At 30.6% G+C, this 144,179-nt stretch overlaps 4 protein-coding genes across 14 annotated transcripts in view; 2 read left to right on the top strand and 2 right to left on the bottom strand.

Moving 5' to 3' along the window:
* The first annotated feature begins 6,130 nt into the window (after positions 1-6,130).
* LOC103577992 (protein kibra) lies at positions 6,131-85,536 on the top strand. 5 transcript variants are annotated; one of them, XM_053739608.1, is made up of 12 exons: positions 6,131-6,152; positions 7,863-8,003; positions 34,022-34,131; positions 34,916-35,010; positions 66,669-66,777; positions 66,950-67,109; positions 67,190-68,671; positions 69,650-69,736; positions 70,606-70,795; positions 70,874-71,575; positions 77,264-77,739; positions 79,987-85,536. In XM_053739608.1, the coding sequence occupies exons 2-12, from the start codon at positions 7,876-7,878 to the stop codon at positions 80,426-80,428; spliced, it is 3,981 nt and encodes a 1,326-aa protein (XP_053595583.1). In that variant the 5' UTR covers positions 6,131-6,152; positions 7,863-7,875; the 3' UTR covers positions 80,429-85,536. The 5 variants fall into 5 exon arrangements, with proteins under 5 accessions (XP_053595583.1, XP_014298496.2, XP_014298498.2 ...); XM_014443010.2 differs by lacking the exon at positions 6,131-6,152 and adding an exon at positions 6,191-7,450; XM_014443012.2 differs by lacking the exon at positions 6,131-6,152 and adding an exon at positions 6,191-7,249.
* A 12,752-nt stretch (positions 85,537-98,288) lies between these two features.
* LOC103572280 (probable phospholipid-transporting ATPase IA) overlaps positions 98,289-144,179 on the top strand; it is a 60,495-nt gene continuing 14,604 nt past the window's right edge. The window contains exons 1-11 of one of the 7 annotated variants that reach the window (XM_053739609.1): positions 126,424-126,701; positions 127,350-127,442; positions 128,592-128,659; positions 129,280-129,515; positions 129,599-129,697; positions 130,413-132,914; positions 133,947-134,087; positions 134,158-134,276; positions 134,346-134,480; positions 134,572-134,676; positions 135,421-135,868. In XM_053739609.1, the coding sequence (XP_053595584.1) occupies positions 126,688-126,701; positions 127,350-127,442; positions 128,592-128,659; positions 129,280-129,515; positions 129,599-129,697; positions 130,413-132,914; positions 133,947-134,087; positions 134,158-134,276; positions 134,346-134,480; positions 134,572-134,676; positions 135,421-135,703 (3,795 nt within the window). In that variant the 5' untranslated portion in view covers positions 126,424-126,687 and the 3' untranslated portion in view covers positions 135,704-135,868. Of the gene's footprint in view, positions 98,763-119,104; positions 119,926-121,302; positions 121,652-126,423; positions 126,702-127,349; positions 127,443-128,092; positions 128,660-129,279; positions 129,516-129,598; positions 129,698-130,412; positions 132,915-133,946; positions 134,088-134,157; positions 134,277-134,345; positions 134,481-134,571; positions 134,677-135,420; positions 135,869-137,419; positions 137,518-144,179 lie in introns of those variants that run through there. The other 6 variants (XM_014443005.2, XM_014443004.2, XM_008550805.3 and 3 more) reach the window with 6 other exon arrangements.
* Positions 143,004-143,884, bottom strand: LOC128667860 (uncharacterized). The gene has a single exon (XM_053739610.1). It carries the CDS (start codon positions 143,882-143,884, stop codon positions 143,279-143,281), a length of 606 nt encoding a protein of 201 aa, XP_053595585.1. The 3' UTR covers positions 143,004-143,278.
* Positions 143,972-144,179, bottom strand: part of LOC128667861 (uncharacterized) — a 656-nt gene continuing 448 nt past the window's right edge. The window contains exon 2 of the mRNA XM_053739612.1: positions 143,972-144,179. This exon is cut by the window's right edge and continues 166 nt beyond it. Coding sequence (XP_053595587.1) covers positions 143,972-144,179 — 208 coding nt within the window.

The raw sequence follows: 144,179 nt of genomic DNA on the forward strand, positions 1-144,179 counted from the left end.
CAGAATGTCTATCAGTTCCTTCCGGTATTGCTCTGCTCCATTTCGGTCCCATCTGAAGACTGAAATCTCGACGTTACTGGGCTGATTTGTCGTGTCCTGGTGATTTGTCTCCCACTCCATTATCGCAGCCACTGGCCAATGATCGGATAACCCCAAGTGAGGTATGTAGAAGTCAGTGAAAAGTTCCAAGCAGTCAGCTTTGACCCAAATCTGGTCTATAACTGACGTTCCTGTGTTGCCTACGAAGGTCACACCACTACTTTTATCTGACAGGGAGCAGCCGTTAAGTACTATCAGTCCTAGTTCCTCCATTGCCTCTACTAACGCTACTCCATTTTTGTTGATCACCGGGTCCATTGAAGCTCTCGTTCCTGTTAAATATGCTGAGCCGACTAGCTCGTCGTCCAACTGGTTACCAATTCTAGAGTTGAAATCACCTCCAACCACCAGGGTACAACCCTCAATAATCGTCCATTCTCTTAGCGACTCCACCAACGCTTCTAGTCTGTGCTTGAAAAATATGTCCTTCAGGTATATATTAACAATAATTAAATCTTTACCGTTCACATTTCCTTTTACTGCTATCCACATGCTGTTTGATTCTAATAAAGAGGGATATTTAAATTGGTTTTTGTCGACTAGCAGAGCCAGGCCGCCTCTGGCCCTACCCACTGCATGCTCTTTCTTGGCCGGGGACTGGTAGCACTCCATGTGACTCATATACCCTGGTACTTTAAACTGAGACGTTGCCCATGTCTCTGAGAGACCCACCACCAGGCAGTCTGAAATTAGATTACGCTCATCATCGCTATCTAATGCAAAGAAATTACACTCCTTAGGTTCCAAAAAAGACATTTAGGTCCTTGTATTACACTGCTGTTATTACTTATTGAGCACCTATCACTTGCGTTCTGTTGGCTAATGCGTCTACCCGCTGATTTGACTGAGTGAGGACTTGAGAGTGTGTTGGCTACTCCGAACTTACTTGCTATTGCTAATTTAACGAGTGCTCCTGTCTTCTTACAGGAGATGTGTGCTCCCGTTGCGGGACCAAGCCCTTTGCATCCTCCCACACTAATTTGACACCATCAACTTCCAGGCTTCTGTACCTGACATGAACTTTTTTGCCTTTGCGTGCCTCTTCCCCTGCTATATCCCTTATCTTCCGTTGTATGTCTCTTTCACTCTGCGTCTGGTCTCGGTTGATCGAAATTTTGCTTCCTTTAAGCTTTGTTGATTTACACTTAAGGATTTTTTCCCTGTCTTCAATTGAAGCTAGTTCAATAATTGTAAGGCCACGCTTTCCTCTCGTCTTAGTCGGCGTGACATCTACCACTTCTACAGCCACTCCAAGGGTGTTCTCACAGAATTCTTCGAATTTTTCTCTGTTCATTTCCTGGTCCATTCCCCGTAGTACCACGTTTTTCTCGATGGCCCGACGTTCTCTTCTTTCTTCCTTTTTTTCAAGCTTAGCAATTCGTTCTTTGAGCAACTCATTTTCAGCTTGATAGAATGTTACATGCGAATCAAATTCCTTACGCAATGATTTCATATTTTGCATCGCATCTTCGACGTCTCTGATATCTGCGCACATCGCTTCCAGATTTTCAAGTATGCTGTTTGTGACTGGCGGGTCGCATGATAACTGCAAGGTGCTTTGGGAACTTTTTGCACCAGCTCTTTCCGCTACGTTTCCTCTACCTGCGCCCCGTGGGCCCGTCATTTTGCTTTCAGGTTCAGCAACACTTGTGGCACTTTGAACTTGGCGCACTTTTTTTAAAAAATCATAATTTTGAAAAAGTTGCTTATTAAAGGCTCCAATTTTCAGAAAATTTTTTATTGAATATATAGAACAGCTTCACAAAGTTTAAACCAAATCGATGCGGGCCACCCCGTAAAAATAACTTTATTTGGTGGAATGACCCATACATTAAACAAAAATAATTATCAACGGCGAGATTGATGTGTTGATGTTCAAATTGTGAACTTACAATTCAAAACTAACAACAACTAACCGAGAAAAACAAGCATCGAGGCGCCACCTGGTGTCAAAACTCCACCGAAGTAAATCTGTTACTTGGTTTGAGAGTTACATTTATTATTTGAAAAAAAAATGTACTTTCGATCCAAGCATATACAAATCTTGATTTGAGAATCCTGAAAATCCTTGAACCAAGAAATAAATTCTTGAATAAAAAAAAATGGAATTTTTCAAACTAGTATTCTTGGTTCAAGAATATTTCACTTGAATCAAGTCAACTTTTTTTTCTGTGTACGTATGTGTGTGAGTGACCGGTCTATAACTTTTTAACTAATAAACCGACTTGAATGGTTCTTGCGGAAATCAAAAGATCTTGTTGGCCATCAACTTTCCTGAAAATTTGAGATCATTTGATCCAGTAGACTCGAAAATATTTGTGAATTACGAAAAAAAAAAAATTTTTTTTGTTAGTTTTTTATTGATTTCTCAAAAACGAGTCAAAATCGGTTGACTAGTTTAAAAGATATGGGCTTTGAAATATTTGAAAAATAACATTTTATGTCACTTTTCCCGGATAAATCATCATATCATGTACTCAAATATGTTCAAAATTATGCAAGCTTTTCGTCTTTACTACTAAAAAAGGAATGGTCTTGATACGTTAAATTTTTCGGGCGTAATCGTGGCACATCCACACGTACAGACATCCGGACGTCCACGAACAATTTTTAAAAATCAGATTTTTTTTTATATTAAACAAAATATATGTGTTTTAAACACATCGAATATGATAGTAAGAACAGTTCTCTTGATAATAGTGTACTTGTATGACCTTACAAATACAAAATAAATACAACAGAGGCAATCAAAGTCTGCAGAATTGCTTGACTTTGATATGTTGAGAGTAACGCACTACCTTAAAAGCTTCGCGTTATGAAGCGTGCAAAAATTAAATGAGATATATCACAGTTATTTAGATTTGGTTGTTTCATATTACTCTCTAAACATGAATAAGTGAAATAAAAATGAATAAGTGAATATTCACTAATTCTGAGTGCAAACCGAATCACTTATTTTAAAAAGTGGTTCAGTTTGCACTTAAAATTAGTGAATTTTCACCAATTTCACTTATTCATGTTTACAGAGTAGGGATAAAATTTGTTTTTCCGATAAACAGTGGTATTTATCAAAACTTTGACCTGAATAGTATTTTTGATCGATCGTTCTTATAGTTTCTAATTGGAAACTTAAATTATTGGAAGAATAAAAAAAAAGTTTTTTTTTTTTTAATTACATTTTTATTTCTTATTTAATTTTAAAATTAATTAACAAATGGTTTACGCCATGTTAAAAGAAGAAAATTCAAGAGAAATTTTTAGTAAAAACTACCCAAAAAGTTCGATACTGTGAGGGCATGTGGTAAATGTCTAAATTTTTTCCATGCACATTATAAAATATACTACTCGATAGCATGTAAATGAAGTGCAATTTCTAGTAACAGCTAGTAAAAATTTAGTTACTGGCTAAATGTCCATACAGTACTATATGGATAATCAGTATAGGTCAAGTTGTAACCGAAAGCAAGTTAAAATCATATGTGTTTTTCATTCATTTTTGACTTGCTATTGGTTGAGTTGACTTAAATTCAAGTTTTTCGACTCGAATTAAGAAAAGTTGTTATAATCCAATTTTTTAACTTCCCGCTAAGAAAATCGACGATTTTCAAAAATTTCGGGAAGTTATTGTTTTCACCCCGATTTTCGAAAATCGAGTTTTCATCAGATGTCGACGTTTTGAGGTCCTAGGGAGCTATTCTGACTATTTTCAGAATGATGTCCGAGTGTGTGTATGTATGCGCGCGCGCGCGCGCGTGTGTGTGTGTGTGTGTGTGTGTGTGTGTGTATGTATGTATGTAAACTCTTTGTAACTTTTGAACTAATGAATCGATTCGGATGGTTGAGGTGGCATTCGAAAGAGCTTGTTGGCCTTCAACTTTCCTGAAAATTTCAGATTATTTGATCGAATAGACTCGAAAATATTGGCGAATTACGAAAAAGAAAAAATTTTTTTTTTAGTTTTTTATTGATTTCTCAAAAACGACTTATACGATCGACTTCAATATCTAATCAGCTCTAGTACTTAATAAAACGCGTCGATTGCTACCTCAAACATCAAAATCGGATAATTCGTTCGAGAGTTATCGCGGGGGAAAGAAATGGTGAAAAACGGTTTTTTCTAAATATTTTTGAAACGACTGACGCGATCGATTTCAAATTTTAATCAGCTCTAGAACTCGATAAAACGCGCCGATTGCCACGTCAACTATCAAAATCGATTGATTAGTTCAAAAGATATCGGCGTTGAAAAGTCAAAAAAATAACATTTTATGTTATTTTTTCCGGATAAATCATAATATAACGTACTAAAATGTGCCTGATATCATACCAACTCATCTTCTTTATGGTTTCTTTTGATCATATAATGTCATCGAACTTGGTTTTTAGTTTAAATCATATTATCAACAAGAAAATCGATAAAACGTAGTTTTTAATATTTTTATCGGATATTTCATATTTGATTGTTTCTTACATGAGTCAAAACTTATTTAAATCTTGATTTTGATCCCTGACATTGATTTCTGCCTCAGTACACTTATTTTACTGAACAAAATCAGGAACTAAATTTTAAAAATCGCTTCATTGATGATTTTCGATTCTTAAATTTTCAAACTTCAGCATAACAGGTAACTTGTTAGAGCTTGAAAAGATCATAAAAAAACAATTGCATGTGATAACATTTTCGAGCTCGAAGAGCTCGAAAATATATCTACACTAATGTTTTCGAGCTCTTTGAGGTCGAAAACAGCGGGAAGTTTTGGGGCTGGCCCGCAGGGTCAACCGACAGACCGATTTTTTTTTCAACGATTAAACCGATTCAAATGAATTTTAAGGAAAAAGTTTGCCGGTTCTATTTTTGTTTTGAATTTTCAAGACCTATTGAACAAATAATGACGAAATATTCAAACAATAAAAATAAAATATATTTTTTTTTCAAATCTTAGCAGATATCTGGAAATTCGATTGAATCTTTATTTCAATGAATTTTTTTAATTGCTATAAAATTGATTAATTTATTTAAACGATATCGTACGGTTAGCAACGTTAAAAAAGAAAGAATAGTATTTTTTTTTCTATTCTAATTTTTGACATATTATATAAAAATCTCAACACTGAAAAATTTACGTTACTGAAGTTAGCCGATATCTAATAATTTTTGGATTTTTTTAGTAACGATAAACTATAAAAACAAAAATAATTCAAAAAATTGCACCTGTAGCTTTTCTAATTTTCTACATGTGCATATTTTTATTTATTTATTTTTTTTTTTATTGTAATTGATTTGTTGAAAAAAAAAATAATCCAAAAATTTTTGATTGTCTCCTAATTTCAGGATCATAAAAATTTTCCAAGCTCACAAATTTGACAATCGGAGTTTTATAAATTTTCATTGATGTCTTGAGTTCTTCGAGCTTGCATCAAAGTGATGTAAGTTCTAGGGATAGCCAGTAGAGTCAACCGGTTTTAATATCTTTCTCTTTTAGCAAACGGTCCTCCAAGTGTTCTTACTATTCTATAAATTATAGTAAGCAAAAAAAACTGTTAATCTTATATTCCTTTCTCCCTACTATTTAATCAAAAACGGCCTTCTGACTGTCGATTTTACATTTCCTTCAATTTTAATAGAATGTACGTGGTTCAAGGGCAGCTGGAGATTTGAGGATAAAAAAAAAAGTACTGACACGCGCCGCATGCCAGAAAAGTTTTGAGAGTCGCATTCGAGATGTCGTTCTTTTCACTTAGACCGTTTAGACATTGACTTTCTCTCTCTTTCTTTCTCCTTTTGCTGCCGTAAGACGTAAGTTTTCGTTCAATGCACATTACATTGAAACATTCCCTAAGCACCTGCGACTTGGCTATCAAATATCAAATTGAATATACAGTGGCGCCGGTATTTTTAGGTTGTGGAAAATATGCGAAACTCTGGACAAGTTAAAGAAAGGGCATCGAGCTGGTTGTTCGTATCATGTCGCGTATATTCGCTAATGTTCGTGCGCAGCGGTCAGAGACACGAGAGACAAGAAAAACAGTGGGGCTGCGCGTAAAAGCCGAGAGTAAGTGAGGAAATGTAATATAAATTCTAAAGTAAGAGAGAGAGAGAGAGAGAGAGATGTTTATAGAACTGGAATCAAGTAGAATAGAGTGAGTGAGAAGGGCGGACAGAGAAAGGTGGTGGAAAAGAGAGAGATACTTGGTTGGTACCGCATGAAACGTTCAGGCATGTCTCGAACTCCTGGCATGCCCGTTGTTGCTGACTGATAGGAATTATTGTGTAGTATGTTCTCAGTTTTATCATCCTCTCAACGCGTCTTCAGCTAGTGTCAATAAGTTAATAAATTTTAAGCATAAATATAGTATTATTATCGTTTATATTGTATCATTGTCCAGCAAGTATATTGTGAATGTTATTCGTTAAGTGGTTGATATTGTATCTAGATGGTTTACATTTGACAGTGAAAGAGAGTCTCCTTGAGAGACACTTGTGGAAACAAGAATTACTCGAACGAGTTTTTCAAGTGACAGTGCGTGGATTTTGTAAAAAGTATATGTCTGTATATACTACATATATATTTATCTTCCTTTTTCTTACTTTAAAATATAATGGAATCGAATGAGATAGAGGTTAGTAGATGTGAAGCTTTTGATACTACCAAGTGCTCTGTTTCAATTGAAAACTAAAAAATAAAGATAAAAAAAAAAAAATATTGAAAATACAATTTGATATCAATGAAGAGGACGTGTAATTTTAATTTATTTGTTTTAAATTTAAACTTTAAAATAACATGGCTTTTACTTGTCATGAACTTTACTGTATAATTCACTCGTCAATAACATTATAGAATTATTTAATTTTTTATGTGAAAGATTATTGAAAAATCATAAAATAAAAAACGTCGGGTAGATATATAAAATGAATAATAAAAAAACGAATTTAAAATGATATAATTAATGAAAAAAAAAAAAAAAATATTATAGGAGAGGAGAATGCAGTGTATAAGTGTGGTGAAGTGAGTGTAATTTCAAAAAAATTCCCCGGGAAGTGATAAAGTGCACGATATAGAATTAAAAGAAATAAAAGTGCAACGCGGGAACTGAAAGTGCAGGAAGACTTGAGCAAGTAAGACAAGTGTCCTCCGGGGTTTTTGCATCGGTGCGTTGGGTCGTTTTGTGAGATCCACGCTCTTTTTTCTATCTATCTCTTCCTCTTTCTCTATATCACTTTCTTTCTCTTTCTAACTCATTCGAATTCTTTATCTACTCTGTGTATATCCCGGCAATGTTAATGGTGGAATTCCGCTCTAGAAGAATCTGAAGGCGGGGACTCTGACGTCACTCCGCTCATGATAATGAGGTATTCATGATGGCGGAGTAGTAAGAGTGTATAGAGAGTATTCCTCTCAGTGATGTGTTGTTTCCTTCTCCTTCACCACCTCATCTTGTCCTTGTCCTTTTCTTTCTCAATATATGTCTTATCTATCTACCCGTCTTCCGTGCCTTTATAAAACTTGACACAGCCCTTCATAAGAGTATGTAATGTAATGTGATTGTGTGTACGTGAATAAAATCGCATATACATTTGTAATGTAGATAAATGTGTGGTTACAAATGCGCGAGTCAATCTCCCACCACCTTTACCTTTCTCTCTTACTCTCTGTCTCACTCGTTAAATTCCGTATATTTTGCTGGGAAACCGGTTAATGGTAGCTGCTCTTTTTTCGATTTATTTATTCATACTTTTTTTTTTTTTTTTTTAATGAATTTAGAGTGCAGTAAAATATGCCAAGGAGACGAAATGGGGAGATACCGCTTCCGGAAGGGTGGGACGTTGCTCAAGACTTCGATGGAAAAGTGTACTTCATCGATCATAATACAAGAAAAACAACTTGGATCGATCCGAGGGATAGGTAATCTTAATGTCATTTTATTTTATTCAACTCTACATATATTTTAATCCATTTTAAAGTGCGTATTGGAATTACATTTGTTAAGAAATGATATATTAACACTAAAAAAGCATATAATGATGTAGGGATATTTTAAATTTTATGCACCGGCATTTGAGGATTTGTGCAAGTAGATCTCGAATAAGTATGTGTAGAGTATGTATCATCTTCATTCCTTTACTTGCTATATTATGTGTATGTAAGTGGCAATGTGTCGTTGATTGCTATTAAACACACACACATATTGCCAGGCGATTGTACACCGCGCCCGCATTCCAACCGCCAGGGCCGGTCTTTCGATTTCTCTGTGCCTCCGGCATTAAAAACTCTTCACACAATTTTTTTTAAATCTATATTTACGTATACGAAAAAGTTTATGCAATTAAAAATACGATAAAAAGCACAAAACAAATGTCCAACAATCAAATAAACTCGTGGGCCATCTCTAAAATTTACTGTTGTTCATAAACCTCATACATTATTTGACATATGTTTCTGAACAATTTTTCGATCTCTCTGAGCTTAACATGATATATTTATGCATTTATTTTTTTTTAAAACGAATCTTACAGTTAGTAATCATCAAAAATCATTGGAAATGATAATTTTTTTTTATTTTTCATGCACAATTACTGATGAAAGAATTGAATTTATTTTTCATTTTAATTACGAGTATAAACTTATTGTTTAATCAATTTATAAATTTAATCAACTCTTTCGACTGTCGCAAAAAACACATTATTTCACTAATTAGGATTTGAAATCGACCTTGTCGGTAGTTGACCAGTATGAACAACAACAAAAAAATCTAAAAAACGGTTGACCCTGCGGGCCAGCCATGAAACTTCCCGCTGATTTCGAGCTCAATGACTTTAAATACATTGGTACTTTCGAGCCCGAAAAAAGTGACGTTTCTTGATAAATTCAATGCTTTTGGACAGAGATTAATAGAAATGACCAAGATGAAGAGTCATATGTACTTTAAATTAAACCAGCGAGTTAATATATGAAATATCTGGAAAAAAATGTTAGAAACAGTGATTCTTCAAAATTTTTGATGATGATATTATTTAAACTAACGAACCAATTGCAATAATTTATGTAGCGATAATCAAACACTATGAAGCTAAAGGACCAGTATGAGTTTTGGTACATATGAGGAATTACAATGTGCGTTATTCGAAAAAAGTAAATTGTAGTTTTTTAAATTTTTCATCGTCGATATCTTTCGAACTAATTAATCGATTTTAATGTTTGAAGCGGCTCTCGGCGCAATTTTTCAGTCTTTGACGCTAAAACATCACAATCAATCAGTTTTGTAAATTTTGAGTTTATTAGATAAAAACACTTTTCACCATACCTGCTCTGGAAGTTTGAATTCCTACTCTGTTTAGAGGGAAGAAAGTTGTTCTTTTCTTTTATGAGAAAACAAATGATAAAAATTAGCGTATGCCCCATTCTTCCCACCAACACAGGCGGAAATTTAAACTTTAAGTTACAAATCTGTGGACACAATTTCGTTGAATCATGCTCTCGTTGAAAATAAGCATGTGAAAATTAAATATAAAAATGGTTCATAATAATTGCTGTGTAGTTAATTGCAGAAATTTATTGATTCAAATCCGGTTTGATTAATAATAATGTTCATTATTGCTTAAAAATGATTAAAATAAACGTTATAATTTAATACTTTCTCAATTACGATTCACAGGCAAATTATCATGAATTAAAATAAAATTATTCAAGGTAAAAGCTCCTATACCCGCTCAGTACCATTAGTCGCTCACTTTAACTGTGTAATGCGTTTTTTATAATTTGTATAAAAAAAAATTTCAACTAAAAAAATTATTATAGTAGGACCTCTTTATAAGACTACGCGTTATAAGACTCTTCCCCTCAATTTGTTGAAATTCGCTCAGAACGCTTCTCCCACCAACAACTCAATCAAAGTTTTGCGCCGAAACCTTGCTATAAGACTAACGACGAGTGTGATTAGAATTGAGATAAAATGTACGTACATAAAGATTGTAGATTAAATAATTTATTTTCATAAAGAATAGTTAAAATTTCGTGGTATCACATAATTAATTAACAGAAAAGAATGACAAAACTCTGTTTATTTATGATTAGAGGAGGGGGGGGCAAAAGGGGGTATTTAAGGAAATACTTAGTTTTTTAGGACTAAAGTACGCTAAATCTTTTTGTTTTTAATGATATTCAAAGTAAATAGACAAAATTTTTAGCTGCCGTTAAAAAATAAAATTTTTATTTTTGGCGGGCAAAATGGGGTACCCTTTCAAAAAGTTGAAAACCAAAAATTTTTGAAAGTTGATCAAATTTCATTAAATTAAATTTCTTATATGTAATATACACAAAGAAAAATTATGTAAAAGATCGCAACGTTTTTTACGAAACAAAAATACATGTATTTGCTGCATTGCATGTTTTTGCGAAAACGAAATGAAAAGAAAAGAATCTAGATCTTGAATTTTTAAATGTTTCGTACATTAGCCAAAAATTGTAGCCACCCCCAATTATTCCTTAAGCCACCTTTCAGCAGTCAAATCCCAAATTTTTTCTTTCCGTTGCGCGAAAAATGTTCCGATTTTCAGGTACATGAAAAATTACATACATTTCACATCATTAGTGGATATGAAGGCAGAAAAAATTATTTTTTGTGGGGCAAAAAGGCTCCCCTCCAAACAATGATAATTTTTTTTTTTCTTTAAGAATGTATTTCTTCCTCTTGACAACTATTTTCGGTTTTATAATATTCAAAGAAAATTTTATTAGGTGTAAAAAATCGTTCCCCCTCAATTAGTTTAATTACTAATTGTTATTTAATTAAAACAAACAATTCTTTATTCCTTATTTTCTATTATTTTGAACCCGAAAAAATTGTTTTTTTTATTTTTCAGATTACAGATTATTTTGCATTATTTAAAAAATTTTTGTCAAAAAATGAAATATTATTTTCGAATATTTGTAGTGGCCAAATTTGCTCCAGCTATAGAAAATCAGCCGAAAAATGGATTAATTTATTAAATTTTTTTTAATTTGACAATAAAAATACAGTAGACTCGCGATTTTCTTCCGGTCCTCGGGGGTGTTTGGAAAAAAATCGAGAGAAGGTTAAAAGACGTGGAAATTGATGGTGGGGAAACGTCTGTGTGAATGTTGCGTGTATTTGTGCAAGAATATAGGATCTTCAAGGAACATAGTGTAATAATCTAATATTAAATATCTAAACAGTTTTTAGTATATATGGGTGATTCCACCAAATAAAGTTATTTTTACAGGGCGACCCTCGACGATTTGATTCAAACTTTGTGGAGTCTTTTCATGTATTTAAAAAAAAATTCTCTGAAAATTTGAGCCTTTCATATGCAGCAGTTTCAAAGTTATGATTTTTTGAATTTTTTAAAAATTTTTGTTTTCAACTTTTTCATTACTTTTTTTGAAGGAAACAATTTAAAAAAAAAAAATGATCACATAATAGTTTTTCATAGGAAAAATTCTCAGCTTTCCAACGAAAATATCCATTTTTTATTTTAAGTTACAGAAGACCCTTTAAAAGTCGTTTAAAATAGGAAAAACGATTTTTATGACTGTGCGGCGCTTGATACATCTAATTTGATATTTTTTTCTGAAAGCTGAGACCTTTTCCAACAAAATATGTAATTTTCACGATGTGCATATTTTTTATTTGAACAAAATTAAATGAAATATAAACTCCCAATGATTAAAAAACTTTAATTCTTAGGTTTTTTGATCATCTTGATACATTTTTAATACAAATATATCCTTGACTATTAACAATAGGTAAGAAAAGGTGTACTGCTTGTGTTTCTTTCACCGTATTTGACTCTAAGTATTGTACGTCTAAAACATTTATTTTCTACAAAAAGTCATTATTCCTTGATTAAAAGAAACGATTCGAAACGATTTGTAATGTTAAATGCTCATAAAAAGGGTGATTAAAAAGTATTCAAAAGCATTAAAAAGTATTAAAAATTTTTTTTCCAATCGTTTTAAATCGTTTCTTTCAATAAGAGTTGGTTATAAAAGTGAAATCAACGCCGGTAAAATTTTGAATAGCCTAGATGCATAAATCTTGCGGTGTGAGGATATGTTTTCTAGTATGTATATGCAGTAAAGCTCTGACAATAAAAATTATAAAACTGTTTTTCATGATACCAGCATCAAAGCTTCAAGTTTAGGAATTAGTGATTTGAACTTTAATTCTTGGGTTTAGTTCAAAAATGATTTCAGGCTATTAATGTTATCTCCCTCAATGACAGTTCTAACTTTGTCAATAAGTTTTATAAAAATTTGTGTAAATAATGAAGAGCATTTATGGTTTTTATTTAATTATAAATTGCAAATCATAAGCTACGCATAGACTTATGGTTGAACACACCATCGATCTTTAATTAACTTAATTCTAACTGGCTGCTGCCACTGAAACTAATTTTTAATGCAGGTAATCACGAAAAAAAATAGTGTGTAACACGAGATGAAACACGACTTCGGATTGCAGTTATTGTCAGCTTTTGCCTACGGCTTGGGCAGCCTACTTCACTCTTGTCTGATATCGTTTTGTTTCATCTCTTGCCACACAATGAACCAATATAGTTTGATAAAACGATAAAATCAATGACTTGTATTTAAATGATTATTGATTTTGTTCAAACAAAAAATATGCACATCGTGAAAATTACATATTTTGTCGGAAAAGGTCTCAGCTTTCAGAAAAAAATATCAAATTAGATGTATCAAGCGCCGCACAGTCATAAAAATCGTTTTTCCTATTTTAAACGACTTTTAAAGGGTCTTCTGTAACTTAAAATAAAAAATGGATATTTTCGTTGGAAAGCTGAGAATTTTTTCTATGAAAAACTATTATGTGATCATTTTTTTTTTAAATTGTTTCCTTCAAAAAAAGTAATGAAAAAGTTGAAAACAAAAATTTTTAAAAAATTCAAAAAATCATAACTTTGAAACTGCTGCATATGAAAGGCTCAAATTTTCAGAGAATTTTTTTTTAAATACATGGAAAGACTCCACAAAGTTTGAATCAAATCGTCGAGGGTCGCCCCGTAAAAATAACTTTATTTGGTGGAATGACCCATATACAATTATTAATTTCATTCTAAACCATTTTTTCACTACAAATTTCTGAAAAACTTCCCTTCGAAATATTAGTAGCTATTTTATTAGTTATTTAGGTTTACTAAATAATATAAGAGCATAAGTAGTATAAGAGCACAAGAGATAAAATTGCCGCTGAGTCGAGAGTGTAACTGAGAAACTCGAATCGTTCTTGCTATTCTTTAATTTGTCATTAAATATATCTATAAATTATTGGCGTATGGAAAAATGAGAAACCAAAAAACTGTACGTTGTAAAATAAGTAACATTTTTAATTGAAAACATTAGTCTGTTGAAATCGTTGTTTGTCAATTATAAACATTTTTATAAAAATTAATTGTTGATTACATTACTTATACTAACACTAACGTACTGTCGGGTAAACCAGTATGGAAAGGGTTCTGCGGGCAGAGCTATAAGACAGTTAAAGTTAGAAATGGCAAAAAACGGATCAAACGGAAGAAAATCGCAAGTTTATTGTATAAAAGAATTATTTTTTCAGTACTTTCGGCTGGTCCATTTTGCCCTTGGTGTTATGCGTAGGTCTAAAAATGCGCAAATATATTGGATTTACAGTAATTAGACGAAAAAAAAAAATTTTTTTTTTTATAAAATTTGTGGGGTACCCCGTTTTGCCCCCCCCCCTCCTACCGTATATATGAAATAGATTCACTGTATAACAGAGTAGAGTTGAACCAAATACATAAATAAAACGCAAAACGGTGATAGTCTTATAGCAAGGTTTGGGCTGTTAAGCACAATAGTGGGGATATCTCAATTCTAAGAATTTTTTCTCTTTCAGCCCCGAGCTAGTCTTATAACGAAGTCCTACTGTATTTTCATACGTACGTACACACATATACGAAAAAAAGGGAGACAAAAAATTTACGAATTATTATTATGCTGTCGACCAAACTTGAAGCAGGAAGTTGAGTCGTCAGAAAATTATTATCCTGCACTATAATTATTATTGTGAGCCTCCAGAAATTTCTTATTTTTTACTGTAATTCCTTATTTAGATAAATAATATTCATTACAGTATATAAATAAGTTTTAAGTGTATAATATTTTTGTAGTGTAGCATAATAATTTTTTGGCGCCTCATTTTCCTGTTTCAAGTTTGAAGGACAGCTCAATAAAACTTCGTATATTTTTTGTCTTCATTTTTCTCTGTGTGTGCGTGTATGTATGTACTTACATACAAACGTATGTAAATAGTCAGGATAGCTTCCTAGGACCTAAAAACGTCGAAGTTTGTTCAAAACTCGGTTTTCGAAAATCGAACTGAAATGAACTTCCAATCACCTTGATAAAATGTCCCAAGATTGATCTAAATTGGTTAGTTTGTTCGAATGATATACACCACAAAATTTTATTCACACACAGACACACACACACACTAACGTCTACTTAAAAGTGGTTAGAAACGGCTTCTTTTGTAGAAAATGACGTCGGGCTCAGGCTTGGCCCAATACTTACTAACTCTTAAGCAGGCTATAAATTTAAGCCTGACCCAAGTTTATTTGAGTACCGGGATGATAAATTCCTGCCAGGTTCGATACTTTATCTTGACTTGCAATCAGTGCAGCCAGATCGTGCGATATTTTTACCCCTTCCAGTGATGAAGTAGCATGGAGTGTAATGGCAGGAGGGAGTAAAAATATCGCACGATCTGGCAGCACTGTTCGCAATATTGATTGCCAGTATTGAGCCAAGACTGTAGCTAAGTAATGGAGCACCTATACTTATTAAGAACAAATTAAAAAAATAATTATATCGGTAGACATGTGCGTGATAATAATACAGAGATAAATTCGGATATAGATAAATCGAGTAGACCGATGGAAATAATTTCCTTTGCATTTGCTGGGTCTCAGACCTGGTCCTTCATGGCTGCCAGATAAGTGTCTTATTCACTAGGATGTTACAGCCTGTAGGCTGTACAAAGAAGCCAGAGGTTTTAAAGTACCATTTGTTATTAAGTTATCTTATAATCATAAGATATGTGAAATTTGAAAATAATGTAAAATCATAATATCTACTGCTTGAAGTTATTTGAACTTGAATGAAAATAAAATCATTGTATTTAAATAGAAAGTTTTCTGAATAAAAAGCTGTTTATAGCATACTTCCAAGCTGAAATTTTTTTTGCGAACTTGAACAAATTTATTTGAATATTGACTCTTGGGTCAAGACTGCAGGCAAACCGAAGGTTGGTAGTTCAAGATTGGCAAACTCTTGAGCCAAGACTGGTAACCCGAAGCTTGATAGTCGAACTTTGGCGAGTTGCTCTATACTTTGATTTGGCTTAAATAATTAGAGCGTCCAACGGCTCGAAAAGTAGAGAATTAATGGGGGACTGAATAAGTGGATAGTAGATTGTTCGTAATCGAATGTTAACGAATAGGGGAGACTCTTTTTAGGGAATAAAGGCGGGAGGTTGCGTCTTTCTATACTGTCTCAATGCAACCTATTCACCAGTATCGGGAACTGGTGTGACGGGGGGCCTCTTCAAGTCCTCTTTGACCAGAGTCTCTTTATTTCCTGAGATGTCTAGAGTATGTGACCAGATGTATAAACTCGTGGTGGCTGTGGTTAAGTACCATGCGCAATGAGGATTTTTGATCATATCTTTGGTTAATGCCCATCCTTAGTCACTTGATTATATTTTTCAATTAAGAGTGTCGTCTGGAAAGGAGTTAGGGGCATGCAGCGCGTGTATAGCCTACAGGGTGAAGAAACGGCCTCCTGTCAAACGGAGGCGAACTTCAGTCCCGTTACATAATTTTTTTTTTCTAGTCGAAGGGTTCTGAGACCTCGAAACGTTGTAATATTTAACTCAAAATTACTTCTTATTATGAAATTTGAAAGTCAATTGATTACTCGTATTTATCAATATCACGAGTAGTTGTTGAATGTAATAAAAATTTAGCTGCTTAATACTACTTTACTCAGTCAGGAATTAGGTTTAGAAAAAGTTTATTAATAATAAATATACTACATGGGCTGTACACTGCAATAAATAAAAAAAAATTTATCTATCAGTTGACCCTGCGGATCAGCCCCAAAACTTCCCGCTATGGTGATCGAAACAGACTATAAAGAGGAAAAGTTGGTATGATTTCAGACACATTTTAGTATATTATATTTTTATTTATCCAAAAAAAAAAATTTTATGTTATTTTTTTAATTTTTCAGCGTCGACATCTTTTGAACTCATGAACCGATTTTGACGTTTGAGGTAAAAATCTGCGCGTTTTCACGAATTCTAGAGCTGAAAAAAATTTGACATCGATCGATTCAGCCGTTTCGAAGATATTTGAAAAAACTGCTTTTTACCATTTCGTTCTCCAACGATATCTCTCGAACGCATTAACCAATTGAGATGATTATGGTAGCAATTGACGCGTTTTATCAAGTTCTAGAGCTGATTGGATTTTGAAGTCGATTGTTCGAGCCGTTTCTGAGAAATAAAAAAAAAACTAAAAAATTTTTTTTTTTTTTTTTTTTTTCATAATTCGCAAATATTTTCGAGTCTACTTGGTCAAATGATCTGAAATTTTCAGAAAAGTTGATGGCCAACAAGCTCTTTCGATTGCCACCTCAACCATTAAAATCGGTTCATTTGTTAAAAAGTTATAGAGCGTTCACACTCACACCTACACACACACACACACACACACGCGCGCGCGCAAATACATACATACATACGGACATTCGGACATCATTCTGAAAATAGTCAGAATAGCTTCCTAGGACCTCAAAACGTCGACATCTGATGAAATTTCGATTTTCGCTAATCGGGGTGAAAACAATAACTTCCCGAATTTTTTGAAAATCGTCGATTTTCTTAGCGAGAAGTTAAAAAGATAGAATACAAAGGCTGTATGTAATCTCAGGTAGTCATTGTATGAGCAGCTAAACTTCTCCTTGTTATGCTGGTCCTTTTTTCCTTATGATTACTAGTGATGGATATGACGACTGATGCTGCTGATCTTTGGCCATCCTCTTGGTTCACAACGTATACACGATGCTTAATCTGCTCTATGAGTCTTTGGTTGTATTCACTATTAGGCTTGATCAGCTTAATTAGACTACTGAACTTTTCATTGATTGGTAAGCGTTGGGCTCTCCTGCTTATAACAAAACGTATTGTATATTGGTATGTTTGTGGAAAACATTTCTATAGATGGGTTACTATAAACAGTGCTGAAACATAGTTTCGATGTTCCATTATTGTCAAGTTATATCACTACCTCGGTGGGTACTCGCTGTACACGGAAAAAGTAAACTTTAAAATTTAGTGTTTGAAATTATAACCCGGAACCCAGATGTCAATATGGGGAATTTTAACATTCCAAATAATAAATTTTATAATACGTGTCGTTAATTTCTAAGTATCAGTTATGACTTTCAAAGTTCAAATAGTAATTTTTATTGCATAGACAATAAATTTTCATACTTATCCTGTAATTATTCACGTTTGAATTATAAATGACAAAATTACTGTTTAGTTGCTCTCTCTCTCTCTCTCTCACTCTCTTGCAGTGGTTATTTCTCCGACCAAAAATAGATTTTAAACCGATAATTATTGATATTTATTTGTATTATGTCAAATTATGCATTAAGTCGAAATCTATGGTTGAGAATTCATTTTTTAAGAATTACGTTTCTTATAATTAAATACTTTTTTTCTGAAAATTTATAATTCTCATGGCAGGAAAATGAAAATTTTGCTCGAAAATTAATTACGATTTCGATGTACCTAGAAAAAGATTAGTTTTTAGGAAATGCAGTCTATGATATTATTGAAAATGATCGTATTTTTTTTGTTGATTGGTTTTTAATGTATATCATATTCCAAATCTTAGTAGATAGATTAAGTATATATGATAGATCTCAAAGCATTAATATTGCACGACTCATGATGCGAAGCATCAGAGTGTGCTTTACAATCGAAAAATTTTTTTCGCCTCATTTCGGCAACTATTTCAATTACTATACCTTTGTTAGTTCACGGAATTAAGATATGTTGCGTACTATTTTGAAGATAATTTAATGGAGATTAATTTCATACTTTTCAAAAATTTATTTAGTTCAATAATAACGGAAAAAACATCAAAATATTAAAAAAAAAATTTCATGTCCGTCAAGTATGAAACCCGTAGACACGATAACTTGCGGAAAAATCAAGTAATTAAATCAAATTTTTTTTTTTTAAATTCTTTGGAAGATTTGTAGGTTCCCTGCTTAAAAAATCCGATAGATTCTTATAGCTGTATGTTTAAGGCCCTATACTTAATTATAGCACTTCTCATAGAACTCATTCATTCTTATAAAATTTCTGTAGGAATGTATGAGGATCTATTGGATTCTATGAGATTTTCTAAACAGGGTTCCCTATTGCAAATGGCTCTGTAACTCAGTGTCGTTTAATTACAATTAATAAAAGAATAAAAAAGGCTGTATAACTATATTTATATACATCTATGTAAAATTAACATGGATGGTGATATATTTGTACATTATACGTACATTTATTCCACCAGAGGCGCTTGCGAATAACCGTCCTAGTACAGCTGTTTTTTTTGTATTATTGTTGATTGGTAAGCCTGAATTTTTTTTTCAATTTAATTCTTTTTAACTTCCCGCTAAGAAAATCGACGATTTTCAAAAATTTCGGGAAGTTATTGTTTTCACCCCAATTTTCGAAAATCGAGTTTTCATCAGATGTCGACGTTTTGAGGTCCTAGGAAGCTATTCTGACTATTTTCAGATTGATGCCCGCGCGCGCGCGCGTGTGTGTGTGTGTGTGTGTGTGTGTGTGTGTGTGTGTTCCTAAAAATTTCAGATCATTTGATCGAATAGACTCGAAAATATTTGCGAATTACGAAAAAAAAAAAAATTTTTTTTTTAGTTTTTTATTGATTTCTCAGAAACGACTCATACGATCGACTTCAAATTCTAATCAGCTCTAGTACTCAATAAAACGCGTCGATTGCCCCCTCAAACATCTCAATCGGTTAATTTGTTCGAGAGATATCACGGGAGCAAGAAATGGTGGATAATGGTTTTTTCCAAATATTTTCGAAATGACTGACCCGATTAATTCCAAATTTTTTTTTTTAGTATTTTGAAAGTATTTCAAAAACGACTTGATGAATCAATTCAAAAATCTGATCAGTTATAGAACTCAATAAAACATGTCGATTGTCGCCTTGAACGTCTTAATCGGTTTATTTGTTCGAGCGATATCATTTGAAAAAAAATCGTAAAAAACGTTTTCTTTCGAAAACAAAGGCATACAAAAGTATTTTCGAGCTCGAAGAAAAAATGTATCTACAACAATTTTCTGAGCTCAAGGAGCTCGAAATAGGCGGGAAGTTTTGGGGCTGGCCCGCAGGGTCAACCGACAGACCGATTTTTTTTAATTTACATATATTTTTTTTGTTATTAATCGAGATATTTTATTTTAATTAAGTTTTCTTATAATTACAATAAAAATAATAATATAATTAAAAAAAAAAAAAAAAAACTTAATGAAAGAAAATTGTATATATTTTAAATTTACTCGTGCTTCCCGCCATTTTATTATTATTTTTCATGTTTTAATTTTATTATTTCATAATAAATGAGGATTATGAGGCGTGCACTTTTGGATTTTCCAAATATTTTTGTTGATATACCTGAATTGAGTTGAAAAGAATATTGAATTATATATTCTTATTATGTCTCATTTTCTTTTATTCTATTATAAAATTACCCATTGATTATTTATGGTTGAATATTTGGGCTTTTTTATAAAGTGATTGTGATGTGCATGCAAAGTCAATCTTCTTTTAAACATATATAGTTACACGACATGATGTGTAGAAATTATCTCCCAATTTAATGAACGATAATCCAACCAGGGTAGCCAGATTGGGCTACTTATAGCGAATTGGGCGATTTTCTCTATGCATTCGCTACTAAATTAATGTTTGGGCTACAAGTCACAATTTGGGCGATTTTTAATGTTTCAAGGTTGGGAATAACCTTACTCATTATTTTCAAATATTATTTTTAATTTCCATTTGTGAATGACTTGAATCAAACATCATTTCAATTCAGTATGTACATATAAAAAAATTGTGTGTATGATGTCACTTACATTCAAGCATTTAATTTCTTTCGTCTCAGTTCGTTTCATTGGGATCTTGGTTTTAAATAGTAATTCTACTTTTTATACAAAATTATAAATTTAAACGCGAGTAATACACAGTAAAAAACGAATAGTCAAAGTATAAAAAAAGCATATGTTAAAATTCTGAGTGTTGAATATTTGACACTTTTGTGTGTCAATTTAACACACAGTCTTGTTTGAACTGTCGCAATCGATTAATTTTTCAACACACAAAAATGTTATTTTATACGAAAGTAACACTTTTTATATGTTACTGTCAAATCAACAGACAAAATATGTTAAGAATAATCTCGACCATAACAAAAAAATTCTAAGAAAAATTTGTTACTTTTATTTTTTTACAGTTATACGCGGATGTGCTGCGTGTAACTTTTTAACACTCACAACATGTTAAAATAACATATCAATAAGTGTAAAACGTTCGTTTTATTGATGATATTTGTTGATTTTGACGAATCCTTTTTTACTGCGTAATTTCATCCTAACTGTTGAAAGTAAATTGTTATTCTGTTTTAAATAATAAGATAAAGAAATATGTACACATTTAATGTAAATTAAAACCTGTATCCACGATATTCTGCTTTTTGCACTAAAAAATAATTCATAATTTGCAAAAAATTTTGATTAAGATTATTTTTTCATATAATTTATCCTAAAAATATCCTATAATTTTCACTACATAAAAGATAATTGCAATAATATTTTTTGAAACGTTAATTCCAATTTATGGGGTATAGTGTACTCTTATTGGTTAATAGAGAATAAATTAATAATAAGCCGACAGCATTATTTTAAATTTGAAAATGATTGGGCGACTTGTTAAAGTATTTCGCAACTTTTGATCATAGATGGGGCGACTCGAACAAAAATTTTCTGGCAACCCTGAATCCAACTTGAATGTGTATTTGAGATTAATAAAAAAGACTCTTTAAAACATGAGATAATTGGTCGGTCTGGATTAGATCCAAATTTCAACGAAGAAATATGTTTGCATAAATATATTATCATTTGTAAATTTATTTTTATATAATTGCCCTCAATTTGATCTATTTATATCTAACGTATTTGTAACAAGTATTTGATAAAATTTTAATATTTTAGATAAGTTTTTGTATGATTATTAATTGAGATTAGTGATGAGCAAAATCTGTCTTGGACTTGCAGTCTTGGTCTTGGTCTTGCGATTTTGCAAGACCAAGACCAAAGTCATACAAACACTAGCAAGACCAAGACCAAGACCGAATGAACAAGAACAAGACTGAAACTAAGACCGAGAATACAAGACCAAGACCAAAATGCAAGACTAAACTAAAATTTATAACTTCCGTTGTAAATAGGATATATGAAAATGAACGAGTTTTTGTCGGAACAGAACATTTTTTGTGTTTAAAATTTCTAATTTCTTCCACTAAATTTAAACACCAAATATAAAAAAAGCATCGGTAAACCTTATCATTATCTGAAAAAAGGATCTATAAGAATAGTCTTGAAGTAACTATTCTTTTCCGATGTCTGGTTAACATATGGTTGATGTAGAGCTAAGCTAATTTTTTTTATATTTTTACTTTCTTCGAGTACTTTGTACTTTTTTTTCTTACAGTAAAAGGTCAATTTATGCGTTCAAGAATTGGAAGGGTAAGTTTTCTAGTTTTCGTTACTCTTAGAACTATTCATACCATTTTCTTAGGACGATATGAAAAGATCGTAAGCATCTAAGAAAATTTAAGCATTTCACTACTGTATATTTTTCTATCGATTTTGAAACATAAAACCAACTGTATTTTTGTGAAAAATGAGTAACGAAGAAAAAATATTATTAGAGCAATCACAAGAAAGTGATAACAATAGTGTAGTGTGTGTGAATAGTAAGAAAATTAATACTTCTGAATAGGAGTTAGTAAGATCTAAGAAACTTGAAAAGACTAGGAGCAAATTTAATGGGTTCTCGATGTTATTGATTTAAAAGACGATTTATTTGGATTATGTAAGCTCTGTGAAAAAAGTAAAAAATCTTAAAAATGAAAAATAGTAATACTTCCGGTCTTGAAAAACATTTGTCAGCGGTACATAAAAAAGAATTTCTACAACTATTCTCTCAAGGGCAGACAACAGCAAGTATTGCCAACTTTTTTAAATCGACTAAAACAGGCATAGTAATGATTTTTATGTTTATTAAATCAATTTTATGCACAATTTTCAATTCTTTGATATCAAATCTTAAAGTTAGGGGAAATGTACCGGTAACTGACCAATTGTATATAAAAGTAATAATATTATTATAAAATGAAAAAATATGGTTTCTAAACACTTTTTAACTATAATTGCACTGATAATATAAATAATTGATAGTTGCAATAAATATTTCTCATTGTTCATAACCCTGAAAATGATTAATTAAAACTACCGACAGTATAATTTTACGTAAATCAGTCATCTACTATAGTAGAGTATCGCGAAGGTGCCTACATTCCTTTATCAATAAAATAACATCTACTAAATGAATTTGGTTAAACTTAATTTTCTATAAGTCATTAAAAGGTGTATAATAACTTTATAAATGTAGCAATGCAGAAATATTGATGTAAATAATAGTTTAATTATCGGTCAGATATTGGATCTGTAAAAACACTAGTGTTTTCTGATTCAAAAAAAAAAAAAAATAGAAAAGTATTAAAAATGATGAAATTTGAATTCTATTCAAGACTTCTGAATACTTTCAATTTCTTCTCTTATGGAGATTTAACATTGCAGATCTTTTTTAATTCTTGTTTTTTTTTTTTAATCTGGATTGCGCCACTGTTATAAAAAAAGTGTGTTTACACTAGTGTTATAAAAAAAATAGCTATTGCTCCAGTAATTGTCCGCATGTTCATTACTACGAATTTTTGCCTACATAAACGCATTGCAATAGATGAGCAGCTCATCCTGGGTTTTCAAGCTGCGAGAGATAAAATGCTCAAGCATTATAAAAAAACTAATTGGTTTTATTTCCCAACGCCAATTTTAGATCCTAAACATAAAATAGAAACATTTGATTTAACACCTTGGGGATTGAAAATTGAATATGAAAGCCAAAAACGGTTTGAGAAGTTATTTAAAGAATATCGACTTCAAGAGCCAATAGGAAGATGATCAATGGATATAAGCGAACAGTGTCAGGAAGATGAAGACGCTATGGATTTGAATAAATTATATTCAGCTCTATCTTCTTCGTCAGCTTCTCAACTCTCGAGAAAAGAGTTAGAACAGTACTTGAGTCAGCCTAGAGCTTTGAGCAACGAAGATATACTACTTTAGTGAAAACGTCATGAGCTTCAATATCCTATTTTGGCAAAAATGACTCGAGATTTTTTGTCAATTTCGGCTCCATCTGTCCCAGCTGAGAGGTTGTTTTCGAAAGCATCTCTTGTGATACGAAAACATCGTAATAGATTGAAGAACGAGTCGGCTCGATGGCTATTGTGCATCAATGCTTGGTCATCAAACAAGAAATAATAAATATATGTGTATAAGTAACGTATATTATATTATAATAATTTATAAGTATTAAAACTAATAGAATACGGTAACATTTTTCGATTATTGTAAAATAAAGCTTAATTAATTAGAGATATTGATTGTTGATCATTTATAATTTATATTTACACTACTGGAAAAAATTAAAGGAGCAAAAAAAAATTTCAAATTTTTTGGTGATTTTCAATAGGCCGTAACTTCGAGAGAAATGGTCGTACAAGAGATAAAAAAATCGGTCTGTTGGTTGACTCTGCGGGCCAGCCCCAAAACTTTCCACCCATTTCAAGCTCATTGAGCTTGAAAAACTGTTGAAGATACATTTTCGAGGTCTTCGAGCTCGAAAATACTTTTGTATGTCTTTGTTTTCGAAAAAAAAACGTTTTTTACCATTTTTTCTCAAACGATTTAATTTAATGAACGAGAGATCAGTCAAATCACGGGATGCAGTCGCGAAAACGTGTTGAAAATGATTGGACGTTAGTTTTTTAAATTACCTAAAGTTATTCCAAAAAAAAATTTCAATATGTCTACAAGAACTCTACAAAGAGCCAAATCATCCCGGGTCAAAAAATTAGATCTCTTTTAAAATAAATGATGAATTCAAATATTTTTTCTTTAATTCAAATTTATAAATCGTATTTATTTTATATAGAAATTTAATCTGTTTTTGCCCGTACTATTCCTTATCCAGGCCAGAATCAGACTTATTTTCATAAGATATTTAGTCTGTTTTAAATCGGGCTTAGACTAAAAACCGACTTTTTTATTATAATTATTGGTCTGTGTTCAATTGTTTTTAAGGACAAAAACATACTTTATTTATTATAATTTTTAGTCTGCTTTTAATCGCATTTAGATCTAAAACAGGACTTTTTAAAAATATAAATAATAATAATAATCTAGATTATAAATTTATTTTAATTTTCTTAATATTTTAAACGCTAATGCACTTCCGTAATAAGATGTCACAAGAATTTTGATTTTTTCTAATGCCAAAATATTTTCGATTTTATCCGGCAAATAAGAAAAATTTTTTAGACATTTTAAGAGTTATTTTATCACTTTCATTCAATGCTATAAATATTCAGTCAAGAAAACTAAAAATTAAGCTGTCAAACTTTCATTAACTGCCGACATTTTTAAACAAAAGACACTAAATAAATAGTAAACAAAACATGATCAATTCTGTAACTTATTATTTTTTTTATAAATATTGCCCATAAATAAAAATATTACAAGTCCATGATTTAATCTACTTTTGTCCCTGCAAATTTTCAGAACTAAAATTTTTTAAATTTCGAAAATGGATCTAGTTTGGTCTGCCTGTAACGCAATAGTTTTTTAAAAGAACAGGTCGAAAACAGCTTAAAATTTTTGTAAAAGATCAAAAACAGAGCAAATAGTCCAATTACACTAAAATCAGATCAAATTTTTCGGTCCGAGTAAATCAAAAACAGATTAAAATTTTGATAGAAGTTCAACAACAGACCAAGTAGTCCAAATACAGTCCAGTTAGACTAAAATCAGATGAAATTGTTTGACCCGGGCAATACAACCAGCCGTTTTTTTGATTCACTCGATCGAATTTTTGAAAAAATTAAAGGATCATGGTTTTTGTTCTGCATAGCAGATAAGTGCTATAGTTAAGTATAGGGCCTTATACATACAGCTATAAGAACCTATCGGATTTTTTAAGCAGGTTATATAAGCGTTTCTTAAATTTTAATTCATGGTTATATTCAATAAAATAAATGTATTCAGGCTGAAATCAATGAGGGTGATCCGAATAAAGATTAGAATGAGTTTTACTTAGATTAGAGCGTTTATATATAAAATATCCAAGAAAAATGTTGAAAAGGGTTTTTTTCAATTTCATCTATGACAATATTATTCAAACTAAAAAACAAGTTGCGTAACATTACCTATATTGATCGAAGGAAACTATGAAAATGAAAAGCTGGTACGATTTTTGGACCATTTGGTAAATTTTATTTTGAGTTATCTGAAAAACGAGGTAAATTGTTATTTTTCAAATTTTTCGAGATTAATATCTTTTGAACTACTCAACCGATTGTGATATTCAATGTGACAATCGATGCGTTTTATCGAGTTCTAAAGCTGACTAGATTTAGAAATTTATCGAATAAGTCACTTCAAAGATGATTGAAAAAAACCGTTTTTTACCATTTCTTTCTCAAACCATATCTCTCGAATAAATCGATCGATTAATATAGTTCTTGCGGCAATCAACGCGTTTTATTGATTTCTAGAGCTCATTAGATTTTGAAATCGATTGATTCAGTTGTTCTTGACAAAATTCAGGAAAACTAAAAAAAATTTTTTTTTCGTATTTTTTAATTATTTCTAAGTCTATTAGATTGAATGGTTTGAAATTTACGGGAAAGTTAATGGCTAAGAAACTCTTTCGATTGCCGCAAGAACCATCCAAATCGGTTGATTAGTTAAAAAAATATAGAGTGTTCACACACACACGCGCGCGTACGAGTAGAATAGCTGCTTAGAATCTTAAAACGTAGACATCTAATAGAATTTAGATTTTCGAAAATCGAGATAAAAACATTAACTTCCCGAATTTTTCGAAAACCGTTGATTTTTTTAGTGGGAAGATAAAAATATTTATGAGGTGTAATTTACATGGTCATTATCGATATCAATATTATGCACCATAAATAGCATTGAACTCAACCAAAACAAAAAAGTAATAAAACGATAACCTCAGATGTATTTTTTTTGTAACATATGTCTTTATTACGATTATTCTTTGTATGAAAATAATTCATTATAAAGTATGCTACCGTTTGATGGTTAGTATATCAATGTTAAATATAGCTAGCTATGAATAAAAATCTAAAAAATTTGATCAAATGCCTGTTAATTTTAATTTTAAATAAGTAAATAATTTTATTTTCATTAATTTAACCCATTTCTGAAAATACGACGAATTAGATTTGATAAGTTTCGGCAAAATTTTTGACATATATTTAATTTACAACATTAATGAAATCCCTATATCACGTGAATTGAAGAACTTAATCCATACCCGGGAAAAATGCTTAGATACGATCATATCTGTTCATGTATGATCATATATGAGCTCAGATATGATCATGTCTGTTCATGTAGGATCCTATATGATCGCATGTATGATCATGCATCATCATACCTGTTCATGTATGATTATAAATGAGCTCATATATGAGGTCATGAATGATCATGCATGGTCATCTCTGCACTTGAATCGGGGGAAAATGTTCAGACATGATCATATCTGTTCATATATGATTATATATAAGCTCATATATTACTTCATGTATGATCATATATGTTGATGTATGATCATATATAAGCTGATATATGACTTAAGTATATATAATTATTAAGGTAGCCCAAAAAAACCGGCTATTTTTTTTTTTTGAGTCTCCTATGAAAATTTGTTGGCTTACGATATTTTAAGAAGCCTCTCCAAAAATCAACTCGATTAAAAATTTTCAAGAGTTCGCTCACGAATTTTGAAAATATCAAAAAGGATTGAAATTCGGATTTTTTACTTCTAAATTTTTTCTTTGTGGCAGCAACAGTTTATATTTATAAAATCATGTCTATGCTGAAAATTTCAGCCCAAAATTTGAATATTTAAACGACGCTCAAGAATTTTGAATATTAACTGTTTTATGTAACTAATACTTTAAATTAGTTTTTGTATGTTTTATAACTCAATTATTGTCATTTCAGTAAAATATAACTTTTGCATAACCAAAAATAAACAGGATAGTCTTAAACAATAAAATTTGGTAAGTTTTAAATGAGCGAAAAAACCTACAAGTTGAATTAAAAAATAAAAAAGTATGTAAAAGACTCATTACTTCTATTTCTCGGGTTATATTTCCATTCATTGTGATGCAAATTGATGGTGAAAAAATCGAGATGCTTTATTATTAATATTCAAGGGTCGCTCGATAACGTCCAAAAGACAGCATTTGGAAACATTCAAAATTCTTGAGCGAGGTTTAAATATTTGAATTTTGGGTTTTAATTTTCAGCGTAGTCATGATTTCAAAAATATAAACTATTGTCACCACGAGAAAGAAAAAAATTTGAAATAAAAAATTCAATTTTTGATATTTTCAAAATTCGTGAGCGACCTCTTGAAAATTTTTTATCTAGCTGATTTTTGGAGAGGCTTCTTAAAATATCGTAAGCCAACAAATTTTCATAAGAGACTCGAAAAAAAGGTGACACGACATTTGACCCCAAGACAAATCACCCGCGACAATTAATTAATGTAACGGGACCGTTAAATCCATCTCCGTTTGACGAGAGGCCGATACCACGCTCTTTTGGGCACACTCGCGTTGCGGGGTGTCCTCATTTACTACCCAGACGACACTCTTAGTCGAAAATCGACCGGAAGTGGACGTTAACCGGAGGTATAATAAAAAATCGTCATTGCGTGTGGTATCTAACCACAGCCACCACGAGTCCAACCTCTTTTGAGCCAAACACTGCTCCCATCTCAGGAAATAGTGAGACTCTGGTCACAGGTGGCTTGGAAAGGCCCCCCGTGGTACCAAACTCCCAGCTTTGGTCAACATGCTTGCCTAGGATTAGTGATGGGATGCAAGTTCCCCCCATACCCATACGGGTTTCCTCCACTTATAAGCACTAAGGATTTGAGACAAGCCATTATACACATTTGTCCTCATTTGTCACCTAGTGTTCACTTATCTCCAAGCTTTTTGAGGACGCCATTGATGTTTTAAGACCCAAAAATGGCGGCAATAGATCCACTCGGAAAAATACCCGTGATAAAATACCCGCAATTTAAAATACCCGCCGCACGGTGTAACGCTTTTTGGGACCAAAACAATTCATCCCGAAAATCAATTTAAAAAAAAAACCAATCAAATCAATTAAAAAACAAAAAATTACGACAGGAGAAAAAAGGCCGTTCGGCAGCCGAAATGGAAAGTAGATTTTCCAACTAATCTATATAAAAAGTTTTATATATACATATCTTGTCATACATGTTATTGTAACGGGGTAGAAAATTGTTTATGAAATTTAAATTTGAAATCGACTCGCGCCAAAAGCTGAAGCGACCTCCTTCTACAACAACGGCCGATAATCGAACACTCTACTTATTGCTGGGGTCATTGCTGTCGAGTTTCGGCCAGTTGATATTTTTTAGACGTTGGCCAGCCTGCGGGTGAAGGGTCTAAGGCTCCGAGGTTGCGAGCGATCGGCCTCTTGGTTACTGGCGCGCATCAGCGGCGGACGATTTTCCCGAATCGCTATTACACCTACAACTACTTGTTACTTACTATTAAAATATCGAGTACATTGATATACGCCATTTTGTAGCCAAAAGATTATAAGCCCTCGGTTGGGGAAGCTTAATTTATTCAGTTTCTTTATAATTATTAAACCATTGGAGATTGTTGTGGAGTGGATTTGGATTTGTTGGAGAATTGGTGGAGAATTGTTAGAGAATTGGAGGACCGGAGGATCTGGAGGACGTTGGATTGAGAGGAGGTCAGAGTGTTGGAAGGAGTTGTAAAGTTTAAAGTGAGTGGAGTTGTCTTGTTGGTTAAAATCATTTGTAAAATATTACTTGAAATTTGTCAAGTCGTTTGTAATTTGTGAAATAATTAAATCAGTAAAGTTAATATAAATAATTAAACAAGTAGAGTCAGTAATTAATTTTGTCAGTCGAGTCGTGTTGAATATTTTAAGTAGTCGAGTCACATTGCATCAGCCATATTTATACATTGTTTATTCTCATTTTATTTATTTGTAAGGCGACTCCGTCTGAATAAATGTCATAGTTTCATATTTTAATTTAACATATTTATTTAATAAATTTTCCTAACATTTTCCCTATAAGTATAAGTAAATCATAAATTCTCTCTTCTAAATTTTATAACGCGTGGTCCAGTACGGGAAAAATCCTATCCTGAGGCTGACTAGTCGAGCAAAGGTTGTGAAACACCTTAAGTTTCACATATGTGTGGACCCTTGTTTAATTAGAGTCGCAACTTAATTAATTGAACAAGTGGACCCATTACAGTATAGTCATAATATGAAATTAGGCTTGTTTTCTAAGAGTGAGGGTAAGAAAGGACAACGACTTTTTTCGATAGATAACTTCAGATCGTTGATTTGACAAAACATTATACAGGTAATGTACCAAACTAACTTTCACATAAACGAAGTATAGAAAATCTAATTAGTATTAAATCATACTTGTAATCGCTATTACGATGGCAAGACCAGTTATAATTATAGGACGTACAAATACGATTGAAACATCATAAGTAATAAAAGAAATGCTTTTAAAATATAAAATATCTGTGAAATTTACAGGTTATTTTGTGCAGAATAAAACACAACTGAGGAAACTAGATTATAATGGGACATGCATAAGCTACGTGGAATGAAAACCATATTTTCATCTTTTTTTGATTCCATAAAAAATTTCAAGGCTATTTAATTATTGGAAGAAAAGGCCAAAACATAATGTTTGAGGCCACAAATTAAAGCTTATTAGACAAGCTTTCAGGTAGTTTTTACGTAAATTGTCTGTGAGTGTTAGTTTTAAAATTATATGAACTTAAAAGTGGATAAAAACGGATTTTTTCGAAAAATCGTAGAAATTTCAAACAGCCATAACTTTTATACTAATTAACCGATTTAGCCCATCTTCGACCTCAACCGTGATAATCGGCTATAGAATAAGTGTAGAAAACTTCAATAGGATCTGATAAGAATTGTAGACGCTATCGTGATAACAAAGCTGCGTTATATCCCATATATATATATATATATATATATATATATATATATATATATATATATATATATATATATATATTAGGGTGCTTCGTTTCCGGCGAAAGTATTTTTTTTGTTGCTCATCAAGCAAAATATTGTATTTTATGCTAAAACAAAAATTCCTGCCAAGTTTGAGCTCTTAATTCCAATCCTAAGTACTTTCCAATTGATTTTCAAAATTTCCCATTTAAAATACACGTAAATTAAATTACTTTTTTTTCAAGTTCTAATACTCAGCTGCGTTTTATGATATCGATGCAGTTTTGGTCGCAAATTGTAGGGCATTTGGTGTTCTTTAAAAGTGCCCATAGTAACTTAGCTGTAATTCCAGCTGTTTCACTGATGTCCGCTAAGGAAGTCATTTTTCGTATCGAATTGACCTTTATTGGCTTGCAGAACGTAAACCAATAAAATAGAAATTGTCATTTTTTTTTTTAATATTATATTTTTTAAATTATTAAAACTCCTATAACTCGGAAACTATGGACGTTAGCAACTTGAGCCATAGGGTTTTTTTTGAAGGTAATAAAATTTCCTATAAAATCTCATTCAAATTTTTCGTATCGAATTGACCTTTATTGGCTTGCAGAACGTAAACTAATGAATGCACACGAAAAATTTGAATGAGATTTTATAGGAAATTTTATTACCTTAAAAAAAAACCCTATGGCTCAAGTTGCTAACGTCCATAGTTTCCGAGTTATAGGAGTTTTAATAATTTAAAAAATATAATATTAAAAAAAAAAATGACAATTTCTATTTTATTGGTTTACGTTCTGCAAGCCAATAAAGGTCAATTCGATACGAAAAATGTCCCCTATATAACTTACGTTATTAACGTACGGTATTAACACCAATTTAATATAGTGGAAACCTAAAACATGCAAACCTTCTCAATAAGAAAATTTATAGATAAATTGAGAATAATATAGATAGCCTGAACTGGGAATCGAACCCAAACCATGTCGGTATCGCGCCGAGTGCTCTACCAGTTGAGCTATCCGGCACTATACTATATTCCGTTCAATTTCATCTATAAGTTAGTGAGCCTCACCGTCCATCGAAACCTAAAACATGCAAACCTTCTCAATAAGACAATTTATAGATAAATTGAGAAAAATATAGATAGCCCGAACTGTTTAAGGTTTCCACTATAATAAATTGGTGTTAATACAGTACGATGGACGGTGTGGCTCAATAAGTTATAGATGAAATTGAACGGAATATAGTATAGTGCCGGATAGCTCAACTGGTAGAGCACTCGGCGCGATACCGACATGGTCTGGGTTCGATTCCCAGTTCAGGCTATCTATATTTTTCTCAATTTATCTATAAATTGTCTTATTGAGAAGGTTTGCATGTTTTAGGTTTCCACTATATTAAATTGGTGGTAAATACCACTATATAAATATACCCGAATAACGGCAATTTTTTTTGTAGACAATTTCATTTCCTACAAAGTAGTATTGATTAATTTTTTTCGAATTCTGCATTGTTATCTAGTTATTTCCATTTTAATGCCAAGTTCTTAAAATCAATCAGAACACTATTTTTTTAGGAGCTTGGCATTAAAATGGAAATAACTAGAAAACAATGCAGAATTCGAAAAAAATTAATCAATACTAATTTGTAGGAAATAAAAGATTCTATGACATTTTATGACAAGTTCGATAGTTTCGCCAGAAAAGTAAAATGATCTTGAAATTTACTTAAACTTGACTTCGAACTCGGATAACTTTTGAACGGATGGATTTATCAAAAAATGATAAGAAACTTTTTTTGTAGAGCGTTTAATTTTCGATGAAAACATGTTCTGAACTTATCTGTTCTATAAGCCATCGCCGAAGTATAAAATTTTAGACTTAAAATTTTTTATTTCCCATGTTATTTAAATAGAAAATAGAAAATCGTGAATCGCCACCATTAAATATTAATATTAAGGTCTCATATTTTAACAGTGTCTTTGTCTAGAGATACTCTGTCGATTTTTTAATATTCTTCGAAAAAAAAAAAAATGTCGATTTTTCGAGACACTAATACATATATATATATATATATATATATATATATATATATATATATATATATTTATGTAATAGAACCAACTTATGAGGACACGATTGTGTTTACAATTCTTATGCGATCATAATGAAACTTTCTATCTTTATTTTATGTGTAATTACCACGGTTAAGTTCGAAGATGGGCAGAATTAGTTGATTAGTTTAGAAATGATGGCTGTTTGAAATTTGAACGATTTTTCGAAAAAATCAGTTTTTAATCACTTTTAAAATCCATACAACTTTAATACTAAAACTCATAGATAATTTTTGTAAAAAGTATTTTAAAGCTTGACTAATAACCTTTAATTTGTGACCTTGAACTTTATATTTAGACCATTTCTTCCAATAATTTGATAGCCTTGAAAATTTCAATGGAATCATAAAATGCTGAAAATACGGTTTTCATTCCACATAATTTATGCTTTTCCCAGTATAATACAATTTTGTCCCGTATATTTTATAGTGAACCAGATAACCTGTAAATTTCACAGCTATTTTATATTTTAAAAGTATTTTTCTTATTATTTATGATGTTTCAATCGTACCTGTACATACTATAATTATAACTTGTATTGCTATTGTAACAGCGATTACAATTATGATCTCATACTAATTAAATTTTCAATACTTTATTTATGTGAAGGTTAGTTTGGTACATTACCTATATAATGTTATGTTATGATATGTATGTATAAAACTAACTTTTTATATCGATTAATTGAAAAATCTACCTTCCATTCCGGCTGCCGAATGGTCTTTTTTGCTATTTAACATCGTAATTTCAACAAAGACTATAGTAAATTTCGAAATAAGACATTTAAAAATTGATGCCAATGAAAGTCTAGTTCACGATTACGATGTTAAAATTGTAAATTTTAGTGGGATTTCCTTTCCGTGTAATAGAATTAACCAATCGTTATAACTATTATACATTACACTATTTTAAAGTCATTATCCGCGTGAGTGTCGCTTTTTATATAGGAATTCCAATAAACTTTATAGTTTGAATTGTCGATATTTTTATGCTGTTTAGAATCAATTACATTCTAATGATCATGCGATATTGCAATTGTTGTAACCTTACAAGTCAATTTAACTTTGCTTTTCCAATGATTTAGAATTTCGGTTATGCCGATTATAGAAACCGTATCCATATATCATACGACATTTAATCAAATAAATGCTTAGTCTAAGTTTGAATTTATTTTCTTTGCAGATTCACAAAACCTCAGACATTCGCCGACTGCATTGGAAATGAATTACCCCTTGGTTGGGAAGAAGCTTGCGATAAACATGTGGGTGCTTATTACATCAATCACGTCAATCGTACGTACTCATTTCTTAATTTTCTATAAATTTTCATGACAATTCGTCATAAATGGTCACTTTAAATGCACCTATCCATTATTGTCGAATCTTTTGTGAATTGAGTAAAATTTTTCTTTTACGGAAAAAATTTTGTGGCTGGTAAAATAACAGCTAGAGCCAAGGTTACCACAAATTGGAGTAAAGAAATTCCATCATCAATTTGTAGTTACGTCCATAAAAATGATACATCAGGAAAATATGTTTAAAGAAACTTACTCTACAATTTATAATTAAGTTGGGTCAAGAATAAAAGAAACAATACTAATACCATTTTTTCATATTTTATTTCATTTTGTTTAAAAATTTTTTGAAATTTATTACTTCTACCGTCACTAAATAAGATTTGAAAACAATAGAGTAATTATTTGTCCTGGCACCAGTTTATTCACATTTGTAAAGTAAAATTTATTATTTGTACTAGTTGGAAGAATCAATTTATTTATTTCAACTCATGGTAAAAAAGCACGTCTTTGATTGATTACAAATTTGTTAATGAAAAAATTAAATTTAATGTAGTATCTTTTTTCACCAATAAAAGACATTCTTTCTTACCACATTCAATGCAAAAAATATTGTAAAGTGTTGAGTAGGAAGGGCTTTCGACACTCGCTTAACGGCTCGTGAAGCAATTACTCTCGTTGTCGAAAGCACTTATCTATTCAATTCATTAATGTACTATTTCATGTTGTTTAATTTATTTTGTCAATATTTTTCCTTAATCTTAATTTTAATACATTCCTAGAGACTACCCAACTTGAGGACCCAAGACAAGAATGGAGAGCTATTCAAGAAGCTATGCTTAGAGAATATTTGCAAACTGCACAGGACGTACTTGAGGTTAGTTTTTTAATTTTATTTGCATATTACACGGAGAGAAAAATATCGTCAGAATGACTATCTAATGTATCTTTAAAAGACGTATCGTTAGAATAACGATTCGTGTACCTTGTTTATACGATCCGTATAGCTACCCTGATAGCCACCCTAACCGGAAGTTAACTGCAAGCTACTGCCGTATTCTAAAGGTAACTTAAAGGAAAGTGTTAGAGAGCAAGCAGTTATCTTTTAGTTGACAGTAAATTGTCTGTAAACTTGAATTCAATTTGACTACAAATGTTACTGCCAGACAATGATTCATTTATTCAACCGAGTCGAGTGATTCAACCGACCCCAGCGAAGGGGCAATCGAACCACTAGTTAGGGTCGATTAAACCAAATGTATCGAAAACAAGCACGAACACTTGTAACAAATAATCTATTATTTTTTACATTTTAATACGAACATTAGACATTTTTAACGAATTTATTTGTTATCATTTTATATGTTTATTTTAAAAATTGAAAATTCGGCAGACGTCTACTGCTTTGATTGTCAAATTTATCAGGTTGTAAGGGTAGCTTGATAAAAGTAACTTTATTATCTTTCTTTACTTACCACAATTATGTAATAATCATAACAATCTTTAATAAATAAATGATCCTTAGATCTAGGGAATCGACCTATTTCATGTCTTTCCGCACAACATACTATCTAAAAATTAGGCAATTTAGATAAATCTTGTGTCAATTAAAAGCTTATTGAGCTTCAAAGTACTTAACATGCTGGAATCAATAAAGCAAGTAGTTTTAAAATTATTGAAACAACTCATGTTACTTCATTTCTTGAATAACTTGAAATATACTTGGCCAACATTTGTTGAATATTTGTCGAGTTCCAAAAATTTAACTTAGGTCAACAAATTATCTTTTATGAAAATGATCAATTATCTGAACGGGACGTTGAAGATTAAGTTCTGAAAGAAGTGCTTGAATAATTTATTATTTTTAATACGATATGTTTTTTTATCCTTATCATTGGATGTCTCAGAATGTGAAGCGCTTGAGGTAGTGCATTACTCTCAACTTGTCAAAGTCAAGCAATTTTCCATTTATTAATTCTTAATATTCTACTCATAGTTTTTTTAAAACAGTTGAAACCACTTGTTGACTAAATTATATAATTCTTTGTATAAATGATTTATCTTGGTTTAATAATTATTATACTATAATTCATCCGTATATTATTAAAATTCTACTAGATATTATTAATATATTCTTTTTATCTCGACTAGTGAAATATTATAATTTACCCTATTACTTAGGTATAATTTCAAGAGTATGTGGTATTTGCATAAAAAAGTTATATTTATCTGAGAGTTAGTGTACACATAACTAATGTAGTATAAATATCGGACGCCAAGTAAAGTTGAGGCGTGTGGCATGCCAAGAAGGCTTGCATTCCAATGCAAATAGGCTTCCACTGTACTGTAGTGGCCCGACAATAATTTTATCCTGATTTGCCTGAAGTACCATAAAGACCTTGTCAGTTTAATATAAAGTTAGCCTTATTAGGGCAAACCTGAAAAGTTCCTTATTAGGACCTCATCAGGATATCCTTATTCAAAAGAAAGTTATTTGCTATCAGGTCAACTTGACGAGTTCTTTATCTACATATGGATATCCTTATAAAAAAAAAATTTATTTGCCATCAGGTCAATCTGACGTGTTCCTTATCAGGACCACATTTAAATTTCCTTATTTAAAAAAATTTGATTTGTCATCAGGTGAACCTGATGTATTTTTTATTAGCACCACATGAGGATATCCTTATTAATAAACAAGTTATCCAATCCCTTTAAATATTTTATTTACAGGCTAAAAATTAAACAAAGTGAAACAATATTATAAAAAAATTACGTCAATCATTGCAGCATGGATTTCTTACTTCTTCATCAGTTATTCTTTGATATCATAATGAATATTATATTTACACTGTCAAGATCACATATGGGTGTCAGCGCAGTGGATAGCATCAAGGACTTTGAATCGGAAGGATGCAGGTTTGAGCTCAGCGTCATTAGGATTTCTTCATCAATAAAAACCATATTTACTTCCTCTAAGTAATGCTCTTAATACAATAGATCACATTCCGGATCGAATTAAAATTTTCTTAGTTTTTTTTTTCGCAATTTAATATTTTTGTTTAAATAATTACTAATAGGGCAAGCCTAATAAGAATTTGATGAATATAACCTAGTAAGGACCTGAGAACGTAATCCTTATGAAAAATTCTAGTCGGGGGGATACATACTGTAGCAGTAACGTCAATAGCACTTGTCTCAATACAGGATGAAACGATAAGGACTAAAAAATAAGAACATATGGGGTATTCCATGCCAAATCGACCACTTTTGACAAATTTTTTTTTTCGACCCAGAAAGAGTTATGATTAAAAAAAAAAAGGCTTTTATTTTTTCAAATAGCTATAACTTCTTCAAAAATTGATTAATTGGAACGTTTTTTTTTCTTTCAAAATTTTTGACTTTGAATTTTCTTTTCGGAAAAAAATACAAAACAATTTCAAGATGATAAACTCCATGAAATTTTCGTCTTTTTTGAGAAAATTAATTAATTAATGTAACGGGACCGAAGTCCACCTCCGTTCTACCAGAGGCCGTTTCCTCGCTCTTTTGGGCATACTCGCGCTGCGAAGTCCTTCCTTTTCTATCATAATATTATAAAAGCGAAATATGAGCATAAGCTGACATTAGCTTACCCTTTAGGCATGCAATGCATGTAGGTGCCTCACAAACAAACCACCACGAGATCTACCTCTCCTTCGCCGATCGCTTCTACCATTTCAGGAAATAAAGAGACTCTGGTCGAAGTGGGCTTGGAATGGCTCCCTGTAGTACCAATTGTCTGTATTGGTCGACATGTTTCACAGATTAGTGGTGAGATGCAACTTCACCTCCATACCCTGAAAAGAGATTTATCCACTTTTTCTATCCATTTTTTTTTTACTTTTTTGAAAAAAATCTAAATTTTTCGAGGATTACCACTTTCAATTCTTTTTTCTTCTCAATTTCTCAAACTCTGAAATCTTCTATAAATCCTCAAAAATTTTCAGAGTGATGTTTTGTAAAATAAGCCCAGCTGGGAAATTATTTTTTTTATCAATTGATAAAATAAAATAGAAGAAAAAGTCGAGCCACTCTGGAATTGACGCCGGGAATACTCGCAGAAAAATAACGGTTTATTTATAAAAAAAAAAGGCAAAAATTTCATGGAGCTTATCATCTTAAATTTTTTTGTATTTTTTTCTAAAAAGTAGATTCAAAGACAAAAATTTTGTAAAAAAAGAAAAAAAAAGTCTCATCCTTGTAGGAAAAAAAATATTGACAACGGGGCCGGTCTTGGAACAATACTGGGCTATCCAGGCTCGGCCTCCAAAGATTGGTCCGACATCCGACCAGCGATTAAGTGACAAGCCTTGGCTTGCCAGTCTTGCGACAAGGTTTAGCCAATACTCAACTGACAAACCTTGATTTACCAGTCTAAATAACAAGTGTTACTCAAAAACTTTTGGCTTCTAGGTATAGCGTAACAGCCTAGTGGATAAGACACTTACCTAGCAGCCATGAAGGACCACGTTCGAGATCCAGCAAATGCAAAAAAATTTATTTCATCGATCTATCCGATTTCTCTATGGTACAAATTTATTTGAATATCTTACCATCATGCACATGTCTACTAATATTTTTTTTTTTTTTGTTTTTAATAAGTGTAGGTGATTATTTAACTACAGTCTTGACACAATACTGGCTCTCGATATTGGGCCAATACATAGATGCAGTCCTGGCACAATACTGCCACTTAGGCTTGGCATGGTGTTATTATTTCGATGCTTAGACAGACTTGGACCAAGCTTGAATTTCAAGCTTTCCCCAGAGTTAATAAGTCTTTCGCCAAGCCTCGGCCAAGCTTGAGCCTATCATTTCTTCCTATTTTAATTAATTTTTACAGAAGTTATAGCTATTTGGAAAATAAAAGACTTTTTTTTGAAAAACTCGTAACTTTTTTTGAGTCAGGATAAAAATTTTGAAAATTTTCTAAAAAAATGATTTTAACGGGGTAGACAAGGAAAAAAGTTTGTAGCCAAATCGGAAGTGGTCGGGGGCAAAAGTGCTCGATTTGACATGGAATACCTCATATATATATCAGCAGTATTTGTACTTGGATCACCCCTTTTTATAATTTTAATTAAGATTTAAATTTATGAATATTCCAATCACTCAGTAATACTTACATCCAATTCATTCAACGTAATCTCAGTAGATTTAACCCTTGCAAAAAAAATTTTAATCTCTTGTAATATACAATAATACTTGATTGATGTTTTTTTTTCTTCGTGATTAATTAGTATCAAATGTAGGATATTTATTGTTTATTTATTTATTTTGTTCATTTTTAACTTCCTGCTAAGAAAATTGAAAATTTTCAAAAATTCTGGAAATTATTGGTTTCGATCCGATTTTCGAAAACCGAATTTCTATCAGATCTTGACGTTTTAAGGTTCTAGAAAGCTATTCTGACTAATTTCTCGATGATGTCCGAGTGTATGTATGTGTGTATGTACGTTCGTATGTAAATATCTGTAACTTTTGAACGAATGAACCGATTTTGATCATCAAGGTGTCAATCGATTCGGCTTGTTAATATCTAAAAGTTGTGAAAAATTGAGCTTGATCGGTCGAGTGCGTTTGAAGGTATTCCAAAAATAAAATTCTTTTTAAAAACGTTTTTTTAGATAACTTTTAATGTCTTCGATAGGTCAATTCCAAAATCTAATCAGCTCTAAAACTTTTTAAGCCACGTCGAATGTCACCTCAACCATCAAAAATGGGTCATTTGTTCAACAGAAACCGTGAACGAAAGAATTGAAAAAAAATTTTTTTTTTTTTTGGTTTTTTTGAAATTTATTAACAACGACTAAACAAATCAATTTTTAAAATCTGATCCGCTTCAGAGCTCAATACAACGCGTCGATTAATTTCGTTGCGTTAATTCGTTCAAGAGATATCGTTGGAGAAAAAATGGTAAAAAACGTTTTTTTTTTTTTTTTTTTTTTTTTTTTTTTTTCGAAAATAAAGTCATAAAAAAATATTTTCGAGCTCAAGGAGCTCGAAAACAGCGGGAAGTTTTGGGGTTGGCCCGCGGGGTCAACTGACAGACCGATTTTTTTTGATGCACCTATCGGTTCATTTATCTTCAGTCACATAGTAACTCCAGTAACATAAAAGTTATAAACTTCTTTAATCATGGGGTCACTAGTTCGTTTTACTCTAATATGGAATCGTTGACCCGAGTTGCTGGCTGTAAGCAAAAGGGATATACGAACGAACGAGTAGACGAATAGAAAAAGAAGAAAGAGAGAGAGAGAGAGAGCCAACTCTTACGATCATTTTTTGTACTGTGAAAAGCGCAAAATGGCTGGTATGCAATCTTCACAGCAATAATATAGTTTCAACAGAGAATCCAATCAACATCAAAAATATAATAGAAACATTTTGTTAAGATTTTATTTCTATATTATAGGCATTGAGGTTGCAATTATATTTTATAACGTTAGTGTACTTAGGAAAAAAAACCCGGCATTAAGTTATCTAACAGAAGAGTACTACCTCTCCACTTCACATTCGAAGTGTGCATTAATGCTAATATTTTGATTGATTATTTTCACACTTTTTTTCTTATCAAAGTTTTAGAGATTCTTACGTACGTAAAGTGAGATACACTTTAATTTGTGATTAGGAAGATAAAAAATTAAAGTTTTTCACACCTGGTACGATAAACTCATGTTGAGAAAAATGTTAATTATGAAGTAAAAAGATCGGAAATAAAATAAGGACGGAATAGCCCGCGGGTATTCTTCCTATCTGTAAAAGTTGAGTTTCATCGTCGTCGTTGATGTTGCTAATGTTTCCCGTTTCATTTGGTTCCTTCGTCTTCAATCTCATTGAGGTTGGTCAGTAACTACGTAGTGGCCTCTTTATCATCAGACTAAGCGGCTTAACTATATACAATTTGTTTGTTTAATTCTGTTATTTCACTTATTAAATTTTGTAAAGATGAGGATACAATTTGTCTAAATTTTTATTGGGCAAGTCTTTTTTCAGTAATAGTCGGCGTCGAAAAAAACTTATTATGAAATGTATGTAATTAATTTATATTCACCCAACGTTGATATAAAAAAATAATGATTTCACATTGCCGAATTCTCTTTATAGTCACTCGGTTATTTTGAAAATATTTTAATTATAACTATAATTTTTATTCTTTTATAGTTTATCTTGAAAATGGTAAAGTTGGGCCAAGGATTCCGTTTTCTCACAAAATTCAAAGAATTCTTGGCTGGTAGTTCGTTATTTCAGAGCCAGCTAGATGTTTCCAATGCAAGTACCTGTTTGCAAACTTTCGTCTATGTATTCATAAACTCTTTGGCTTGCTTAACTTTAAATTTGCACTTTTGTTTTTAATTCACGTGATTCTGGATTAAAATTTAGGAATGATGCTATCATTATAGATGATCGTCGAAATTCCTAAAGTTCTGTAAATACATTCGTTACTCTTGCAACTGTTTATAAGTATCTTCTTACAGAGCTCTCTTCTCTCAAAAATAATATAGGGTAGTAGTACCGTTTTTGGCCACTTTAGGGCCAGTTTTAGCCATTTAGAAAACTCAGATAAAACGATTTTTAAAATACGCAATGACATAATAAATTATTTAAATGTGTTCGAAAATACTTTTATCACACGATTACAATGGATTTTTTTTTTTTTTAATATGTTTTCATTAATTAAAATAAAGTATTAAATGTCCGAAAATGGAGCAGTGGCCACAAATGGTACTTTTACCCTTTGTAGGTACTGTTAGTAAGGAATACTATATTGTATCGTAGTCGTACTGTGGATACACGTGTACATAATATGTATAACGAATAAAACACCAAGAAATTACCAATACTCTAACAAGTTACGTGTACATATCTCAGGGGACAAACGTTATTTTTGTTTTCGTTCAAAACCTATCATAAAAATAATTTCATTATCAACAATTGATATTACATACTTTGAATTTATGTATATGCATAGTAAAGTCCAGAGGTTTGAATGACATGGTGGTAATGCTATCATTTTCTGTTTCAATGTATGTATGTCTTACATACATGTGACTTACAATGTGTAAGTATAGTATGTGTTTAAACAGTGGACAGCTACGGTGACTTGGCAAAAGCGAGCAAGCTTGCACGAGAGATTGGAATGTTTCCCGTCCACTATCGTTCCTCTTCTCCCCTTGCCATTCCTTTCCCCTTTATCTTCCGTAGTGCAGCTCGATCTTCGTCTTTTGAATATATTAAAGTGTATATATATATATATTTTATATCATGCCAATACTTTTAACGTAGTGGCTCCTGGTATTACACTCGTAAGGATTCACAGTCGCCGGAAAACGCCGAAGATACCCGAAGGCAAGAATTAAGAAGAGACCACTGCTCACAAAGAACAAGTATTATGAGCGACTTTTTACTTCAGGTTTTCTATAATCATCATGCAACTTCCTTCTACAAATATAATACAACCTTCCCTTGCCATCGGGATACCGTAAATCGCTTTAAGAACAAAAATAACCATCCTCTGCAGACACTTTGCAGGTATGCCTACGATGCGTGTTTTTGACATCAATACAAATGACAAGACGTTCAATTTTAAAGAGCATTCTTTTATTTAGATTTTTTTTCTTCTATTAACTATTCATGAATCCACTTTTACTTCTGTTTCAACCAGATGAGGCCTTTGTTTAAATAGAAAAAAAATTGATAATGAATATCATTGAATTATACTATACGTTTGATATTATAACGATTTACTTTTATAATTAATTTTTCAATAAGTAAAAAAAAGCATAAGAAAAGAATTACATAGTACGTAAAGGAGATGTTAAACGTTAAAGAATGATGAGGATATGTATGAGATCTTGAGAAGGAAAAAATGCGAAGTGAATGGTTGTGGTACAATGACACCGTGACCTTGCTAGTCTTAGGGTCAACGAACGCGATTGGTCGGCTTCGACATGAACGCTCAAATTAGTAGCCCTTTATATTCTGATTTCTATACATTGGTGATTTTATGCTATTTAGTTCGTGCGCTTGAAAAAATGTTTAGTAAAATATAAGATGTATTATAAAAACAAATAAATAAAATTGTTAGACCTGTGGGCAGGTTTCAAAATTTTCGGCTGTTTTCTAATCCAGTGAGCTAGAAAATATTAGTAAATGTACAGTATCAGGCTCTTCGAAATAAAAAATACTCATCAAGCTCAAAAAAGAGTTTCTCATGTAGTGATTCCGAAGTACAGTCAAAATTAAGTGAAAATAAATCAATTCTTTCAAACTATTCGCTTCTTATGGGAGTATCAATAGATCCAAATAATTTTGGTAATATTTTAAAGAATGAATCAAGATAATTGATCAATATTTCAAGGTATTCAACGAAAATAAGGAATTACTCTTGTTAACCAAATAATTAGATGACCCTCGAAAAAAAGTTCATGCCTGACCATATACCCGCATGAAAATACCATATATGATAAATATATATAAAAAAGTATATAATAAATATGGGACTATATAAGTGGCCAAAAACGATATATATTTTCTTATATCTGTAGCTATATGGAAGCCGTATACTACATACACAACTCATCATATATATAATATAGTAGGTATTAATATAATAAATTATATATGTTAGTTTAGAAGTGAATACATACATGTATTACACATATTTATAATCACATATGTAAACTTATAAGTTAGCACACATATGTATTATATATATTAATAACTATATGTGTAAATTTGTAAGCTAACACAAATTCTGAACACAATGTTTGAATCTTATAAAAGAGAGAGAGGGAGAGAGAAAAGAATAGATTTAATTTATTCTTACATAAATAGGGAGACTTATATAATTCTATACATCGAAAAATATATAAAGTTAAATACATATGGTACATACATTGTACCATATATTGATGAATTATATATGTATTTTTATTTATTTCCATACACGGAAAGAATTTTTGTATAAATATTGCCGAATATTACGAAATTTTACTCTTCCAGTGAGTAAAAATCAATCAGATTGAGTTTTACTCACAATTACGAGCAAAAATTACCCCTAACAGTGGCTGTCTAAATATACACTCTCTAATTAGTGTTGTCAAAATCAAAGCAACTATTCGATTTTTCACAATCGACTGAAGACAATCGATTATGACGATTAATAGTTACTTTATATGGTAGTCGATAATTTCAACGCAACTTTAAATTTGTAGAATCGTTTCAATAAAAATCGATTGTTAAAATCGATTATTTTTTAATTTTTCAAATAGCGTTACATTTTGATCTATAAAATCATAAATTGCATATTCCTGATTAAAAGAAATGATTCAAAACGATTTACAATGTTAAATGCCCATAAGAAAAGTGATTGAAATGTATTAGAAGTATTCAAAGCATTAAAAAGTATTTGAAATTTAATTTTTCTAATTGTTTCAAATCGTTTTTTTTAATGAGGGATCTAACTTCAATCATTTCGTTTAAATTGTTTATCATTTGTTTAGCTGTGTTACTTAAACAATTTTTATAATGTTTGAGTTAATGACTTTGAAAAACAAATTTGTTTTTTAATTAATTTTACAAAAAATCGATGTTTAAAAATCGTTAAAAAAGAAAGGAATCGATTTTTTCAGTTAACCGAAAGGCCTACAATCGGTTAAAAAAAATCGACAATCGAAACGAAAACATTGATTTTCGATTAGTCGATTTCGATTGCGCATCACTATCTCTAATTCAATTTTTACTGGTAGGTTATAATAAAAAGTTGATGATTCATTTTATAAAATTTATATTGAATTATAATGAAAATTATAATTAATAGATTAAAATTTCTATAAAAAATCTAAAACCATTTAAACGCATTAGAATATGACTTGAAATAAATATTTCTAAAAATTAAAAAAAAAAAAGCAATCACTCGTATTGTGTTGAAAAAGAAAAGATACAAAAGTTTGTTTAATTTTAAAATAAATATTAAGTTATAGAGATATCAAGGGATTGTCTTTTTTTCCAAGCATACATTTGTGTGCATAACATGTAAGTTGTCGCGAGCAAAATAAAAGACATTTAATAAAAGCCGATATTAACCGAAGATTAACGAAAATTACTAAATTATTACTCTACAGTTTAGAGTAAGAAATACTTCAATAGATTCGAAATTTTATTCGAGTTATCAGTAATTTTTCATCATAAAATTAATAGATTTAAAGAAATGGTATATTAAGGATTAAAAATTAATACACGTAGAATAAAAAATTGGTAGATTGAGATAAAATGTTCACAATAACCGATTAAATATGATCCCACCAAAGTATAAAATCATATAATCACACCACTTTATCTGCTGTTGAAAAATTACTCATTAATAGAGTAAAATGTAGTCTAGTGATATTAATATTTCAACGGAAAATATTAAAAGTTGAAATAATAAATACTAATTTTTTGGAAGAGCCCAGGATTACTCGAAATTGCAGAGTAATTTTTTTTAAAAAGATTATTTCCGTGTACATAAATAAAATTTATTTTTTAATATATTAAAACTTGTAAGTTTTCAGATATATAAATAATACCCCAGTGACAATATTGATATATTCTGGACTAAATCTTGAGCAATTCAAGAAGAATACAGCGAAATATTATACATACCTATATAATATACTGTGATTTCAAGATCTTAAATAACATAGCTACCCTTATAGGAAAAAACGATAGGCCCAAGCTTGGCAGAGGCTTGACGAAAGATTTATTAACTCTGAGGGAAGCTTGAAATCCAAGCTTAGCCCAAGTCTATCTAAACATCGAAATGATAACACCGAACCAAGCTTGAGTGACAGTATTGTGCCAGGATTGCATCTATGTATTAGCCTAATATCGAGAGCCAGTATTGTGCCAAGACTATAGCTAAGTAAGCACCTACACTTATTAAAAATAAAAAAAAAATTAAAAAAAATATTAGTATACTGAGAGAAAAATGGTTTTATGAACTATGAAAAACATAGTTCAATGAGACCTCCACTATTAACTGCAGTTTCGTTTAACTGATATGATATTAGTTAACAGTAACAGAAAAGTATAGTTAAGGTGACTTTTTAGTAGTAAATTTAACAATTTCTTATTCAACATGCCTAGAAAAAAATTGTTATGACAATCATACTTCTACACGGAGAAAAAAAATCTGATAATACTTGTAATAATATAGAAATTTTCCTTTAAATAAGTAAAAATGATAGTAGATTAAACCTCCCGAGTCGAAATTTCAGGTCTGTTTTAATCGTATTTTTTGGCAAGTCAGTTTCAGAAAATTTTTACGATTAAAACAGACCTGCTGCTCTTAGTTGCTCTATAGGCGCAGGCCTGTTTTTATCATAATCATAGGAGTTTTATCCCATTCTGACACAGTTACGATTAAACCAGGCCCGAAATAATAATAATGTAAAATACAATAATAATAATAATAGTAACATTATATTTAAAAAAATCCAGTGACTCGGGTTCGAATCCCACTGTGGTCATATATATTTTTTTTATAATTTTTCATTTAAATAGCATAACATTATTCATGATTGCTAATAATAATTATTAGTTGTATGTATTGATCATAATTATATAATGCTTTATTAAAATTAATATTGATAAATACATAATATGAAAAAAAAACTATCATGTTATTTGCGATTCAAAATCAGGATTAAGCAGCAAAATTTTTATTTTTTTTTTTTCTGGATCGTAGTTGGAGATAGGATTTTATAGCTCTAAGGTCAGGAGAGGTGACTTTTATTCGCTTTATAGAGATATAATCACACTACACACTTAGATATTACACATACGCTTAACTTATTAAATATTTTCGCCCTATCCGAGATTCGAACCTACAACCTAACACTCGCCAGACTCTCGCTTTACCCCCTACGCTACGGCTGATATATTTGGGTTTTGTCTGTGGTGAGTTATAAGTTAGTCATAAAATATTCTTTATTAACCTCGAACAAATATATATATATATATATATATATATATATATACTAGCTGACCCGGCAGATTTCGTACTGCCTCAATCGATTGTAGAGTAAAATTGGTGTATTACCGTACGATGGATGGTGTGGCTCAATAAGTTATAGATCAAATTGAACGGTATATAGTACAGTACCGGATAGCTCAACTGGTAGAGCATTCGGCGTGATACCGACACTATCTGGGTTCGATTCCCAGTTCGGGCTATCTATGAGGCGTTCCACGCCAAATCAGACACCATTTAGCTTTTGAACCTCGGATTTTTTTGAAACTTTTTTATCTTTCAGCATAGGTTGAAAGAGGCCTTCATCAAAAAATGTTTGTATTTAGATATCTTTTCGATAAAAAATATCAAAAAAAATTTTTAAACCACGCTTCTGTTAAAATTTTAACTTTTAAGTATAAATTGTCGATTAAAAGGCGGCTGAGGCAGCCGTTCGGCACGCGCGTGGCTCGGGCGATCACCGAAGTTAAGTAGCATCGAGCATGATCACTACTTGGCTGGGTGACCGTTAAGCCACACGTCGGGTTCGAACGAAGGTCTCTGATCGCTAGGCGCGGGATGAAGATCCAGTGATCGATAAAATGGGAATTTTATCGATCACTGGAGTGATCGATAAAATGGGAATTTTATCGATCACTGGAGCTTCATCCAAACCGAACTGTACTGGCTAGGTTTTCTCTGTGGTTTTCCTAGCCACTGCATCTCCATTGCACAAGGGAGGTTGCAGGGCATCACCATAATGATGCAGTACAGTATAAGCACAACGGAAAGCAGAGGAGGAGAAGTAAAACAGTTTGCGATATAAAGGCAAAAAGTGTAAAAGGCCGTAATTGCGGCTATACACTAGAAAACAACTAAAATTAAAAAAAAATTATAAATTGTCGATTTACAAAAAATACGTACTGATTGATTTCCCTCATAATTTTTTCACAGCAAACTGTCACCTATTCTACAACTTTTCCAGCTTTGCTCATAATGGGACAACGATGGGATTTATTTTTTCATAGATTTTTTAAATTTCATATTCCACTTTATTTTTAAGAAAAATGTCTTAAAATAATAGCATGTCTAGGATTTGCTGTTAATAACTATTTGACACACAACTATTATCAAAATTTTCTAATTTTATTTACTTAGAAAAATTATTACTAATTAATTTATTATTATTATTATTATTAATAAAATTATTATTTATTAATTAATTAGTAATAATTCTACTGTCGAAGAAAATTTTGATGATAGTTGTGTGTCAGATAATTATTAACACTAAATTCTGAGCATGCTATTATTTTAAAACATTTTTCTTAAAAATAAAGTAGAATATGAAATTTAAAAAATCTATAAAAAAATAAATCCCATCGTTGTCCCATTATGAGCATAGCTGGAAAAGTTGTAAAATAGGTGACAGTTTGCTGTGAAAAAATTATGAGGGAAATCGATCAGTACGTGTTTTTTGTAAATCGACAAAAACTATTACTATGTGTATGTCTCTGGACAACATGCAATTTCTGATACAGTGGAAAGCTCATTACCCGATGGGCTCTATTTTATCCTATATATGCCACACAATATACTATTTATTTAAGTCCAGTCATTGTGAAAAAATCTACAACTAATCTCGATTTAGAAATAATTAAAAATGCCGCTGACATTAGTACAACGATGCTTTTGGATAAATTAAGATTTTGACTGATATAACATTTTACTTAATATTGTATAAAACGGTTAGTGGTGAAATACATTTTTTCGGATGAAAATGTTTTACTCATTAAAATTAAATTTTCGACTCAAAAATTTAATATATTTAGAAATGTTCTGAATACTTGTATTTATTTACAACACGTAGATATATTTACATTGATAATCACAATACCTTGTCTCAACAATATTTCTTGATACAGGAGGACTTTCCCCTGATGGAATTTATAAAATCTTATTGAATCTTGGCCGGAGTAACGGTGCTACTCATGTATTTCTGCTCATAACCAACCAAGGCGCGACGTCTTTCTCACCTTTCTTTCATTTCACTTACAAGCTGCGGTCTATCGATGCTTAACTTTTCTTATAAATCATTCACATCATGAAATAATTTCGACAAATACTTATAAGTAATTATGCGTAACTTTTGAAAAGTGAAAAAAAAATTAAAAGTTTAAGCAAAATAAATTATCCCTATATTATTAAAAAGACATTTTTGTAAATTCTGAATCGAATTAACTTCGGACTAGAATAAATATTTTGTGCATACTGTTACCGGTTCTACGTATATTACCGTCACTTCGATAAGATTTGCTGATACTCTCGCTCGTATTTATAACCTCAAATCTTGTTTACAATTGATTTGAAATTTTATATGTGTATTTTTGAAAAAGTAATATTTACTAAAGATTAATAAAAACTAAAAAACTATTTTTAATAAGTTTCATAATTTCAAAAAAATTATTATTAATAAATTTAATGATCATTAAAATGTAAAAAAATACTTATAATAAGTTTAATAATTTCTAAAAAATTATTATTAAGACGCGTTTTCATTTGTTTCTCTATTCGCACTCAACTGGATAAACGGTACTACCTCTGTTGCACTTGTACATTAAATAGGAACTTTGTCCAAGCTTTTCTCGTAAACAAATGGAAGTTATCAAAAAATTCAAGTGCACTTCGCTAGTTCATAGAGTAAAGTAGGTCTGTGTCTTTATTTTGCGTTTAGAGCTTTTATTTCAGAGAAAAGCTGGGACAAAATTATCTGAAAACCGTTCTTAATAAATTTAATGATTTATGAAAACTAAAAAACTATTTTTGATAAATTTAATCATTTTTAAAAAGTTAGAAATGATTTCTTTGAAAAACTTGTATTTGATAATTTTTTTTTATAGATGAATTTAATGCCTGCCCCCCCCCCCCCCCCCCCCCGACTAGCAGTACTCGCTTCGCTCGTGCCGCAAATGTCGAGGCAGGCATCAATGCATGCTAGACCGTAGTTATTTAATCTATATATCTTTGATTTGTCAACGTACTTTCGTCCGCGTATAACGAAATATAGTATACACTACATGGACAGAATTTTGAGAGCCCTGATCTGCGCGCTATGATGCCCTCGACGCGCAATGCAGGAATCTTAACTTTCTGCCCTTGTAGTGTAATATACTATTTCATGTTTAAAACGTAAAATGTGTATGCTGTATGCCAACTTAAGAGGAAGGGGAGAGGTCTTACGTTGTAGAATTAACGAACTACACTGTAAAAACAAATTAGACAAACAAGTTAACACCATCCAGTTAATAGATTATCGGTATTATAAATTCATCCCCCATAACCGTATTAAAAAAATACCGATAGCGGTGTTAAAATAAAAAGAAGTTTTATTTTTCTAGATCAGGAGTCAAATTGTATTTCAAATATAAAAAAAAAAGTTTATTGTTTCAAAAATTGATGATGCAACAGACTTACTATTTCATATGTAGAGAAATTTCAAGAATATTTGTCCAACATGAGATGTTAATATTATTGTATAAAATGTGGGAATCAGATTTTTATGGTTCGTCTCTTTGCAAACTAAATCAGCAAAAAAAATAAAAAAATGTTGGAATATCCAAAAGTTCACACCTCAATCGCTCATTTTATTTTTAATCACTACTTTTATTTTATAACATTCATTAATCAAGCTTTCATCGAGTTCTAGAGCTGATTAGATTTCGGAATTCATCGATTCGATAGTTTCAGAAATATTTACGGAAAATGAAAAAAATACCATTTTATTTCATTCTTTCGTCAACGATGTCTCTCGAACGGATTTTCCGATTGGTACGTTCATGGCGGTAATCCAAAGATTTTATCAAGTTCTAGAGCTGATTAGATTTTGGAATCAATCGATTAGACAGTTTTTTGAATATCAAAAAAAAAAAAAACGATGAAAAAAAACTTTTTTTTTTTTGTGTTTCTTAAATATATCTTTATCTATTTGACTGAATGATCTAAATTTTGCTGCAAGTCTATAAGTTCAGGAGAACTCTTTCGAATGCTGCAAGAACCATCTATAGCTCATTCATTAAAAAGATATGAGAGGTTTGCATCTATACACACACACACACATACACACACACACACACACACACACACACACACACACACACACACACACACACACGGGCATCAATCTAAAAATAGTCAGAATAGCTTCCTAGGACCTCAAAACGTCGACATCCGATGAAAATTCGATTTTCGAAGATCGGGATGAAACCAATAACTTCCGGAATATTTCGAAAATCGTCCATTTTCTTAACGGGAAGTTGAAAATTTAGGCTGATTAATTGTGTTCATCGAAAGTTATCGTGTTTACGAAGTTTCATTTGGATATTCTATATTTTAACATCCTGATTTAATTCTTAACCAATTTAACTTTTCTTCAGAACAACTTTCATTAATTTCTGCCTGAATCTATTCGTTTTATCAAGAATAATCGTAAATAAGCGTTCATACATTGCTTTTTTTTTTAAATTAATATTTTTGATGATAATAATTTTGTGTTATATGCATGTAAGTTACGCATCGAGGTTTTAGTCCTAAATACCCGGTTTTTAATATCATAATAAAAATTAGTCAAAAATATCCTAGTAATTAATATTTAAGTACAAAAATCAGCAGATACAATAAGTATATATCAATATATCAACTAGTGCATATATAATTCAAACAAAATCAAGCATAGTTTACGTATGATTCAAGTAAGACGAAACATGAATCATTCATGATCAAGTGTGATATATGCAAAGTTATGTCTGATCATGCAAAGTTATATTCAATCGTGCATGATCATGCGTGACGAGGAATGAATTATCATACATCATTCATGCAAAGTCGTGCATAAGGATGTATGATAGGCCATGCATACCATACACGGCCATGTATGATTCATTGGCAGTCATGTCCAATCATGCCTGACCGTGTATTAAGAGCAATGGACGTTCATGCATGAACCTGTATGCCTTAGTATGATTTTACATGAGCATTCACGATCATGCCTGATCTAGCAGAGCCATACTCAATCATGCATGATCGATTGTGTTTAGCGAAAAAATAATAGTCATATATGACTGAGTATGGCTTTGCATGATCGTACATGAGCACGTCTAATGCATGAATATTGGAACTTGTTCACGAATGATCCATACAAAGCCATATGCAATCATGCTTGACTAGGCGCTGTTGGCACCTATCTGCGGCAATTGTAGAGTACCATACTTCTCACTTCCCGGGAAAAAATGATCAGACTTGATCAGACATAAACAGACATGAGTCTTCAGGCATGATTAAACCGATCAGGCCTGTTCATGTCTGATGAAAAAATGGCTCTGTATAAATATATATAATTATGCATAGCTACATATAATTATTTATCTACAATGATATATAATTATTTCTATAAAAATAAGAAATAAAAAAAAATTCGGACGTGTGCAGGATTTGAACCGTGGACCTTGCGCTTGAAAGTTAACCCGCTACCCGTTAACTTAAGAGATTGAATTCATAAGTAAGTACCGTATGAACTTCAAGTAATACAAATCTTACACGTGATAGGTTCTCAGTCAACAAAATTTTATATCTTATACATGATCGATTTATAGTCAACAAAATTTTGTATCTAACTTATTAATTATTGATATATAGTTATATAAAATTATATGCAAGTTATATATAATTATAACTACGTTAGCTATTTATAATTATAACTAAGTTACCCGGTAAAAAATGTTCAGACATGACCATGCCTGTTCCTGTATGACCAGGCCTGAAATTAGACATAGTCATGTTTGTTCATGTATGATTAGTCTTGAAATTAGACATGATCATGCTTGTTTATGTATGATCATGCATGGTCATGTCTGAAGCGACAAATGCCTTCAGGCCTGATCATGCATGGGCATGTGTATTTATGCATGAGCTTGTCTGAAGTGTTAAATACTTCCGGCCTAATCATACATGACCATGTCTGTTCATGTCTGATGAAGCATGACCATGTCTGTTCATGTCTGAAAGGTTGTATACGTTCAGGCCTGATCATGCATGACCATTTCTGATCCAGCCTGATATATGGGATTAAATTTAAAAAACCTAATTATAATTATAGATAACTAACTAAATTATGTATAGCTAACGTAGTTATAATTATATATAACATATCTAATATCGTATAACTAATACTATATTAGATATGTATATTACATATCATATATGTATATTACTATTGTAAAAACCGTAAGATGGACGGTAGAGTAAAAGGTCTTTTATGATAAAATGTAATTTAAATAGTTATTATACTAAAAATTACATTTATCATTAAAAAATTGTTATTATTAGTAAAATAATAATAATAATAATTGATTTTTTTTTATTTTTCTTATTTATTTATTTATATATGTAATATTACTATATATCAATAATTAATAAATTAAATATAAAATTTTGTTGATTAAGAATCTATTACGTATAAGATTTTTATTACACTGAGAAAAAAAATACTATTTTCCAAGCAAGAATTTCTTGGTTCAAGAAATCTGTTCAAAATATTTATTTTATTATTATTAATTATCAATTTCTTGAGAAAAGAGCATCAAATTTATTCTTGTTATTATATGAATTTGATATTACATTGTAAGTAAACAAAAGAATAGCTTTACTTGAATTAAATAAAAATTATTTCTTTCAATTCTACGGAATTCTTGAGACAAAATTATGCATTCTTGAAAATTATCAAGAATATATGTTCTTGTATCAAGTGAATGTTCTTGATAAAAGTATTTTTTTTTTCTCAGTGTACTTGAAGTTCATACGAAACTTTCTTTTCAAATCAATCTCTTAGCTCCCCGTGAAGAAGCATTGCTGCTATAGTGCTGTCAAATATTTTCGAGATACAGTTAAATGAATCCGTTTTAGACGTAACAAGTAACGTGTGAGTAGCATTTATGGTCATCTTGCCTTGAGTATAGCAGAATTTGCAGTTGTACGGCTGAATCCAACTGTTGATATTTTTAGACCCAGGTAATCGTACGTGTTAGTAATCTCCAGCTCGTTGTTGTTGTAAATGAAGTGGAAATTTCCTGGGGGTTTTCCGCCTCGCCTACAGATTACGACTTTAGTTTTCGTGGTGTTAATTTGCAGGTGATTCTGAGTACAATAACCATTGAGCACGTTAATCTTCTTTTAAAGGTCCACATCCGACAAAGCCGTGATCACGAGGTCATCAGCATAAAGTAGTAGCAATATATCAACATAACTGTCAATATTTGTGCCCATACAGCCGTTTTCTCTCATGAACATTTCAAGGTCAGCAATAAAAGTTAAAAGTAAAAGTGGGATGAATAACTTCCCTCGGAGAACTCCTTCATTGATCTGAAAGTTATGGGACAGCTTACCATTGATCTGCATTTTCAAATGTGCAGTGTTAAAGATGTTTCGGAGTAGACCTACTAGTTTTGCACTCGGTCCAAGCTCAAAGAGCTTACGCCATAAGAGTCTGGTTTACCGAGTCAAATGCTCTTTTAAAATCGATGAACAGGAGGTACTGAGTTGCTTTCCTTTGCCGCAGTCGAAAATTCAATACAGCAACGAGTGAGAATAGTTTATATAGGCATCCACGGTGCAGGGTAATCATTGTAGGTTCTGCCGTTTAGAAGAACGTAGCTATTATCTTGCATAAACTGGGCTAATTTACGACCTCTTGAGGTGATTAAAGTATCTAGTGTCTTTCTTTCATAGTAAAGCGTTCTATCCGTAAGTAATTCATCTGGTATTTTAGCAAAGTCACCTAAACGAGCATTGAAATCTCATAGTAAGATGATCAAAAGGTGACCGTATGTGTCATTTATCTCATCAAGTACAGATTGAAGCAGTTCGAGGGAGATAACATTATCTCTTGTTGGTCTTAGATAAATACAGGCAATGATGCCTTTCAGACGTGGCGATTTTACATGGTAGAAGATCTAGCTGTCCGATACCTCAATAGTATTTACTTGAAAGTATCTTCTGGCAATAATAGCCACACCTCCACTGGCTCTTCCGGTGCTTCTTTCTTTAATAGCATAGGCACAGTAAGTTTGATAGTTACGCCAACCGAGAGGAAGATTAATGTCAAATGTCACCCAGGTTTCACAAATGCAGTATATGTCAATAAATTGCTGCAACGGCTAGAGTTCCATGTAAAAATACTTAGTTTTTTGGAGGCTGAGTTGAGGAAGATGCAGGCTGCTTCAAATTATTATTATCATCTTTTCTATGCGAGCTTACATCTGGGGGTCGAGTGATAATCGGATTAAATCCATTCGCCAACTTTACTTATTTTAAAGCATTGCCTTTCAGCAGAGTTTTTATACCAAGCCTATTTTTGTCCTCTGCAGCTTTTCTCAGGTTGGCTCTCCGGGTAAGTTCGTGGTGAGTGAGTTCATATGATATAGATATTTTGCTGTCTTTTAGAAGCTTGGCTTTTGAGGATAAGGTTTTTTCTTTGGTTTTCAACGAATTAAGCTTAACTCTGTCAATTTTGCTGTATTTATCAACAGTCTGGATACTGGAGATGTCTGACTCTGTGCCAAACTTGGTGCGGAGAAAGTTTTGTGTATGTGCACGAAAATTACCTTGATCCCAAGAATGATTCTTGATGATGATGTTAAGGCGCTTAGTTTCTTTTTCTTTTGCTTCAATGAGCTAATCTAGGTTTCTAATCTTGGCTTCCAAAGAATTCTAATCTTAGCTGACTATTGTTACAGCGTTCTCTGCGCTGGAGGATTCATGTGTTTCCAAATTAGTTTTGAGTAAGAATTTTGCCTTCGAGTTCCATCTGTTTTGCTTGAAGCTCTTTCCATTTAACATCCAAGGCTGATTCCATATTCATGGGTTCGTCTCGAATTCCATTGATTGCCGCAAGATTGCTAGTTTGCGCAGTAGAGATTCGAGTGTCTAAACTTTCTGTATGTGTCTTAGCTTCAGACTAAAGCATGACATCTCTGATGTTTTAAAGATATTTTAGGCTGATCTGCGATATTTGGGGCATAATGGACCACCTGAAAAAAAATTTGCTACAGAAAGAATTTTTTGTTCTAAACTAAAATGAATTTGAAAAATTTATTGATTGAAGCTCTTTTAGGTCAATAAATTATACTGCGGTTAAAATAAAAAAATAAAAATTTCAATAAAACTAGTTATATTAGCTAAATAAAATTTTTTTTCTGCCCTCCGGCCGGAAAGTGGCAACTTTCGGGCCGCTGCCCTAAACGAAGTTGCAACTTTCCGGCTCCGTCGAGCAGAAAAGTAGTATACGCACCTTGGCCAGTAAAATAAGAAAAGTCTCAGATCACATGTAATTGTTGGCCGAGGCGAAGCTGAGCTTACTTAAAAAAATCGCTTGCTTAAAAAGTTTGCTTCGTTGATAAAAACGAAATAGTATATTACGATACTAGGCTAGAAAGTTGAATTTCCTGGCGGATGGGATATCAAAGCCAAAGCGAAGCCGATCACATACGTCAGGGGATTCAGCATTCTGGTCGGAGGTCGTATACTATTTTTCTTGTTCCTCAGCGAAAAGTACGTTGAATTAATTAATATTTCGGGGCGATGCCGAGCGGTGAAGGGGGGGGGGGGTCGGTGGAGGGCCTGCCCGACTTTGGCAAAACTGAGGCGAAGTCGAAGTTTTTGCTCGTCGGGGCGGGCATCAAAAACATTAAATAATTGAAAAAGAAAACTATAGATTCAATTTTAGTTGAAACTAGGTATTTTATTTCTCTATTTAGTAATATATTATAGACTTCTTTATAAGCTCAAACACTAACTACAATAATACATAAAAGTAAGAATAAATTATCATCTCTCGTATATTTTCTTACTTTTTCTCTTACTTCATGCGTTCTTTTCGTTACTGATAACAAAGTTTTAGTCACAAGACTTTTTAAATTTCATTAAAATTTATGGTTATGATATGATAAATAAATAGACAGGCGCCCCGGGAAAAAAAAATTAGATATAATTAGATATAATCATATATAATTATATAAAATTATATATAATTTTATGTTATTTTGTATAATTATATATGATTATATCTAATTTTTTTTTAATTTTTATGTTTAATTGTATATAAAAATATATATAATTATATAAATTCATATATAGTCTTATATAACCATATATATTTATTAGACTGGGCCAAAAAAATCGACTATTTTTTTTTCTTTCGATACTGTGAAAATATTATTCCTGATGAACAAAAAAAATTATCCTGCAAGTTTGAGCGCTTAATATTGATATTAAGAGTTCTATCGTTACGACTATTCGTTTTTTGACAGAAATTTCATTTCTTACCCAAAACCCGTAAATCATCTATCTAAAAAATTTAAACTTTCAATTTTTTCCGAAAGCAGGCGTGCAAACTTTTTTCTTGCTACTTTGACTCTAACACTTAATTTTTTTGCGGCTGTGGCCCGACTTATGACTTATGCTTATGACTGTACTGCATCATGACGGTGATACCCTACTACCTCCCTTGTGCAATGGGGGAGCAGTGGCATAGGAAAACTACAATGAAAACCTAGCCACCCGGGAAAAAATGATCATACATGAATAGACATGAGTCTTCAGGCCTGATCAGACATGAAAAATGGGCATGTCTGGCCAGGCATGTTCAGTTCTGATCAGGTATGTTCATTTCTGTTCATGCTTATCCGGATAAAAGGATTATAGACAAAAAAAAGCCCTATATAATTATATATAATTATGTATAACTATATTCAATTATTTATAATTATTTCTATAAATTAAAAAAAAAAATTCGGGCATGTGCAGGATTTAAACCGTGGACCTCGCGCTTGAAAGTTTAACCTGCTACCCGTTGACCTAAGAAATTCACTTGAAAAGTCAATTTCGTATGAACTTCAAGTAATAAAAATCTCATACGTGATAGATTCTTGGTCAACAAAATTTTATATCTTATACATGATAGATTTTTAGTCAACAAAATTTTATATTTAATTTATCAATTATTGATTTATAGTTATATGAAATTATATATAAGTTATACATAGTTATAACTACGTTAGCTATATATAATTATAACTAAGTTAGTTATATTTAATTATAGAAGACTTTAAATTTAATCCCCTATATCAGGCTGGATCAGACATGAACAGGCATGGTCAGGTCTAATCATTTTTTCCCGGGCAGTACAGTTTCGGTTTGAGTGAAGCTCCAGTGGTCGATAAAATTCCCACTTTACCGATCACTGGATCTTCACCCCGCGCCTAACGGTCAGAAACCTTCATTCGAGCCCGACGCGTGGCTAAGCGGTCACCCAGCCAAGTAGTAATCATGCTAGATGCTACTTAACTTTGGTGATCGTCCGAGCTACCTACGTTACTGACTCAGCCGCTGATAAAATTACTATTTGAAATTGTAATTTTTAGTTCAGGGAATATGATGACATTGATGTTGTATCCTATCCATATACTTGCTATAAATTCAGATTTTCTAATCGTCATTGTGGCTGAGCTGTCAATGTACTTGGTCGGGGTATGAAGAAACAGTGAGGGCCGGGTTTGATCCTAACGTCAGGCAAATAATTTTATTTTCTCATTCAACCTATATGTGTGTGTGTGTTTCCTGTTTGTCAGTAGGCAGTAGTACCTGAATAAAAATATTGACAACGGGGCTAGCCTTGGCACGATACTGGGCTACCTAGGCTCGACCTCCAAAGGTTGGTCTGATATCCGACCAACGTTCAAGTGATGAGTCTCCGTTCACCAGTCTTGTGCCATGATTCAGCCATTACTCAAGTGACAAGTCTTGGTTTGCCAGTCTTGGGACAAAGTTCAGCCAATACTCAAGTGAAAAGCCTTGGTTTGTCAGTTTTGGGGCAAGATTTAGCCAACGTTCAATTGATAAGTCTTAGTTTGCCAGTCTTGGGCCAAATTTCAGTCAATACTCAAGTAACAAGCCCTGGTTTACCAATCTAAATAACAAATGGTACCTAAAAACCTCTGGCTTCTATGTATAGCGTAACAGCCTAGTGCATAAAACACTTTCCTAGCAGCCATGAAGGACTAGGTTCGAGACCCAGCAAACGCCAAAAAATTAGTTTCATCGATCTACCTGATTCCTCTGTGTCTAAATGTAATTTCATATGTTACCATCACACACATGTTTACTAATATATACATATTTTTTAAAATTTATTTTTAATAAGTATAAGTGGTTATTTAGCTACAGTCTTGGCACGATTCTGTCACTCAAGCTTGGCTCGGTGTTATCATTTCGATGCTTAGACAGACTTGGGCCAAGCTTGGATTTCAAGCTTTCCCCAGAGTTAATAAATCTTTCGCGAAGCCTCGGCCAAGCTTGGGACTATCGTTTTTCCTATGAGGGGATAAAGCTTATTGAAAATTACCTAAAAATTTAATATCGACGTTCTAATTAGCAAATGGTCTAACTCCATTTCCTAAAATCTTACATTTATGCGAAAAAAAGGAAGTTAAACATTTTTCTTCATCGAAAAATCAATTCCATATCTAGTATATGTATAGTACTTTTGTCAAGGTTACTCAAATGATTTTTTCTCTGACTATTAGTATCTGAAAATATATATATTTATATATATATCATTTCCTATAAAATTGAAAAATACCAAAATTCCGTTTGTTCCTTTACGGCAATCTCTTGATGAAGTACATATAAAACTTATTACTATTGTTCTATAAAAAATGAAGATTATTCGCATGAGTGTAAGTTAGAGCAAGCTAAGTTAAAATATTCTGAATGATAAGCAGACATTCCTTAGACTTAGTGTATCTTTATATTACTGTTCTAAGTGGTAGCATCGCTTACATCCCCACTTCTTGGAATGCTTCTCACTAGCATTGCCTGATGTCCGGTGTATATCAGTAGACCGTTGTCCCACCTCAGCATCTGCGCATTATAAAAGGAGTCTTACTTGGCTGGGTCTAAAGCCCCTCGAGAGCCGCGCGCAGATAAATATGCGGGAGGGGCCGGAATTCCTCACTCGGCTGCATTCCAAGACTCCTTTTTTTTCCCGGTTGGAACCAACCTCCTTCCTATAGTACGATATCTCTCACATTCTGCTGCTCTTTCTCTTTCTCACTTTTAATCTCAAATCTCCACCCCCCCCATCTCTCTCTCTCTCTCTCTCTCTCTCTCTCTCTCTCTGTCTCCCTCTCTCTCTCTCTCTTTCTGCATCTTTTTCTTTTTACTTTCATACTTTATCTTTTCCTCGCGTGATATCTTGAATCTCTTAAACCGAGTCAGTCTTTTTAAAAAAAGTGATCTTATTCTTTTTAATTTATTGAATTTTTAAAAAGTAACCATTTTCCATCATAGAAGCTATTTATTTAATTTTAATGAATATGCATCTGTAATAATGTATAGTTATTGTATAGTTATTCTTATATATTTTATGAGTACTTATACTCCAACTTGATTATTTCCTTTCTTCTAAATCTCATAGCAAAAACAACTTTGTGTTTTTAACTATAATTATTTATTAATAATATAGTGACAGAAACAGTGATGCAATGGTTTAAAACCCTTCTATAGTTTTAAGTTTTTTATAGTCTCAAAGAAAATACAAAAATATCGAAAATTATAATAAAAATCTGGTAGTAAAACAAGAACAAAAAGATTTACTTTTAAGACAAAAAACATTCTATAAATGGTTCCTTTTCTTAGTCGTGAGGATTCTTTGAGATGGAGTGGTAAAGAGATTGCTCTGGAATTCAGAAATCGGACGAACATTCAGGTTGTTCGTGGACCCCGTACGTCGTGCGTGAGAGAGCAGTACATGTATAAATAGCTCGGAATTCATAAATTGCTGTCGTTTATACAGGAATACCCAGTATTCCTAACCCTTTCCACTGTCTCCATATTTTGCTTCTGTTTTTTTATTTTCTTCATTATTATTCTTGCTAAGGTAATCTCGTTGGATAGGTTGGAATGCGTTTATCATAGAAAGTGAAATAGACATTAATATAAAAGACAGGAAAGATAATATCATAAAGGTTCTTTAAATTCTTTTGGGAGTTCACCAATCCTAAGTTCTGTGTCGTTCTACACTTTTATTTGTATAAATCTATAGATAGTATACCGATGAGCTAATAATTTATGTTCTTTGAATTTTTCTGAATTTTGTATATATATATCTATATATATATATATATATATATATATATATATATATATATAGTGTAGTAGGTTAAAATTCCTAACTTATCGAGAATCGTTGGAATTTTATTGCCTTTTTGGAGTACTTGGTAAATATAAAGAACGTTCAGACCGTTGAATATAAATTATTGTTTATTTTTTATATAATAATTACAACTTTTAAAGATATATTATATAATATTTTATGTATGTATAAAGGGAAACTAATCCATTGGTTCAAGAGAAAAGATAATAAAAATAATGTTGACAATAAAGCACACCCAAATGGTTCGCAATAAAAAGTATTGTTTTTCCGCAAACTTAGCAAGTTAAAAGATACAACAAGTTCAATATTTAGTCCAAAGATAATAGTGTATCTAAAAATACGGCCATGAAAGGAAAACAGTTATGGATTGAAAGGATTGTCAGGGATTTTTAAAAATGAAAATAACAAAAGAATATATAATGGTTAAAACAAGATAGTCAAATTCTATCAAAAGCATGATTATAAGGTTAGATTAGAGACATGCAAACGTGAGGGATAAAAGAGAAGAAAATGGGAAAACACACGGACATATCCAGAAATTTCATCGTGGTCGGTGCCATGATGCCCGCAACTTCAAGGTCAATTCTACTACTACACTCTACTACGACGCAAATATTGCTGACCAAGCGCAGGGTCGAACCTAGCCGGGCCCTATGTCTGGTTGTTTCCAGCGAGGGTAATAATGCTTCTTTTTTACCCGTCAATCCACATTCTTCAGTAGTGATGGGTCCTCCAACGCACCAATAAATATGTACTTTACATCGCTGGACCCCTTCTGTTTTTGTATAAATTAAGTACATTAAATTTACTACTAAAATTAGCCAATCTCCGTGTACATAATATTTAAAAAATAATTATATAATAGTTTGTTAATCAAATTATTTATAGATTAAAATAAATGTAAATTTAAAAAATAAATTATTTAGCGTGCAGTTGCCCAAGATATTTTAAAATACTTGCGTACGATCCTGAAAACTTAAGATGAGGTTTATTTTTTTACATCGAGCAAGAAAGACGCTTGCGCACACGCGGACCCAGATCGGTTGTACTAGTTGGAGTGAAGACGAATGCGAAATGTTGGAGTAAAAGAGAAGAAACGATAGCGTTGCTACAGAGTAAAAGGTAGGAAGGGATTTGAGGAATAGAAGGACGAGAGAAGAAACACAGATCAGTGAGAAGGAGTAAATGGAGAAGGAGTCTGGACGGAGAGAAGGCATTCTCGGTTGTTGTCCATCGAAGGATATAACGAGTAAAGAGAAGGGAAGAGAGAGAGATAGAGAGAGAGAGAGAGAGAGAGAAAGGGGATCCCTTAAAAATTGAAACCCAAAAGTGGGGATTGGAATTTTGGGCCCACAACCGAACAGTCTGGAGGAAGCCTTCGCGAAGATGAGGTGATCCGCACGACGCGGATTCACATTGCGAACAACTGCGTGAAGTGTACTAATTCAAAAGTCACGTAGCGGCATGGACCCACAGTATACATTGTGCGTACTCGTACCGGCCCAACAGTACCGTACATATGTGGATAATTATAACTCGGGCCACTCCGCGATTAACAACGAAAGACATCAACGATATCATCAACGCCAGTACCAGAGAAATTATCATCAATTGCAGTACCAACCACAACATCAGGTCCAACAATGTTTAAATCATAGGCAACAATCTAAACATTATCAACATCAATCACAAAAATATCATCACCAGCATCAAGAAGAACAAATATACGAAAATATTGTGTCGAATTATCGAATGAGAGTGTGTTATCAAAATGATTATGAGAATGATGAGCAGATTCAAAGATTCTACTGGGAGCAATGCTACAGGCAAAATGATAGTGACGCCACCGCGTACTACTACTGCGAATACGTAAGCGGTGTTTTTTTTTTTTTTTTTTTTTTTTCATGTATATATTTATGACTATCATTTTGCAAGAAGATTTTTTTTGTGTTCATTACTGAAAATATTTTTGTAGACATTTTCAAAAACATTTCTTCGAATTACAATTCTTCATCTAAATTGAAAAAATTCGCTCGAAATCCTATAACATTTACTATTTAGAAAATAAAACACATTTTTTTTTATCTATTGTTATTTTTCGTTAACTAAAAATATTTTTCTGGGCTTAACAATAATATAGTTGTGTAGAATACAAAAGTTACAACTTTTCGAAAAAAATTTAATTATTTATCATATCATTTAAAAAATACCTCAAACTTTTGAAATTTTCCATTTATCAATTTGTTGTTAGAAATTTTATTTAGATCATGCAATCTTCTACAAAATTGATACTTTGATTTTTTTCATACAATTTTAAAAACTTTAGTAATGTAATAGTGAGTGATGATTTATATTAAAATTTTGATAAAAATTTACTCAAACTTGACCCAATGAAGGTTTTTATAAAAAAATTAAAGTTATATAATAAAACTTTTACGACCGACATAATGCGACTAAATAAATATATATTAAAACACTCATTTTTATATTGAACCATTGAATTTGGCTACTGGTCACTTTGAATTTAGCTACCTTATTAACATGACCAAAATCTCTAGGCTGCACATGCGCATTTAATTAATCAGCATACGCATTATACGCATGTGTAGATCGCGGCAACGTCAGCTGAATTTTATAATCTTACATATCTCTATTAATTGATACAATATAACACCAAAGATGATTTTTTAACTTCCTGCTAAAAAAATCGATGATTTTCAAAAATTCGGGAAGTTATTGTTTTCACCTCGATTTTTGAAAATCGAGTTTTCATCAGATGTCGACGTTTTGAGGTCCTAGGAAGCTATCCTGACTATTTTCAGAATGATGTTCTAGTGTCTGTATGTGTATGTTATGAATGGTCTATAACCTTTTAACTAATAAACTGATTTGGATGGTTATGGTGGCAATCGATAGAGCTTGTTGGCCATCAACTTTCCTGAAAATTGCAGATCATTTGATCAAGTAGACTCGAAAATATTTGCGAATTTTAACAACTTTTTTATCAACTTCAAAATCTAATCAGTTCTAGAACATCATAAGCCGCGTCGAATGCGACCTCGAGCGTCTCAATCGGTTAATTCGTTCGAGAGATATCGTTGGAGAAAGAAATGTAAACAACCGATTTTTTTCGATTATCTTTGAAGTGACTTATCCGATTAATTTCAAAATCTAATCAGCTCTAGAATTTAATAAAACGCGTTGATTGCTACCTTAACGATCTCAATCGGTTGATGCGTTCGAGAGATATCTTTAGAGAAAGAAATGGTGAAAAACAAGTTTTTACAAATATCTTCGAAACGGCTGTACCAATCGATTCCAAATTTTAATCAGCTCTAGAATTCAAAAACATGCGCCGATTGCCACCTCAAACGTCAAAATCGGTTGATTAGTTCAAAATATATCAGCGCTTAAAAGTGAAAAAAATAACAAAATGTTATTTTTTCCGGATAAATCAAAATATAATGTGCTAAAATGTGTCTAAAATCATACCAACTCTTTCTCTTTATAGTCTCTTTCGATCATCACATAATGTCATCTAACTTGTTTTTTAGATTTAATCATAATGTCAGCAAGAAATTGAAAAAACTCAGTTTTTAATATTTTTCTCGGATATTTCATATATTATTGCTTTGAACTAAGTCAAAACTTTTTCAAATCTTAATTTTTATCACTGAAATTGATTTCTGCCTCAATACATTTATTTCATAGAACATAATCGGGAATAAAAATTTAAAAGCCGCTTCTTCATTAATGATTTTCGATTCTTAACTTTTCAAACTCTAGCATAAAACGTAACTTGTTAGACCTTGAAAAGCTCATAAAAAAATAATAGCATGTAATAGCATTTTCGAGCTCGAAAATATATTCACAGTGATGTTGTCAAGCTTCTTGAGGTCGAAAACGGCGAGAAGTTTTTGGGCTGGCCCGCAGGGCCAACCGACGCCCAGATTTTTTTATTAAGTTAAGTTTTCTTAAGTGAATAGTATTAAACAAAGTATTCAATTTTACGAAGTATAACGCTTTTTTAATAATAATATAGTTCATTATTTTCATAACTCTGACTGCATGACGCTGACGTTAGACATTTAACGGCGTTTTTCTTCATGCATTCATTACATAGACTATTATATACATCTCGTGAAATCGAGTATAATATCGATTCTACATGACGTATAAGATACTATTTTGACCCTGAAACTTTAGTTCCTTAAGAGCCATAATTACAAAATTTATTAGTATATTACATACCGAGGAAGGAAAATAGGACATTCCAAGCCGCATGTATATTTACCTACCATAGCTGAGAGGGTGGCAAATAATCGGATCAGGACGTCCTACCTTCTTCCGTGGTGAGTATACTATTTTTCACCAAATCTGCAATTGAAAGTTAAAATTTTTGCCTCTATTTGTAGGACAATGGCGCATGCGTTAATTTTTATCATTTGTTTCCTCAAATATAAAAAGCTACTTTTTATCCTCTAAATAGACAGGAATTAAAACTTTCAGTCGAGGTATGGTGAAAAAATCATTTAGACGTTCCAATCCACGTGTTTGCCACCCACGCCTTCGGCTCGGGTGGCTTAGAATGTCTTCCTTTCCTTCCATGATGTGTAATATACTATTTCAAACGTTACAGTTCGACAAGTAGGCTCAAAAAGAATATTTTTTTAGATGTATAATATTTACATTAATATGTATAAAAAATAGCCGTAATGAAATACTTGTGATTCCATTTTGTTCATTTAAATAAGCTCCCTGTTTAGAAAATCTTATAGAATCCAATAGTTTCTTATAAATTCCCATAGACATTTTATAAGAATGAATAAGTTCTATGAGAAGTGCTATAGTTAAGTATAGGGCCTTATACCTTGGCTATAAGAATCTATCGGATTTTTTAAGCAGGGCTGAAGCATACGATTTGTATATACGTGCGTATAAAGATAATTGTCGTTGAAAAGAAGGACAGTATATGTTGTACATGTTCTGTGGCATTTAGTAATTCAATGAATAACTGATTAATAATAATGCAAATAATAATCGATTTTTGATGAACTTACTCTTATCATCAGATATAAAAGCGAAAGTATTAAAAATAAAAATACTTATATTAGAACAATTAATTTTAATATGGTGATAATAAGTCATATTTTTTATAAATTTTTTTATCCCAAGTAACTAAACTTTTTAATGAATTTTAGTCCGATTATCTAAAAGATATATTTTGTTCTTATTTCAGGCAAAGAAAGAAATTTACGATGTTAAACAACAGAGGTTATGTTTAGCTCAAGATGAATATGACCACCTTAATAATGCTTTGACAACCCTTGGAGCTTCACGTACAAGTTGTAAGTGTTTTAATTTTTTTAAATCTTCCATTTTACATTATTCAAAAAATTAATGTTACTTATTTCCAAAAGATATTTAAAAAATTTACTAAATAAATATTTTACGAAATATCTTTTAAAGTTTAGTTGATTCAATTTTTAATATTAATAAAAAAAAAAATGTGATTTACAGTGTGCTCCAGCTCAAGTTCTCTCAGTACAAAGTATGATCCTGATCTTCTGAAGTCTGACGTAGCTCTGGCAAGGAGTCGTGTATCAAGGCTCAAGAGAGAATTGGAACAGATAAGAGCTGAAATGAATTGTACACAACGCGGAGTTGACACGTTAGCAAGGTAAAAACGATACTATATCATTGTTTTTAAATTTATTAATAATAAAAAAAAAATAATTAATGATTTATTTTTTCTTTCAGTGTGGAACTAAAACTCAGTGCTCATCAAGGTGGCTGTTACAATATAACAGAAGCTCAAGCTATAATGACAGAATTAAGAAATATTCAAAAGTCTTTAAGCTCAGGTGAAAAAGAGAAGGCTGAATTAATGCAATCTTTAGCGCAGCTTAAAGACGAATTAACAAGATTACAATTGTGTGAAAGTAGCCCAGATGCCAGTACACTAAGTTTACCACAAGATAAATTAAGTACTGCATCTCAAACAGATTTATCTGGTGAATTAGGATCTATCGGAACAAGATTAGCTGAGATGGCACGTATGAGGTTAGAGTATGACGAAGCTCGTAAACGAGTCCAACATATTCAACAGCAGTTAGCTGATTTAGAGGAAAAAGTAACACCGGGTCAGACGGAAAGTGACAAAGATAAACTTTTATTGTTTCAAGAGAAAGAACAGCTTCTTCGAGAACTAAAAAGCATTACACCTCGTACAAGAACTCAGCAAGATATGAAAAAAATTCAGTGCGAAATTCGTAAATTAGAGCAAGATCTTACCAATGCCTTAGAGCTATCCAATAAAACTATAACAGATCGTGTCCGTCTTCATGAAGAAAGACAATTGCTTTTACAGCAGTTACGAGATGCACTGAGATCAATGACAATGTTAGAGAGTCAATTAAAAACATTAAGTGCAAGCACATTATCTGTTAGTAGCAGTTCAAGTTTAGGAAGTCTCAGTACGACTAGTAGCAAAGGAAGTCTTAGTTCGGGTCTCAGCTTTACAGATATTTATGGAAGTCCCCAGTGTCTTGGTCCAGTTCAACAAGAACGTCCAGTAGATATGGTTGACCTCCATAGACGCGTTGAGAGACTTCTTCGAGGATCCGAACAGAATCTTGGAAGTACCGGAACACCATCATCAGGTCGATCACAACCAAGTCTGTCACCAAGGTCTAGCTTATCCAGTGTTAGTCCTCCAGTTTCTCCATTATATGAAAATGCTCCTGTAGGACCACCACCAGCTTACGAACAAGTTGAAATGCAAAGAAAACAACAACAAAGACTCTTTGGAACCACTACTACTACTCACATAGATCGCTGTCAATTAGAGGACAAATTAGCTGAACTTAAAATCAGTCAGCAAGCCATTCAAGAACAGAAAACTGAACGACTTAAAGCCAGTTCACAACCACCTCTTGAAATCCAATCTGGAAATATGTCTCAAGGTAGCGGATTAGGAAGGCCTGCTCACTCATTACCCCAAGAACCTCCACTTTCACCTATTAGTGAGACACCACCTCCTATGGACAGTAGGTCCAGAGCGAGCAGTTCGGGAACTAATACCAGATCTGTATCTGCTGCCGTATCTGATGAAAGTGTAGCTGGAGATTCTGGAGTCTTTGAAGCTTCTAATAGAAAGAGACCATCAAGGTTACAAAACTTTAATACTCTTGCCTTTGGAGATATGAATCTGGAAACTGCACAAGTGCAAATTAAACTTAGGTAAATAAACTTTATTATATTTTAAAATAAATACACGGAAAATAATATGCAATACAATCAACTTTCTAGTTATTCCCAGTTGAATGTCAAGCTCTTAAAAAAAGTAGTTTTCTGATTGATTTTTAGAGCTTGCTATTAAAATGATAATAACTGGAATGTTATTTAAATATAGGAAATCGAAAATCACGAAGAGGCACCTCTTTAATATTAATATAAAGAGCTCAAATTTTACCAGGATTTTTTATTATCATCTTGAACTATATTTTTACGGTAACTAAAGAAAAACAAATTATTTATTTATTTTTTTTTTGCCTACCTTAATATATATGTATATTAGACTGGTCCAAAAAAAATAACAATTTTTTTTTTTATCGATACTGTGAAAATATTAATCATGATGACCAAAAAAAATTATCGTTCAAGTTTGAGCCCTTAATATTAATATTAACAGGTGTATCACGCAATTTTTGATTTTCTTATAATGAGCGGGTTTTTGTCTCATAACTCCCAAACAATTGAGATAAAGGAAATTGACTCGAATACATTTCTTGTAGAAAGTTGAATGTTCTACAAAAAAGGTCTGATTGAAATTTTTCGTTAGATGAACCGTTTTCTAATATTCATGCCTTGAACATTGGTATGATTTTACAATTTGATTGTTCAACTTTGAAATTTTGTAATTGATTGTAGAGAATTTAATTTCCTACAAGACTGCTAAATTCAAAAATCGTAAAAAATTTTTTTGGCATAGTTATTTAGAAAATAGAGAAAGCGAATTTTTTTCAATGTATTTTAAATGGGAAAGGGGATCCCCTAGTGCACTAGCTCAATTTTTGAGATATAGAGCTGAAATTTTAGGGGAATTTTTTTTTTTTTTATTAAAGTTACTTTTGAGATGTATTTAATTAAAATAAAAAATTAAATTTTTTTTCTGACGCAGTCATTACATATATTCATTTATTAAAAAATAAATTTCAGATATTCTATCAGTGATGGGCTTCTTCATATTGGTATTGAAAGAGCGAGAAATTTAGCAGCTCTATTTATACCTGAAAATAGTAAAGTGTAAGTACAATTTTTTTAAACTTAAAATGTTTAAATTCATTGAAGCAAATTTAAATTAACAATCAAAATAAAGATACTTTATCGTGGAATGAACATATAACCGATGTTTGTAAGCGCAGTTGAAAATACACAAACAAGTTTTTAGTGAAGACATTAAAATTAAATTTATAACTACACTAATTTCCTCAATATTCGATTATTGTGCTGCAATCTACACTAATATTACTCAAAGTCAGTAATATAAATTACAACGAAAGCTTAATGCTTGTGTTCGTTCCTATATAAAAGTTAGTAGATTTGAGCACATTACACCATATTATTGTAAACGGCTGGATCACATTAAAAAAATTATTATCATTTTTTAAGGTGACTCTTCTTAACTATTAGACTTTTTTATTCTTGTTTTAAAGGAATAACGGCTCTACTGATCTGTTTAATTGACATCTTTGATAATTAAATCATTACAATCTATACAATTAATGTATAATATTATAGAGTACATTTAAAATAATGCTTTTTAGTATTATTAATTCACATGTAATAACTTATACGTCGTTTAGATTCTGAAAAATAATTTGACAGTTAAGCAAATCAGTGAAGCCATTATTCCCTTATGCACAAAAATTATTATTATAATTATAATTATTATTATTATTATTATTATTATTATTATTATTATTATTATTATTATTATTATTATTATTATTATTATTATTATTATTATTATTATTATTATATTTCTTAATCTAAATTTATATATTAATTTAATGTCATATTATTTTGGACGGCCACAAGAATTTTTGGTCTTATGATCAAAAACATAATATAGATTAATAAATAAACATTAAATCAATTAAATATTTTTATAGGTATATTAAGGCGGCTTTATTGCCCATGCAACCACCAAACAACCATATGTGTTGTACAAAACCAATTATGGATCTTCGTAAGCCTACATTTGGTGAGAGTTTTCCCATCTCTGTGCCACTTAACAAACTTTACACCAAGACGTTACAAGTTAATGTATGGTGTGCAAGCGGCGAGCCTGAGGAGTGCTTGGTAATTCATAGTTTTTAATAAATTATATTAATTTGAAATATAAATTTTATTAATTAGTTATTTTGATGACTTATCTAGGGTTCAGCCCAAGTCTCACTTGCAAACTTTAGTCCCGAATCACCCAGCATAAAGTGGTACAATATTTTATCCTTTCGTTTTATGCAATTATCAACGTCTGATAATTCAAGCACGAGTACAAGCTCAATCTCTTCTAAACTCACTAAACATGACAAACAAGAGTCAGATATTTCTGTTTGTAGAAGTGGAGTTCAGTTACAAAATACGAAAGAAGAGAGCAGTGACGAAAGTACTATAATCAGTTCACAGACATCTACTCTTACACGAAATCAGGGCTGCGATGAATTACAAACGGCTGTCTCTTTGCGATTAGAAGAGCTTGCTAATTGCTTAGGCAGTCCTGAGGAAGAAGATGAAGAGAGAGATAGTGATAGTGTGAGTGAAGATAGTGATGAAGAAGGTTTACTAGTTGAATTTATGATGGAGGACAACATATTAGAGGATGTTCTCGAACATGAAGAAGAAGAAGAAGAAGATGAAGATGAAGAAGAAGAAAGACTGTCAGAAGAGTCTAATCAAACTCAAGATAAAGAAACAAACACTGAGTGTATTTTTATTCCAGAACAGGGTAAACAAAGAAAACTATCAGCTGCAGGAATTGTTCTTGGTGCGGTACATGATGATAAGAATTCAATTGTTATTAAGCGAAGCCAAACATTCTCACCAAGTGCTGCTGTTAGCAGGAATCATTATATTTGTCGAGTAAGTAGGTTGTAATTTACTTTATTCATTAACCACATATATTTATATGAATACACTAGTTGCGAACACCTGCTTCGCTGGGTAATTTTTTAGTGGTGCATTTATTTATGTGGTACATTTTCTGGACTACTCTAAAAATTTCGAAAATGATCTGATAAGTTCTAAAGTATTCGAATGTCGAACATCACTTCAAATTAATTCTGATCGTTCTAAAATAATGTCCGATCGAGTTGTCCCGATTACTTTCGTGTAATTTGTGACTTTGAAATATATTTTTCAATTTTTAGAATATCTACAAAATTTTTAAAAGAAGCCAGAGTATCCTACACCGATGGAATAATTTTTAAGTAATTTAATGTATTAACATATATATTGGAATTTTCCACAATGTCATCTAATTTCCAGAACATTGTAGACTTTGAAGCTTTCCGAATGATTCTCCAAATATTTGGAACAATTTAACCCTTCAGAACATAAGTCTTCCGTACCACAGTCATTCCTATCGTGATGAGAAAAAATCTCACGCCTATTGTGCAAGTGCCAAGAGCGAAATTTAAAAATATTTTAATAATTTTAGGCTGTATATCAAGTAAAATACAATATCAAATATTATTTATTTGAATACTAAGAATTAAAGAGTAATTCTTTATAAATTATTTGTTATAAATATTCTTTATAAATAATTATTACATTTTTTATTTTAATTAAAATACTGGTGTATACCTGTATAGGTACACTTGTAAACAACATGTAGAAGCCTGTTTATTTGTATTTCTAAATACATGGAAAATGGCGGCTAGAAACCACGGAGACTGCCGAAATCAAACGAAGTCATACGAACAGCAATTTTTTTTTGTGTCTGACTTGACTCACGCGATAAAAGAAACTCTCACAGTTAATAAACAAATTTTTTTTTTTCTTTAATTTTCAAGTTTAAAAAATTTTGTTTTTTTTAGTATCATTTAGAGGATTGAATTTTAGAAAGGTGAAAAACATTTCAGGGGGTCATTCCATTTGAATTTAGAAAGAATAAGAATTTTTTAAAAAGTGTGAAAGAATCTCTCTACATGATAGTTCTGAAGGGTTAAAACATTCTAAACTAATTAGAATTAAGTTGAAGTGATTTAAATCAACTAAGTCCAATTTGGAGCATTCCAGTTTTATCTAGAAATTTTTAGAACAATCCAGAACATTCTCAACCAGTCATAGACAAATCTTCAAAGTTCACCTTCTTTCAATCCCCATATATTTTACACCCTTATAGTTATCAACTCGTAACCACCCCCTTGCACCATGGGAGACTCGTGACTACTACCGCATACGAACACTATTCGATTGCGATGTTTAGTTTCGGCTGCAAATCGTACTATAGGCACAAACACCTCCTCCTTTATATAATATATGTATATATATATATATAATAGATTGTGTCAGAAAAAAAAATTTATTTTTTATTTTAATTAAATACATCTCAAAAGTTACTTTAATAAAAAAAAATCTGGGCGTCGGTTGGCCCTGCGGGCCAGCCCTAAAACTTCCCGCTTTTTTCGAGATCGAGGAGCTCAAAAACATTACTGTAAATATATTTTCGAGCTCATCGAGCTCGAAAATGCTATTATATGTACTCGCTTTCTTATGAGCTTTTCAAGCTCTAACAAGTTATGTTTTATGCTAAAGTTTGAAAATTTAAGAATCGAAAATCATTAATGAAGAAGCGGTTTTTAAATTTTTATTCCCGATTATGTTCAATAAAATAGAAGTATTGAGGCAGAAATCAATGTCAATGACCAAAATCAAGATTTGAATGAGTTTTGACATAGGTCAGAGCAATAATATATGAAATATCCGAGAAAAATATTAATAACTGTGTTTTTTCAATTTTTTGCGGATAATATGATTTAAACTTAGGAACAAGTTAGATGACATTATATGATGATAAAAAAAGATTATAAAAAAGAAGAGTTGGTATAATTTCAGACACATTTTAGTACATCATATTTTGATTTATCCGGAAAAAATAACATAGAATGTTATTTTTTTAACTTTTTGACGCCGATATCTTTTGAACTAATCAACCGATTTTGACGTTTGAGGTGGCAATCGGCGTGTTTTATTGAATTCTAGAGTTGATTGAAATTTGAAATCGATCGATCCTGCTGTTTTAAAGATTCTTTAAAAAACATGTTTTTTACCATTTCCTTCTCCAACGATATCTCTTGAACGCATCAACTGAATGAGATGGTTGTGACGGCGATCAACGTCTTTTTTCAAGTTCTAGAGCTGATTAGATTTTAGATTGTCAGGACAGCTTCCTAGGACCTCAAAACGTCAATGTCTGATGAAAACTCAATTTTCGAAAATCGAGGTGAAAACAGTAACTTCCCGAAATTTTTGAAAATCATCGATTTTCTTAGCGGGAAATTCAAAAAATTCTCCTAAAATTTCAGTGCGATATTTCAAAAATTGAGCTGGTGCACGAGGGGTTCCCTTTTCCCATTTAAAATAAATTGAACAAAATTTGTTTTTTCTATTTTGTAAATAACTATGTTAAAAATTTTTTTTCCGATTTTTGAATTCAGAGATTTCGTATGAAATTTAATTTTCTACAAAAAAGGTCTATTTTGTCATACGTTTAAAATTGATAGAAAAAAAGTTATGTGAGTTCCAAACTTAGGGGGAAAAAGTTGAATTTTTAGGATGAAAAAATTTTGTTTTTTATTCGTTAACTAGCAGGATTTTTTTAACCTCCTGCTAGGAAAATTGAAAATTCTCAAAAATTCGGGAAGTTATTGGTTTTGGTCCGATTTTCGAAAATCGAATTTCTATTAATTTTTGATGTTTTGAGGTTCTAAGAAGCTATTTTGACTGATTTCAAGATGATGTTCGAGCGTATGTATGTGTGTATGTACATACGTACGTATTTAAATATCTGTAACTGTTGAACAGATGAACCGATTTTAATCGTCATGGTGGCATTCGACGCGGCTTGATAATTTCTACAAACTGTTAAAATGTAAGCTTGATCGGTAGCATGCGTTGGGAGATATTCCAACGATAAAATTTTATCAAAAATGTTTTTTTCAGATAACTTTTAATGTGCTCGATGGATTGATTCCAAAATCTAATCAGCTCTAAAACATTATAAACCGCGTCGAATGCTACCGCAAGCAGTAAAATCGATTCATTCGTTCAAGAGAAACCGTTAACGACAGAATTAAAAAAAAAATTTTAGTTTTGTTTAAATTTCTCAAAAATGACTAGATAAATCAATTTCAAAATCTGATTAGCTTTGGAACTTAATAAATCGCGTCGATTGCCACCTCAACCGTCTCAATCGGTTAATTCGTTCGAGAGGTATCGTTCGAGAAAAAATGTTAAAAAACGTTTCTTTTCCGAAATAAAGACATACAAAAGTATTTTCGAGCTTGAAGAGCTCGAAAATATATTTACAACAATGTTTTCGAGCTCAACAAGTTCGAAAACAGTGGGAAATTTTGGGACTGGCCCGCAGGGTCAACTGATAGACTAATTTTTTTTTTTTTTATATTGCAATTAAAGTTCTCATAAAGAATTGAATTATCTATGAAAATGGTCCTTAGAGTCGTTTTAATAGAGCTCATAGAAAGTTACAGAGCTGAGCTCTAAAGTTGAGAAAAATTTAATTATTTAGAAAAAATTGGGTAGTCTAACATTATTTTGAAGAGTTGTAAACCTAAAAAACATAAATACAAGAAACCTTAATTATCAATTTTAATTACAATAGAACTTTGCAGAATTAAAGAAAAAATAAAAAAAAAAAAATTCCTTTTTTCCATTCTACAAATTCGACTTTTACCTCCTAAGTTTGAACACCAATAACTTTTTTTCTATCAACTTTAAGCGCATATGACAAAAGAGACCTTTTTTTGTAGGAAACTCAATTTCATACAAGATCTATAAATTCAAAAATTGGAAAAAAATTTTTTTGACATTATTTACAAATTAGAAAAAACAAATTTTTTTAAATGTATTTTAAATGGGAAAGGGGGCCCCCTTGTGCGCCAGCTCAATTTCTGAGATATAGGAGCTGAAATTTTGGAAGAATTTTTTTTTTTTATTAAAGTAACTTCTGAGATGTATTCAATTAAAATAAAAAATAAATTTTCTTTTCTACCACAGTCTAATCTATATCTACATAATGATAGGTTTTTTTGAACGTGCATCACGCAAAAACCACTGGATATTTCGATATGAATTTTTTTTTTCTTTTTTTTTTTTTTTCCAAATAAAACAATTCGATCGTAAAGCACTCTCTAATGCTTCGCATTATGAGTCGTGCAAGATAACATTATATACAGGATGTTCCACGCCAAATCGAGCAGTGTGGAAACCGACCCTCTACGATTGGGCTGGAAATATTTTCTCTTATTTAACTAGATCAAAAACGTTTTTCAGAATTAGGTCAAATTTTTTTACCCAACAAAAAAAAAAAAAAAAAAAAAAAAAAATGAATTTAAAAAAAAAAGGCTTTCTTTACAATAAGCTATAGCTTTTTCCAAAATTGATTTATCAGGACGTTTCTGTTTTTAAAATTACCGTTTTTAAATGAAATTTTTAAAGAAAATTGGGAAAAAATCATTCAATTATTTTTAAAAAATTTCCCATTAATATAAATTATATATTTTATAATACTAATACTTCTTTATTACCTCGCAAAGCGGATGGGATCTGCTAGTATATATATATATATTAGACTGGGGCAAAAAAATCGACTATTTTTTTTTTCTTTCGATACTGTGAAAATATTATTCCTGATGACCAAAAAAAATTATTGTGCAAGTTTGAGCTCTTAATATTGATATTGAGAAGTGTATCGTTACGACTATTCGTTTTTTGGAAGAAATTTCATTTGTTACCCAAAACTCGTAAATCATCTATCTGAAAAATTTGAGTAATTTATATTCTTAAAGGAAATTGAATTCCCTACAAAAAATCTCTCTTAGTAAATTGACGTAAAACAAGCCGTTTTCTTGTAACTGTGCCGTAAATATTGATTTGTTTTTTAAATTCGTTGTTTCTATTTTAAAATTTCGTAACTACTAAAAATATTAACATTTTTTTCTAGTCAAGAAACATATCTTTGGAGGAAATTTAATACTCTACAAAAAAGGTCTCTTAACATTTATCGCTAAATTCGTTCCTTCAAAAGTTACTCCGGTTATTTAAGTCGTTTTTACTCAACTTCAACCTTAAATAACTTTTGAAGGAACGAAACTTTTAAAATAGAAACAACGAATTTAAAAAACAAATCAATATTTACGGCACGGTTACAAGAAAACGGCTCGTTTTACGTCAATTTACTAAGAGAGATTTTTTGTAGGGAATTCAATTTCCTTTAAGAATATACATTGCTCAAATTTTTCAGATAGATGATTTACGAGTTTTGGGTAACAAATGAAATTTCTTTCAAAAAACGAATAGTCGTAACGATACACTTCTCAATATCAATATTAAGGGCTCAAACTTGCACAATAAATTTTTTTGGGCATCAGGAATAATATTTTCACAGTATCGAAAGAAAAAAAAATAGTCGATTTTTTTGCCCCAGTCTAATATATATATATATATATATATATATATATATATATATATATATATATATATATATATATATATATATTTTTGTTTTTTTGTTTTTTGAATTAACAGTTGAATCGCAGTGACAGTGACAGTAGTATGCCACTTTACCGCCGAGGTGGTCCATTCCAACGTAATTCTGTGGAGAGGCGATCACTTCGGTGGCGACGTCCATCTTCTGCTTTAAGTTGTAAAACAGCTACGAAGAAATCAACGCATTTTCCCACCGCTAGAACATCTCTTGATCTTGAACTTGATCTTCAAGCTCAACACGCTAAGCTCAATAATCTTCATGATGAATTAAGTAGGTTACGTGAATTAAAGCAAAGACTGGAACAGGCACGTGAAAAAGGTGACGCTGATCTTGCTTCATGGGTACTTGAAGATCATAAATTCCAAGCACTTATAGCACAAGCTGAAAGTAATAAAAATGGCAAAACCGTTGAAGATAAAAAAGTTGAAAAAATGTTAAGGAAAACTTCTAAAGAAATATATAAACTCAGAAAAACCAAAGTAGGAAAAGGCAAGCCAGATATTATCTCTTTTAAGTGAGTATTTTTTTATAATTTATTTATTTAATTTTTTTATATACGATTGACTACCCGTTATAAACCAATTTTATTTTATATGATTTTAAACGTTATAGAAATTTATATTTTGTTACATACGCCATTATCCCGATTTTTCTAGTGCTTACAGTACTAAAATAAATACTCATATTTTTACACTAATACACTGTAAAAAAATCGGGAGTGAATCCGAATTTACTCCGTCACTCGGAATTCTAAGGTTTAAAAAAAAAATATCACTCGGCATGTAGAGTGAATAGGGATTTATTTTTGACCGGAGTGATTTCGAAGTGAAGCGGATTTTATTTCATTCCGTATTCACTTCAGAACGGAGTTTTAACACTTAGATAAATTTATATTTATTAGAAATAACATTTTTATGAGAAATATGATTATTTTAATAAATAATTTATTCAGGTATTAAGAATTAAACATTAGAAGAATTAGAATTGAATTGAATTTAACCGGGCACTCAGCTTGTGTTAGCCATTGTACCCGGGCCCATTGAGGACAATTTTTATAGTTGTCGGAGAGGATTGCGGTCCTGGTGATCATTGTTATTAGGCCTTACATTTTTTGCCAGTCCACCTAACAATGAACTTAGCAAGCCCACTGTCCTTCCGACAACTATATATAATTTAACTATTGTAGATACTATTGTTTTTGAGTTGATAGGTGGAGGAGACATAGTTTTTATTTCGGTGATTCCCCGCCTCGAGTCTAAGGAAACACGTCGTGGGACACAGCCGCTGTCAGTAGTCCCCACTAGTTCAGGAAGAACCGGGACCTAGCGTTAGCTAAGCCCACCGTCGTACTCCCGTCGCTATGAGTCCTAGCTTCCAGCTGCCGTGGCCATCTTACGTCGTGTCCTTGTGATTGGGGGGAGTCTTGTCATCCGAAATTATGTCTCCTAGGAAGTTAATGCGGGTGTTTTATGGTCCATCCTACAGAGCCCATTGTGTAAGATAAGGCACTTATACAATGGAGGATGCCTGTTATCCAAGGGCAACGTTGCTGGTGGAGGACTCCCTCTATTATTGCTTTGACACGTTGGCTTACACCAAAGCTAGAGGTTCTGCGAATATTTATGGGCCTCCGCCGCCATCAATGCTCGGCCGATACAGGTGTTCTTCTTTGATAAGAAGTCCCACCCGCTAGCCTCCCAGATAACCAGAGTTTCAGCGCAATTTTTGAGCTGCAACTTTTGCCATCTCAGTGACGTACGGTACACATAAAAAATTTCAATGTCGACTTTTGAGCTCTCTTTGACGTTAAATTTCACATAAATTTGACGAAAGTTTAAAACTGCTATTTGACGTCTGTAAGACATCAAAATTTGAGACGCAAAAAACGACGTCAACAAATCATTTGGTACAATGTAAAATGTTATTTCGTGGTATGATTGATAAAAGCCATATGACAGTTTATGACTCAGTGACATTATATTAATTACGGAAAATGAAAAGTCTATTTCTTTAACGTCATAAGCGTGAAAGCTCATTATCAGCTACTTATGGTTTTTAAAAATTATTTCCCGTGAATATATGTAAAGGGAGCTTGTAATTATTTATGTACTCAACATAAATGTCTAAATATAAAAAGCCAAGCCTTGTTATGTATAAGTAATTTACTTCGCGACTTTTTACTACGATTTCATTCTTCAGAGTTTTTTTATAATTAATATTTTCCATAACTCCCCTTCGGGATAAAATTTACTCTGAGGAGATTAAATAAATAAAAAATCATCCACTGCGAAAACTCTTCCTCAGAGTAAATTCCACTCGCAAATTTTTTACAGTGTAATTATAATAATAATGATAACGTTATCAATTACAATAACAATAATAATAATGTTATAAATGAACCTAATGCTCATTCGAATTTTTCAATTGTTACAGACGCTTTGAATATAATTCATGATTACAATTATGAATAATAAATTATATTTTACTTAACATTGATTCAATTATTGTTTGCGGAACATAGTAAATTTTCATCATTAATATTTTTATGTTTTCCCATTGTTAGTTTTATAATTCAGATAATTTTTACGGAAGCTTATAACGGACTGCCTACTACGAAACTTGAAAAAATGGTAAAATGGGGTAATCTGTTTAGACTCAGTAGCTGCCGATTAAGGGGGAGAAACTTATTACAGACAGGGTTATGATGGGTAGTCGACTATAGAGAGTTATGTTAATAAAATTAATACGATTTTATTTTCAGAGAAAAGATGGCTTTCTTCACTCGCGTTAACTTAAGCGTTCCAGTATTACCACCTGATGATACAAACTCGGAATTATCAACCATACAATACAGAAGACATATTTCAGATTTAGCAAATAGTGGAGATTTTTCAGTACAATCTCAAATTGGAGCTAGTAAAATTTTGAAAGAAAATGCTGCAATCAATACAGCATTGATAAATGCACGAACAAATAGTAGCATGATTAAATCAAACAATGCCAGAACTTTAGTGTCTGCATCAAATGGATTGCATGAAGAAAAAAATGCTGTTACGAATCTTGCTAGCGGTTCATCGAAAGTGGTTGATAAATCTAATAAACTGTTAGAAGAAACCGAAAATGATAAGAGTTCAGAAGACACAGACAGTAACTCGAAGAGATACGAGTATGTTGTTGATAGAGTACTAGGTGTTGAAGTTTGATTTTTAAAAAAATTAAACAAAAAGCAATCTTTTTAAAATTGTTATGATATTTAAAATATAGTAGTAGTTAATATTATTTTTAAAATTGTAAATTTTAAAAAAGTATTTCTTAGATACAATTTTATATAATTGTACGTAGAGCCTATAATAATTATTTATTTTAAATTTTCATTTGTACAATTTTTAAAATTATCAATAGCATCATGATTGCAATGATCTTCAAATTTTATGTACTAAGTATAAAAAAATGTAAATATCAGTATATAAATTATTTAATTTTCACCGGTAACGTCAGTTTAAACTATTTAATGATTCGATTGGTTTTAAAATAACCTTATCGCTCTCGTTTTTTTAATTTAATTTTTTTCTTTTTTTCTTTCATTTTATCGTAACTATCAAGGTGCCTTTTAATGTTTCTTTGAAGATTTCGAACCGTTAAGTAAATTTTTGTAATATTATAAAGCTGTAAAATGAAGCGGTTAAATTATCATCTGGCATTAGTAGTGATGTTAGACAGCGAAATTGTCAGCCAATTGACATAAATTGTGACTAACGGTCATTTTTTGGATTTAATGTCGGTTTTCGCACCAGTCTCATTTTGCCTAGACAATTATTTTAAAAAAAATTGACCAAAATTTTTTTTTCCGTCATTTCGCATCTAAGTAGAAGCAGAGATAAATTTTTGTAAATAAACGAATCGATCGTTATGTTGAGTGATATACTTGCAGTTTACTTACAATTGCAAGTGCTCGTACATTTAATATTGTCCAGGAAATTATTTTATAAAAAAATGACTGGAAAGTTAACCAAATCATTTTTGACGTCGATTGACGAGCAATTGTCAATAAATTTCTCGTGATCTGACTGAACACAAAAATAACAGTCATTTCGCAACATTAGGCATTACAGTATAATGATAAATTTAACAATTCTAATCTCATTATAAAATGAAATGTTTTTTACATAAGTCATAAAATTGTGATTAATAAAATGTTTGTTTGATAATAATAGAAAAAAAGAAAAACAGTAATTGCATTATGTATGTCACTCTAATCTGTTAATTTAAAGGTCGGCAGTACTAACCGAATTTCCTGAGTTTAGATTTCTAATTACGTTTTAAATATTTATAGGACTATAAAGATGAACATCTTCCCAGGAAGTTCGTTTTCTGCACTTTTTTGGAAGTTGAAAAAATCGCTGTAATGATAATCAATTAATACGTTAATAGAAATCTAAAATTTGAGAATCTGTTGAGGTGAAACAGTATCCGACTTCTTTCTTAGACTCAGAGAAATGAATAGGATTATCTTAATTATACTCGTAGGGTAAATGATAATTTAAAAACAATTTTTCTCGGAAACGAGGTTCCAAAAAACGTAAAAAGACTCTCCATTTTAGGTTTTCGAAGATCATCAGTAAATTAAATTGAATTTCTAATTTTTTGCTGGTACTCGTTGAAAAAAAATTATAAAGATCTCGTTCGCGGATCGGAATTTTCAGCGTTAAGCGACACATAAAAAGGTACTTTGAGGGCGCGCGACCCACCGAGCAGCTGGCCTGCAATTCAACTAAAATTTAATAAACCCTGTACCCTGGTTTGCTCTTGACCACGTATTGTTCGTAGTTTTTAAAACTTAAATTTTATTTTTATAAAGTTTGAATCAAAATTTATTTTATGAAATTGGAGAGAAAACAGTCACATTTAAAAGTAAATACTAAGATGAAACTGTTAAGTTTTTAATATAATCGATTCTAAAATAATGATATATTTAATCATGGGTTTATTTTTGAAATTGCTTCAATATATATTTCAAGTATTTATATTCATTAAACAAAGAAACAAAATTTTTTAATCAAGATAAAAATATTATAACACAATTGTACATTTTTGTTCATTAAATCTACACAGAAAAAACAGTTAACTTGGTTCGAGAAAAATATTGTCTTCCGAATTTTCTTTCTTGATTCAATAAAAATGAGACACTTGATTCAAAAACGTTTTCTTGGTTCAAGACAGTAAATTCTTTTGCTCCAAAAAAATTTGTTTTGAAGTGAAATTGAAAATTTTTTGGTTTAAAGAAAAAAATTCTTGGCTAAAGAAAATAAGTCATCTCACTCCAAAAAATCAACGTTTGGAACGAAGAAAAGTTTACTTGAACCAAGAAACTTTTTTTTGCCACATGAAAAAAATGTCTTGCTATAAAAAATAAACGTCTTGAATGAAAAAAAAAGCCCCTTGGCCCAAGCAAAAATTCTCTTGCTCCGTACAATAAACTGCTTAAGTGAAAATAAAAGTTGCTTAGGCCATAAACTAAAATTTCTTGCTCCCTAAGTTCGCTTCTTTTATAAAAACTAAAAATTTTCTCGGTCAGAAATGTATTCTCTCTCCGAAAGATTGACGTGTTTATTCTTTTCTTTTTTTTTTCTTTATCTGAAACGTATTTTTTTGTTTTTTTATTTTTATTTCGTGGAAAATTACTCAAGTAACCATTAATATTAAATATTAATGTCATGATGTATTATAGAATATACTATAGTACAATCCAAAAAAGTACTTGTCACTCTGTCAAATGACAGAGGAGTACTTGAAAAAATCGTGTTCAAATTTTGAATATAACAATTCTAGAATATCTTTCTTATCAGGGACACTGCAAGTGGCTGGGCGCGATCTCATAGCGAGCACCGAATTACTCCCGCTGCTGCTGCCTAGCACCAGTGACTTTCCCCCTCTCCATATCTATCTTTTTTCCCAAGAAATTTTTTCTCTTGGCTTAAGCAACTTTTGTTTTTTTGGTCGGAGAATACAAAAATACTTGCGTGAAAAAAATAGTACTTGTTCTAAGAAATTTTATTTTCTTTAAACAAAAAATGCAATATTGCTACAAAAAAATAATGCATCTTGTTTCAAAACAAATATCCCTTACTTTAAGAAATATAAACTCTTGAAACAAGTGATAATTTTTCGATTTAAGCGTAAAAATATGTCGACGTGAGAGAAAAAATTTTGATTCAAGATAGAAATTTCAAGATAATTGTTTACTTGGTGCAAGTAAATTTTGATTTTCCGAATCGATCAAATAAGTTTCTTGAATCAAGAATATTTTTTTTTGATTCACGTTAACTGTTTTTTCTGTGTATATCATTTTGAAATCAATATCATCATTATTTAGTGGCATGTTATAGATAAAATATTCTATCAAAGTCATGATTCAGATTATTTTCTGCTGTATTAATGCTATTAAAGAATTTTTTTAATTTTCTCAAATTGTTTATATTTAAATCAGCAGATACAATAATTCAATTTTTTTTCGTATTTAAACTACCCACTATAAGAATAAAAAAAAAAGTCTTGTTAATTTTTAGAATTAATTGTTTAAGCAATGCCTGAATGATTTAGAAATTACAATTCAAAAGAAATTTTTTTGTCAATAAATAGCAAAAAAAAAATACCTTACCGGTTAATCTAATTAGATCGAGCTTTGATAATTATTTCGTTTGCCACAAAAACTTGCGGTGCTCTGAATAGTTTATCAAGATTTACTTATTATTAATTTTTTTCTGGCAAATTTAAACATATGATTCATTGATAAAAATTAATAAAATAAATTCATTAAAATTTTATAAAATCTTATATCCGATTACCATGATTTCGATAAGAACAATTAAAATCGTAAATGAGTTATGAAACATTGTTGTTTTGACGTAATTTTCATTTAAGATCCTGAAATGTTCGATAGAAAAATTTGTTTTTTGTTAAACGCGATGAGCTTGTAAATACAGGGAAAAGTTTTAAAACTGATCTATAATGTCAGTCAGTTGTCGTATTTTTATTATTCTAACGTCCTAATTTCTTTAAAAGATGTATAGATATTATTTTTGTATTATTGTCAAAGAAACAAAAAATAAAAAAAAACCAGTGATTTAAGCTTTGAATTGAGTGATATGAGCGATATAATTTATGCCTCAATATATATTAATGCCTTAAAATACATTCTGATGGAATTGTGATTAATTACTTCGATAAAAAAAATTTTAAATTTAATTTTTAGGAAATTTACAGCACTAGTTATGTTTGTGAAAAGTTCAATGCAACTGATATATATAAATATACTGGCTATATCGAATATAAAATACTCAATGTCAATCTAAAATTTAAATTATAAAATATACAAAATCGGTAAAGTTTACTGATTAATTAATAAAATTTACTATTATTACACTGAAAAAAAGGATTTCTTAGCGCCAGAAAATTTTCTCTCGATCCAAGAAAACTTTTACTTGCCTCAAGAATTTTTTTATATTATGAATTGAAAAATAAAATTTTTTGGGGCACGAAACAGTTTCTTACGGCAAGAAATTTTTTCTCTTCTAAGTAAATTTTTGTTTCCAATTCATAATGCAAAATATTTCTTGCGCTAAGGAAACCTTTTTTTCTGTGTAGACTTTTGATACTATACAGTCACTAAGATTGGCATAGTAGATTTAAATAACATACAAATGATGAGATAGGAAAATTAATTATATTGAAAAATGTATGAATATGTTAATATCTTAAATTACAATAAGCTAATTTTATTGAATAAGAACAATAGAATCGTAATCGCAAATCATATGTAAGAAAGAAAATAATAATTATTGAGTGCCTTTTAAAATTTTTGAAATTGGATTTAAATAGAAACTAATTTGTATATATGATTGTAAATACGATCATTATAAGTAAAAATAAACTATACATATATATGTTTGAAATTAAATATTTTTATGAAATCGATCGATTGTTAAATAATTAATAGCATTATAAAAATAAATGTATTAATAGTTAATGGTAGAGCAATCACGACAGATGAATAATTAAATCTCAATTATTAGATGATGTAGAATGTAAATAAAAAAAAATGCTTCTATTGAAAAAGTGTCACAATTTAAATGTGCCTACGTTTTGTTAATACAGTTTTGTTAGTATCAACTATTTTCATTTCCAATTACCGAACGACACGAATTGTATTATTAATGTTACAATATAGTTTAAAACAGTCACAGTTAATTTACTTAACTTATATTATATAGAAGCATAAAAAATTATAAACCTCCCTTCTATACTCTTTACTAGTTGCTTTGTAAGTATTTCAATATTAAACAATAATACAAAAACTTGTTTTTATTTTTTACATTAATCGTACTATTCACAATTATTATATCATTAATTCCCCGCCCCACCCTCCTTCATCATCATCAATGATACACCTTAGTAGCATTCTTAAGGAAGTCTTACGTAAATCTATTATACAGTCGAGTCTCGTTATGAACCCGCATAAAGGGGTGTAGGGGAATATAATTCTAAGAATTTGTGTACCCCCACTCTGTCAGCGCAGGCGACAGTCGTGAGTTGAACTTCCCCTACTTTTTAAGCGTGTGAGTGTGTACGTGATTGTTTCCAGTATCTCGTTATGAGTCCGTTTGACTTGAGTGTTATGTTTCTTATAGTAATACAGCTATACAGTGTCTTGCTTATAAACAAATAATAGGACTAATATGATAAATAAACTCTTAATTTCTTTTCATGAATATACGGTCTCATATCGAGACTCTGAAATTAATTTTTTTTTCACGTTGTGGAGGGGGAAGGTCTTCCGTGGAAATCCTGGTTCACGGACTCATAACGAGCGGACTCATAACGAGACTCGACTGTACCTTAAATCTTCAGCAAGACTGCGTTATCAGTCTTGGACACGGCTGAGGCAAAATACTCCCGTAAGATACCTTAAGTAAATTTACAGTAATATTTGTTTAAGACAAGATACTTGCTTAAGATGCGCTAGCTCAGACTTGCTACAGAATTGCTGTGAAGATACCTGGACATGGTTATCCTCTTTGTCATATCGCGAGCCGTCTATCCAGCATTAATATAGTAAATTTAGTACACAGAGAGAAAAATGCATAGTAGCCTGAACTATGACATCCCACATATTAAATATTAGTTCTGTGAACTAGTTTTCGTAGTCACTAGTACTACACGGTAGTCCACAAAACTAATGCAAAATAGTAACACCGACTATTCTTTATAAACAATTTTACCTGGTTATAACGATTATGAAAAAATAGTCTTCGAAACTTAAGATTAATAGCAATAATAACTACGTTTTATAATTTGCGTCAACCAATTAAAATAGTATTAGTAACTACGTCGGCTTAGTTTATCTTAAGTAGTTGCTATAACTTGGAAAAAAAAGTTATTGCAACTGAAGCTTGAGCAGTACTAACAATAATAATTTTATAGTTAGCTTCAATAAATTAAAGTAGTGTTAGTAACTATTTCAGTTTAGCGGAAATGAATTAGTAGAAACAAATATAGTAATAAAGTTATCAAAACTTAAATTTTAGCAGTAGAGAAAAATAGTGTTTGAGTAGTTTGCTGTAATAAGTTAGAATAGTGGTAGTATCGTCTTTTTGTCGACTTTTCTCATCGGTACAAAATCCATTTGTTTATAACATTAGTTAACAAAAAAAAAAAGTTCTCGACATGATACGACAGAAATTGAATTCAGAAAAAATGCTGTCGATTGGTGGCATCAATATTTTGTTGATTTTTTCAATCCGATCCGGACTTTGAAAAAATCCATTTGTTTATAACTTTAGTTAATAAAACAAAAAAAAATGATCTTTAGACGATATGATAGAAATTCGTTTCAGAAAAAATGCTGACTATTGCTGGTATCGACATTTTGACAATTTTTTTTTGATTTTTTTTTATTTTTCATGTATTTCAGTACCCGCCACAAGATGGCACTCACCTTCTTGTGCTGTTCCTGGTTGGATAGATATTTTAGAGGTTTTATATTTGGAAACAATTCCTGCACAGATACTCCTCTGTTATTTGACAGAGTGACGAGTGCCTGATTTGGTGGTCATATAGTAGATGCTTAACTAATACATAATCACATTAATAATTCCTTGAATAATTTCTCGATATTAAAAATTAAAAAATACTTTCCAGCTAACAAAACAAAAAAATTTTTGAATCAAAACAAAATTTAGGAAGACAATATTCATGAAAAGTATGATGGACTATGCTTTCTCAGTAAAATATACTATAAAATTTTCTAGTTCAAATAACCCAGCGTAACACAGTTTATCTGTAACTTAATATAAATTATAAGCCTCGACAAAATAATGTAGTTACACTGACTTAGAACTTGTAGTTAAGAAAATTAAGTTCAATTGGTTGATATTACTTGATACAAATATTAAATCATTACCATATCGTACAGTTTCGCTGACTAGAAATGTTTAATTAAATACACTCAGCCTAAAGTAGTTAACTTAACTGAAAATAACTTGTTAAGTTTACATGAATAATATAGTTCTGCTGATTAGTAATTGTTAATTTGAATTACCCAACTCAGAACAGTCATATTCACTAGTATCATCATAGTGTATTTAACTGCATAATAGTGTAATCGACTACTTTTTTGTTGTACTGTTTACTATAACACTTTAATTACGGGCATTACAGCCAATAGCTGATATGTTTTTTTAACTACGTTTTCCTAGTTCCGAAAACCTATTTTTTCTCTCAGTGTGGAGTAAGTATCTTGAGCAAGACCTGTAGCTGCTAGTGTCTTTTGCAAGATCGTGTATCAAGAAACCTTACAATAGGTATTATAACGGTGGGCCCTGGCTACTTCGTGTCCAGTAGCCACGAACCACAGTTAAATTATTTTCCCGAATAAATTAATTAATTAATAATAAATTATTAAATATAAATATAAATTATAATTATTTTGTTGCTGGTTCTTAACGGGAAATAATTCTCAGGTTGCAGGTCGACTCGTTCTTACCGGACACGCGGCTGAAATAACTTATTCTAGAGAACGCTGGTGATAAAAGAAATTTATTTTAGAGACTCAATTACCGTATATATATATAATAAATTTATTTAACCAAGTCCCCAAATATGTACAAAGATTTTTCCTTTTTATAAATAAATAAATTACAATTAAGATAAGTATGCGTCCAACGACCATGAATAACTTCACTGGAAGCGCACAGAGATCATTGGACGCGGGAAACAAATTAAATATTAGATTATATCGCGTTGAAGAGAGAGAATATTGTCATACATGAAATATATTTATGGTTGAATATAAATTGACAAAATCTTATCTGGTTTAATTAATACGCCGTACTGGTGGAATAAGCCTTCTGTTCATCCTCGTACCGTGGGCTCGATGCTGGATTGCCTCCCGTAGGTTTGTCCAGGTTCCTTGGGCCGCTACTCGAAGAACACTCCTCCCAGAACGCACTTAGTTATTTAACTAATGGTTTTTCAAACCAAATTTCAAAAGAACCAGAATATTCACAAAGTAATTTATCACAAAAGAAAGTACTTCAATTCAATTGAACGTATATAATAAGTAGGCAAGATACAGTTAATTAGCTCAGGGCGTGGATATTCGATCGATCGCTTGAACTTAAGTGTCGATAGCTTGAGCTTGAATCTCCTCTTTCTAGTCGTCTTAGGCCCCAACCTCAGTTGACCCCTACCTGATTATACGCACATGACCGATTTACGGTCACCTGCTGCGTGAAACCATCCCTTGTGGTCTAACGCCCAGCTCAGCCAAACTCGGCAATCAGGCTGCGATGAGAGAGATAGAGAAAGACCAGATCAAGACAGAGACAGCGAGAGAGCCGCACTCTCACGTCGTAAACCAACGCTGCCCGGTTACAGTACTTACGCATGGCTTGCTCAAGATCTGTTCAATGCTTAAGGTCAATTTCGAGCGTTGAGCAAGCCATGCGCAATTATTTTCTACTATAGTCTTCCTCGAGAAATGAGTTATAATCTGGCATGAATTTTTTGTGTAAGGCTTGCACTAGGTTTGCAATTTAAGTCTGGTTACAAGTATCTGCAGCAAGACATACGTAGAAAAAGACACTAGCACATATCGATCTTGAGAGTAGACTTGCTCAAGAATCGAAACAAATTGTTACATGAAATAATATTACTTAAGTATGTTGTTTATGTGAACCAAGAAATAAACGTATTTGGTCAAGAGAGTTATATACACTTAATTACAAAACTATGATGTTTTGAAACAATAAACGGTACGAACTTGAACTAAAAATAAAGGCAGTTGGTTTAAAACATTTAAACTCTTATTTGAGTAGTACTTTCTTTGACCAATTCCACGAAAAATTTCAAGCCAAGATTAATAGAGTCTCAAGGTTAGAAAGTCCTGTTTTGGATTCCCTCATGTAGGTGCTCTCTCCTTCACATACTAAGAAATGAATATACCCGGGAAAAAATGATCAGATCTGCTCAGATATGAACAGACATAAGTCTTCAGGTCTGATCAGATATGAAAAATGACCAGGTCTGACTAGACATGGCCAGGCATGTTCAGGTCTGATTAAGTATGTTCATGTCTGTTCATGCCCATCCGGGTAAAAAAATTATAGGAAAAAAATGGCCCTATATAATTTTATATCATTATGTATAGCTATACACAATTATATATAATTATTTCTATAAAAAAATAAAAAATAAAAAAAAAAAAATTCGGGTTTGTGCAGAATTTTGAACCATGGACCTTGCACTTGAAAGTTTAACCCGCTATTCGTTAACCTATGAGATTGACTTAAACAGTAAGTTTCGTATGAACTTGAAGTAATAAAAATCTTATACGTGATAGATTCTTGGTCAACAAAATTTTATATCTAATTTATTAATTATTGCTTTATAGTTAGATGAAATTATACATAAGTTATATATAATTATAACTACGTTAGCTATATATAATTATAATTAAGATTTTAAATTTAATCTCATATATCAGTCTGAATCAGACATGAGCAGGCATGAACAGATATGATCATGCCTGAGCGTATTTAACGCTTCAGACATGAGCAGATATCAACAGACATGGACAGGTATGATCAGGCCTGAGCGCATTTAACGCTTCAAACATGAGCAGGCATGGGATCATGTTCAATTTCAGGCCTGGTCATAGATGAATAAGCATATGATCAGGTCTGATCATTTTTTCTCGGATACTACTTACTCTCTCTTTCTCGCACTAGCGATATATATTTCCATATTTTTATTTTAAATAAATTGAATAATTAAATTATATTATTTTAATAAATTAATTAATTAATGTAATTTAATAACATTGAATAATTTTTAATTTTTATTTTTTTTTCATAATCGAATTCATTTTTATTAAAAATTTTTTATTTTTATATTGAAATTGTTTTATGAAAGATTTGTATGATCCGTTGAATATTTTGCTAAAATGTCGTTACTAAGATTTTTTCAAATTATTGGTGATAATATTTTTAATTTGAATTCTGCGTTTAGGATTTAAAAATGTGACTGACTGTAAAGCCAGTGTGGTTCAATAGATATGGGCAAAGTAAACGTAGCCTGGTAAAGGCTGGGATGGTTGAGTTGGTAAAACTCTCGCGCGACGCCGAATCGGTCTGGGCTCGGTTTCCGTGTTGAAGCAAACATTATTTTTCTCAATTTGTTTTATGTATCCAACTCATTGAAAAACGATCTTTCCTATCCCTTATACCCATGTAGGAGCTGCCAGAGTTGAACGAAAGGGCCCTCTTTGGCCCAGCACTGGGAAACCTAGCTTTGACACGCTTATATTGGCCCATGCTTGGGTCAAGAATGGTAACTCAATCCTGGCCATTCCAATCGTTACCCGAGTCTGGAACAGGACTGAGTAACCTAACCTTGGCCGTTACAATGATTACCCGAGCTTAGGCCAAAACTGGGTTCCCCTGTCTTGGCCATTCGATGACAATCCAGACTTCGGCCAAGGTAGGATTATCCACGTTCGGCTATACCTATGGTTATCCACTCTTGGACCAGAACTGGCTATCCCAGGTTTATTATTGATTGTTCAAATAAATTGTCATTATGGTTTTTTTAATAAATAATTATTTATTTTTGAATTAAAATAAGTTTTAATTAATAAATATTTTAACATTTCGACTAAAATTATTTACAACTAATAGATCAGATATTTTTTAGTTCGTTATTATTTGTAGTCAATAACCGCAATTTTATAATTTTACTTATAAAAATTAACTTAATTGAGAAAAAACCTCATCAATTTTTATAATAAATGTTATTTTTAATAATGGTGGTAGAGCAAGATAATTTAACTGAGTTCTTGATAAATAATCAATTAAATTTAATAAATTTCATTTTTAAAAATTATGTAATTACAATAAAAATAATACGAAATTATTTTTAACTTCCTGCCAAGAAAATTGTAAGTTTTCGAAAATTCGGGAAGTTATTGTTTTCACCCCGATTTTAGAAAATCGAGTTTTCATCAGATGTCGACGTTTTGAGGTCCTAGGAAGCTATTCTGACTATTTTCAGAATGATATCCGAGTGTGTGTGTGTGTGTGTGTGTGTGTGTGTGTGTGTGTGTGTGTGTGTGTGTGTGTGTGTGTGTGTGTGTGTGTGTGTGTGTGTGTGTGTGTGTGTGTGTGCTCGAAGAGCTCGAAAATATATCTGCACTAATGTTTTCGAGCTCTTTGAGGTCGAAAACAGCGGGAAGTTTTGAGGCTGGCCCGCAGGGTCAACCGACAGACCGATTTTTCTATTAACTTTAAGCGTATGACACAAGAGACCTTTTTTGTAGGGAATTTTATTTCCTACAAGATTGCTGAATTCACAAATCGGAAAAAAGAATTATTGACGTTATTTACAAAATAGAAAAAAAAAATTTTTAACTTCCCGCTAAAAAAATTAAAAATTTTCAAAAATTCGGGAAGTTATTGGTTTCGGTTCGATTTTCCAAAATCGAATTTCTAACAGATCTTGACATTTTGAGGTTCTAAGAAGCTATTCTGACTAATTTCAAGATGATGTCCGAGTGTATGTATATATGTATGTACGTACGTACGTACGTACACAGTTGAAAAATTTGTGTTAAATTTAACACAAATCACATGTCCCAAATGGTCCTCTCAATTTTTTGTGTTAATTTAACACATTATACTTGTGTCAAACAATTACAAAAGCTTAGTGTTGAATAGATTGAAACAAAAATTTTGTAAATTTAACAATTTTTTTTTTTGTGTAAGCCCAACAAACTTGTTGTGTTAAATTTAACTTAAAAAGTATGTTAAATTTACATTTTTTAAAATATAGTTTTAAAAAACTACCACGTGTGAAGTGAACTCAAGTATTTGGTTAAAAATCCAACGTAAATAATTAATTAGTTTGACTTAAATTGAATGTCAATGTAACAAACGACTAGCATGAGTTTAACTCAATGACTATGTTAAAGTTAATGTAGAAGAATAAAAAGTTGACTTACACAATTGAAATATTAATATAACATACATTAATTCTTAAAATGTTTTTATAGAAATTCTATAAATTGTACTTCCTTAAAATAATAATAACAATAATAATAGTGGTCATGATGATGAAAATAATGATAACCAACGTTTTTAGAAAATCAAGAATTCATTGATTCGAAATTATAAAATTTTACGTAAAATAATTTGTTATTACGACATTTGTTCCTTTAAACTCATATACCCATATAAAGTTGCCGTTAATGGAAAAAATGCTGTAGGTTGGCCGATGTCTGACTGCAGTCGCTCGGTCAAGCATTGGCAATTAGTAATGGCCCAAACCTGATTAACTACCAGCAGCCAATTAATTTTTCATCAAGATAGCATAGTCAATTTTTATTTAAATTTTTGGATGTATATGTTATGGTATTACTGGCTTCATATCGGAATATGACTTCCCGTACCGGAAACGACAGTCATACGATGGTGCCGATGGCTGGCCAATGAATGGTTACTTATGACTGGCCGATTATCGGTTTGCAACGTTGGGCCACTATTTGGTGAATCAGTGGCCCATGATTGATTCTTGTTCAATGAAAAAATCTACTTATCAATTATTAATTATTCAAATAACTAATTATTACAGTTTTATTTAATTAATAATTGTTTTTTAATTAAACTAAGTCTTAATTAATAAATATTTTAATTTTCCGATTAAAATTATTTACAAGTAACAATTAAAACATTTTTTAATTCGTTATTATTTGCAATCAACAACCGCAATTTTATAACTTAACTTATAAAAATTAATTTAATTAAAAAATAAGACATATATTTTAAAAGTAAATGTCATTTTTAATAATGGTGGTAGAGCAAAATAATTCCATTGGGTTCTTAATAAATAATCAATTAAATTTAGCAAGTTTTATTTTTAAAAGATTATTAATTATAATAAATATAGTACAAATTTATTTTTGTTTTAAATAATCGATAATATTAATTAAATTGCTCTTTACATTTCCTAAAACCGAGTAGTTGTAGTAAAATGAATAAGTAAATCATTTAAAAGTATTAGTTTAACATTAGCAGGTTGTCCAGTAGCCAGCGTTCAAACCCAGCAATCAGAAGGACGGCAGTTCGCGCCCAGAGCCCAGCAGAATTTTCACCAAGTTTTTTTCACATCATTTACCCCACTCAAATAGTTTAAACGTTAATGATTATGAATTCTATTAAGAAATTAAAAAAAGAAATTTTTTTTAAATTTAATTTATTCGTTTGCTTGGCTGATTGATGGCTACCATTAATCGGCCGATAGTCGAGCGCCATTAATGGCCCGAGGTTATCATTCTGACTATAAGCCGTTTATCGGGCAATAAAAATTGCCAATGCTGAGCCATTAATCGACATTCTTGGCCCGGTAATATCCCGATACAGGGCCGATTTCCAAACTTTGTATGGGTATTTAACTTGGATTTAACTTGGAAATATGACAGAGTATATTCTGTTACCGCAAACTTCCTATTTTTGAAAAAAATTGAACAATTTCAATAATAATTATCTTACTCATTTTTCATAAAATATTGTTTAAAATATTAATTTAAAAAATCCGAGAGTCGGTTAGCCCTGCGGGCGAACCCCAAAACTTCCCGCGGTTTTCGATCTCAAGGAGCTCGAAAATCTTTTTGCATGCGATTGTTTTTTTATGAGCTTTTCAAACTAACAAGTTACGCTTTATGCTAAAGTTTAAAAGTTCAAGAATCGGAAATCATTAATGACCAAACGGTTTTTAAATTTTAATTTCCAATTATGTTTTTTATTAGTATATAATATATAATTATATATTAATAAGTAAATAAATATATATTAATAATATATATAAATAATATATAATTATATAATTATTTTATTTTTTTAATTAATTTTTTTCGCGAACATAATAAACCCTAGAATATTGATTTTTGACATTTCTTATTCAGAATTTATCGCCCTTTAATTTAATACCAATCATCATAGGGTTTTACAAATAGATAGAAGTTTTTTAATGAAAATACACGGTGTCTCGGCTTCCTTATTGTTATTTTATTATTTATTTAAAAATCGCTATTGCCTAGGACTGGTAAATTTCCTCTCCTCTACATATATCTTTTCTCCTAAGAAATTTTTCTCTTGGTTCAAGCAACTTTTTTTTTCTATTAGTTGGAGCATACGAAAATCCTTGCGTTAAACACCCCCATGAAAAATATTTATTTAAAAAATATAAATTAAAATACAAAAAATATATTTTAGAATTTATAAAAAAATCAGAAAACTTTTTTTTTAAGAGCTTGACATTAAAATGAAAATAACTAGAAACAAAAAGCGAAATTTTGAAAAACTTTGTTTATAATAATTTTTGAGAAATGAAATTACCTACAAAAAAGTTTCTATGAGATTTTCTGATAAAACTGATAGTTTCGTCGGAAAATTAAGATCTCAAAATTTTCTATAAATTTGACTTTAAGCTCAAATAACTTTTGAACAGTTAGATTTATCAAAAAATGATGAGACTTTTGTTGTGGAGCATTCAATATCCTACAAAAATATCTATCGTGCATAATAATTCGTTGATTGACTTGTGAGTTAGAAAATTCTAAAAAATAAAAAGTTTTTTTTCCGTGTTATTTAAATAGAAAATAGAAAAATTGATTGACGCAAACCGTAGTATTTTTATTAAGAGCTTGGATTGGTACCGAAATTTTTATTTTTAGGTAGACTTTCAATTTTTGAATTCCAAAAAAAAAAATTTTTTTTTTTAACCAACTTAATATACATATAATTTTTTATTGATGTTTCCTTTTATTTCCGTGATAGTTTTAAACTCAATCAATACAGTTTGTTAAAAAAAGTTTTTATATAATCCTGAAAAATGCTTGTTTTAACTTTTTATAAAATTGATTAAATTGGAAAGACAGATAAAATTCTATACTCGGATATTTTAAAAATTACTGAATTAATGATAAATGAAATTCATATCTGCCCAAATTTTAATAATTATCAATACTATCTGAATTGTTATTTTCCAATTGAATCCGATTGAAACTTATTGAAAATTGTCTGTCGAATTTAATCAGAAAATATTCGATTAATGAATTATTATTTTTTGATTGAAACTGATTAAAACTGATTGAAAATTTTCTGTCGGATTTAATCGGAAAATAATCGATAAATGAATTATTATTTTCTAATCGAATCCACTTCGTTTAAAACGAAATTTTTTTTTTCCAGCCGACACAAGAAAATTTTGTTGTTTATTTTGAGAAAAAAATTCTCTGAAAATTTCAGCTCTTAAATTTAATTTAAAGTACTTTCTCATGAGTATCAAATTTTTCCATTTAAAAAGTATGTTAATTAAATAACATTTTTTTTTAATTGCCATAACTTAGCCAAATTTTAAGCTATCGTTTTGAAATCAGTTTTAATTTGCAGAGAATTTGTTGAATTTGAAAGTCTATAAAACAAATTGCTCCAACTCGATCTATGTCGATTCTATCTGCTCCGAAAGTCTATTTTTCACTTGTTTCATATAATTTTGTTAATAGTGAAAAAAAAACGGCTCATCATACTAAAAAGCTGCATAGCACCCACCTTTTAGAAAATTTCGTCCTCTACGGAATCGTTCATTATACTTCCCTGCTAAAAAATCCGAGAGATTTTTATAGCTGTATGTATAAGGCCCTATACTTAACCATATAGCACTTCTCATAGAACTCATTCATTATCATAAAATTTCTATGGGAATGTATGAGAATCTATGAGATTTTCTAAACAGGGTGATATTGCTAAAGTGCACTGTTTATAAGATACAATCAGTAGAACATTCTACAGTAAAAAGGATTTATACTATCTTAAGCTTACAAATTTTATAGTCTAATGTTAAACTACTCGTATCTCATAGATAATTCGCACACCCCTATTAAAAATAAACGAGGGCCGCCTCGTTTGTCATCTACCGTTAGCATTGATTCTAGCGACGCTAGCCAGTACCTTATTTCATTTTTACTAAGGACTTTAGCTATATATCAAGCTCATCAGGAAGATAGTTTGAAATCAATTAGAACATTCTACACGGAGAAATAAAAAATTGATCAATTGGGATAAAATTGAGAAATAAATTATTATTTTCCGATTGAATCTGATTGAAATTCAATCGGAGGCCTCAAACGCTCCCGAACATTTCTGATTGAAAATTCGTTTCCGATTGAAACTGATAGAATTCTGATTGAGTTTCAATCAGATTCAATCGGAGTTTTTAATCAGGGTACACAAATTAAATATTGTCTATAATATGTAACATTTTTTTGCGTTAAGCTAACAAAAATAATATGTAATAAATCCTCGCCTCACACTATATAAATTCTCGGAATTGAGTCAACCGTTATTTTGTGTTAAATTTGAGTTAACACAAAAAATGTGTTGTATTGATTACTCATAAATTTAATAACACAAAAAACTTGTTAACCTCAGATAACACATTCAACTTTAGTTAAATTTACACTCGACGGTGTCAAACAATTAACACAAAATATTCAACCATTGAATGTTTACACACAAGAACACAAAATTTTCAACTGAATATGTATGTATGTTTATAAATATCTGTAACTTTTTAACGAATGAACCGATTTGGATCGTCAAGATGTCATTCGACCCGGCTTGTCAATATCTAAAAGCTGAACATAAATTGAGCTTGATCGGTAGGGCTCGTTCAGAGATATTCCAAAAATAAACTTTTTTCGAAAATGTTTTTTTCCAATAACTTGTAATGTGCTCAATGGATTGATTCCATAATCAACTGGGCTCTGAAGCTTCATAAGCCGCGCCGAATACCACCTTAACCATCAAAATCGGTTCATTCGTTCAAGAGAAACCGTTGTCGAAAGAATTAAAAAAAAATTTTTTTTTAGTATTTTCGAAATTTCTCAAAAACAACTAGATAAATCAATTTCAAAATCTGATCAGCTGTAAAACTCAATGAAACGCTTCGATTGCCTCCTTTACCGTCTCAATCGATTAATTCGTTTAAAAGATATCATTGGAGACAAAATGGTAACAAACGTTTTTTTTTTTCGAAAAAAAAGTCGACTAAAAGTATTTTCGAACTCAAAGAGCTCGAAAATGTATTAACAACGATTTTTTTGAGCTCAAGGAGCTCGAAAACAGCGGGAAGTTTTGGGGCTGGCCCGCAGGGTCAACTGACAGACCGATTTTTTTCAATGTATTTTAAACGGGAAAGCCCCCCCCCCCCCCCCCCGCACGCCAGCTCAATTTTTGAGATATAGAGCTGAAATTTTTGGAGAATTTTTTTTTTTTATTAAAGTAACTTTTGAAATGTATTTAATTAAAATAAAAAATAAATTTCTTTTTCTGACACAGTCTAGTAAATATAGTATATAGTGTTACACACAACATGATCAGTGGTGTAGAATTTGTTGGCTGTGTGCGCTCTAGTTCTCACTTAGTTTTAGTTTAAACAGGAGTCGAAAACGCAGCGGCAGATTCGAGTCCAGGCATCCGCCCTTTATTAACAACTAATGTGTATTTGTGTGTCGCGTGTGTATATGTGACATTGCTTGTGCTGTAATACATTAGTCTTTTTCAGTAGTCAGTAACTATAGTTGTTTGCATTGACATTACTATATAGCATTCTATTTCTTTCATTTTTCCACCACTGAAATGTTAACAAGTTTTTTTTATAAATGCAGACATGATAATAATAGTAATAATAATTATAAAAATGTTACTAGTTGTATTAAAAACTAAATAAGTTAAAAATTTTGTGTGTTTTTTTAATGTGTGTACATACAATAGACATGTTATTATATGATGTTGATAATATTTATAGTGTGTGGTAAAGTTATCTACTTGAGGTTATGTTGTCATTGAGTACACGATGCGACGACGCGACGATTGTTGCAATTGCAACCCCCGCGAGAAAAATGAGGTCGAGTTTGATTTATTGAAAGTATGTAGAGTATTTTATATAGTTTGGTTATTTTTGGTTTAGAAATAATATTTAAGTAACGTTCAATATATTTTATTTTATTATTATTATTATAATATTTACATTTTTTATTATAAAAAAAGTAATTTTTAAATGGTGACAATCAGCGTAACAATATTTAAAAAGACGCGGCGAAAACATCCAACAATGTTACTATTTGCACAAAGTTTTAATCTTTAGGAAAATTTATAAAATAGTAAGTATCATTAAATTTTATTCACTAAAATAATTGTATTATTATTATTATTAGTATTTTGTCAATGAATGTTTTACATTGAATGATTATTACTGATAACATTCCTCATTGATAATAGACTTATCGCTTAATATATTTTTTTTAAACTTCATTTATTTTAAATCGATATGCAATATTGAATTTAAAAGGATTAAATTGTTTTTTTTTTCGATTGTTTTTTTAAATTGAAGATTAAATATATTATTTTGGTTCTATGATTTATAGTTGTAGATAAATTAATCTCATATGTTATGTATTTACGATATCAAATAGCTACAGATAACATTAATTATTTGTAGACATTATTTAATTAAATATCGTACATAAAATTTGTACAAGGCAAAATAAGTAATACATAAAAACAATAATGTTTAAAATATTCTAATTTAGTTAATAAAATTAGCTCTTTCATCTACACATAGATAAATTTCAAATTGTATATAATTTAATTTTTATATATTACTCATCCCTACTATAAACTTCGAAATTTTTAGTAATAGAAGAGAAATTACGTAATAAAGAAATAATTTCCTAGTAAAACCAATAAAACTCCTGTTATATGAATAAAGAAAAATAAAAATTAAAAAATCCATTATTATTGTTATTATTATTATTAATACTCATTAATAATTTTTTAATGATATGTGTAATTTTTAGTGTAATAATCGTTCATATTACATTTTAACATGTTGGACCTGTTTCACATCCCTGTCAATTTTACGGTATTAAATATAAATTTTTTGTTACGCTGTTTGTCGTTGGTAATATTAATTACGGAAATTCAATCAGTTGAATTGTGGTAAGCAACCTTACCGTATAAATTTCGCAATTGACGTATTATCTGTGTACGTATAGCTTCTAGGCGACTAAATTATACACTCATACAATCAGACATATTTCTAAGTTAAATATAGCTCATGAGCAGTGTCTACATTCCCTGTGTTCTATACATTTACTCTAGTTATTTACCAACTTACTTCGTATACTGTTTTCTGCGACATTTTAAATGTTTATAGAATTTTATTTCTTTGACCAATATTTCTAATTACAATATTTATTTTTGTTTAAATCTAAGTTGCCATTTAATATAACATTTATTCAAAATTTGATGTCTTTGAGATTAAAAAAAAGAGACGTTTGCCAATTCGAAGTTAGCTTCTACGGCGAATCACCACACCCAATCACGTACACACGGTTAATCATGTTGATGACCGATTGCAATAGTTAGTAGTGACTCCAGCAATTAACTAAACTAAGCCATGTTGCTGTCAGCATATAATGAACTATCTCGCATATTGTGGGAGTTGCTCTATTGGGATACCTAACATCCATTTGATAGCTTCAGTTAAAAATACTCAAACTAAATCACGATTGACGATTGCTATTTATAATTAACAAGTAAACGAACAAAATTAAGTAATATTAATCAAAAATTTCACGGAAGAATACGAAAGTTAAATTATGCAGTAGCAAACATACAAGCTTACCAATAATTACCATTAATTACATAAATGCAATTTTAAAAGACGTATTCGTGCTTTAAATGTCCATTAAAAATCAAACTAAAATAGATAAATTATTTTTAAATAAAATTTGCATAAGTAAAATAGGTGTAGCAAACATCGTGACCACCCTGATTAAAAAAAATGATTTGGAATAATTCAAAACAATTTGAAATGATTTAAAACAGTTTGAAACAACTAAAATATAGATATACACTTAACATGGAGCAAATCATTTTTCTTAATCAGGGCAACTCGAGTTCATTACCGGACATTTTAAATGCAAGAATTAAGTATGCAATGCATAAAATGGCAATAACAATGATAATTTTTCTACACTTAAAAACAACCGAATATAACTGACAAATAATAATTAATTTTTGTGTAAAATATGAATAAATTAGAGGTGTGCGAATAGTATTCAAATCTAATCGAATCAAATAATGACATTCGATTCGAAATTCGAATCGAATATTCGAATTATTCGAATAGTTCAAATTACTATCCTTTGCTCTTAAACTAATCGATTTCGATGGAAAAGTTATCTTGTTCGGGTTAATTGACTTAATTGGAATCATTTTTTCATAACTCATTACTAAAATGATAAAAATTTGACTGAAAAACCATTGATGCAAAAAAAGTGCCATCCTTGCTTAAAAAATCTCATAAGATCCGATAGCTTCTTATAAATTCTCATAAGAATTTTATGAGAATCAATGAGTTCTATGGGAAGTGGGAGTCCTCATAGAACTTACTGAATTTTATGAGATTGTATAGGAGGTATTTAAAAAAATTATTTTCTCATAGATTCTGATAAGGGATTCTTTATAAGAATCTATCGGAAAATACAAATGTTTATAAAAAATGAGTTCTTATAAGGTTGGATGGGATAAAACATTCACGGGATTATAGGGATCTATAAGAAAATAATAAAATTTACAAAATTTCTATTCAGTTGAGAATGTATGAGGAAATGATTTAGTCACTAACAAATGGAATCTATGAGAAAATAACAAAATTAGCAAAATTTTTATTTTAATGAGAATGTATGAGGAAATGATCCTGTCACTAATAATTCGATCCTATGAGAATATAATAAAATTTATAAACTTCCCGTTTGGATGAGAACGTATCCGAAAATATTTTTATCAGTCACAATTGGATTCTAAAAGAAAATAATAAAATTTACAAAATTTCTGTTTTAATAAGAACGCATGAGAAAATGATCCTGTCATTAATAATTGAATTTTATGAGAATATAATAAAATTCATCATATTCCCGTTTGTATGTTCAATGACTTGTTGTCTCATGTAAGTTACGGTATTTAGGCATATAAACATATTAGTCTAGTCAACAAGTGCCTTTTTGACGAAAATCTGTCCAAGACCACCGAAAATTATGATTGATGTCTGATTTGATTCGAAATAGCATTTATAAAAAAAAATTAAAGTGGAAATTTGGGCTTGGCAAAAATTGTAAGTCATTAACAATTTAGTAAAAAAAAAAAAAAAAAAAAAAAAAAAGTAGTTTGGTTTTTTACAAATAGTTCAACAACTATTTACGATATCCAAAATCTGTAAAAAGATCCTCAAAGAGCCGGAAATTTCCAAAAATAGTCCTGTCTTCCCGAACTGTACCAACAATATTTATAATTTTAATTTAGCGGTGAAAATGGGACTAAAAACGGGTAGCAGCGCATACACGCGCGTTAATAGAATCAATAGCATAATCGAAAAAAATTATTTTAACCGATAAAATATAAATATTAAGGAATAAAAAAAATTTGGTTCTTTCTAAACACATGGATTAATAATAATCCACCGAAAAAAAAATTTTACCTCAATTTTTCAATTAACGATGCTTTTGTTATTTAGTTCATTTTTACTCGTTCAAAGTTTATATAAAAACCCTGATTATTTCTAAACTAAGAATCCAGGATTTTGTTCACTTCGTAGAGCTGTTCTTGAAAGAGTTTAGAAAAAATCGCCGTTGGAAAAATTAAAAAATTTCGATTTTTCACTTTTTTATTTACGATCTAAGGAATTAAAAATGTAAACAAAGCAATCAAGGAATTTTATTTTTTTGATTATTTCGTTTTTTTATTGCTAAAAGCTACTTAACAATAATTTTAAAAAAATGTTTACTGACATCGTTCAAATAATTATTATAAACGAATGCAATGTTAATAAGATTTAAAAAAATTTTTTTTTGGGAATAAGATGCTTGATGAAAATAATGATTTTTAAGAAAAAAATCGTCCCTTAAAAAAATTTTTTTATTGCTAAAAAGCGCATTTGCTAATTAACAATTTTTTTTTTGCTTAGTATTATATTAATGAACTATTTTTTTTTTTAATCATAATTTATCATGTTCTCTTGTTTTATAAAAAAATTTTTTAATAATTTTTCATTTGTTTATTAAACAAACAATTTGTTGTAAACAAATGAATTTTTACGCTATGTTTTTTTAAATACTAAAAACAACCATGTGTTCTTTTTTTATTGGAAAACATTTTAGGAATATTCGAGTCGTATTTTATCTGTTTTTTCTTGTAATTTAATAAATTTAATAAAGTTTAAAACTGACATTTTTCAAGATTATGAAAAAATAAAAGAAACAATTGAGTAACTTTCTTAAAAAAAATGCATCAAATGAATTTAAAACTATTAAAAAAAATAAAGAGAACATCATATTATCAAAATTTCAATAATAAATAAAAATAATTTTTTTAAGCTTAGTCTTGGCCATATATAGTACTGGATAGCTTTAAGTAAAAGAATAAATTTCGATTTCCAAATGCATGCGGTGGCCGAGCGGGCTAAAGCACTTGACTTTTGAACTGTTTTTTCAGAGCTTCAATCGAAGGGTCGTCAGTTCGAGTCCCATCACATGTTGGAAAAATAATTAAAGATTTCTTCTTTACCGAAGTTGAAAAATAATATACAAGTAGACTTCTGGTTATAAGGTTATATTTCTGTCTATACTCTTACTTACAGGAAAAAATGAAATTGACGTGAGAGAGTGAGTAAGAGCGTCCGATGTAACTTATAACCAGAGTCTTCTGTATAACTCTCAGTGGGTTAAAATGAGTTGTCAACTAGTAATTAAATTATTTTTTTAAACAAAGAAATAAATGATTTTGTTTTCTTATTCAATTCAACTGAAAATAATTTCAAAATTTAAATTACTCCAAATAATTTTTAATTATCTTAGGAAACAGAAATGTGCGATACTTCTCTCATTTTTTTATTATTATCTCATAGAACCCCATAAGTATGTCGCCTACAAATTAACGTAAAAATAATAAAACTATTTTCTCATTCATTCTTATACAGCGGTAAGAGTGGTATAAACTTGTACCCATAGAATCTTATAAGAAATTGACGCATTGCAAATTATTATCTCATAGATTCCCACAAGAATGTCGCTTACGAATTCACGTGAAAAAATGAAACTATTTTCCCATTCATTCTTTTACAACAAGAAGAAACAAGACGTCTATATTTCCAATTGATTCTTTTACGGAATGTATAAGTACGACGCATTCCTAATCATTCCGATAAAAATGTGAACATGTACAACAAATTTTATATAAGAATGAATGAGACATAAGTTGAAGGATTTGGTAAGTTTCTATCGGATTATGCTCGGGTTTGAATATTCTCATAGGTTCTCATATGAACTATCATTTTTCGATCGGACACTTTACCTATTCATTCTCATAAAAATTTTTTTATGAGAATCTATCGGATTTTTTAAGCAGGGATCTGGCCATACCCGGAATGAAAAGGTATAATTTTTATTTTGATTCGAAAATTCCTTTTTCCATAAATTAAATGAAACATCTTATGGTAAAATTTTCTCAAATTTCTAATATATGACCTTCGGCAATAAGTATTTACCCCGCGAAATTTGTACCGTATATTATCTGAATTATACAGATATGGTTCAAATTCTGTATAATAAATGAAAAATACACATTGAACAATGTTATGGCAGTCAAAATTAAAGCTTATTCAATAAGCTAAAAGACAATTACGTGAGATTTTACATTGTATATTATTGGTTTAGAAATTATCCAGAGTTAAACTCACATTAAGCTTCGTTTCGACATTTTTACAATTTTTCAAGTGAAAAAAAAAAACAAAGAAAATGAATCAAAATCATAAGATTAATAATGGAAATTGAAGCTTGTTAAATTTATGTCGAAGGGAATTTTCGAACCAAACTAAAAAATATATCTTTATACTCCGAGTATGGCCAGATGAAACTTTTTTCACAACAATGGTTTTTTAGTCAAATTTTTATTATTTTAGTAATGAGTTATGAAAAAAAAATTCTTAAATTGAGTCAAATAACTCGAACAGGATAACTTTTCCACCGAAATCGATTTGTTTAAGAGCACGGAAAATAAGTTGTAGTAATGGCAACAACAACTGGAGTTCCATTTACCACAGGCTGTAGTATGACATGAGACAACTCCAAATTGTGGTTAGATTTACTACAATATTGTAGTTAAGCGTCAACTATCGAAAAATATAAGATATGCCACAGCATGCGGTATTTGCAACTCCAATTGTAGTTCAATTTACTCGATATGCGGTTACGTAAAAATAAACGGTATATAACCTAAAATTTTTATAAATTATTTTTAAAAATCACTTATTGAGTTATTTGTATATACTAAACATGGTAATTATTTACAAATAGGGTCCACCCATGCTTGGCCATGTTAAATTTTTTTTTGATTAAATTGATCAATTTTTGTTTTTAATTGTTCATTGTTTTATGTACTTAAAAAAAAAAAATACATCAATATTATCAAAAAAGATAAAATAGAAATTTTATCCAAAAACATGAAAGCTAATTTTTTTTTCCAACTTTTGAAGGCAAAAAAGCTATCGAAATCTTTGTTTTTTTTTTCTCACGACATTTTTTATCATAAATGCACCGAAAGAACAAGCAGAATAAAAAAAAATGAAAATTGTTAATTTTTGGGTTTTAAAAAAGTCAGATGATTATTTATGAGACGCTTTAATAATTGAATATACACAACAGATTAACCTCAAAATGGCTAAATAGCGGGAAGTGCTCCTTCTGTAGTACTCTCAACTCCCGCCTGGAGTATTTGTTACTACAGTGTGCAGTAGAATTAACCGCTAGATAGGAGTAAATTCAACTTATTAACTTAGTAAAATTTGTCACATATTTAGTAACTTTTATCATTTATGTGGTATTTTTAACTACAAACACATTTACTGCAACCTTGTAGTAAATGATACTACATATTATTTTCCGTGAGCAAAGGATAATGATTTAAACTATTCGAATTTTTCGAACGATTTGATTCGAAACTCGAATCGAATAATTCGATTCAATTCGTGTCGAATAATTCGTAAATTCAAATATTCAGACACCCCTAAAATAAATCTTGATTATAGCTTTTTTGTAGTATGGTGGTCGGTGTGTTCCGGACGTGTGGTTTGGTGGCTTTAGTTTAGTTGTCTGATGGTTCAACCATTATCTTTTGTGTTAAATCTGTATTCTTTATTATAAGTTTTCTGTAAAAAAATTTTGTTAAATAATTTTAAAAAACTAAACGTTTTGCGCACTCCAATCGTGAAAGCGTGGAGTGTATTTTACTGCCACTCTTTCGTTCTCAGCCCTTTCACGGACTTTGAATCCTCTCTACGTTCTTTATAGAATACCAAAGTTGTTAAAATTATATACCATTTTGAAGGAAATTTATTAACGAATATTTTTCAACATAATAATTAGTTGAGTCATAATGAGATTAATTTTAAAAAACTGATTTAGTCCGGAGCCCCCAGTGCGTCAATATAGTGGTGTCGTCGAAAAGTTTAATAAGTAACATTAACCATAACTTACGCATAAAACGTAACTTGTTTGAGCTTGAAAAGCTCATACAAAAACAATTTCATGCAAGAGTATTTTCGAGCTCTTTGAGCTCGAAAACAGCGGAAAATTTTCGGGCTAGTCCACTTTTGTCAAAAAATTATTATGCTGCACTAATTTTTTATTTCCCATCATAATTCCTAATTTAGATGAATAATATTCATTACAATTACTCAATAATTTTTAAGTGTACAATATTTATTAAAGTTTAGCATAATAATTTTTTAACAACCCAACTTCCTGTTTCAAGTTTGGTCGACAGCATAATAAAAATTCGTAGATTTCTTGAGTCCATTTTTAACTTCCCACTAAGAAAATTGTTAATTTTCAAAAATTTGGGAAATTGGTTTCACCCCGATTTTCGAAAATCGAGTTTCATCAGTTGCCGACGGTGCGAAGTCCTAGGAAGCTATTCTGACTATTTTCAGAGGGATGCGCGCACGCGCGCGCGTGTGTGTGTGTGTGTGTGCGTATGGATGTAAACTCATATCTTTTTAATGAATTGACCGATTAAGATGGTTGAGGTGGTGATCGAAAGAGTTTGTTGGTCGTCAACTTTTCTGAAAATTTCGAATCGACCGATCAAATGGATTCTAAGATAAAGAAGAAATACAAAAAAATTTTTTTTTTCAGTTTTTTAAAAATTTTTCAGAAATGGCTTGATCGATCGATTCCAAAATCTAATCAGCTCTAGAATTAAATAAAACGCGCCGATTGCCGCGTAAACCATCTTAATCGGTTTATTCGTTCGAAAGATATCGATCGAGAAAGAAATGGTGAAAAACGGTTTTCTTCGATTATCTTTGAAGCGACTCATCCGATCAATTCCAGAATTTGATCAGCTTGAAACAGTGCGTTTTTGATTTTCGAGCGTGAAAGTCCAACTGATCTCACAGCCATTTATTGTGATAATTATACCTTAATTAACACTTTTTAGTCACTCGGGGCCAGGTCAGAGGCCCCCTAGATCGAATTCTGTTGAGACAATAGTGGAGTAGTTTTCCACCCTCAGAATTTTCCTTTTAAAGGGCCAGCAAACAGTTCCTCGAGGACTTGGGCCCTGGCCACCACCCATAGTGGACCTGTAGGGTAGTGGACTGATAACGCCTAGCGAGGTTCCTACTCGACAACCAGAGCTCATTATAATTTACTTGAGCCGGCCTAACGATAAGTCTAGTCATATCTAGTCATTTAGTCCAGTGATCATTTTATTTAATTTATTTTATATCTTTGAGTTTGTTTGTCCGTTATTAATAGCCGCAGTAATTATTGTAAAATATTTATTTGAAGAACGTTAAATTAGCCATAAATACATTTCTAGTCGAATTTCTACACGCGGTAATTTAGTAAAGTTATAATTAAAATTGTATTGTGCCGATAAAATCTGTAAGTGTTACCGCATCATTGCTGTTCGTTCCTGCCATTTTCCATCGCCGAAGATTGGGCCTACAACATTGCTGCCTACGCTTATTGAGGGTCATTTTCCATCTATATTTACAGGAGTGGAGCATGCAGTAAGGTACAGCTTAAGTAGGATTCCGTCTTCCCCAAATTAAATTTATAATAGGTTTCCTCCCGCGTAAATTAAAATATCAAAATTAATATACTAAATTAAATTCTAATAAATTCTATTGGGGAAATTTTCATATTATAAATAGGTATTTGGTTAAATAAATATAATATTTTCTCTTTGATAATGCAAAAAAAAATGGTAAAAAACGGTTTGTTTCGAAAATAACGAGACACAAGTTTTTTCGAGCTCGAAAATGTATTCACAACAATTGTTTCGAGCTCCTTGAGCTCGAAAATAGCGGAAAGTTTTGGGGCTGGCCTGCAGGGCTGACTGACGCCCAGATTTTGTTTCGTGTGTAAGGTTTTGTAATCCTATGTATTTACGGCAGAGTGAGCTTATTATAAAAGCTCAAGGCTTTTCTATATTTCTAAATAAAAAAAAAAAAATCAATCTGAAAACCACCTGATCCTACGGGCCAGCTCTAAAACTTTCCGTTATTTTCGAGCTCTTGAGCTCGAAAATACTATTGTTAGAACATTTTTGAGTTCTTCAAGCTCGAAAAAAGTAATATCACACCTTCCAATGCGAAAATGCAGTATTATGTCTTTTAAAATAATAAACCGATTTCGACATTCAAAAAGGCATTTGACGCAGTCTTTCGAGCTCTATGTAACCGTGCGTTTTGATTTTACGACTTGAAAATCGAGCGCGAAATTCTAACTGATTCTACGGCCATCTATTATGATAAGTGTATCATAATTAACACTCCTCGGTCACTCGGAGCCATGTCAGAGGCCCCCTAGATCGAATTCTATTTGAATTTAGACGACAGTGGGGTAGTTCCACGCCTCCAAAATTGAAATGTAAAAGGGCCAGCAAACACTTGCTCGAGGACTTAGGCCCTGGCCATCACCTAAAGTGATGACGTTTAGCGAGGACCCTACTCTAGCAGCAGGACTAATTACAATTTATATGAGTCGGCCTAACGATAAGTTGGTTATATCTAGTCATTTAGTCCAATAATCAGTTCTATTTCGATCAATCTGTTACCTGAATAATTTTGTCTATTGAGACTTTTCTTTACATTAAAACTAAATTATTAATTTTATTATAAGTGATATTTGTTTTCATTCGAATTAATTAAATACGGAGATTTCGCGACTCCTTTGTCTGGTTAAAGAAAACCAAATTTGGTTTCTAAGTGAGTGTGGTGGTTTGGTGTACAACGTCAGCCCGCGAGGATTTACCGAAGAGGATCGACATCGAGTCCAAGGAACCTGTGATGATCCGGAGATCGATTCCACCAGTAATAAGCCCACTTATATCCAGATAAGTCTCGACAAAATTTTAACAAACATTTTCTCTCTCTTCAACGTAGCGTAATTTTAATTAATTATAAATTTTATTTCCCACGTCCAATAATTCTTTACACATTCAAATAACAAATTAATTTAATGCTAGACGCTCAATTTGAACTAATAAATTATAAATTAAAATAATGAAAGGAAAATTTTTGTATATTCATTTGGGATTTTGGTTAAATAAAATTAATAATATATAATTGAGTCTCTTTGATCGAATTTTCTTATCACAAGCGTCACCTAGAATAAGTTACTTTCAGCAGCGTGTCTGGTACAGAACGAGTCTACCTACTCCTGAGATCTATTTTTCCGTTTTCCGAACCAGCAATAAAACAATCTTTAATTTATATTTATATTTGATAATTTAAAATTAATTAATTAAAATTATTTGGGAAATTTCATTAACTGTGGTTCGTGGTTATTAGACACGGAATAACCAGGACCCACCGTTATATCTAACAATAAAAAAAAATTTTCAAATATTGGATAAATAATATGAGCTATCCGGGAAAAATAAAGTAAATCGCAATCTTTTTAACTTCCCGCTAAGAAAATTAAAAACTTTCAAAAAAAGGGAAGTTATGACTCTTTTAGGAAATCTATCCCTTATGACTCTTTTAGGAAATCTTAAGCCCTTCAATTTACCGGCCTCAAAAAGTCTCTACGACGATTTAGCGCCGAGATATGATTGATCAAACTCTAATTTTTTAACCTTTCGCTAATAAAATCGACGATTTTTAAAAAATTCGAAAGGGTATTATTTTTACCCCGATTTCCCAAAAACCAAACTTTACAAAATATTCTCGTTTTGAGGTCCTAAAGACCTATTCTGACTATCTTTAGAATAATGTCCGAGTGTCTGTGTCCGTGTCTAGGTCTGCGCACACGCGTGTGTCTGTGTAAACTTTTTATAAATTTTTAATGAATCAACCGATTTAGATGGTTATGGTGGCAATCAAAAGAGCTTATCAGCCGTTAACTTTTGAAAATTTCGAATCATTCGATTGGAGAGGCTCTGAGAAAATTAAAAAACATACGATCAAAAATTTCTCTTTAGTTTTATTTTAATTTCTCAGAATAGCCGTGGTGAATCGGTATATTCGATCGAAAGATATTGATGCCGAAAAAATTTCAAAAATAACACTTCTCCCTAGATACGTCATCATGTAAAGTACTAAAAGTTTAAAAAATTATACCTGATGCTCACCTTCACGGTCTCTTTTAATCAATGCATAATTTATAACAATCGGTTAGTTCAGATTCACTAATTTTTCACTAATAATAGTAATTTTTGGCTTGGATCGTGTTACATACCGGATATTTCTTCATTTGAATTAATAGTATATTGTATATATAATTAGGATACTAAAATAGTCTTTATGTGGCCAGAGAAATGTTTTCAACACGAGTCGCAAGGTCACATGCACGGGTCGAAGGCTTTTTTCTACATTAAATCAAGGCTTGGAAAATGATATTTGATTTCTACTAAATATCATTATAATTATTGAAAACACTCCCAAGATGTTAAACTTTTATAAAAAATGAGTCACGAACATACGAACGATTAATCTTCACTATAAGTTATATTTGTTACTCAGAACTAGGAATAACGTTATCAGATAGCTGTGAACGACTTGATGTTTTAAATTGTGTCCAATACACACGATTTTTCATATATCTTCAAAGTTAATAATACGACAAGCTTATTTAGTTATTTTTTAGCTCGCTTAAATATTCGAAAAAGTATGAGCAAAACATACTGATTCGTTGTAATAAAAATAGAATTTTATTAATTTACTGCCAGCAAATTGCTATTTGATTCACGATATATTACATATAGAATAGTGAGTTTATTGAAAATTATTGGCTACTTATATTCGATATGTATATATATATATATATATATATATATATATTAGAGTGTGTCATTTCGGAGCAACATTTTTTTTAGTGCATATGGAAAAAATCATAGTTCAACACAAAAAAAAAAAAATTTCGTCCAAAAAAAAAAATTTTATGTCGATTACAGACCTAGCTCATTGAAAAATTCGATTTTCCCATTTAAATAAAAATTGTCAACAAAAAAGACCGTACAACATTTTGTGATAAGTCTGATATTTTCGCCGGAAAAGTAAAAAGATCTCTAACTTTACTTCGAGCTCTAATAACTATTGAGTAGGTTGATTTATCAGAAAATTGGTGCCCGAGCCGGAGACAAGGGTACCAACACACGAGCGTCTTAGACTCGATTGTACTAGATAAATACATTAGTTTTTGTGACAGATATTTGAAATGTACTACAGTTAGTGCCTATAAATCCGCGTTTATTATAAGTAAGATAAAGTATAAGGTAAGATAATTTGTTATAGGTAAGATTGTTTTGAATATTTGTTGAAAATGAGAGAGAAGTCGGTAAGTGTACGAACTAATATGATGATAAATTTTGTCACAAGATGGCTCGTTGAGTTACTTCGATATTTTTTGGTCGTTCCCTATCGCACATGTAACTAAAAAATATTTTTTGATCCGTTGATGACGTCACTATTAGAACGATTAGGTATCTTTTTTACCAGCTGTATCTTATCTAATATTTTTGGCTGCCGGTTATAGGCGCTAAATTTCGTACATTTCAAGTGTCTGTCACAAAAAAAATTTTTCGGCCGAATTTTGGCCTCTTTCAATAAAATTTTCTAGTTTCGGCGTAATTTTAGCAAAATTAAGCTGTTTCGGCCTTTTTCGGCCAAATATTTTGACCTGGGTAATTATAATTTTTATTTTTATTTGTACTGCGTTTTGTCCATTTACAAAGAAAAACATGTCAATACATTTTTATTGTAAAACGCTTACTGTTAAATTATCAGCGTTTAAAAGAACATTGAGTGTTTTAAAGTAAAACAAATATTCTTAAATTAAACACTTCTTGAGGAAAAACGTTTTGTCTATAAAATATTTGAGTTATAAACGCTTAAATTCTATAAAACACTGAAAAAAAAAATGTATTCAAAGTAAATTATACATAAACATTCAAGATATAGAAAGTAATAGAAGCACAATTAAACTACGATTTTCAAATTGGCTACGTAGTGTATCGGTAAAGCATCAGTCTCCCAACCGTAGAGTGGTAAGTGTGCTAGGTTCGAATCCTCTGGTGGTGGACACGAGTTTTCTTTTTTTTTTTTTTTAATATTGAATTAATATTTAAATCACTTATGTGTTTTAAACCTAAACGTTTAAAACGTTTATTTCACATTAAACACCATATTAGTGTTTACTACACGGAAAAAAATAATCGGTAACCGCTACCGAAAAAATTGGTAGCGGTTAGCAATTTTTTTTCGGTAGCTCTTACCGATTTTTTTGGTACCTGTGCACTGAGAGAAAAAATCAGTAAAATTAACTATAAAACTGTAGTAAAATACCGCTTCAACTATTTAGTCATAATATCTATAATAATCATTTATAGTTATTATATCAATCGGAAAATAGTCAAGACAAGTATTTTTTAGTACAATCAGTCATATCAAATGTTAACGTAACTAATTAAAAAATGTTTATGAAAAAAATTAATCTTGTTGTCTAGTAATATATTTATTACTTTCAATATAATATTATTAATAAAGTTATTATATCGAGTCATTCATGCATAATACAAAGTTCCAAAAATGTTGAGCATCAAAAGAGGTACTTGATACTCGGTCGTACAACAGGGGAGTATTGGTACCAGAATCGCCCTCAAGTTTAGAATATATTACTACTGAAATAAGTTTCTTAACAGGGACACCTCAGAAGGTAGGCGCCATCTAGTCGCGAGCGCCGAACTATTCCCATTGCCGTTGAATACTACCGACGACTCCTTCATTCTCTCTATTTTTTAAATAAAATAGTACTTATTCCGAGATATTTTAGTTCTTTTTGTCAATTCAACAAATATTTTTTGGATCTAAAAAAATTTTCGATAAAGTAAATAATTCAGTTTAATTCACGAATAATTTTTGCAGAAAGCACAGCTAAAGAAATCATTAGATTTTTGTTAAATTAGATTGAACAAGACATCAACAAGTATTCATTAATATTTATAATTATTAATGACGGCGCTAAACTTAATTAGGATTTATTCGTACAGTGACGAGAAAAGTACCGACGATAAATAAAAGTTCTGCATGCACGGCGATTGAATAAATCAAATAAAATCAATCATATAAATATATAAATAAATTAAGTTAATAAAAGACGATAAAATTACTTAGGAAATTACCCTCTCGTGTTTGACAAATTTTGTTGTAAAATAAATTTAACCTCTATGCCAAGGAACTTACATCAACTTGTCCCAGGTGTTGAGCCATTTTTCGGATCCTCCTTGGACAAAAAGCTGGACGGGAAAAAACGTAGACCAAAAAAACTCTACAAGAAACCAACTTAACCAAAAGGCGTCTGCCTGACAGATTAAACTTTAGCACAAGTAAAATTTTAAAACGCTTAGTACAGTAGATTGAGCGACTGCTCAGCTCGGCTTCCGGGTTACGATTCTTTTTTGAAAATGAGTTTGACGACGTGGTGCGTTGGGCCTCTACCCCCACCGTTGCGCGAAGCAATTAAAATTTGGTCGTCGCAATGGCTGGTGTGTAAGATAATGAGGCGCGAAATTTAATTTGACTGACCTGGCAGTCGAATGCTAAGTCACCCCGTCACAAGTTAATATAGTTATGAGCAATCATTAGTTTACTTATAATAATTGTAATCAAACAATTCATAATGCTACGTTGTTTTGTTTCATTAATACCAATTCGTTTAGTTAAATTAACTATAAAGTTATAGTACAATAAAGCTTTAACTAAAAAAATTTTAGTTTTAGCAATTAACTCGATAGTTGAAATAATTATTTAATATTAACTATGAATCAACACTTACCATTGAAATAATTTTTTAGTTACTTGAACTAATAAAAAAGTTGCTGTAATTACTTAAAATTTATGTAATTTCAACTACATTTCAGTAGTTGCGATAAAAAATTTTAATCACTATTAAATTTTAGTAGTATCAATAAATTTTATTATGTTTCAGAAATTAATGAATAGTTAATATAACTATCAAAAATAGTAATAGGAATTAATTTTAAATAGTTGAAGCTTTTTAGTTAACATGACTATCGACTTTTCTCTGAGTGTGTGTGTGCGTCCGAGTGTGTGCGAATGTGTGTGTGCGTCCGAGAGTGTGCGAACGTGTGTGTGCCTACGAGTTTGTGTGAACGTGTGTGTGTAAAAATTTTTTGTGTTTCATGAACTTTTCAAAGTTAATACTAAGTGCAGACACAGTTTACTCCGCTTTTACACCGGTATTGCTCTGCATTTACATTGATTCAACACTACCGAATTACGGCTCTTACACCGGTGTTATTTCATTTTAACACCGTATGGAGAATTTGTTGAAAATTCATTTTTCAGCTGGTCCATTTTGCCCGAGGTGTCATACGTAGGGTCAAAAATGCGGAAATATATTAATTTATTTTTAAGTTGACGATAAAGAAATGAAAAAATAATTTTTTCGTAATTTTCAGCTGGTCCATTTTGCCCCAGGTGTCATACGTCAAAAATGCGCATATATATATATCAGATTTATAGTAATTAAATGTCAAAAAAATTTTTCTCAAACTGTTCAGTACAACCGAAATAATCGGTTGCAGCTACCGAAATAATTGGTAGTTGGTACCGATTATTTTTTGCCGTGTAGGAGACTAAAAGCATTTAAACGTATAAAATGTTTTAAAATAAGACACTTGAATTTACATTGATATATGTTACTATAATAAGGCGTAGACTAGCGATCTGGCTTAAAAGTAAGTAATAAAGCCACATATTTTCAGCACACATAATAAATCTAGCTATTCTGTTATTTTTTTTATTCATATAGCGTGAGATAAAAATCTAATTAAATTACTGATTTTCGTTTCCTATTTTCAACTTATTTTAATCATTACTAATGGACATACGTTTCGTTTTGTAAAAAATGTGATATCAATAATATTCATAATAAAAGTCGGAATATACATGGTGATAAATTTTAATGAATGACTGTCATTTTTATAAGAATGATTCTCATGTAGATGTATACATTGAATTTAATTATCAGTGTCTATCTCCAGTTGGTATTAGAATTGATTTTATACATCGAAGTTTCACACCCAACGATAAAAATTCTATTACTATGTTATACCTGTAACGATATATATATATATATATTTATTTATTTAATAAATCATATTGGAATCTGGAGCCAAAGCTTTAAGGGCCGCTAATAATAATCAATTTATACATCGATATGCGTATATTGACTCTCAACACTATAAATAGTTTTACACTGTTAATAGTTTTAATCAAAATAATCTAAACAACAGGCCGATTTGAATTCATTATAATTACTTGACGCAACAATCGCCGATGGCAGTTAATTCCATATCCTAATTGCTGTCAGTCCAAATGACCTCTCATAAGACACTATTCTACATTGAGACTGACAAAGCCCACCATATTGTCGAACAGCACGACCTCGAACAGATAAAAGTATTCGAAATTTTTCACGTAGAATGGCATCGTGATTGACATGAAGCATATGTATATATAAAATCTGGCCCACATTCGAGAACTATCGGTCACGTAGATTCTGAGTTATTGCACGACTCATGATGCGAAGCATCAGAGAGTGCTTTACGATCGAAAAATTTTTTTCGCCTCACTTCGGCAACTATTTCTATTATTATACTTTTGTTGATTCACGGAATTAAGATATGTTGCACACCATTTTGAAGATAATTTAATGGAGATTAATTCCATACTTTTCAAAAATTTATTTAGTTCAATAAAAACCGACAAACCATCAAAATAGTTTAAAACAATTTCCTGTCCGTCAAGTATGAATCCCGTATACACGATAACTTGCGAAAAAATCCAGTAATTGAATCAAATTTTTTTTTAAAAAATTCTTCGAAAGATTTGTAGATCTCCTATTGAAAATGGCTAGGTAATTTAGTGTCGTTGAATTACAATTAATAAAAGAATAGAAAGGCTGTATAACTATACATATATATATATATATATATATATGTAAAATTAACATGAATGGTGATATATCTATACATTATACGTATATTTATTCCACCAGGGGCGCTTGCACATTACCGTCCTAGTACAGCTGTTTTTTTTTGTGTTATTGCTAATTGGTAAGCCTAAATTTTTTCACTTCAATTCTTTTTTTTTATTTGTTTTTATTTACATATATTTTTTTTGTTATTAACCGAAATATTTTGAGAAAATCCTTTTATAATTATAAAAAATGACTAATATAATTAAAACAAAAAAAAATAAACAACAAATTTTAATGACAGAAAATTGTATATATTTTTAATTTATTCGTGCTTCCCGCCATTTTTTTAATTATTTTATTGTTTCATAATAAATGAGCATTATGAGTCGTGAACTTTTGGATTTTCCAAATTTTTGAGAATTAAAAAGAAATTTTTTTTTTTGGTTTTCTTCCATCACACTAGAGTCGCGTTATAAGCAATTTCTTCTCACAAACATTTAGTTTTTTGTCTAGTTTTCTTGTTATAAGCACCCACTGCACTTCAAGAAATAAATGGTATTTTTTCAAGATTTCCTGATTTTAAAAAATATCTCGATTAATAACAAAAAAGAAATATATCGCGTGCCAAAAGGTAAAAGGACGTATTGCTACAGGTTAGTAGGGAATTATGCTGAAAGGGCGTATAAAAAAATTTTATTTTGCCATTAGCTCTGAAATTTTTCGAAACGCAAAGATCTGCAAAAAAAAAATTTGGGCATCCTTGAGCTGAAAGGGCGTATCTCAAGACATACGCCCTTTTACCTTTTGAAAAGTAGTGCCTAAAGGTCAAAGGGCGCATAAAAAAAAATTCTAGTTTTAATACAAAATACTGACAAATAATTTCACAAGACAAGTTAGATGAAAAAACACTCCTCCTACACTTGTTTTTTTAATTTATTAAAAATAAAATAACTGAAAAAAAAAAAATAAAATGAAAATATCAAATTTTCAATTGAATAAAAAATTTTCATAACGACTATAAAAAATAAAAATTTATTGACTTTTTCTTTAATCAGTGTTTTGGATTATGGATCCGTCATGAATCAGAATATATGAAAAAAAAAAAAAATCCAAAGTTCGTGCGACAGACACGGAGGAAGAGGGTATAGGAATCGTACCTAAATGAACCGGTTATTTCTGCTTTTTTTTTTTTTCAATTTAGTATAAGAATTTTAAAATACTATTATAAACTCTAATAATTAACTGTGAAATAAGATAACATTCATACAATTTGCAGCATTTTTTTTTTTTTTTTTTTTTCTTCATTGTTAGACTTCGGCTAAGCTTTTTAATAAATTTTTTAGAAAAAAAAATTTATACGCTCTTTTACCTTTTGGTCACAAAATTTTCAAATTCCTAAAGCTAAAAAGGCGCATAATTAAAGACATACGCCCTTTTACCTTTGGAAAAACAATATGTGATTTTCAAGCGTAGAAAATGTTTACTAATCAATTGGCGATGAAAAAAAAATTTATGCGCCCTTTTACCTTTGCAAAGGTAAAAGGGCGCATACATTGGTATACGCCCTTTTACTTTTTGGCACGCGATATGTAAATAAAAAAAAATTGAATTGAAAAAATTCAGGCTTACCAATTAGCAAAAAAAAACAGCTGTAGTAGGACGGTAATGCGCAAGGGCCCCTGGTGGAATAAATGTACGTATAATGTATAGATATATCACCATCCATGTTAATTTTACATATATTTACACTCATGCCATAAATTAAAGGAACAAAAAAATTTTTTCAGCTAAACCAATGCATAGGACGGTTAGCAAATTCAATCAACTTTAATTTGAAATTTTTTCGAGTTTCGTACGATATTTTGTCGCTGAAATATCAGCCTTCAAACAAAAAATGATCCTTTTGGGTTTGATCATCGATATTTCGGGAACCAATAATCGCACAGTAAACTGAAGGGCGGCGTTAAAAACTTGAATAAATTCCCTACAAGACCCTCCCGACATTTAAAAAAAAAAAATTTTTTTTGATTTTAACATCTATTAGAAGTACAAAAAAATGACTTTTTTTTAATTTTTTAGTAAATCGACCGCTACTCTGCAAATATCGATAAAAAAAATAATGTTGCCTGGGACTTTATTAGCTTAATGTATCCCCAAGAACCCTGCAAATTTTTAAATTGATCCATCGAGCCGTTTTTTGGGGTGGATTGATCAAAGTTTTGCAAAACAATTAAAGGAACAAGTTTTGTTCTTTTAATTGTGTAATCATAATCAAAATGAAAAAATAATTTTTCTCCGACTTTTCGTAAATTTTTGCGTTGGTTACTCAGCAAATGCAAGGAAATGACAAAAAAAAATTCCAATCAATCACAAAAAAAATCAAAGGAAAAAAAAATTGCAATTTGTTTTTTTGTGTTTGAAATTTTTTTTTTAGACTATAAAAAACAAGGCAAATTTCGAAGAACAATTTCATATATAAATTAACAGAAAAAAATATTCAGTTAGAAAATATTCTTAGAATTTACATATTTAAAAATTATTCAGGGTAATAAAATTTAACAGAGAAAGAAAGTCAGAGAAAGAACAAAGTGAGAAAATATGAGGTTAGAAAAACGTGCGCGTATGTCAACGGCAAAATAAGAGAGAAGAGGGAGTAAAAACACAGTAAGAGGCGTAAAACTAGACATAGAGTTAGAGAGGTACGTTGTACGTTCGATCATCAAATACAAACTGCGGTCTTGCCTAGCCGGCCTTATATCCTTCGCTGAATAATCATATCTAACGACTTTCACAATTATTCTTTTACAACACATAGTGAAAATTTATCGAAAATCATAAGCAAAATAATAAATATAATTTTTACGTGTAAACTTTTTATAAACATTACGTTATTTAAAAATAAATACGTACCAATATTTTCAACGAGTGAAGACTTATTTTTAAATTAATGTTATCTTATCAGTAATATTTTCTATCACTGTTATCAACTATAACGTCAGTGTTTATTTTTGAGTTGGGAAGAAATTATATCAGTAGAAGAATAGTATACGTGAACTATTATGTTTTTTGATAAATGTTAAAAAAAAGCCTTAGAAGGACAATAAACTGAGAAAATAATGTGGTGAAGTTGTGAATTCTGTTTGAAATGAGTATCGTACCAGAAAGCAAACAACCGTTACATATACTTTAGAATAGTTTGTTGTTGTTAATAAATTGTGTACATGCCTTACTGAAGTGTCTTCTTGAAGTTGTTTTCAAACTTATCGCACCTGTTACTTTTATACAAATAAATTTTACACAGATTTTATAGTTAAATTCTTACGGTATTTTTTATATTGATACATAATTATTATAAACTAAAAATGTTTAAAGTAATTAAAAAATCATTATTAACTTTTGTGATTGTGTAAAAATGAAAAAATTATTTATAAAAAATCAACATTCGAAATTTCGACTATTAGATAGAATATTAAATCAATGTTTAAAAATAATACTGTTCGACCAGTTCGAATGACCGTTGTAAGTATCGATTAATATGTTTAAAAAGTATTCAATGTTATTTATTAATTTTTTTTTTTTTATTATTAAATTGTTAATAGTTTCAAAATATATGTTTATTACAACGTTTTATTTGCTTTGATCGGTACTTTGAGTTTCATCAAAGGCAGATCCAATCCATATCGAGTAAAAATTAATTTATTGGTAACATTTTTCTGGTTCCATGTACCAGAATTTTCTGACCAAATTCTATAGTATATAATATAGAGTCAATTTTTTAAAATTACTGTTATTTTTTTTACATAATTACGGTTTTAACGATTGTAAAAGCAATTAGTTTTAATAAGTTGGTAATGATTGATACTCTACTTACAATTTTTTATTCGAATGAAAAAGATTTTTATAATTTTTTAAAATAAAAAAAGTGTTTTTTAAAATTAAAAGTTAAACAATTTGTAAAAAAATTAATTCATTATTTTAATCATCATATATTGACATTATTAATTAAATTAAACATATTTATTTTTTAATTTAATTAAAAATAAATACCTTAATATCGTGTATTTATTTTTATTTTTATAACGAATGAGTAAATTAAAATTCCAATAATATTAAATATGTTATTTGTTTTGACACACCTCGGATTATTCATTCAATTATTTCTGAGTTTAAGTGATATACAAGGTTTAAGCTATTAGAGTAAAACTAATATAATGCATATTATGATGAGAGTTTGAATGGAGTGGATTATATTTTAGTTCGTTATCGTTGCATTATTATTTTTATAATATTCAACGATAGTGTTAATAATCATGATTAAAAAATTTTTACCATTAAAGCATAATTTTGTATCTATTTACTCTAATTTTAAATGATTTTTAGAAACTGTAATATTCATACACAGAAAAAAGGATTTCTTGGCACAAGAAATATTTTGCATTATGATTTGAATACAAAAATTTTTTATTAAAAGTAAAAATTTCTTGACGCAAGAAATTTGTTCTTTCCCCGAAAAACTTTTAGTTCTCAATTTGTAATGCAAACAATTTCTTAGGACAAGTATAATTTTTCTTAGGGCGGGTAAAAATTTTTTTGCCCCAAGAAATCCTTTTTATCTGTATATATTTTGATCTACCATTCAAGTATTTATCAAAAATTATATAATAAATGCAATAAAATAAAGAATTAATTTTAAATTGTTATAAGTAAATGACATTTTAAAAAATAATGGAGTGTAGTGTATATAGGAATTAATTATTCAAAAATCTAATTATTTAACAATGTTATTTATACTCGACTTTAGTTAAAGTAATATGTGAGACTGTAATTGTTGAAAAAACCCGGTAAATAATTTCTAGTATTGGCCTTAAATCATTTATTTATATAATAATTTTCCAGCTACCGGTGCATCCGATGCAGCCAACACTGCGGGGTGATCCCCAAGTACCAAATCTAGACCCTTTGCATCCATTTACACCGTCGGATTTATCATCAATACCTCATATGGATGGAAGTCCAACACCAACATCAATTCAATTAAACAACCTCAGTTCATCAACTGTAAACAATTCTACTGATCCTACATTAGACCCCGGTCCCTACATTGTCGGGAGTCCAATTGACCTTGGAAACATCGATAATGTCGATAATATTGGTCTTCAAGTTGGCTCTATTCGGCGGGGGAGAGGACGAACGCGTGAACATATTGAACTTCAAGAAACTGGTTCACCGGAATCAGAAGTTTCAGGTTTGTTCATTACTATTAAAAATTTTCAATTGGTTCTGAATTAAGTTAAAAAATATATAATTAATAACTAAACACAAAGTACTTGTCACTTATCGTCTTTATAAACCTTGAAGGTTTCATTTTAAAATCGATCTACAATAAGTTATTCATCGTATAATCAACCTTAACATGTAATGACTATATCGAAGCTTTGATCTATTGATGAGAAACGAATGAGGTAACTCTTGCTGTATGCGTCAGCAGAATCACGCAATAGATTAAATTTCCTGATTAAACTTTATATTTTAAAAACAAAAACAAAGCTAATAACTTTATCGATTTATTATTTATATATTTATGTTTGAATACAACTTAATTATTTATCATACGAATCAATCGTTTATTAACTACTATTTATATCGTTCGAATGCAATAATTTCTGGGTAAAGTATAGTACATACTTAAATTTAAGTAGAAATGAGTTCGATAACGCCTGAAATCGATCAAGCATGTATAGCCATGTTTAGATATGAATTATATGTCCTTTTTTCTATTCATTGTACGTTCAGTAATAAAAACAATGTGATCATCGGAAGTATATTATACTCCGTCATTGTTTGAGTGTATAAGTGTCAACCTTGTAACACATAATGTCCTTGGCCGCGGATAAAAGTTACCTTTTCTGCTATCACATGCTGGTATCTTTACATTTATATTTATAAAAAAGCAAAGTTCATATCCACCCTGATAGCCATTTTAATCGCAAGTCGGAAATTTCCAATCAAAATGAGATAAGTTGACTGCATAAACTTGATAGTCCAAATAGTTGACGGTGACTTATAGTCAATTTGGGGTAATGGTCTAGAAGTGGGGCTCCACCTATTTTTGACTATAAAATGTCTTCTATTTGACATTTTTTCAGGTTTTTTTTTTTTAATTGTTCTACTTCTCGGTGGATTGATGATAAAAAAAAATTTCAAAACAAAACAGATATTTCTATTAGTTATGGCTGTTTGAAAATTTGAAAAATCAAAAAAATAATTTTTTTACATTAATTATGGTTTCTAAAATTTTTTTAGCAATGTAATTCTCTGTTATTATCTCTTTCGACTTAATTTACTGTTAAAAAAAAAAATTTTTTAAACTTTCTTTTGTAATTTAATGGATTTTTTTAATATTTTTGAGTGTATGAACGAACAAAAAATGATTTATTTCTCTTTTGATTTGACTTACCGTTTATATCCGGTCAGATCTAATCAGATATGATTAGATCTGGGCTAGATACAATATCAGACATGATTATATCCAGCCAGATCTGTGTATATCTCGTAAGATCTGATCAAATATAACTATATCTGAACTTATTACAACATTTGACATAATCAGATCTCATTATATCCGCTCAGATATAATCATGTACAGTCGAGTCTCGTTATGAACCCGCATAAAGGGGTGTAGGGGAATATAATTCTAAGAATTTGTGTACCCCCACTCTGTCAGCGCAGGCGACAGTCGTGAGTTGAACTTCCCTTACTTTTTAGGCGTGTGAGTGTGTACGTGATTGTTTCCAGTATCTCGTTATGAGTCCGTTTGACTTGAGTGTTATGTTTCTCATAGTAATACAGCTATACAGTGTCTTGCTTATAAACAAATAATAGGACTAATATGATAAATAAACTCTTAATTTCTTTTCATGAATATACGGTCTCATATCGAGACTCTGAAATTAATTTTTTTTTCACGTTGTGGAGGGGGAAGGTCTTCCGTGGAAATCCTGGTTCACGGACTCATAACGAGCGGACTCATAACGAGACTCGACTGTACATGCCTTATTTTTATAGAAAATTGTTTATATCTGGTCAGATCTACATGTATCTCATGAGATCTGGTCAGATATAACTTCATCTAAACTAAATACAACACTTAACATAATCAAATTTTATTATATCTGATCAGATATAATCATGTATACATTGTATTATTATTGAAAATTGTTCATATTTAGTTATTTACACTCACGTGATCACATACGTGGGCCAGCGCAGTTGATAGAATCAAATACCTTGAATCGGAAGGATGCAGGTTCGAGCCCAACCCCGGGTACTGCAAAAAAAATTCAATTAAATTTAAATAAAGTAACATTTATTTGTGTCACTTTTTTGTGTGTGGGTATATTTTTGTAACTGCACACACACAAGATTCATGAAAAAAGGGCGCTATTTGTTTCTCTCTTTTTGTGTGTGGGCATATTTTTGTAATTGCACACATACACAAAATACATGAAATAGTATCCACGAATATTATATTTTTTTTCTTGCCAATTCTTTTGTCCGTATTGAACAGTGATAAAAATTTGTGCTCATTAGATTCTGAATATATTTTTTAATTTTATTTTAATGTAAAAATAAGGTTAATTAATTAATTTATCCGGTTTTTCTTTTCAAAATATTTTAAATACACTACTGCAAAAAATTAAGGGATCAAAAAAAATTCAAAATTTTTGGGCGATTTTTGTAGCTCCAAGAGTCTAGTTGTTGGATTAGAACTTTGAAATCTTATAGCGTCATCGGTTTTTAAGTAATCTTAGTAAAACCAGCGATAAGGAAATTTTCAAAAATTTTTTTTTCTCTGGCCTACGGGCGTGAAAAAAATTTTTTTTGCTTAACCACTTGAGGATCGGATACCTTCATTATTCAGCTTTAATTCCTTTTTTATAGACCTTGATACGTCCACTTCTCGCCGAGATATCGGTCTTCAAATGGAAAAGGATCCAATTGTCTTTGATTATCGATATCTAAGCAACCAATGATCGCACAGAAAGTTGATAGTGGATTTTAAAAACTTGAATAAATTCCCTTGAAAGATTAGCAACTGCTTTTTCGAAAAAAATTTTTTTTCCTTTTGTCACATGAATTTAAAAATGCAACAAAAAAAGGGCTTTTGGTTGTTTTTTGGAAAATCAAGCGCTGGATTGAAAATATTGTGGAAATCAATAATGTTAAGTGTGCTATTACAGTTCTATATGTCTATGAAAACCCTACAAAGAACCAGATTAATATAACCAGCCATTTTTTTTGTTTCACTCGATCGAATTTTTAAAAAAATTAGAGGATCAAGTTTTTTGCTCTGAAAAGCTCATAACCTTTAACAAAATGAGAAAAAAAATTTTCTTTGAGATTTGTCCACATTTTTGTTGCAGACAGTGCTTAAATTTTCAAAAAAAAAAAATAAAAAAAAAAAAATTTTGAAATTTTGAAATTTTTTTTCGGAATAACTTGAGGAAATTTAAATAACCAACGCCCAATCATTTTTAACTGTTTTCTTTTTTGAAAATTTAAGCAATTCCACAGCTGTAAGTAATCTTTTAAATTCTATATCTCAGATAAATCACTTTTACGTTATCCTTTTTTAAATAAAAGTTTGAATTTTTTTAAATTAATGAATCTGATTTTGATACGCTTATGACAATTGAAAGTAATTTAAAATTTAAAGTGGAGGGCACTGTATGAGAATGGCCTTTTAAAGCTTTTTTTCCGTAACTTTAAAGATATGACGTGTACTCAACGAATTCTTGCTCTCTAAAAATCAATCAGTAAGATTCACTTCATATTAGTGAATATTCATTGGGAACCAGCTATAAGCATACCACTGGTTGAATTAGTGCTATACTTATAGCTGTAGAAATAGTGATTATCCACTGATTCGCGAGAATTTCATTAATTCATTTTTAGAGAGTGAATTTTAGATTTCTATTATTTTATTGATTATCATCACAGCGATTCTTTAAGCTTCCGAAAACTGTATAAGACGAATTTTCTCGGAAGGTTTTCATAATTCAAGTCCCACCCCTGTTTAGAAAATCTCATAGAATCCAGTAAATTCTCATAAATTCCCATAGAGATTTTATAAGAATGAATGAGTTCTATGAGAAGTGCTATAGTTAGATATAGGGCCTTATATATACAGTTATAAGAATCATCGGATTTTTTAAGCAGGGATAATTATTTAAAACGTAATGAGAAGGGAAAGGGAGTTTGGTTAGTACTGCCGGCTCTTAAGGCAACTTTCTGATTCAACTTGCATTCCCATTACGGCTATAGATTTACGTCTACTTGTAATTCATAGTGTACTCACATTACGGTTAAGACTTGTAACAGTAGAATTTGACGTTAACTTGATCGAAAACGATCAGCGTCAGTGTTTCGAAGAGAAAATGTGGCTATCAGGGCAATTTTGAATTTGAAGTTGTTTACTGTACCTATTTTAGTTATCGACAATGCCTTTTGCATTACGTTATCATAAAACCTCGACAGAGTTCAGCACCTTATGAATATAGCTGACAACTGTAAATTTTTAAATAAATGAATAAAATGTCAGTAGAATAAAATTAAAAAATGCATATTTAGATAAATGAAAAATCAGTACGCGCATTTTTTTAATTTTAATTATTTTACTTTATTTATTTATTTATTTAAAATTTATAAATTGTCTCATATCTGTTACATTCACACTCATCAGTACATTATATATTTGCTGACCAACTTGTTGCCGATGCGCATGCGAATGATAATAAATCCAGTTGATAGTTAGATTAGCGAGAGTTTGCGCTTCGGGTTTTTACCCCCACCATCAAGACACAATGTCTTAGGTATTAAATTTAGATGGTGGGGGTAAAAACCGAAAATATCCGAAACGCAAAGTCTCGTTAATCCAACTATAATTTCTGTACACTTACTAATCTTTACTAAATGTTGCACGTGCGCAGAGCATCAGTACAATGTATTATTTTAATTGAGTTTATATCTTTTTCTCTATTACACAGACGCTCATATTATTTACTCTCTCAAACTTTGGCCGCTAAATAAAAGAGAAAAATGGTAGAACCACTGACAATGTGACGGTTACAATGGTGTTTGACAGATGTAGTTAAAATTTACTCTATAAATATTTATATTTATACGAACTATGAATCACAATTTAATTTCAATTAAGTGATTTATATTTAACGTCATTCAAAAATTTTATTGGTTTTATTAAGTGAAAAAATTATTTAAAAAATGGTCGTCATATTGTAATTTAATTAATTTAAAATGTGTTTAAATATAATTATGATTTGAGTTAAATTAAAGGCACATCCAATCCATACCGAGTAAAAAGTAATTTATTGGTAATATTTTGCTGGTTCCATCTACCAGAATTTTCTGATCAAATTCTACAGTACATAATATAAAGTCAATTTTTTAAAATTAATGTTAATTTTTTTTTACATAATTACGGTTTTAACAATTGTATTAAAGCAATTAGTTTTAATAAGTTGACAGTTATAGATACTCTACTTACAATTTTTCATTCAAAAGAAAATATTTTATAATAATTTTTTCAAATAAAAAAATAGTTTTTGTTAAATTTAAATTTGAATACAACCTATGAAAAATTGAATTATTTTAAACATCGTAAATAAACAAACAAAGAGGTTATATCAATTGAATAATAAAAATATACCTTTAAACTTTAGTTAGTTTATTTTTTAATACGTTGTAGAACTTGCTCTGAAAATGCTGGTACATGGAACCAGCAAAATAATACCAATAAATTAATTGTATTCGATATGGATCTGATGTGCCTTCAATTATACTCTAAAAATAACAATATTAATAATACAGAGTCGTATAGAAAAACAAATGTACAATAAAAAATAAAAGTATTATTTTGTACGCAGTCTCAATATTTTCTGTTACACGTGCACAAACTTTACGACGTCATTAGTTAAGTCAGAACAGTCGGGGTGTGGCGTCAATATACGACAGAGACAGTAAGAACATCCTAAAATTGAAAAGTAGGATGTAATTTCCCAGGGTTACAATGATGACGACGATTGCTAAATTGTGTTCGTAGCGATCGTTATCAAATCAATTTGATTGACATGATAGTGTGAAGTTAAAACGCTCAACAAACCGCAACTGTTTTACTTAAATATTATAAACCTATTTGAAACATTTTATTTAAATTAGTCAATCATCTTCAATAATTTATTAAAATTAAATTTATATTGTCAAGACATCAAAATAAATAATAACAGTTTTAAATAATCAATAAATAGTTGATGAATTTTACGATGATAATTTAATTAACAAGTTTAAAATAATTTTATCAATAATTGGTGTGACTATTAAGGGTTTTTTTTTTTTTTTCACATAAAAGTATTTTATTTTATTACTTTAATAGGCTTTTTCCGTTATTGTCTACATTACAGTCTTCCTAGTCATGTCACTTACTTTGTAAAATCACAATTTAGTAAGGTTTCTTCCAATTAAAGTGTATAAATTTAAATTCTTTTACTTGAAGATCAAAAAATACCATTATTGTATTTAATAAGTATTATCAGATGTCACTTGATACTTATAATTTATTATGCACCCATGATTTCATTATATTAGTTTTCTAAGTGATAATTATTTAACTTTAAAATTTTCGCATGGGGATTATATTGATTTTTAAAAAATTGAATCAATGAATTTCATTTTATCATTTTATAAATTTTTGACACCAGTTGTCATTGAAATATAATTGACATTCAGTTTCGTGAATTTTTTCAACACTGAAGCCATCAAAATTGATCAATATTATTTTCAAATCATAAAATTTTTAGTAATTTTATTATTTATTTATAAACAAACACGTGCTATTAAATAAATAATACAAGTGTGTTAATGTGAATGTATCAGAATACATATGCGTGACAGATTAATTTATAAGTGAAAAATTTATCTACACACATTAATAACCGTGTTATCTTTAGTTTATCGAATATATGCTGATAGTAAAATAACTAATGTGATTCGCGTAGAAAATTTACTATGTTCATAACAAAAATAAATAAGTTTAAAATTTACAAAATGTATTAATTATAATAATTGAATATTATTAATAAAATAAATGTTTTAAATATGGATTTATTAAGCCTACGGTTTATACGTTGGTTCAATGATATAAGATCACGATGCAGTCTCTACTTACATGGACAAAATTGTAAGTTTATAAAAACAAATTAATTTTTTTAAATTTTATATTTTATATTAAATTTAATCTTCCATATAAATGAAGATATTAAGTAAATAAGCTTTAAAGACCTAATTTACTTTGTTAATTTACAATATCTATAGTAATTAATATACTATATTTAGTGTAAACAATATTCATTTATAAATTTTATTTATTTTTACGTTGTGTTGATAAATAAAATTTACAATTATTATTGATTATGAACTTTAAAGGTCTAAATTAATCAATACAATTATTATGTATAATTATGTAAGGTTTAAAAATATCTCATAAATCACTAATACAACTGTTAATTTCTCACGAATCATTAGAAAAGCAACTTTTAATAGTTTATTATCAATCGCTAATATTTCGTATTTTTATGACAAAGTAATTATGCTAGTTATAAAATTTATTATTTTAACAATATAAATTAGTATGAATTAATTTTTTGTTGGTTCATAATACTAAACAATTATAATATAAAATAAATCGATGTAGTCATTCATCAAATTGATTTTATTAAAAAATAATTCGATTGCAGTTTATAGTATTAAACTAGTGTTAAATAAAAAGTTATTTAGCTTATGAATTTATTTATTTTACAGTAGGAGGAAATAGAGCGGAAAATGGAACTTCATCAAGCGAAGACCGGCCGGTTGTGGTACAAGAGGATCATGAAGAAAGGATAGTATTTGTAAATGCCCCTCATCAACCAGCAAAGTATAAAAATAATCACATAACCACAGCAAAATATTCGCTACTTTCCTTCATACCTTCCTTTCTCTTCGAACAATTTCGACGATATAGCAATTGTTTCTTCCTATTTATTGCACTTATGCAGGTTAATAATTATTTAGTATCAATATCATTATCAATTAAATTTAATTGTTTTTATAATAATACATATATGTATATATATTTCAGCAAATACCTGATGTTTCCCCTACTGGTCGATATACCACACTTGTGCCATTGATTTTTATCCTGAGTGTATCTGCTTTAAAAGAAATAGTTGAAGATTTTGTAAGTTTAAAAATATAATTTATATTATTAATATTGTATGCACTGTAAAAAATTGGAAGTGAATATGGATTTTATTTAAATCCGAATTCACTCTGTCGATTGAAATTCTGGAGTTAAAAACAAAAATCACTCGGCATGTGGAGTCAATAGGGATTTTCTTTTGAGCGGAGTGATGCGGATCTCATTTCAATCCTAAACTTAAATACCTTTTTTATGAAAAATATAATTATTTTCATAAATAATTGATTCAGGTATTAATATATTATGTTTTTAATTCATAGAATCTTTTAGTAACTCACTAAATTTTTATTTCACATGACACATAGTAAAAGCATTAAATTATTTAATAGTTATAGTGTCATAGTTTTTATGGGAATATTTATATTTCGGTACAATATAAAATGTTGCTTCGTGGTGTGGTTGATTTAATTCATATGACACTTTGTAACTCAATGAAATTATATTAAAAAACCAAATCTCACTGTGCATAAGTTATTTACTCCACTAGTTTTTACTACGATTTCATTCCACGGAGTTTTGTAATAATTAATATTTTTCGAACTTCCATTCGGAGTAAATTTCACCCCGAAGGAAAGTGAATGAGTAAAAAATTATCTACTCCGCACTCACTCCGCGTTTACTCCGTAAATTTTTTACAATGTAGTAATAATTTCTGGTAATTATTAAGTTATTAATAATTTTAATATTTTTGTAGAAAAGACATAGAGCAGATGATGAAATAAATATGAGAGAAGTGGAAGTACTTAGAGATGGAAGATGGCAATGGATACAGTGGCGGAATGTAGCTGTTGGTGATGTAGTAAAAGTGCACAATAACAATTTCTTCCCAGCCGATTTGATTCTGCTGTCATCTTCAGAGCCACAAGGGATGTCATTTATCGAGACTGCAAATTTAGATGGTGAGACAAATTTAAAAATTCGTCAAGCACATCCAGAAACAGCAATGCTTATTGATACTGTAGAATTAATGAATTTTCGTTCAAATATTCAATGTGAACCACCAAATAGACATCTATATGAATTTAATGGTGTACTTCGAGAAACAAACAAACAAAGTGTATCATTAGGACCTGATCAGCTGTTGTTGCGTGGTGCTATATTACGAAATACTAAATGGGTATTTGGTGCTGTAATTTATACTGGACATGACACTAAATTGATGCAAAATAATACAGCAACAGCACCATTAAAACGTTCAACATTAGATCGTTTGACAAACACCCAAGTGCTTATGCTTTTCTTCATTCTTTTACTATTGTGCCTTTTTTCTGCTGTATTTAATGTTTTCTGGACAGAAATGAATGAAGAAGGTCTTTGGTACTTAGGTTTAAAACTTAAACATGAAGCAATTGTAAAAAAATTTGCATTCAATCTTCTTACTTTTATTATTTTATTTAACAACTTAATACCAATATCACTTCAAGTAACACTTGAAGTTGTTCGATATGTTCAAGCTACTTTTATAAATATGGACATTGAAATGTATCATGCAGAAACTGATACTCCTGCTATGGCAAGAACAAGCAATCTAAATGAAGAATTGGGTATGGTTAACTATGTATTTACAGACAAGACAGGAACTCTTACAAAAAATGTTATGGAATTTAAACGTTGTTCAATAGCTGGTAAAATTTATGATTTACCCAGCTCTACAGAACCTGGTTGTAGTTCATATGATTGTGATTTAGTTAAAAATATTACTGAATGGCGAATTAAACCAGATTCTACAAATGTAATTAATACTAAAAATGCAATTACATCAGCAATATTACATGAATTTATGATAATGCTGTCAATTTGTCATACAGTTATTCCAGAAAAAATAAATGATGAAATAATATATCACGCTGCATCACCGGATGAACGAGCTCTTGTTGATGGAGCAAGAAGATTTGGTTATGTTTTTGATACACGAACTCCTTCGTATGTCGAAATAGTTGCGTTAGGTGAACGACTACGTTATGAAATTTTAAATGTTATTGAATTTACCTCTACGCGAAAACGTATGTCAGTGATAGTAAAAACTCCTGAAGGTAAAATAAAAATATTTTGTAAAGGTGCTGATTCGGTTATTTATGAAAGACTTGCATCAAAGCCCACTGAAATAAATGATGTTGAGTTGGAAGTAGGCGATGATTTTCGTCAAAGTACTTTAGATCATTTGGAATCATTTGCTACTGAAGGATTGAGAACTCTTTGTTTTGCTTCAGCTGATATACCAGACAATCGTTATGAATGGTGGAGTGAAATTTATCACAAAGCAGAAATATCAATGTCAACACGTGATAGTAAATTAGAAGAAGCGGCAAATCTTATTGAAACAAAATTAACATTGCTTGGAGCAACTGCTATAGAAGATCATTTGCAGGACCAAGTACCAGAAACACTACAAGCACTTATTCAAGCAGACATAAATGTCTGGGTATTAACTGGAGACAAACAAGAGACTGCAATTAATATCGGATACTCTTGTCGTTTAATAACTCAATCAATGCCATTAATTATCGTCAACGAAAGTTCCTTAGACAAAACGCGAGATGTTATTATTCAACATTGCGCTGATTTTGGACAAGATTTACGTTGTCAAAATGATGTTGGTCTTGTAATAGATGGCAATAGCTTAAAGTATGCGTTGTCTTGTGACTTGAGAAGAGATTTTTTAGATTTATGTACCTCATGCAAAGTCGTAATATGTTGCCGGGTATCACCAATGCAAAAAGCTGAAGTTGTCGACTTAGTTACAAGTAATACAAAAGCTGTTACTTTAGCAATTGGCGATGGAGCTAATGATGTCGCAATGATACAAAAAGCTCATATTGGTGTCGGTATTTCCGGCGTTGAAGGCCTACAAGCTGCGTGTGCTTCAGACTACTCAATAGCTCAATTTTGTTATCTTAAACGTTTATTATTTGTCCATGGATCATGGAATTATAGTCGAATGTGTAAATTGATTTTATATTCTTTCTATAAAAATATTTGTCTGTATGTTATTGAATTGTGGTTTGCCATTTATTCGGGATGGTCCGGTCAAATTTTATTTGAAAGATGGTCTATCGGTCTTTATAATGTTGTGTTTACTGCGGCACCACCGCTGGCAATGGGCCTCTTTGATAAAGTCTGTTCTGCTGAGACTCATCTCGCGCATCCGAGACTATACGCTGCCAAAAATACTAACGAATCGACGTTTAATATTAAGGTATTACATCCATCTATTCATATAAATTAAAAAAAAAACGCATGTTATATTTTATAGAATATTGCAGCATTTGTAATTGCAGTTTGAATTATTTGAACTGAAACATTTTTTATTTCAAATATTAAAATAAACTTTAAGAATACAAGATAAAGATCATTTTAAATTTTTTCGGTCAATAAAATAAAAAAAACTGGAAAATCAAATTATTGAACTGTAAAAAATTTGCGGAATGCATGCGGGATAGACGATTTTTATTTATTTAATCTCCTCGGGTCGAAATTTACTTCGAAGGGAAGTATTGAAAACTATGAATTATAACAAAACTCCGTAGAATGAAATCGTAGTAAAACTAGTGGAGTAAATAACTTATGCACAGTGAAGTTTGGTTTTTTATATTTAGACATTTATATTGAGTACGGAATAGTTACAAGATTCCGTTACATATATTTACGCGAAATAATTTAAAACAAAAAATCATAAACAGCTGATAATAAAAACATTCACGCTTATGAAGTTCAAGAAACAGACTTTTCATTTTCCATAATTAATATAATTTCACTGAGTTACAAATTGTCATATAAATTATATCAACCATACCATGAAACAACATTTTATATTGTACCGAAATATAAATTATTCTCATAAAAACTATGTCACTGTAACTATTAAATAATTTAATGTTTTTACTATATATTATATGAAATTGAAATTTAGTGAGTTACTAAAAGATTTTATTAATTAAAAACATAATATTTTAATACCTGAATCAATTATATATTAAAATAATTATATTTCTCATAAAAAATTTATTTCTATTAAATACTAACTCCGCATGCCGAGTTATTTTTTTTTAAACTCCAGAACTCCGAGTAACAGAATGAATTCGAATTTAAATAAAATCCGTATTCACTTCCGACTTTTTACAGTGCATTACTATTTTTTTTTTTTTTTTTTTTTTTTTTTGTTTGAAAATTTCGTAAAATCGGATGTTCAATATACATTTTAAATCATACATTTTATATTAATACACAGGTCTTTTGGGTTTGGATAATAAACGCTTTAATCCATTCATCTCTACTGTACTGGTTATCACTTTTGGCATTAGAGCAAGATGTTATATGGGCCAATGGTCGAGATGGTGGTTATATTATTCTAGGAAATTTTGTATACACTGTAATATTTAAATATTTATAATTAATAATTTTTTATCGTATCAAGTAGTAATTTAATTTTTTATTTTTAGTATGTAGTAGTTACTGTCTGTGTTAAAGCAGGCCTCATTACGAATTCATGGACATGGGTAACTCATTTAGCAACATGGGGATCAATTATTCTATGGTTTTTATTTATTTTAATATACAGGTAAATTTTATAATTTTTAATAATTTAATTAATAAACGATGTTTTTATCGTTATTTTTTATATTTATAGTAACTTTTGGCCAGTATTAAATGTTGGTGCTGTTATGTTAGGTAACGATAAAATGCTTTTTACTTCACCTGTTTTCTGGCTGGGGCTTATTCTAATACCTACAGCAGTTTTGCTTGTCGATGTGACAGTAAAGGCGTAAGTATTTTTTTTTTCTTTTCTTTTCATTGATAATTTAAAATTTTATTATAATTATCTTTGTTATTCTGTATTTTTGTTGATATCTCAGTGTGACAAATACAATGTTTAAATCTCTTACGGAAGCAGCGAGAGAGCAGGAAATTAAAAAATCCGATCCAGGCGATTTATTCACCAATCAAGATTACAGAAGCTCGTAAGTTTATTTGATTTTTTCTTCCTTATTGTTTTTTTTTTCTCGAGTAAAAAAACTGTAGTTTATCACAATTACTTAACGTTAGGCTGATAACAAATTTTGACTATCAGCAAGCTTGATTTTGTTTTTATAAATTTAAAAAAAAAAAATTTCTTTTTCGATGCATGATAGAAATAGTTTTTTTGTCATATCAACCGCGGAAGTTAAATTGTCGAGAACATGCAGAGGGCGCAAACTATACGATTTCTGGCAATCTATAGTTTAATTAACTTTCCTCGAACTACTATCGAAAAGTAACCTCTCTCTCTATCTGTCTCTACATTCCTACACGACTACTACAATACGCTATAGATGAGTCGAATTATTTTTTAATTCGATAAACGTCCGCTAGGTAGAACTTTCAAATTAACTAAACAGTAATTAAACATTTTTGACTGTTTCTCTCGCAAATTCAACTTCCGCCGTCGATATGACAAAAAATTTTGTTCGATACTTTATGCTCAAAGGTAGGAACCCTAACAAACTTGAAGTGCAGGCACGCGTTTGAGGCTATGAATACATTCTCATCAAGACCTCGTACTATATCCGGTCTTGCTAAGAATGCGCTCATAGCCTCAAACTCGTGACGTCACTTCAAGCCGTCAGAATCCCTACCGTTCCGCATACGTATCGAAAATAACTATTACTTAGTACAATATTTAAATGGTATTTATTTGTAATAAATGTATAATAAATTTATGTAAGAAAAAAATATCATAACAAGAAGCAAAGAACGATGGTGCGATACATGAATCGGTGTTTATGTATACTTCGATTATCTCGACGAAGACGAGCGAAGATTTGTCCGTTTACAATTGTCGCATCACCTCGTTCATGGTTTCAACATTCGTTCAAGTCACACCCACACTCTTTAAGAAATTGTACTTGTTATACTAAACACATTTTTTATTCAACCCGTTCACATGATGTTCATTACAAAATTATCACTTGTGCATGCCGATCACATTACGTTGTAAGAATCGATTGATTAATTAAGTAATTGGAAATATAATAAATTTTTTTTTTTTAAATCTGCTATAATATTTTATTTTTACAATATAGTAATATCATTTTATATTTTCTGAGCATAAAATTTTGCTACCATGAGCCGATGAAAATTAAATAAAATTTTATTAATACGTTATTTATAATTTATTAAGTTAATGGTTTTTATTTTATTTTTCGAAAAAAAAAATTTTCTATAATTATTATAATTTTATAAATTTTTGATTGTTTTACTTTTCAACTAATAAGAAATATGTGTTATAAGATAAATTATATTCATTTCTATGAATGTTTTTTTAAATTTAACAAATTTAGATTTAAATAAAATATGTATTGTATAATCTGAATTAAATTTATAATTAAAAAAATATATTTATTATTTTTCCAAATTTACATTGTTAAATAATTTAATTAATGATTTATTTGTTATTATTAATTTTATTAATCACTTTTATTTAAGATTTAATTATTAAAATATTTAATCAATTTTTTATGTTTACTAATCTAGCTTTTATGATTTTTTCTATGATTCAGTGAAAAGTTTTTTTAGTGAAATTAACTTTAAGTAAAGTAGAAGTACTGGTTTTGGACACTACACCATTTGTGAAAACTTCATATTTTATTTTTATATATTTTTCTAACAAAATATTGTTACTATGAAAAGTGTTTCTTTATACGACAGTAATTTCTGTGATTTAAAGGTATTTAAAATGTCCTTAACCGGTAATTCTACCCTATACCTTTAATAGAAGAACATTACTGTATTAGATTAAAAAAATTAAAAAAAAAAGAAGTTAGTGCGTGTATGTACTTATGTACGCGCATTAAAAGTTATACTTCTTTTTATTAAAATTAAAAAAAAGCATATTCCAAAAAAGTTCAAGTATTTTGTAGCTTAAGTTGCCGGATGGTACCGTAAAGATAATGATTTTATAGGAAATAAAACATTTTAAGATTTCTTATATTAGTTGTCTAATATTAACTAATTGTCCGGTCTTATCACCACACATTACGATTTTTAGTGTAGTACTTTGGTCATATGAATACCAAACGATCACATAAAACAAAATAAAAAAAATTACAATGATTAAAATAATAAAAAAATACATAGTTAGCTTTACAAAGAAGTATAACTTGCTAAAAAACTTAATAAATTTGAGAATCATAGTTGAATAAGCTTAAAAAATTCCAGAGTGATTAGTGACAAAATTTTAATAAATTTTTATTCTTTGATACTTTTCAAAACAGTAATACGTACAGGCCTGTGCATGCAATTGCTGATCTCGCGAGGTGTAAGTACTTCTTTTAGAAGTAGATGATGTAAAATTAACTTTAATTTAATTTTTCATCTGCTTAAATAAAAAAAGTAGGAAACAATTTTAATTTAGAAAATAATTTAGCTTACTATGCTTAATTTGTTTTTATTTTAATCATACATATCTTGTAATGATAAATGTTAACTGTTTTTTGCATGTTTTACGCTCGATAAATTGCGTAGCTGCACGATATTTTATTAAACTATTCTTAAGATTTTTCGACTGTATAAAACGTAAGTAATGTAATGTTAGAATTACATCAGTATAAAATTATTTATTTTATAACTATTGGATCAACAGTGAAGATGACATCGTTAATTATTCATATATGATTATATTTATGCACAAAATTTTTCAAACGTTTCACAATGCACGGCTTCCAGATTGACGGAGACAGCGAGGCTACTAAAAAACGTTAAAAGTGTTTTCACTCGACGTTCAAATGCAGCTACCCGAGTCAATGTTGAAGTGGAATTATCGCGTAAGTTGCTAAGTGCACCTAATTTATTAACCATTTAATGGATATTATTAAATATTATTCAGAACTAATTTAAATAATTTTTAATTTTAAATTATATTTTTTAAAAATACAGTCGACTACCCGTTACAAGCCTGCCCGTAATAAGACTCTTCTCCTCAATAAGCAATAACTGAGTCCAAACAATATAATGATATAATATACTCCAATTATTATTTTAATAAAAAAGAAATGATCAGGAGACACGATAGTATCTCGTGTCAAGTACACGTTACATACGTGTATATGTTGAGTGTGTATAGCGCGAGCCTATAGTGTATCTTTACCGTAGATAGAGTGATAGTTAGTTCTCATTTTTTCTAGCTTTTCTAAAAAAACATTTTTTTACAAAATTCATATTTCAGTTGATAAGTAATTGATTATTCGGCTTAAAATTATGAAAGTTTACCCATTGTAGTAATGAGAACTAATTTAAATAATTATAATTCATCAGAAAAAACTATAGCGCCCTCATTTTTAATATTTTTATAAATTTTTTCATGCGTTAGGGGCACTCAAAAAGAATAAAAAGTTGAAAGAAATACCACGATCCAGTAAATACTGAAATTTTTTTATAGCATTATTTAATTTTTCCGCCGCTAACGGTGTTTTAGCCTTTATTTTTACTGTCTAATTTCATTGAGTTGTATTAAGTTATTATAAAAATTAAAACTATCGATATCGAGATACGACTAACCAATCGACTGCAAAAACGTTTTAGACTTCAATGATATCATAAATGCTTGTTGATATCTAAGATGAATTTTATTTGTTCGACGTCCCTGGCGGATTTGAATCACGGTGGAAACACTGGAGAACCACGGTGGGTTTGTGCCATTTTACCACCATGGTTCCACGGTATATCCACCATGGTTCCACGGTATATCCACCGTGATTACACGGTATACCCACTGATATTTATATATAATAATATAAATTTTTATAGTCCAATTTCATATAAATATATTAAATTACATTCCCTGATTAGAAAAAACGATTTGTGACAATTATTTTTTTTTTATTTAATTGCAAACCCACTATGTATATAGGCAAGCATCGCCTGTCACATGGTATACAATGTTTACTCAGTTCATTTTTCCTACACCCGGGTGTTTGTGCGGCTGTGGCCCGACTTGTGCTTATATTGTACTGCATCATTATGGTGATGCACTGCTACCTCCCTTGTGCAGTGGAGGAACAGTAGCGTAGGGAAACCACAGAGAAAACCTAGCCAGTACAGTTTCGGTTTGAGTGAAGTTCCAGTGATCGATAAAATTCTTATTTTACCGCTCACTGAGTCTTCATCCCAGACCTAACGGTCAGAGACCTCGAATAAAATTTGTAGATACATCATGGGACCATGGTGGGTACACCATGGAACCATGATAGGTACACCGTGTAATCACGGCGGGTTCATCGTGAAATCACGGTAGGCTCGCCGTGAAATCAGGATGGGTACAGCGTGGGACCATCATGGGTATACCGTGGAACCACGGTGGTAAAATGGCACAAACACACCGTGTAACCACGGTGAATCCACCGAAATTCCGTGGTGTTTCCACCGTAATTCAAAACCGCCAGAGGTGCGTCAGAGTTTACTTGCATTTCCAATGTTTCCTGATTTTGCATGCATAAAAATTTGTAACTTACTTTAGTTTTACTTGTAATTTCAAATTGTATGAAAATTTGATATAAAGTATACTCGGACTATAATTGTAACGCTGCTAAATCAAAGTGGGAATAAATATGAACAGCTTGGAGCATCAATGCATAGTCAGAATATTTTTTAGAGTAGATCCAAAGACCAGGCATTAAGGCTGGACCGCACCTAACGAAATCTCGAATTTAAGATTTTTAATAATTTATTAATTAATCATCATTACAGCGATGTTTTTAGCTTCCGACAGAAAGCAGAAAACAAAGTTGCTCGAAAGATTTTGATTATTCGAGTCCCATAAATATTCAAAACGTAATTAGAAATCCAAAATTCGAGATTTCGTTAGGTGCGGTCCAGCCTTAATGCTCCAAGCTGTACGATCTACAAATACACCGCAACAAAATATGTTGGCAATGTCCAATCAATTGGAATGAAATTACTGTGCTTTTAAATAAGACTAGCCGAAATTTGCTTTGATATCAACTATAAATCGTTCATAATGAACGTGACGTTATAAAGATGCGTTAAATAATGATACTGCATTGAAATCTTTCTGTAATTATAAATAACTGGTGACACGACCGATGATCCGAAGATAATTGATCCGCGTCAATTAATCCGCGACAATTGATCCGTAGAAATTGATCCTAGCGATAATTCATCTGTAGACAATTCATCCGAACGATAATTTATCCGAAAATTTATTTAGAAATAATTATCAAAATTACACGCACACAAAATTAGTGAAAAAAAAGCGTAATTTTTCACATTTATTTTTGGTGAATATATATTTAAAGTTACACGTACACAAAATTAGTGAAAGAAGAGCGTAATTTTTCACATTTATTAGTGTGTGAGTATAAACCCGACTAGAAATTTGAGTTAAGCAGTGGTTTGGTCCGAATAAGGCATGCCAAATTTTAGACTTGTGCCAAATGAGGCAACCAAACTAGGTCGAGATCCCGAAAGTAACGCAGTTGCGAGTCCTTGCCTAAATTGGCTTCCTTCTTAGACAGCCGTTTGGAAATCATACTTGCTGGTGATAGCTTGCACCGAGTTTGCGCCAAATGAGGCAACCAAACTAGGTCGAGATCCCGAAAATAACGCAGTTGTGAGGACCTGCCTCATTTGGTTTCCTTCTTAGGCAGCGGTTTAAAAACTATACTTCGCATAACATGCATCGCATACAAGCATTATGCTTATACATAGAAATTGGCTATATACGGTCATGTATGACTGTAATGATCGTGTAATTTTGTTTAACTCAATTAAGAAATATTTTTTCTTCTTTATTGTTTAAAATTCTTTTTGCAGTGCAGTTGTCATCAGATGTAGTAATTTGATGTTATTTTAATTTCCAATCAAATTAGAAATTTTTAATTTAAGGAAAAACGCGAAACTTATTAAGGACCGACATTGTGGGATTCAAACCCAAGACCCTACGCACGAAAGACCGACGCTTTAACTACTACGCTACACTACCAATTGTGGCTCCTAAGTTTATTTATGCTATTTAAATATTATTCGGTACCAGCCAGGAATTCCAAAGATACCTATACCTAACTTAGGCAATGACGAAGACTTTCCTAATAATAGCCAAAGTTGACATACCTAATTTTAGCAAGCCTTTGGTCACCCCAATCCGATTTTAGTCAAGAATTCTAATATTAGGCCTGAGTGCGACTTGCCACAGACGTTCCTAGTTTCATCTGACTTGAGCATACCAAACTTCGGTAAATCTTAAGTTACCATTGCTATCTACCAGTCAGGAATTCCAATAGTATGCCGTACTTCGGCATTGCCCCAGAGTTTCGTGATTACAATCGAATCTGGAATTTTTTCGGCATGCCAATGTTCGTTTTGCCTCATAAAGATCTAATAAGACACGAATTAGGCTTGCCTTAGTTAGGCAAGCCTAGTTCAGGCCAAACTGATTCTTAAGCTAGCCTCACCAAAATTTCTAGTCGGGATATATGAAGACCAAAAACATGGTTAGGGGCTAGGAAGAAGTAAAACAAGTGAGGACCACTGCGGAGATGAGCCTGTTTTCTTAAGGGGCCCATCCCCCCCCCCTTCCCCTAGATATTCAGGTGTGTCATTTCGGAGTAACTATTTTTTTTTTTTTCAAGTACACACTGATAGAAGGATTTCTTTGGATTTAATAAGATTTGTTAATATTTAACAAATGGTTTATTAATGAACAGGCTCAAATGAATATTTATTAACAGTCAACAAATTATTTATTAGAGAGTATTTCTTTGCACCAAAAAAATATTTATTAATATATAATAAATGATTTATAAATATTTAATAATTAATTTATTTGACGTATTTGAAGATATAACCTAATTTTCTAAAAATATAAATAATAAAAATATTTCAAAAGATTTATTTATAGTGGAAAGATGAAGAATATATTATAATAAAAAAATTATTTTATTAAATAATTAACAAACAATTATTTAAAATAATGTTTATATTTTATATAAAATATTGCCGTATGGCAACGCTTACTACTATCCAGTTAGTCTCTTGCTAATATATACAACTACATATGATTATATGTAGCCATCTATCGATAATATTCGCCAAAGAATTATTTGTTGACTATTAATAAATATTTATTTGTCTAAGAAAAGCTTCTCACAAGAATTTTAATAAATCTAGTTTATTACTCTCAAATAAATCCTTCTACCAGTGCATGCCAAAAAAATCATAGTTCAACATAAAAAAAAAATTTTCGCGCAAGGAAATAAATTCTATGTCGATTACATACCTAGCTTATTGAAAAGTTCGATTTCCCATTTAAATAACACAGGAAAAAGTTTTTTTTTTAGCTTTAAGTATTTTTGACTCTTTAACAAATCAATGGATCGAATAGACTTACACATATTTTTGTAGGAAATTGAACGCGCTACATAAAAGAAACTATCAGACTTATTACATAATGTTATGAAATCTTTTCTTGTTGACAATTTTATTCTCTACAAATTATTACCAGTAAAGTTTTTTCAAATTCCGCATTGTTTTCTAGTTATTTTCATTTTAATTTCAAGCTCTTAAAAAAGTAGTGTTATGATCGATTTCAAGAGCTCGACATTGAAATGAAAATAACTAGAAAACAATGCGGAATTTGAAAAATCTTTACTGAAAATAATTTGTAGAAAATAAAATTATCAACAAAAAATATCCTATAACATTTTACGATAACTCTGATAGTTTCGCCGGAAAAGTAAAAAGGTCTCGAAATTTACTATAGCTCGATTTTGAGCTCCAACAACTTACACTGAGAAAAAATTTCTCTTCGGACAATTAAATTGGTTTAGTTAAATTCTGTTAAACTAAAATTTATTTGGGATAACTAAATTTTATTACGTCAACATAATCTATTTTGTCATTTTTAACAAATGATTTAATAGACTATTTGGTTGGGTTCCACCATGATATCCCCCCAGACGAAATCTCTCCATGACAAAATCTCCCCACGGCAAAATCTCTCCAGAACAAAATCTGTTCAAACGATCTCTATAAACAAGATCTTATAATAATCTATGTAATTATAATGATTTCTACACTTATTACTGAAATCGTATTCAGGGTTTTTTTTTTCACGTTTTATGTGTATATCATAAATATATAGAATATGCTACACATACATGTATGAAATAAAATTATTAAATATCCTCATAGAACCCTACTATAGTAATTAAATAAAGTTTTATTGATAATCTAATAATTTTATTTCAGGAGATTACAAAATTTAGTCATATAATGAAACAATCAAATAATAATATAATATTTAACGTTAATTAGGTATCAATAATTATAAATTATTGCGTTAAAAATTTAATACTGAAATTGTTGTATCAAATATACGTTCTAATTAATTAATTGACAGTAAGGCACTAATATTGCGTAAATAACCAAGCTTATCAGTAGCATCATAATTTTGTACAATTCGCTTCAAACGCGTATTAACATCACGATAAGCCTGAAGAGTCTTATTAGCAACATTTAATCCAGTCTTTATTTGAGTCATAACCAAATCAGTTATGTTTTGCTCATCTTTTAATTAATAAAATTACCGAACATAGCATGATGTACTTGAATACGGCCATTGAGCCCATTATGCCAACCTTCACATACATTATTGGTCCGACTTTCATCTTGTAAAACAGCAAGATAACAATTCCATGGTTTTATTGCAAATAAGGGTTTACTACGTCGACCAACACACCGTCTTTTGCCAATCCAAACTTGTTCAACGTATGTGACTAAATCACTTAATTCCTCGCTATTAGTATCGTAAAAATGCCAAGACACAAGTTTCTCATAAGCATCTTTAACGTCATCATTGGGCACAAATGCCAATGCCATTATCATACGTAAATGACGTGCGAAATCCATATCATTATTATAACGCCTCTGTAAGCCACATTGTTGAGTTTGACGCCACACACACTGTGTCATGTGAAAGAAACAGCCAACAATCTCAACACCGGGGAAGCAATCCATAAAGGCATCCATATATGCCCATTCGAAATCCACCATTATACGCCGAACTTGAACATTTTGTAATTTGTTTTTTAAAACTGTCAAAAACTTACTATAAATTGCTTTGGTTTTGCGAGGTGCTAGAATATATACTAATGGTATAGTTTTATTGTCTTTCATACTATGAATAGTATATAACTGAGAAAATATAGATGGTACAGTCTTAAATGTTCTATCAGAAAACCACTGATCACAAGATTCTAAAAATTAAAAATTTTTTGATGTACCAAACATTAGAAATCTTGAATCACATCCACTGCTATCATACAGCAAAAATTCTTCATTATTACTAGTCATTCGCAATTCATTCAACAGTATAATTTCTCCGCGTGTTGAAGGATTAGCAATTTGAGGGCTAGATTTACGTCGATTACGCTGGACACGACGCGAAATAGAGTCAACTTTTGGCATACGT

The sequence above is a fragment of the Microplitis demolitor genome, chromosome 5 (genome assembly GCF_026212275.2).
Source record: "Microplitis demolitor isolate Queensland-Clemson2020A chromosome 5, iyMicDemo2.1a, whole genome shotgun sequence".
Classification (NCBI taxonomy): domain Eukaryota; kingdom Metazoa; phylum Arthropoda; class Insecta; order Hymenoptera; family Braconidae; genus Microplitis; species Microplitis demolitor.

What these genes read in the sequence shown, in the direction of transcription:
- LOC103577992 (XM_014443009.2), top strand. Translation starts at nt 62,894, where the DNA reads ATGGACCCACAGTATACATTGTGCGTACTCGTACCGGCCCAACAGTAC. An exon ending in TGGAGCTTCACGTACAAGTT is followed by an intron (nt 66,778 to 66,949) that starts GTAAGTGTTTTA and finishes TGTGATTTACAG; the next exon opens with TGTGCTCCAGCTCAAGTTCT. An exon ending in ATACCTGAAAATAGTAAAGT is followed by an intron (nt 69,737 to 70,605) that starts GTAAGTACAATT and finishes ATATTTTTATAG; the next exon opens with GTATATTAAGGCGGCTTTAT.
- LOC128667860 (XM_053739610.1), bottom strand. Translation starts at nt 143,884, where the DNA reads ATGAAAGACAATAAAACTATACCATTAGTATATATTCTAGCACCTCGC.